At 41.5% G+C, this 144,179-nt stretch overlaps 4 protein-coding genes across 16 annotated transcripts in view; all 4 read right to left on the bottom strand.

The window, feature by feature from the left end:
* zbtb46 (zinc finger and BTB domain containing 46) overlaps nt 1–19,813 on the bottom strand; it is a 68,519-nt gene extending 48,706 nt beyond the window's left edge. Inside the window, exons 1-2 of one of the 6 annotated variants that reach the window (XM_056384486.1) lie at nt 19,431–19,813; nt 14,765–14,825 (exon numbers count right to left, since the gene is read on the bottom strand). The gene's annotated coding sequence lies outside the window, so the exon portion shown is untranslated. Of the gene's footprint in view, nt 1–14,764; nt 14,826–17,871; nt 18,500–19,430 lie in introns of those variants that run through there. The other 5 variants (XM_056384484.1, XM_056384483.1, XM_056384489.1 and 2 more) reach the window with 5 other exon arrangements.
* An 18,362-nt stretch (nt 19,814–38,175) lies between these two features.
* On the bottom strand, nt 38,176–54,189 carry uckl1b (uridine-cytidine kinase 1-like 1b). 5 transcript variants are annotated; one of them, XM_056384959.1, is made up of 15 exons: nt 54,078–54,189; nt 48,318–48,511; nt 47,503–47,609; nt 46,132–46,302; nt 45,677–45,748; nt 45,257–45,446; nt 44,893–44,954; nt 43,739–43,755; nt 41,707–41,805; nt 41,485–41,578; nt 40,907–40,969; nt 40,679–40,801; nt 40,205–40,312; nt 39,963–40,119; nt 38,176–39,786 (listed from the first exon to the last, which is right to left on the bottom strand). In XM_056384959.1, exons 1-15 carry the CDS (start codon nt 54,149–54,151, stop codon nt 39,707–39,709), a joined length of 1,611 nt encoding a protein of 536 aa, XP_056240934.1. In that variant the 5' UTR covers nt 54,152–54,189; the 3' UTR covers nt 38,176–39,706. The 5 variants fall into 5 exon arrangements, with proteins under 5 accessions (XP_056240934.1, XP_056240933.1, XP_056240935.1 ...); XM_056384958.1 differs by lacking the exon at nt 43,739–43,755 and adding an exon at nt 42,557–42,576; XM_056384960.1 differs by lacking the exons at nt 43,739–43,755; nt 54,078–54,189 and adding exons at nt 42,557–42,576; nt 51,122–52,047.
* A 1,131-nt stretch (nt 54,190–55,320) lies between these two features.
* On the bottom strand, nt 55,321–80,545 carry znf512b (zinc finger protein 512B). 4 transcript variants are annotated; one of them, XM_056384683.1, is made up of 18 exons: nt 80,156–80,545; nt 79,442–79,662; nt 77,759–77,893; nt 69,340–69,419; nt 69,057–69,185; nt 68,534–68,709; nt 68,140–68,423; nt 67,967–68,038; nt 66,882–67,016; nt 66,050–66,177; nt 64,752–64,844; nt 62,366–62,464; nt 61,450–61,704; nt 60,988–61,329; nt 60,556–60,657; nt 60,300–60,362; nt 59,718–59,816; nt 55,321–59,285 (listed from the first exon to the last, which is right to left on the bottom strand). In XM_056384683.1, exons 3-18 carry the CDS (start codon nt 77,889–77,891, stop codon nt 58,941–58,943), a joined length of 2,535 nt encoding a protein of 844 aa, XP_056240658.1. In that variant the 5' UTR covers nt 77,892–77,893; nt 79,442–79,662; nt 80,156–80,545; the 3' UTR covers nt 55,321–58,940. The 4 variants fall into 4 exon arrangements, with proteins under 4 accessions (XP_056240658.1, XP_056240659.1, XP_056240661.1 ...); XM_056384684.1 differs by having other exon boundaries at nt 61,450–61,602; nt 79,442–80,543; XM_056384686.1 differs by lacking the exon at nt 69,057–69,185 and having other exon boundaries at nt 79,442–80,544.
* Nucleotides 80,546–84,308: 3,763 nt separating this feature from the next.
* samd10b (sterile alpha motif domain containing 10b) lies at nt 84,309–135,913 on the bottom strand. The gene is made up of 5 exons (XM_056386084.1): nt 135,519–135,913; nt 114,587–114,771; nt 104,169–104,337; nt 97,099–97,239; nt 84,309–86,348 (listed from the first exon to the last, which is right to left on the bottom strand). The coding sequence occupies exons 1-5, from the start codon at nt 135,529–135,531 to the stop codon at nt 86,326–86,328; spliced, it is 531 nt and encodes a 176-aa protein (XP_056242059.1). The 5' UTR covers nt 135,532–135,913; the 3' UTR covers nt 84,309–86,325.
* Between the last annotated feature and the right edge of the window lie 8,266 nt (nt 135,914–144,179).

Raw genomic sequence — 144,179 nt, 5'->3', positions numbered from 1 at the left:
TGACAGCTCGGGTTGGCCAAGGTGACAGCAGCGTTTGCTCGGGGGCCGGCACACTTCAGGTCATGTTTAGCAAAGCTCTGCTCAACCTGATGGCTTGTAAGATCAGATAAATCCACAGCGTCTCCCACGTCCACTTGGACAAACACACCTCCTATGAACGGCAGTGGACGAGTGGATGGAGTGATGGCGACAATTGCTGAAGCCTCCCTTGCTGAGGGAAAAAAAAAAGTAAAACTGTCCTGAGTTCGATCAATACATGGCTGGCTCACAAACTTTCATTTTGATTGGTGTTTCTCTAAGTCGTAGAAAGAATTGTGAGGAGGAAGAAACTTAGGTGTGAATGCAGTGTCCCTCAGAGTCTCAAAAAGCAAGTTTTGACGCAAGTGTTTTTATCCTCCGGCTCACACATTTCTCTGAAAAAAAAAAAAAATCTATTGGCGGTCTAACCTTGAGATATTCTTTCCTTTCTGCGTTGCCCTGATTGAGGCATTGAGAGTCCTCACCTCTCACCTTTGGAGACAAGCGGCTTTAAAGACACAGCAGCTCCCCTCCTCCTCTCTCTGCTCCTCTTCTCTCAGGGCCACTGGCACATTCAATTGTATAGCCCGGTCTATAAGATAGGCTCCTTCTCAGAGCCACATAAAACACAGAAGAAGTCATTTATTCACTGAAAAATACCTCAATACCCCGCTTCCTCATTTTTTTCTTGCCAACATGAATGGTGAAATACAGGGTCACTGTGCAGCACACGCCAATCAGCAGCTCCCAATGGAGACGCACATCTACTGATAGCACAAGGGAAGCAGTGAAAGAAAAGCCAGCTACACCAAATCAACTGCTGAAATAAGACTGTGGCATTCAGGTTCCTCCCGGCTCGCTCCGTTTCCATGTCGGTTACCATTTTTAACATCCCCGTATCAATGAGGAACAACAATGACACGCAGTCACACAAACAAGCTACATGTTAATGACAGCGACTGTAATGTAGCAAGAGAACTGAAGTGTAAGAGTTGGTTCACAAAAATGACAAAGGAAAAGAAAAGAAACTTTTTTTCACTGACCTTTATCAGGTCATGCCGATTGTTTTGAGATATCCGTTTTTTGAGATTTCTGCTTCCACACCAATTCATTGGAGGACTTTAATTAAAAGTGTATTTTAAAAAAAATAAAGAGTGGAATTTCTTTTCAGAAGTTCATTTGGATATTCAACCGAAAAAAACTGTCAACAATTTTCAAGGACTACTTTTTGTTATAGAGTGAAATTGCAATGATAAGTTTATTAATCGATCTACAGAATCGTCGACTCATTTGTTATTTTTTTAAGCAAGAATGGGAAATATTCCCCTGTTTCAGCTTCTCCAATGTGAGAGCTTGATTCTTTTCTTTGTCAAATGATAAAAAAAAAAATAAAAAAATAAATAAAAACTCTCTTCGGGTTTTGGACCAAAACAAGACATCACCTTGGACGATGGGAAATTGTAGTGGGCATTTTTCACTATTTTTCAACATTTTATAGACAAAAAAATAGATTGAGAAAATAATGAGCAGATATATTTTTGCTGAAGATAATCCTTAGTTGCAGCTCTAGTAGAAAATTCCATTCACCTCAATTTTAAGGCAGAAATGTCAGAAGGGCATCTGAAAACTTGGACAAAGAATAACACAGATAAAAAAATTATCTGCATGACTACATAATAAAAGAGGTAGGTGGGAAAAATATGTATGTAATTTGGGTGAACCTACTTTAATGCAGTTTTTGTACAATCCTTGACAATTTTAATATGATTTATATTCAAATAACCCACCGAGCGGGAATAAAGTCTAACTGGGACCAAAGTTCATTAGAGCAACTTTTCATTCGGTGTGCCAATGCGTGTCCAAAGAGTTAACGATAATGTCAGGGTGCTACGGCACTGTGACACAGGAGGCCGTGTTTCTAAGGAAGCATTAAAGTTTTTTTGGCAAGTGTGCAAGTCTGAGTTTGTGCGTACGTGGTGTGAACGTGTGGCTAGGATTGAACCCAAAGACATGTTAAATGGTGCCTCAAATTTAACAAAAACAATGATCAGTGGAGGGTAAAACAACAGCACGGGGCTGAGAGGAACAGAGAGGGAGTGGTCTAATCAGATTTATTGCTTCAACAGACTCAGAGACGTACTGAGTTAGCAGTTAGGCAGAGAAGAGGAACTTAAATGGAGTGCGCTTTGACCTCTAAACTCTTTGCTTGCCTAATTGGCTTGTTTAATTTCAGCATGTCCAATTCCCTCCAGTCGGAGAACCCTCTTCCAGAGAAACCAGTCCCAATGCTGCCCCTTCTGTAGTACACAAAACCTCTCCAGTTTTCATCCTGACTTTTCATTTCCTCAAAGAGCTACTCCATCTTACTGCATGAGCCTGGACCATCTGCAGGACCGAAACTCCCCCCACCCACCCTCCCTCCTTCCCTTTACCATGTGAGTACAGCCTTGACTTATAACCCACTTTTTTTTCCAAATATACACTTGACACAAGGTGGGAAAGTAAGGTAAAATGAAGTTGTCAGACAATCAACTAAAGAGAGAAAGGTAGAGACTTTTGTGTCTCATCCAAAGCATTAGCAGTCTCACCAAGGCTACAGAAACTAAAGCCTGCTCTCAGGATGTCACAGCATAGAAAAAAGCTTTTCAACCCTCTATGAAATTTCACCACAAAAAAAAAAAAAAAAAAAAAAGAAAAAGCAAGGAAAAAGTCATCAGAAAACAGGCTGACAGTCTGGGAGCGCTTATTTGTGGTCAGAGACGATTGTTTCAGTAAAGCATGCCACTACAACTCCAAGTCCCTGTCACCCTTCTGAGGCCAAATCAAAAGTGACTGTCCTCCTTAAACCCCGCCACCCCCCCTTCCCTGGCTCACACACACACAAACACACACACACACAACATCAAGATCCCCGTTCCCCTGAAAACACACACACACAAACAGATTCCCTGCCCCTAAATACACAAACACATGTAAGAACTAAAAACACACACGTTCACACACATAGCAGAGCCGTCATGGCATCACACCCGGTTTGTCCTGGTCACATCACAGCAAAGTCACTTTAGGCCCCAGCCAGACGACTAAAGAGATGAGACATGTGATGGAGTGAGAGAATGGGGCTTCCTCCTTCTTGCGTTTCTCTTAATGCAGCCTGTCCCTCCAAGCCACTTCTCTGCCTCCTTGACCGCACAGGACCGAGGGGAGATGGAGCGCAAGGTCCTTCTGGATCAAAGGCAGCGCGATACTTTGTTTGTACGGGATTTAACACAGACTGCTTTCACAGGGGGCTCACGCTGTGATTTGAAGAGGTATTCAGACATCACACTGCGTGAAGATGTTACAACGTGAAACATCTTTAGACAGGGTGATAATACAAGATTACACAACATATTTTAGCAAATAAAACCTCCATCGCACTCTCTCTTTGCTAATACGTGTCTGTCCATGCACTCCTCATTAACATTCTTGCAGGTACAAGGTTTAACTGACTGCAGGTTCGCCATCCGAGCTGTTTCACACACTTATTTTGTATTGAGGGATTTCTAGTTAGTCGGGGCAAATTATCATTTAGTAGCCAGTGTGCTGCTTGCAAAATTGGCACCCTCAGCTAATCACTCAACATTCAAATTGTGGCCCTCTGCCCAACAAATGTAACAATTCTGCTCATTATTTGATAAAATGACTTTGGTTGGACGAGCGTGTCAAACTGAGAGAAGTGAGTTCACAGAGCCCATCATTTAAGTGGTAAAATAAATTAAATAAATAAATAAAACCCATTAATAAATAAAGAGGAAAAAAACAGACTAATAGCATTTTTTTAAACTGCAGACTGAAATAGTTTCTGTTAATGTACGCTTGCTGCAAAAAATACCAAAAGCATATTTGCAGTTTTTTGCACCCTTTTTTTGTTTTTTTTGTCTTCGCATATCTGCACTAATCCATTACTTTATTAATAATGCGTCAAATAACTATGTGTAGTGTGACAAGGGTTGCTCGCACTACCACAGGAAATCACCACCTTTAGTTTGTCTCAGCTCTACGGATGTTTTAGCTTTTCTTAGCTCATCATTTGGGTTTAACGGCCTCCAACTTTACTGTTTTGACTCGCTTTCAACACTCACATCACCCAGCCAAATAACATCGTGGAGCATTTAGCAGCAGATATTTTATTTTTTTATCAGGAGTTGCTGGAGACATCACAAGTCCAAATGAATGCCAGCGTTGCGCCTTATCTGCTGGATGTGTAAATAAGCAACTGCGTGCTAACTTGTTTGTTGTCTTTATGAGACGATTACAAGTCAGTGTTTGTTATACTGCCCTCAAGTGGTCAAAAAATCATTTAATGCAAGGTTAAATAAGTTTCAAGAGGAATAATACAGATGCTTTAACTAGAGCATCTGTACCAACACATACCAATCTTTATCTACCAATACATGATCATGATACATGAAAGGATTCTCTGTTAGCAGTGAATTCCCTCCATTTCACATCCCTACTTTTATCTTGGCGCTGTGTCTTAAAATCAGCAGGACGCAGTAAAAACTGGCCAGAGACTGTAGAAGTGAATGAATGTGTGGAGGAAGCAGGAGGGGACATCAAGTTGGGATTCAGTAGCCAAGAGCTGGCATTTATGTTGTTCACATTCCCTTTTGCATATTTTCTAGTAGTGACTTGCACCAGCACAGTATCATATCATAGCAGGCAGTTTCTGTTGAAAAGGCAAACAGGTTGGCAGGTCTGCACAAAATGAATTATGTATTATGTAAAGCTTTCAAAACAAAGTGAAATAAACGATGTTAGCCTCAAGAAAAAGATATTAAGAGAATCGTTGACATGATATGCTAATATCTATGAAAAATTAAACAGTACAGGAAGAAAGAATTGCTTTGCTTGGAAGCGGACTTCTTCTTCTCAATATAATGAGAGAAAATACTGGAAAAAATTACAGCATGCACAAGTGGAATTAAAATGATATTCCCCTAGACAATGTAGACAGTGTTCTTCAAACACGTGACAGTATGATAGGAGACAGCTATTAGTTCACAGAGTAAAATCTATTAGTCTCTCTACTTAAACAAAAAAGTGAAAGCTAAACTAGACTGAAAGGTTTACTTCTATTACTTTCTTAATCCAAAATAGAATCTTGAATGTGTGGTAAATATTACTGATGTTAACTGGACACGTTCCGAACATAGGATGAGATTACACAGAAATTAAGGTTAAATGGAAAATTAAAAGAGAAAGAAAATGTAGAGCCAGAGAACGAGAGAGATAAAGAACAGCTAAAAACAGAGAGAAAATAGAATAGAGCAGAAATGCAGAGACGGCAAGGCTAGAAAGATAGAGACAGAAGATAGAAAGAGGGGGAGACAGGAAGAGAGGGGAGAGTGACTCAGGCAGCCAATATTTTTTAAACAGCTTTGCTTCCACTCAACTGGGCATCAAGGCCATTATCCCGGGGTTAATCCCCAATCCGACGGAGCTGGCAGCCTTCCGGGACAAGCCAGGGTGGCAGCCCATCAACGAGGCAGGCATGGACAAAAATAACACACACATACACATACACATGACACACATGCACACGCAGCCAGACATAAGCAGGCATGCAAGCTGCAATTAGAAAAAAAGAAAAAAAAAAAAAAAAAAACACAACAATGCTATTAGCTGTGAATGGCTTGTTCTCAGATTCTTTGTCCTTTATTTTTCTGTGGAAAATAAACGACTGTTCATGTTTCCTCAGACTTCCTTCTATCTCGCTGGAACGGGTTTGTGTTGTCAGTTTCCCCTGTTTCTTTTATCATACACCCTCCATCTGTCCACCATTATTTTCTCCACCTTCATCACCAGCTCTAATCATGCCACATTTTGCACCTCTACCTTGCTCTCCCATTCTCTGTCCGCTCGCTGTTTCTCTGGCCGGCATCCAAGGAGCCAAGGTGGAGGAAGAGATTGACTCAAAGAAGGATAGCCATGTCATGTGGAGAGGGACCAAAGAGGATCCAGGAGGCTTAGAGGGACTTAGCACTACTCCCTTCATCCCTCGCTCTTCCAACCCCCCACTTCAGTCCCACCCTGCATGCCCTGCCCGAAAACAATACCTGGACCCTCCTCTACAGCTGACAACCTCCGTGCTCCCGATCATGCTTGTTGACATTCAGCGCACCTGCCCAAAGATCTGCACCTATAAGAGCCTCGCGTCCGGCTTATGACGGGAGCATGTACAGTTGAGCAGCTCCGGCCCTCTCCTGCCACCTGTTCCTCTCACCTTCAGCCACACAGGTGTTAAGCCTAGACAGATCTTACGCAAATCCAGCCATAGTAAGGATGGACTGGGATCATCCCAGAGTGACCGGAAAAAAGGTGTGACTCTAAGACGTTAATGTCGACGTCCCTTCGCCTGAATGCTAATGACCGAGTGTCAACTTCACCTCGAGTTCCTCCAATGACCCACAAAGTGTCAGTGATACTATTTGACATATCAAGAGGTTAAAAAAACAAAACAAAACAAAAAAAAAGGGTGATGAATGCCATATCACACCATCTACCTATCTCTCTGTTTGTCCTCCCCCTAGACACTAATGCATGTGCGTGTGTGTGTGTGTGTGTGTAGTTTCTGGGCTATCGTTCTCTCTAGGCCCCTAAGCCTGCTATGTCTCCTATGGTAACTCCCTGACTGACGACCCGGGGCTTAGCCTAAATTCTCTCTCTATTAAAAGCTGTGAAATGCAAATAATGAAACATCTCATTACCACTGTCGGAGAACCCAAAATGAAAGGAGGGGGAGAGCGGGAGCGAGGAGCGGAGAGGGGCGGATGAGTAGGACTGTAAGACAACGAAAGAGGGCTATACGGGAGGGAGGGAAGGTGAGAGGACAAGGAGAAACGAGAGCGAGAGCTGGAAATAAAAAGGAGCGGAGCAAGGGGAGGAAAGGATGGGAGAAGAAAAGGGAAGGGAGGATGTGAAAGGCTGAGAGGTGGGAGGAGAGGAGAGGTGAAGGCACGGGAACAGATAGTCAGACAGCGAGTCTTTTGTCTGATACGTGTTGCTGTTAACATAGAGAGTAGCCAGAACTGGCCACCTATGCAAACAGGGGTGGAGTCCTGAAGAGCTGAGCTGTGAGTCAGGAGGTGTCATTCAAATCTCAAATGACCAGCACTGGAATCTTGCATTTATCTACTTCATTCACTCAGGTTTAGTGTAAAAACAGAGCATCTGTCAACAGCTGCAGAGCGGTCACAGGTCATGTATCAGCAAGTAATGTATAGGCTTCTCAAAAAGAGCTCAAAATGATAGGGAGTGTATAATAATAATATTATATTATTCCACAAGAGGATTATTAGTTACTGAGTTTTACTCTTTATCTCCACTGGTCTATTATTAATCACCTCAGACCTACACTGGCTAAACCAAAGTATAAAATGTTTGACTGTACTTTCTCATAATTACTCAGGTTTAAGTTTAATTTCATGATAGGAAAGGGGCTACTTGTTTGAAAACTTTATCTGCGCGGTACAGGGAAGTGAAATCACCTACAGGAAGTGTCTGTATTTGGTTTTGCAGGTGGGAGGATATTGATGTGGAGGTGGGGGTTCTCATGTAGCAATGGCCACACCAACTTGTATGGTCTCATGATGAAAAACCCAGTTTCATCACTGCCGCAGTCTGGAGACTCCTCTGCTAATGTAAAATAACCCCTGATATCACAAAGGGGGGAGTTTTGAGGTGGGACATTGTCTAATAGCAGGATTATTTCCTGACTACTCCTGTGTGTTGTGTAAGGGTTTTGTCTGGTCACAAATTGCATCATATTTATTTTCCCCTTTTTTTTCCTCACCAGGGTTCATAGCGTTCAATCTGGTCTTACCATATAAATATCTCATTTAAAGTAAATTCAGCATTTTTTTTTTTTTTTTTTAAACAACCTGACCAATCTTTGTATTTTAACTATTGATTAAGATAACACTTTACTAAGCGGCTGCAGCATTGCTAGGATAGTGTCCTACAGGGAAAGGAAATGGACAAATCCTATTTTTTTATTTTCCAAACTAACAACTGTTTGTGTCTAATAGATTTTTCTCTCATTAAATTTTGACTACACACACACACACACACACAATGACAACACAAAATTATGTGGTCACCTGAACATTACACCTACATTAATATGCTGCTGTAACAGCCTCCACTCTACACTGAAAAGGTTTTCCACAAGATTTTGGAACCTGGCTGGAGGGATTTTCTCCCATTCAGCCAAAAGAGAATTAGTGAGGTCGGGAAGGATGTTGGCCGATAAAGCCTGACTTGCAGACGGCCTTCCAGTTCATCCAAAAGGTGTTTGATGGGGTTGAGTTCAAGGTTCTGTGCAGGCCATTCAAGCTCTTTCACACCGAACTTGAAACACCATTTCTTTTGAAACAGGAAAACTGTTGCTACAAAGTTGTAGGCAAACTATTCTCTGAAATATCACTGCAGGCTGCACATTTCCCATAAGTGGAACTGAGTGACCTAACCTACAGTACACCGTGACATCCCTAGGCCTAAAGTACACAAATGCATGTATACATGACTGTCGACATACTTTTGGCCATTTAATGTACTCGAGTTATTCAAAATTTGGAAATGCAATGAAAGATTATAACTCATATTTCAGGTGATTGTTCCTTTGCCTAATGGACAAAAACTATTATACATATACATTATATTCTACAAAATTAAGACCCAGGTTGTATAAAAAACAAACAAAAAAAAAACAAAGAACAGAAAAACAGAATTTTCCTTTAATTCATCCTCCAGCTTCACTCAATATTTTTGTGTTTCAAAAAGCAGCAAATGGCCTTTGTGGCTAAAGAGATGACGACAGTATAAAACAATGGATGGGCTCAAAATTCACCTTTAACACCCACCCTGTCTGTCTCTGTCAGCTGACCACTCACTGTGTGTGTGTGTATGTGTGTGTGTTCGCATGTGGCTGTCCAGACCCTTTCATATGTCTTAACACACAACCTGTCACAGCAAAAAAGCAACCTGTCACGACTCAGCTAGACACGACTGTACATGACTGTACCCCACAGAACACAAGCAGCCTGTTCCCGAGCTGTTAAAACAGCCACTGCAGCCACCAGCTCTCCAAAGGTCTGAGACAAGCGCGCGCACACACACACACGCACACACACACACACACACACACACACACACACACACACACACACACACACCTTCACACGCAGTGAACAGTATAGAGGAAATGAAACAAAGGGTTACTAGGAGGTAGAAAATGTTTAAAAAAAAAAAAAATGAACATATGGTAGAACAATACCAGTCCTAAAGGAATATATATGTGAAGTGTCTGAGGACTATAAGCTAATTGTTGTTTGTTAAAATGTGTGGTTTTTAAATGTGCAGGCAGAATGACTGAATGATGGTGACTCACTGCTGGTGGCCAGTCGCTATCTGGTGCCGAGGCGGGTGTCCAGAGAGTGTGTCTGTGTGTGTAAGGGTAACTTGGTGTGACTGTCGCTCTGTCAGACAGCAAACAGAGGCATCTTTCTCAAATCCACACTGGGCCGCAGTTTACAATGAGCTCATGCAAAGAGGGGAGCAAAAAAAGCCGCAGCTTAAGTGTGTACTCACAAGTTCAACAGGCACACCCTCCACCCCCCCACCCCCCCCTCCACTCCCCAACCCCCCCACTCCCCCTGTGCAAATATTAAGAGAGACTTCACTCCCGGCTAATCTAATTCACAAACACTCCAGAGCACACACAAACAAGGGAAAAACACATAATTTTACTACATTAACTTAGCCCTCAACATGCAACATTCACTTACAACTAACGTTCCCACAGCCTACTGTACAACAGCAACTGAGCAGCACAGTGATTTACATATAGATAGAGGAGTGTTTATAAAAACACATTTGTATATAATAGCCCGAGGCTGTGTTGTCACTCATCAAGCTGATCAAAAAGCAGCTACTATACAACACTGATGAATCTCGGAGAGCTTTTGCAAATCTGTCCTTCAACGGCGGAAAAAATAAAAAGGAGGTGAGATAAAGGAAGAGAAATCAAGGGGAGAAGAGAGGAGCATCTAAATATAGAGAGACTCACATTTTGGAGTCAGAAAAGAGACAGTGAAGGGTAAGGAAGAGGGAGGCAGTCAGGAGATGCAAGAGGAACAAAAAGAGGGAGAGGAAGAGAGCTGGGGAACAAATAAGAAAACAATAGAGACTGAAGAAAAGTAGTGTTGAAGCTGCACAAGAAGAATAGAAGACAGAAGGAACGAGATCGATGGCTGCAGAGCCTCAGTGGGTTTCTCATCTACTGTAGCGCTGCTTAGTGGACTACCTGTGAAATGGACATGGAGGACACTCAATTTTGGCTGCGAGACTCGAGAATTCAATATACGGCGCGCTGCATCACCACAGACATTCATCAATATGTAGTGTTGATAGTGAGGCTCTGCCCCCCTCAGTTGATCTTCTCAGCAGTTTCAACACACTTCCACTGTGGTCCCTCTGCAGACTCCAAGTTCTAATAGTGATCGAGGAAGACGCACAACCATTGAATTAATGGAAGGAGGAAGTACTGCAATTTAATGCAAAGAATATGAAAAAAAAAAAAAAAAAGAGATTTCAAAATTTCCAGTTTTAGCTGAAATGTTATTGTTTAACACAAGCAACTTTTTTTTGAAGGGTTTTGCATGTATGGCTTGAGGCTTCCACGTCCGCTGTGATTAACGAAGAGCGAGGTTCAGCCAGACAAATGCTTCACTTGGATCCTCACTTCTGTCCTGAGCTCTCCTCCTCTGTCATCCTCACCCCCACCCTCCCCACCCCTCCTTATCTGTCAGTCTTTTCACTCAGAGCGTGTTTACTCCAATGCGGTTTGGCGTTTGACTGTCACCTGTTGGCTAACATGAACGGCTGCCATGGCTTGCAGGCTTTTTGGAACTATTGCTACTTTTTTTCCCCGGCAGCGATGGAAAGAACTGCAGATTCACGTACATTAGTGCCACAGCCAGACATAAAAGACACAAAGAGAGAGGGAGAGACAAAAGGACCACTGTGCAAACTCTCATGATCGTGCTCACCATTGCTAGGGACAACACCCACCTTGGAAACCTAATTTTGAAGAAGTCACACATTCCCACATTGTGAGGCAGTGCCAGTATCAGGTGTCCGTCCAAACCACCAACCACCAATCAACCGCCACCCCCTTCGTGACACACCAGCGCACACACCAAAACAACCCGGAGAGTGAGGGGGGTGGCGGTGATGGTGGTGGTGGAGGTGAGATAGAAGACAGGAGGGAGTGGTGCGGGGGTGAGAAAGGGAGAGTAAAAAGAAGAGGGCAAGGGAGAGAGCCAGCCAGAGACAAAGGCAAAGAGAATGACAATGAATGAAAAGAGGAAGAGTGGGAAAAAAAAAAAGAAAATACAGGGGACGAGATGAGGTGAAAACCGCATTGCCAGCTCACCGTGTGCTTTCACAGAGCGAGAGGAGAACAAAAAGATGGCAACAATGAGACTTCCATGTATATGCATGTTTCGGTGTGTGTTTGTGTGTGAGTGTGTGTGTGTGTGTGTGTGTGTGTGTGTGTGTGTGTGTGTGTGTGTGTGTGTGTGTGTGTGTATGTGTATGTGGTGCGAACACATCATTGAAAAGAGCAGTGAGAAGGCCATTGGGGGAATTTGCCCCTCGCCACTGAAAAGGGGATGTGAACTTACTCACTTCTGTTCACATTTGGTTTGGCTTCACATCTCTTCTTCATAAAAAGGAACTATACAAACCCAGCTCATAAAATGTCCAGCAACAATGACAGAGCTCCGCTTTCATCACTGATTTATAAAGTTCACATGATCATACACACTAAGGATTAGTTTTTCATTGCTGAAAAGTCACCTTCTAACCTGAGGAGATAAGTTATTCTAACTTATACAGCTTGACCTGGCGACTAAGAGCGCATCAGGCCAAAATATGTTTGTGTTTTAGCAGAAAACTGGACTCTGTGTCCAACGTTGCTAGCTGTTGCGTTAACAGGATGTATAAATATGAGCTAGGGTCAGGGGGAAGGATAAAAATGAGAAAGGGAACAGGGAGAGGGTAAAAATGAGAAAGGGAGTAGAGGAAGGGTAAAAATGAGAAATGGAGTAGGGGAGGCCACAGGAGGCACCTGGCCCACTTACAGCAGAGGAGGGGGTGGAGGAGGAGGAGGAGGAGGAGAGGTGGAAGATTAAGGAGTGGGAGGGAAAAAGAAAAGGATAAGGTGGAAGAGGAGGAGGAGGAGGGAGAGGAGCACTGGAGAAAAAAAAGCAAGGGGGGGGATGCAGCTGGGATGGAGCAGAGGGCATGGGGAGGACGGGGGCTGGGGTGAAGTGAAGGAACAGGAAAAGGTGAGGAGAGAAAAGGACGTGAGATGAGGAGGCAAAAAAAGAAAAAAAAAATGAAGAAGAAGAAAAGAACAGATGAAATAATGGGCAAGGGGGAGAAGGGCAGAGGGGGAGTTGAGAGCAGGAGAGAAAGAGAGAGAAGCAGAAGAGGTGGGGGCTGGAGAAGAAGAGGTGGCCTCGTGTGATGCCGAGAATGGAGGTGGGGTGTGTGTGTGCGCCGGCTGAATGTGTGGCTTTGTGTGTGTGTGTGTGTGTGTGTGTGTGTGTGTGTGTGTGTGTGTGTGGTGTGTGTGTGTGTGTGTGTGTGTGTGTGTGTGTGGGGGTGTCTAAAATTATGACGAAAAACTAACACCTCACCCAAAGTATGAATAACCGACCACAACAGGCCAATGCAGGTTCAATCTCTTCTCCCGGCACATTGGAGCAGCCTGCCTATACCACTAATATCCCACTAATACCACCCACAGTCCTCGCTCCACCTCACATCAATGAATATTTCATGTCCTGATGGCACTTTTAAAGCAAAAACTAATTAGCAAATCCAAGTTGATCTGGCATTAGTCATATCAGGCCAATTAAAAGCCCAGTCCTACTGTACATGTTAATGGCAGCGAAGTGGAATAATTGTATGTGGAGCAGGGGAGAGAATGTTAAACAGGCCTTGTTAGCAGCACTTTAGCACTCTAGCCTGAGTCCATGGCTGGATTACAAAACTCTACAAAGCAGGATAATGTTCATCAGAAACACACACATACAGAGGCACACATACATCTTTGAAAGCGCCAAACGAAAACTCTATCCATTAATTAGAGTGTCGCCATCAATTCCATGGGGTCAGGTCTGATACTTTTAGCAAAAGAAGAGAAATATTTCCAGGGAAAATGATGGTTTTATGCTTCAGTAATAATATTAAACAGGGATCCAAATATTGGCAGAAGCTCACAGGTCAGATGTTATACAGTATTAGTGGGAGAAAACCATTTTCTGCTCCACACAGTGTTTCTGCGGTCAGCGCCAGTCAACATAAGGTTGTAGAGACTGTATTTGTGTGGTACCGAGGAGAGAAAGGTGTTGGTGTATTCGAGTCTTTCCAATCTTCCCCGTGTGTGTGTTTTTTTTAAATGCAGGAGTTTAGATTGAGACAGACAGCACTGACACACACAGACTAAACTCTGCTGCACAAAAAAGCGACAGAATAACAAGGGCTAGAACTCTTTTGGAGTGGATGTCTGTTTCATCACCCCCCCCAGCCCCCTCCTTCTCCCCATTCTCTCTCTCTCCTTCACGTTCTCTCTTCTCCTTCCTCTCTCTGCCTCCCGTCTCTCTCCCTCTCCCTCTCTCCCTCACCTGAGCTTTGATATGGAAATCTCTCACCAGCCAGAGCCCGAGGCCAGTTGACTGTTTCTAAAGATGTATTTGCTCAAAGCCGCTCAATTTCTCATCAAATGCTCACACTGTGTGTATAAAAGACAAACCCTTTCACTAGGAAAATAACAACTAACAACTACGTACTTATACAAAGCTTTCAGCAGTCTGCAAACCCAGACTTCAACTAAAACGTTTTTCCCAGCCCAAAACCTTAAAGCTCTTAATAGCTTATATAAATTTGACTAAAAAGATGGTGACCTTTCTGCAAAGTGGAGAGCTGAGGACGCTAACTATCTTGTCGATAGAGTCCTTCAAGTGAGTGTGTGTGTGTTTGTGCAGACTTCTTTCCCACTGGTTTACCAGTCCTGCACTGTCAGGTAATTATAGTGCATTAAGGGTGCCCAACCTGCACATCTACAACACTCGGCCAAATAAAGTATCAACCAGAACCATTCAAGGACAAACAAAACAATTAGTAGGAGATTTAGAAATAAGTGAATAATTTAGGAATAAGTCAGAAACTCTAATTGGGAAGACAAAATATTTAGTCAGTCATGCCAACAATAATTATCAGTCCCATGTCAGCTCATTATCAGAGTACCAAAGCCAGTGGCTGATGTTCCAAAAAGTGCGATTGTGTGAATCTGTGAAATCAAGGTGATCTTATAAAGACTTTTTTGGAACAGGAGGAGAAAAAAAAAAGATTCTTAACTTTAAAAATACTGACATTTCTTTCATGATTCCTGCAGAAATATAAAAAGGTTTCAGTCAGAATATCCCAAAACCTAAAAGTGATTCACAGCTGAAAAAAAAAAAAAATATATGGGAGCACGTACACTGTTGCTAACTAACTGATCTATACCGAGAAACATGGAGATAATAAAATAGATACAATTTCTATCTCTTCCTTTGTTCTTTCATTAACAAGTTACAGGGGCCTAATTGAAAGGATAATGTGTGCATGTTATCTAGCTGGCTTGCATTACCTGACGTGTGAAACAGCTGCCGTCATCACTTCGCTTGTTGCAGCATTTGTTTTGACAGCATCTGAACAAGTGAAAATGTACAGGATATAAAACCAACAATTAGGAGTGCATTAAGCAGGAACAGAAAAACGGAGAAGGACTGATTAGATTTCTAGGCTGCCCCCGACTTTGGACATGGATGCAATTGATAACTGATGTTAGCAAAGGTCATAGATTCCAGAAAAATAACTCATGACGCTGATAAGCATTGTGTGATCATGAGGCTCTGGTTGGAAAGAGCCGATCTGCTCCGCATTCCTAAATAAAAGAAAAACACACCCTGATGAAAGCACACAAACTGAAATCCCTCATCTGTTTCCTCAGGAATGTGTGATCCAAAAGGTGTTTTGCAATATCAACAACTTCTAAGAAAAATCCTGACACCTTGCCATTTTCCCTTCCCAAAGAACCCCCCTTTTGCATTTATTTTTAGCGACATTCAAAATATGATTTTGCTTCTGGACTTCAAATTCTTAGAGGTAGATTAGAAAAATTAGAGCGAAAGCTGCAAATTAGCTTCCAATTTCAAATTCAGGCACAATAGAACAAAAGAACAAGAGAGCTCATTGCTTTCATTGACATCCTATCAAGCGTGCAGGTGCGTGCTGACCGACACACAGCTATGAAATATTAACACCTATGTGAAAAGACACGTGGGGTGGTGGAGTGTATTTCTGCATATGTGTGTGTGTGTGTGTGTGTGTGTGTGTGTGTGTGTGTGTATGGTTTGAGGTGGGGATGGCTTAAACTCACCTGTTGTTTCCTGTTGGCTGGGGATGTCAGATAGGTGGATAAAGAAGTCAGCTGTTACACACACACACACACACACACACACACACACACACACACACACACACACACACACACACACACACACACACACACACACACACACACACACACACACACACACACACACACACACATCCCCCACAGCATCCATGTAACCCCATGGGGTTTAGGAACACCTGTATTCAGCACTGCACAATAAGCTATAGAAGCAGTTAAGCTAAAAAGCCTTGGGAGTCATTAGGGGATGGGGGATGGAGGTGGTTTGGATCGGGGGTGGGGGGGTGGGGGAGGTTGATGTGTGTATTATTGTCTTGACACAAAATCAGACGCGAGAATGATAGTGTTCACGGCATGACGGATAAAAAAAACAGAGTTGTCAGAAAACTCTGGAGAGACGTGGCGTGTCGTGTAAGATGTGTACGCACGAGTGTAAACGGTTCATTTTGCAGTGTGTTAGCCTAACAGGTGTTCCCATTAACAAGTGAGCTCCGAGGGGGGATCGGGACGAGGAAACTGGCAGAGAGGGATAGAGACAGAGAGATGAATGGAGTACAAGGTTGCTCACAGGGAACAAATGTGTCTTTATGGAGCATTTGTCCTCTTTTCTCTATTTCTGGAGAATGTACATGAGGCAAATCTACTGTACAGTTTAATGTCATGTTGTCTAGATACAAACACACCCACGCACATACTCTTGTGGGGGGGTAATACACTGCATCCCTAGGGGTTGCGTAGCTGAAGCCGACTAACCTGCTACCACACAGATCAGCCCACAACCTGCATGGGAGCACTGAGCACCACCTACACACTAGCACTCTGACACACACACACACACACACACACACACACACACACACACACACACACGTAAACACAGCTTAGAGGCAAGTGTCACGAGCTCAAATCCTGACTACCACCCAAACCAAGCCCCCTCGTCTCACTTTCACACCCTGTTTTCACACTCTGCCCCACCTTCACTGTTATATTCTGAGTAACCACCTCCGCCACCTTCAACAAACACCACACTTAACTTTGGCTTTAACCAAGAAAAAGTGAACAGTAAATGTAACTCTCTTATCTTGTTTAATCAACTTTAAAGGCCCATTCATGAGAGATAACACGAGTGGAAAGTGCTTCAAATTCTTCTTTGCAATCCCACGAGCACACACACAGCTAATATTTTTTCCATCTTTCGGCCGATCTCGCCTACACTCCTCCTCCACTCATCCTTGTGGCTGTTGTCTTGGTCTGTATTACATTTTCCCCATGGAACACACAGATGGAGAAGGTGCACACACACACACACACACACACACTGATGTCCACTGCTCTTGCAATGGTAATACTACACAGCCCCACCTAGGGAAAGCAACCTCAGAGAGGGCAGCAGGGGGGGGAAACACAAAGACACAAAGCATTCTGGGAGATAGTCCATTGCAAGGTGACAGTGTGGCTGGCAAGTTTATGGTTGTCAGCGTTAAAAAGCAGATCGCTGAACTTCCTCTCGCTCATGAGGACTCAGAGAGAATGTTCATGGATGAACACACATATATGCAAGCACACACACACACACACACACACACACACACACACACACACACACACACACACACACACACACACACACACACACACACACACACACACACACACTCTAATTGAATTACGGAATAAAAGACTTTGGAGGGTTTATCATATTAAGTGCCAACCCTTAACTCTGTACTAGGAAGGACAAAATAACACACACAAATCCAGCGAGGCCTAAGACAATTTGGAAAAATCAGTAGATGGTCTCTTAATCCCAAAGATCCAGTTAGCCGATGTCAAACTGAGCAAAATGCTTAGATCTAACCCGCTGTACACGTAGCTACAGCCGTAAGCTGATAGTGTGCACTTCAAACCAAAGTTAAAAATGGCTTAGCTGTGCTGTAAAGTTCCCCAAACAAACAACCACAAACAGACTAGTTTGATACAGCAGCCACCACACTGAGGGACTCGGAGGATCCCCTGCTAAATTGTATAGTGGTTTCATTCACTTTAAGTCAGAACAGCATGGCTCTATATCCCTTTGCAATCAACTAATCAGCAACAGCTTGTAACAAGGTGGAACAAGTAGAAAAATCTCCAGAGAAAAGAAACCCCTTGTGTCAATCTAAGTTTGACTCACGTTCAGAAAAAATTTGGAAAGCCCAGTGCAAAGATAATGATCAGATGAGGAGTGACACAGGAAGTCTCAGTCACTTTTCCTTTTTTTTTTTTTTCACAAATGCACTCACCTGGCTGCAGGCTGCTACTGTACTAGAGGAGCACGACAGCCAGGCGCACTTTGCTGTCTACATGCAGAGCGTGAATGAAGTGGGGTTGGTCCCCTCTCACATGGTAAGCATGGCAGAAAATGGAGGAAGACGGAACTGACCAGTTTGAGAGAGAGGGCAGACACAGACAGCAGACATGTATATAGCCTACACACAGCACGGGAGACAGACAGACAAGCGGCGAAAGGGGGAGGTGGAGAGATAGAGAGAGAGATAGATAGAGAGGGGGGGGGGCGCTTTCGGCTTCAGTCGCCAATAAACAGAAAACACTTGACGCCACACTTTTCAACTCTCAATACGGATCAGATGATGATCAGCGGTACCTCGTCAATTACAAATTTACCCGAGAGCACCATCTGCAAACAAAATCCCCCCTGTCTTGTCTGGTTACTCGAGGGCTGGGTGTTGACGCAGCAGAAATTTCCAGCTGGAGAAATCCCCCTTTTGGAGGTTAATCGAGGGGAGAAGGAGGAGGGTTTAAGCCCTTGTCTTCCAAGCTCTGAGCGCTTTCATTTTGAATCCCCTCCAGACGGCTGCACGGAGCATCACCCGTGTGTTTGTGTGGCACGACATGTGTGCAAGACAGCCCCCCCCCCAAACCACTACTTCTACCAAACACGATGTGGCAATAGGTTGTCATGCTGTTCAAAACTTTGCAAATTTCACCAGGATCCCGCTCCATCAGCTGGGATTAAAACCCCGACACAGAATGATTTATGTGCCTGCAAGAGTCACATAATATACCCGTGCATATGTTGAGTAGGCTATTTCTAAAAGTATAGCTTGCAGTAGATACAGTTGTGCAGGTATATGGCATTCATTCAAAAATAATATTACGCAAACTACATTTATTTTTTTCCCTCTGCGTTGTTATAGCCTATAATTTAAAGGTTTACTTCACCAAATGAACTGTTTCCATTTTAGAGCAGTTTGTCTGTCCTAAAGTAGATATGAACTGCAGTTGTTCCCACTGTAAGACAGCTGCCTGTGTTCCATAATCATCCACATAATGTGTGAAATGTACAGTGTGTGGATCCCGTCAAAGAATGACAGCTTCTCCAAATATCAACAAGCGCAATAGACAGCTGGCTGTCACGTATGGAACAGGTAGGCGTACTTTCAGACTGTCGCCTGCTCACTCGGTCGGGTATTTAGCTGTCAAAATACACTCATGCTGTGGCTAACATGATGCCAATGGACTGGAATTAAGAAAAAAATACATTAAAAAAAAAAGCAGCGAAAAAAAACAGGCCTTCATATAGTGGCCAACTGTAATAGTGCCACGATTGCGAAGAGTTGCATTGTGTGTCATGTCTCCAACCTGCGCGCACCCACCAACTATCAGCTGTAGACGCGATGGCTCCGTGAGGTAGAAAACTAATTGTTGACATGATACTATAAAGGCATGGAAATCCTACGACACCCCGCCGCGTCTCAATGAAACCTCTAACCTGTTAGCAGCGGAGCGGGGCTGAATGCTGATAGAAGGGCTACTACTAATACAAGGAAGTCAGACATACCTGTTACCCCATGGGGTCTGGGGTGGACGCGGTGTCGGTCCTTCGGAGTCCAATCTGATGTGACAGCCTGAGAGAAGAAAGGAGGGGATGTCCAAAGCACTAGGTACTGTCCTTCCTCTCCTCTGTATGCTTTCTTCAAGTGTTATTCCCCCTGTTTGCTCCCACTCCCCGCTCTTCTTCCTCCACCAGCCCCTTTTTTCTTTCTCTCTTTCCCTCCCCTGCTTTTCCGTGTCTTGGTATCAGGAGCCTCCCCCTCCTCCTCCTCCTCTGTGCATGTCTATGTCTCTCTCTCTCCCTCTCTCCCCGTCTCTCTCTATCTCACTCTCCCCCTGCAATCTCTCTCTCTCTTTCTCTCTTCGTGTCCCCGTATCTCCTCTCTCTCTCTCTCCCTCTCTCTCTCTCTCTCTCTCTCTCTCTCTCTCTCTTTCTGGGCAGAGTCAGGAAATGAGACAACGAACACACTGCGCGTATATCCATCAGATCTAAGTCTTATCAGAAACACTGAGGCATATTCTGTCATTTTTTAAAATAATAATGATAATATTAACAACAACAGTAATAATAATAATAATGATAATAATAATAATTTTGCGCTGTGATGTCAGCAGTGGGATTGAGTTCTGCGTGGTTCATGGGGCTTCTGGCTTGTGCGTCTGTTGCCATAGGGCTCAGTAATGACCAAGGGCTTACTGTAACTTACCCCCTCTTGTGGCAACAACAAGAAAACACCAGTCAGTCACAAAAAAAAAACCTGTAGGCTGACATTTACAGTTTGACACTGTTTGGCTGGAAAACACCTTTGAGAGCCATGTGATGTGCAACATGCACGACAATTTTTGGCAAAAAGTCTGGGGTAATTCCACCAAAGCCCGGCCTCTCCTTCTCGCACATGATGGATTTTTATCACTATACGTTGTTTGAAGTTATGGGAAGAATTATGAGATGACTTTTTTTTTTTAAAACACTTGTGACACACAGCAGGGAGAGAAAGTGGTTTCCATAACAGCTAGAAAATAGTGTATTACTATATATAGTCCTTGCTGATATTATAGTAGTACGTAGAGTACATGACTTAATTGGTCACATACTCAGTGTTACAGGTAAAAGTCCTGCATTCAAAATGTACAAGTACAGAAAAAATTACCAGCAAAATGTATATAAGTAAAACTAAAAGTGCACATTCTGCAAAGAAATTGGTCCCTGTGATTGATATATTTTTATGTATTAGATTGTTAATACTGATGCATCAATATGTAAGCATCATTTTACTGTTGTAGCTGGTCAAGGAGCTAATTTATCCATTTATTCTCAGGTACTGGCAGTCCGGTGCAGCAGTGGTTCCCAACATAGTGGCCGGGCCCCTCCAAAGTGTATGGAGGTCAATCTGAGGAGTCATGAGGTTATTAATGGGGATCACTAATAATGTAAGAAAAAGGGGGGAAAAAAAGGTGTGTTACACAAATTTCTTGTCATCGTTTCAACTTCTCCCTAATCTTTGTGTTTTTTGTAAAATACTGGATAATTTAACTCCATTGGCCCTTCGACAGTTTAAATGAAACCATCTGAGAAGTTTGGAGAGGAAGTGTCTGGTGAAACTTCTAACAACTCATAGATATCTGCAACATGACCCAGGGGCATCAAAGAGACACTATTTTTTCTGTAAGGGGTCAGAAGCCACTGCTACTGCTCTAATCTTTAACAATGTACTGTATTTTAGAAGCTGAATATATTTATTATTTTTATATACAATCTCAAACTGAAGAGTAACTAATAACTATAGCTACCAGATAAATGTAGATGGGTAGTAGTAGAAGAGTAGAAGTATACAGTAGCATAAAATTGCTAGTCAAGTAAAGTTCAAGTACTTCAAAATTGTATTTCAGTACAATACACGAGTAAGTGTCTGTGTGAGTGTCTGTAGTAATGAGGAACTGAGGAGGGGCTTGTTTCTTAGGAAATAGTCGTATATGTGCTGTGACCAGGAATCGTTGTAGGTTTGAGGAAGTGGGAAAAGTTTATGGGGAAGAGAGTGGGTGGCACAGCAAAACATGTAGTATGTGTATGTGTGTGTGTGTGTGTGTGTGTGTGTGTGTGTGTGTGTGTGTGTGTGTGTGTGTGTGTGTGTGTGTGTGTGGTTGGGTGGGTGTGGGTGTTTTGAGAGAGTGATGTGTAGCATGACACAGCAGGGGGTAGAGCCATGCCTCCATCAGTCTGGGTAGTTGGCTGCTGAGGGCCGGATAACGGAGAATGTCAGGCCATGTGGATTAAGGCTGTCGGTCTGTAATGCCCAGGCACAGATCCCTCTCGCTCGCTCGCTCTCTCTCTCTTTCTCACACACAAACACACGACTCACACACACACACACTCACACACACACACACACACACACACACACACACACACACACTCTGTCTCTCCCTCTCTGAGTAGGGTCTGCAAACACAATCCCTGCCTGAAACAAGCTGCTTTACTCAAAGCTGTGTTCCCTCACGCCAATGTGGCCTTCCAATCCTCCTGACATGACAAGCATGACCCCGGATCCCTCCTACACCCCCCCCACCACCACCCCAACCCCTCCCCTTTCTCTTCTCTTCCCCTGTGTCTGCCCATAGATGGGTTTAGGCATCATTAGGCCACTTACACATGTATTCAGTCCCAGGAACACTCATCACAGCACTCAGAGGGGGAGAGCAGTGGTGTGAGGGGAAAGCAGGATTTCTGTATTTCTGTGTGGTTTTGTGTGTGTGTGTGGTACTTATGTTCAGAAAGAGTCCTTGAAACACAAGGTGATGGGTGCGTTATGGACCTGTGTGTGTGCGTTTGCATTGAGAAAAAGGAGCGGGGGGAGAGGGTGGGGTGGGGTGGGTCAGTGTATCAGGCTGAATTGCTGAAAGGGACAGTCACTCTTCTTGTGCTGTGTTCTTCTTTCCCTCCCCCTGAGTTTGACTTTTAAAAAATGAAAGTGAGCATGCTGTTTTTAAAAGTTTGTCACTGAGGCCAGGGAGGAGACATTAAAAGACAGACACAGAAAAAGAGAAACGCACACGTCTTCGCTCTGCTCAGGAAGTGGGACCAGGTCCTTTCTTGACGACTTGTGTTTGAAACGCGACAGAGAGATGAGGAACGTAAACACACTTTAGGAAAACTTTTTTGAAGTCAAGCATTAATTTGCTCTGCCAGCATGCCCCCCTGCTGGGGAACGCAGCGGCATAATTGGTCACATCGAATTAAACAGCGAAAAAATCTACAACTGTCATAAAAATAGCACAAGGCGCTTTCAAAGCCCCATCCACTACCCTTCACTATCAATTTACCGAGGGGAACAGCTGTGTGGTGCTTGTGCCATCCTAGCCCTGCTTGTATAGAAAGCAGAGCCTGCGGCTGAAAGAACACTATCTCTACCAGGTGCAGGCAGGGGATGGGGGAAGGCTTTACAAAGGAATATTTGGCACAAGGTGTGAGACAACAATATGTGTGAAGGTGCAGCTTAGTGATACTCAAATCAGTATTGGGAAACGACAAGGCTTTTATAAAGAGTCCTCCCTCAGAGAGAAAGAGCAAATTAAGAGTATGGGAACCACGTCCATTGATGGTAGGAGGGAAGAGAGGACGGAAGGGATTGAGGGGCAAGAGGACAGGAAGGAAAGGTGGCGTTAATAAAGGAGGAAAAGAAGCCAAAGAATGAGCAGATTTCTCAAAGAAAGTGTCAATGAATGAATTACAATGAAGAATGACACCAGAAGAAGCAGAATGAATCGAGGTTATTGGATTTAAAGGATGTATAATCATCTGGAGGATACAGAGAATGTGTTTGTGCTCGCTGCCCACACATTTTGTTCCTGTGTGAAGGCGACATACAGGGAGGGGAGGGGGGAAGAGGAGAGTTGGGGATGCTGGGGCTGTTCACACCACTGCCTGTCCTCATGTCACCCATAGGACTTCCTGTCCTCCCTACAGTTGCAGGCCTTTGTGTCCGTTGTATGTATGTGATGGAGAGATGCCTCTGGACGGGGGATGCAGATATTGCGCTCGTCACCCCTCAAGTCATGGTGTTTTTTGATAAGGATGTCTCCTGGCTGACCTCACTGTGTCCATCTGCACGTGTGGAGAAAACACATGTACCCCCCCCCAATTCAGAGCAGGAATAATCTTCCTCCCAAATGAAAAATAGGCAGACTCATATTCAGGCTTTTCATGCCCTGGATTTCTGAGGTTTCAGCCCCTGTCTGCCTCGCTTTAACCCTTCTCGCCACCTTACTTTAGGGGAATTCAGATCTTTCCCTGTTTATCATATCTTAGTTCTCTGTGTTATGAATCCTACATTAAACTGCCCTCTCTCCCTCTGCATCTCACTATCTCCGTCTCTCTTTCTGCATGTCTACCCTCTTGATCCCTTCCTCCACTATCCTACCCCCTCTAAATCTCATTTACTCCATTGGAAGTAGTAGGAGAAAAAAAGAGAGAGAGAGAGTGAGAGAGGAGTACAAAATGACCTTCTCTTCCCCGAAGCAAGAACATCTTCTTATTGTGGAGGTCACCGTCTCAGTGCAGCCCCACGCTCAGAACACTACTCTGCTTGTTTTAATGATGCACAGAGCGGAGGGAGAGGGAGGGAAAGAGAGAGAGAGAAAGAGAGAGAGAGAGAAGAGAGAGAGAGAAGGAGACTAACAGAGAAGGGGGGGAGTAGATGGAGATGGGAGGATTGGGCTATTTTTTCTACTGACTCTGTTCACCCCCACCCCCTCTCCTACCTTCCCTCCCCCTCTTCTGTGCAGAAAGTGCACCTCTCTTTCCACATCCATCTTGAAAGGTTCTTCCAAGCAGTCTAACCTCTCAGCAATATTATATATTATTGCTTGCCTCAACCCACACTGAAACCTGGGTTGCTATGCTACAATAATATGACCTCTCATCTCTTCTCCTCCACTACATTTCCTTTCTCATTGCTTCCTCTCATTCCTGCAGGGAGGCAGGGGAAGGGGTTAACAGCATCCCCGTTCAGCTCCCCCCCCCCATCAGGTCTCTCTGTCTCTTTAATGACCTTCTTGGGCTCAGTGCTGCTGTTTGATTTGACCCTGTTGACCGTGTGAGGTCACGACCCCAGTCCACACCACAAAAAATTATCATTGACCCTTGGAAGGCTTTTATTTGTGCTAGTCACCATCTATCTGTGTAATCATGTACAGTATCTATCTATCTATCTATCTATCTATCTATCTATCTATCTATCTATCTATCTATCTATCTATCTATCTATCTATCTATCTATCTATCTATCTATCTATCTATCTATCTATCTATCTATCTATCTATCCTTTAAGTGTACTTAAAGTATTCAAAGTATTCACTAAAGTATTAAAAGTACACACTGGGGCATGTCGTAACTACTTCATATATTGTTGGGTTTAGTTTAATCTATAACAGTGCATCATATGTTATAAGATGATGATGTTTATTTTAGTGTCAAATCTTAATCGGAAAAATAAAACTTATAGTGAGCATAAAGAAACTCAACTAAAGTACAGAAGAAGTACCTTAAAATTGTACTTTAGTAGAATATTTGAATAAACATATTTGCACTGCTACCTACCTACTGTCACTGGCTTCTTTCTTTCAGAAAAGAATGATGGATGGTGTCGATAGAGATAGATATGGGCTGATATGAACTGCTGGTTCTGAAACTCTCAACCCAAATCATAATGCACAGCCAAAATTCCCTGTTACATCATCCATTTCCAATCCCTTCCTCCTCCTCCTCGTTCTCTCCCTCTGCCATCCTCTTCTTTCTCTCTTATCTCTGCTGGCCCCGTCTCTTGGGGGTCGTTCGTTTTTGTCATAATCACCTTGGAGATTGGGGACCGGTGCCCATGGCAGAGCTGAGCTGCGCGGAGGAGAGGAGGAAAGAGGATGAGAGAGAGAGAGAGAGAGAGAGAGAGAGAGAGAGAGAGAGAGAGAGAGAGAGAGAGAGAGAGAGAGAGAGAGAGAGAGAGAGAGAGAGAGAGAGAGAGAGAGAGAGAGAGAGAGAGAGAGAGAGAGGAGAGAGAGAGAGAGAGAGGAGAGAGAGAGAGAGAGAGAGAGAGAGAGAGAGAGAGAGGGGGGGAGGGGGTGTTGAGATGAGCAGTGGAGGACAGTCTTGCGGGGGGGATGACGGCTTGTCTGGCTCAGTCCCGGCTAATGTGAGGGGACAGCCTTGGCTTTGCCTTAACCACACTTGCGCCGTCGATGCCAGGCAGAGCAGGGAGGAGAGAATAGACGGATGAAACGCTCTCCTTTTCAGCGCTGCCTTCTCCCGCCCGCACTGACTGCTTTCGGAGGCGCGTGGGGCCCCAATGTCACACCCTGTAGGTGTTTAAGCTGCTTACTTACACCAACAAGAGAAAGAGATGAGGCAATAGAAGACAGGGAGACAGAAAGGGAGAAGGAGCTGCAGAAAGGATGAGAGAGGGAGAATGGGAGAGAGTTAGAAGAGGATGGGGGCGGAGGTCACAGCTGTAGGAGGTTGTAATGTGTAAGTATCCCAGTTTGACTGTCTTCACACCGAGGAAGGGTTGTGTTACATGGGGGATATTCATCACTCATTATGCCGGCGCAGTTTGAGTGTTTGTCATGTATCTGAGTGTGACGATTAGAAACTGCACTGACAAAGACAATCGGGAAGAGGCAGAGTCATCAGGATGATAATATGATAAGTGTTTTCTTCCAGCCCCACCCTGCTGACTTCTCTTCTCGCAGAGTTAAAACATTTCCCAGATTTTTACACTCCTCGAGAAGGAGAGGCTGACTGGGAAGGCGTGGGATGCACCAGTCGGGAGAGATGGTTTAGCTGGGAGGGGCAGAAAGTGTGTGTGGGGGGGGGGGGTTCAAAGCGAGCTCCCTGAGTTTCAAAAAACCCCTTCTTGCTGTCAGGCGTACGTGTGTTCAGGCCTGTGTTTGTCTCACTGAGGTGTGAGGGGGTTATGATGACATGTGTTAGGGGGGTTTGGCATGGGGGCAGGGAGTGATGAGGGTGGACATAAGAAAGGCTTTTGTTAGGATCATTTAGGACTTCTATGTAAGATTAGACACACACGCACATTCAAGGGAAGGGTCAGAGGGTGACGCCTGGACAAAGACGAGTCTCACCGACACACGCGTTCCACATTGTGCATTTGCTCTTTTTCTCTGTGAGCTGCTCTCCCTGTTTTAACTCGTATTTCTCTCCTCTCAGCAGCCCTCTTGTTGATGCATGCTGGGTAGGTTCTCAGACACTCCCTCCTCAGGTCACTGGCTCTGTTTGTCCTAGCCCTCCTTTCCCTCAACCCTCCCCTCCCCTTCTCCCCCTCCAACTCCACTCTGCCTCTCCTCCTCGCCTGACCAGTTCCTCTAATTTGGTTTCTAATTTTTTTTCTGTACCTCATCTCCTCTCCCTTTAGCTATGTAGGGGTAAAGTACAGCCCCTCCTCCCGTTGGCAGTGTTTGTGTTTGCTCTGCAAGTATGTGTGTATTTGTGTGCGTGTGTGTGTGTGTGCGTGTGTGCGTGTGTGTGTGTACACACCCGCTTGTATGTAAATCCCCTTAAGTACCCAAGGTTTTTAGCTGTGCGGTCCTTCTTCAGAATGATGATTTAACACCGATGGCCTTTGGGAACACAAGCCCCACATACGACTTACAGTTAACATGCAGAGAAACATGTGGGTTTATGTCATGTGTACAAAACACACACACACACACACACACACACACACACAGAAAAAAGACTAGGATACCAGACAAATGTGTTAAATGTGAGCTGCAAGTCAGACTACAGTCCCATTTTGTTATACATCTGAGGCACACCAGAATTTTTTTCAAACATCAACCTGACAATGTGTTTGTGTGTGTGTTTGTGTGTGTGTGTGTGTGTGTGTGTGTTGGACAGGGAGATGGAGAGAAACTGAGCGCAGTGTGGCAATAGAGCTTACAGTAAATGGAGACATTTAGGAAAGTGGTAGATAGACAGACACAAACACACAGATCAAAGAGGTTTGAGCATTACAGTACACTGGGGAACAAAAGGAATAGAGAGAGAGAGGCTCGGAGAGAGAGACAGAGAGGATGTGAGTGAAGGTGAATAGAAACCCCAATCAATACACCATCCAAGAACAGCTTGAGCCAGCGAAGGAGCAGAGAAACTGAAAGAGGGAGAGAGACGGAGAGAGGAAAAGTGGGTCAAATAATGAGACGAAAAGGATGAGTGTTTTGCGCTTAGGACACAGGGATGGAGGGAGGTGGATAGATGGAGACGGAGCTGCGATAGAACAAGAGCGGGGGTCAGGAGAGAGAGGAAAGAGAGGAAAGAGCGTGAACGATGGAGTCACGAGCTCCTGACCCCTGGTGACCCCTCAGCCAGTAGGTCCCGAGGAGCTCAGGGCAGGGGAGAGTGTGGGAGGGGGGGGATAACGGGAGGTCTTTGGGGAGGTTCGGAAAGGAAAGAGGTGATATTGATGTGGCAAAGAGACGGGGGGTGGGATGGGATGTGTTGAGGAGGGTGAGGATAAGGGGTCAGCAAACCATCCAAGGGCAGCGCAGGCAGGTCTTCTCTCTTCTCTTCACAACCAAACCTGAGAACATGTGGTCGATCACCCTAAACCATCAAATTTAATTCACCTTGATACTCGCATCTGTCTCGTGCACCTGTTTATCTCTTTACACAAACCATTCTGATGACTGAACGTCATTTAGCATCTTGTGCACATCACACATTTGGCTGGATAACATTGCACTTCATGCTGTTTTCCACTGAGAGCACTTTACACCAAACACAATTTAAAGAGAAATCATTTACTGTTCAGTGAGAGAGTGTCTGCCATTTTATAGTCTAGCCTGAACGTCTAGTGAGACTTAAAATTATCCCACAATGCAACATAATATGTAGTGAGTAATTAGGAGATTAGTAGTCATTAATCAAGTGCCAACAATCATCATTCACAGTTAAGGCAGGATTACCAACTGGGCAAAGCAGACAACTGCCCCAGGGCACCATGAGCAACCCCAAGGCCCCGAAAGCTTCAGGCCGTGCCAGTGCCAGGTTAACCAAAATTTTGTTTGGAAATGCTAAAGCACTGAAGAAACAATATTATCTACGAGATTAATCCAATGGCTGTGTCTTGAAGAGGGTCCCTGTGCCAGAGTCTAGTTCTGTTCCGTGGTACAGGGACTATACAGCACAGAGAGTAGGAGGAATAGGGGTTGATAGTGGTCCCCTAGCAGGTTAAACTCACCATGTCCATTGGCCTTTTTCATTGAAAACATATTGAAATGTCACGCTAGGAAAAGCTGAATGATGGCTGAATTCCATTTAGCTGCTTTAGCTTCAGGGTCCTGGTGTTGCACATGCAGCCTCACGGTCACAGCTTACTGGGACATTGTTAGCTATTGTTAATTTTACCAAGAACTCCTGTTTCTGCTTTTGACAAGTCAGAAGGTCTGCTGTGAAACATGTCTAGTATGCCTATTATTGACACAAAAGTGGCCCAGTTTTATTTGTGGTACCGGACGGGCATAGCTGACCTAAAGCAGCGTATTTTGCCAAATTACACACTGCAGGAGCAAATCTAGAGGGGTTCAGTTCTGGAAATAACAACACAAGAGCTGAATCAGACGGTTTTAGAATAGATGTTACATCATCGTTACATTGTGTTAACTAGCATTAAAAACTTTTTTTAAAAATTAAAAAGCGGGCACCGGGCACCTTAGTTTTTCCAACACGAGCTGTATCCTTGTAACTTACCCTGTTTGTTACACTTCCAACAACAACAACAATAGGCAGGCAGGCTGACAGACAGACAACAAACATTAAAACTGTTGATATAAAATAAAGCATGATACTGCACCCACAGGGCCCATTCAATTCAGTTCAATTCAATTTTATTTATATAGCACTGAATCATAACAGAAGTTATCTCAGGGCACTTTTCATACAGAGCAGGCCTAGAACATACTCTTTATGATATTATAATGTAATATTATAATAATATTTCTTTGGTCAAATTTAGAAACTAATAGTGTTTGAAAGTTTGGAGTAAATTTGACTAAGTCTGTATGAAACCAAAGCACACCTGTGCCAAGGCTGAACAAGAAAACCAGTAAATATATTTTTTGTTTTTGTAGTTTTTTAATCTGCATGCATCTGGATCAACGTACACATAGTGGTATATGATCACTGCTTTGAGGTAAATGATGGTGCGCCACTAGTCAATTAGTTTGTTTATTTACTTGAATATCACTATATATATATATATATATATATATATATATATATATATATATATATATATACATATATACATACACACACTGTCCTATCTATGCCTATAAATAATGAATTAAGATCGTTTCAGTTTTGGTGAAATTTTACAGATATAGTGCTACTACAATAAGCACAGTTAAAGTTGTGGGATGGCTTTGGCAGGATAATATTATGTGTATAGAATATTTTTTTGGCATAATTTTTCATAAAGAGGTGTGGGGGCTTTGAAACATGTCTCTATCAAGTAAAATCAATACATATTGCAGGATGTCGAGTATTACTGTAGAAAAATGTAGCGTAATGACCGCAAGCAACATTCCTCCCTCTGTTGCTCTTCACGTACCTCCATCCTCTCCCCCACACCCTCAATTTCCAGCTCTCCCTCCCTCTTTCCTTTCCTTCTCTCTTCTCATCCCTACTCCCTCCTTCATGCTGTCTCTCTCTGTCTCTTTCTCTCTCACTCACACACACACACACACACATACACACACACACACACACACACACACGCACACACACACACACACACACACACCACACTCTCCCTTTCTTCAGCCTTCTCGCAGTCCAGATGGCCTAGCTGCCCCCACACTCACTCCCCCACATACACTCACTCCATGCACTCCACCCCACTCCTCCTCTCCCCCTACAGGAACAGCACTCCCTTTAGAGGAATAGCACCCCCCCCCCTTCCCAAAAAACACTACCACTACCAATGTGCTCATGCTCACGTTCACAATGTATACACATACCTCCCCGCACATGCTCTTCAACACATCTCTACTGTCCCTCCACAGACCACAGGCTTATATACGCCCACTCAGATACACACTGACACAGAAGATCTCGTTCACAATTCTCCTCTTCTGCAGCACGTCTGATGGGAGTGAAGTAGGAAGGCTGGTATTGTAGGTGCGATATATGGCGCTGTGAGACGTGGTCAGTGATTTTGTTGTTGCCCCCCCACTACCTCCACCTCCACCTCGCAGCTGATTACATGATGAGGGACTTGCATTAAGAGGAATGCCGTGAAACCTATCACGAGTGTAAACCTACCTGTGTGTAGACACAATGGCTCAAGCACAAACATGCCTACATACGCTTGTGTTGACTTATCTTTATAATTAGCTCGGGGGGGGGGGGGCATAGAGCAGCAGAGAACAACAGAGAGATGGTGTCAGGGCAGAGAGAGGATCAGAGAAAGGGAGAGGTGTGACTACTACAGTGTGAGGGAAGAGGACTATTGTTGGAGCGTGTGCGTGTGTTCATTGGCCAGGGAATAAAGGAGAAAGAGGGGAGAGTTGGTGTAAGAGCGGAGTGTTTTCGAGTGTGTGGTGGTGGTGGTGGTGGTTGGTGGTGGTGGTGACGTGAGGGGGTGTAGGCCAGGGGAGGAGGGTGTGGTTAACGGTTATAGCGCTCACAGGAAGCCATGAGGCAGGGAAAGGGGAAGTGAACCACCCCCACACTGTTCCAAGGCCGTGGCGGCACTCTCCTCGGGGCTGGAACTAAATGACCTCAGCTCACACCACACCTTTTAACCCTGTAACACACACACACACACACACACACACACACACACACACACACACACACACACACACACACACACATGATGGTGTATGGTCACTTGTTCACATAAACAGTAGTTGACCATCATGTACCTACTTGTCATTCATCAATGCTGCACCGGCTGCTGCGACAACACCTCATTTAATCATTATACTGTCGTAGCAAAACACTCAGCTGTTTCCCTCAGTATTCTTCCATCCTGTGTTTTTATGTTCATCTTACAGACAAATATTATTATAACAAGGGTGCTGATGATGTGCCATGTTTTAGCCCTGTTGCTATGAATCCCACGATCTTTACATTAATGCCAGTTGTTTTCTAAATCACATCACGAGTTTATAGATCGACTGTCCTCCTACACTATGCACACATTTACACAGTATGAAACTAACAGTTTGAGACTCATCTGTCAGAGCCTTGAGAATTGCTTGAAACAGGTAATGTGTCTTAATCAACTATCTGTTGCTGTTATTTGTTGTTAAAGTAAAAGTTTTTAAAGTCTCCTCGCAGTTAATTGCTTTTTATTGCATATCGCTTCTGCATTGTAGAGTTGTTAGCCGGCTGCTAAAAAAGTCTAAATGAGAAAACTAAATATGGAAACATGGAATGAGTAATGTGAAATTTCTTGCTGCTTAGACTCATATCTTATAGTCCATCACAATACATCAGTAACATAACAGTAACATAAAATTAAAGATGATTAAATATTGACTGTGATTAATGAACTATCTCGAGCAATTTTAATATTTCTAGATATTGATTTTCATACTGTTGGAGCCACAGTGCCTGGAAATCAAAAAGTCAGTTGAAAAAAAAAAAACATGTAAAATTTTAATATGAGAGGAGTAAAATTTGCAAAATCACTGGCACGTTTCTTCAAATTAGGAAATTCTCCGAAACATGACAATTTTATAAGGAGGGATCTTAAAGCAAGAAATTATTTGATAGTTTGTTTTACTTTTAAAGCAGCAACAATTTGACAGGAACATGATGAAATTTAATTCTTCACATGAACTCAAAAACCTTTCCTTTTCTTGCGTGACATGAGCTGACCTGAACTTCCTCGCTTTAGCCTCAGACTGTATGCTGTAAGCCAGCCACCTCGGCTCACATTTGGCCGCCATGATCTGGCTTTTCAGTCCACACACATGTTCATTCAACTCATTCATACTCGGCCAACTGACCCCAGGCGACGTGGCTCAAACCCTTCAACCCTGGTCGGCTGACTCGCAAATGAAAGAAACAACCAAAAAGCTGTGAGGGCAACAAAGGTTAAAGCTAGGAGAGCTATGAACACACACACACACACACACACACCCACACCCACACCCACACCCACACACACACACAATCAGCGCACAAACACACAACTTATTACAATAACAAAAAGATGATTATGATTCTGATTATATTTTTTAAAAACATTTATTATTAATTGAAATAAACAAGGTAGAACATGGCAACATATCGCAAAAAACAAACGTGTTCCCTTCTCAAGCCATAAGATAAAAGTCAGCGTGTAATAAATATCAGAGTGAGAGTTCACCGATATGACCCTGGTCATCCCAGTTGCACATAATGTTACCTTGGTGACCTGGTTTAATCTCTCCACAGAGAGCTGGATCCCAATCTGACCCTTAACCCCAATGAAAGAAAGGTCAAAGAGGTCACACACTCCTCTGGTCCATTTTCTACATGACCATTTTCATCTGAAAGGGCATTAGTAAAATCAGTTTTCATGGCAACATCCTTTTCATGTTAACTGTAACAAAGTCATCCTGATACAATCACTGCAAATCAGACTAAAGATATTGTGAGTTTTCGGTGGCATGCAGGGAAACAACAATAACAGTGAATGCAACATTCCATTGTCCTTTATATATTGGCAGGGGTGTGACAGGGTGCACCTGCTGTCTCTTCACTAGAGTAAAACACAGACTTTGTGAAGGGAAGTTGCTAACGTAAAGACCTATAAGCTAAAGGGGAAAAAAACCTATTATAGGCCAATATAACCACCAAAGGAACATTTATAGTGCACAATGAAACCAGAAGCACACGTCGTACAACTCTGCAACAGCTTACATCCATTGACTTTTTAAGACCACATCAATGTTTATACCCTCTCTAAAAATCATGAGATGCCTCATTTCTAATCCAATCTTTGCAGGAAAAAATGTCCAGTGCTCTGTTCGACAGAAAACAGCAAAAATGTCAGAGAAGCCAGAGTGTATTGAGAAGTTCCATTTATTTTACATGCTGATAGATAGTTAGTGGAAAATAGAACTCTAAACTATCATACTAAATATAAAATGCATTTGAAAAGACCTGCTGTATCTATCAAGGTTCTCCTATTTCATTTTTGCACTTCATATTATACCTGTGATTTTTAGATTGAATTACATATTAATCTCAGTGAGAGGTCAGAATGTAAAAAGATATTGCATTTTCTCCTTTCAACGGGGTACGCACACACACCGACGTTCAGAATTCACCAGAAATTACTTTTTAAAAGCAAATTTTCAAAAATGTCCTTCCCTCAGCTGAATGCCTGCAGCTCCATTTCTTTATAAAAATAATTTTCATGGAATTTATGATTTATTAAACAGTTCAGAGAACAAGGAACAAAAAAGATGTGATGTAACAGCTGGTGAATCAATGAAAAGCTTCTAGAAAAGCCTTTCGGAGAATAAAAAGAAACTGCAAGTGCTTCATGTGTACAAGATTAGAGCTGCGGAGAATGCTACGATGCATCTGTGAGGAATTTCTCTTAAGAAAGAGAATATATATAAGGTATACTTTAAACAATTATTTCCCTGTGAGTGCGCCAAACACACTAGTAATCATTTTATTTTATATTATTATATTATATTTTATAGTTATATTTTCATGTATCACTGGTTTTATTCCCTTAAGATCGGTTTTATTCAAGATGATTCAATAAAGGCTGATTGATATGTTACATGTTTCAAACTGGCAAAAATAATTGATCAAATTCAAAACTCTGATTTCTTATTTCTTATCGTTTTTGGATTTTGGGCACTTACTGTAAAATCTAGAACAGAAATCCTGTTGCACACATAAAAATCTAGAAGCCAGTGAACAGTACAACGTGCTTCCTGAAACCAAATCAAATCTGCAGTAAATGTGCAGTAAAGGCGCGCATTCAAAACCCTCATTTTTAATTTATTTAAAAAGTTGACTATTGTTGTAATGGTTGCTAATAAAGCAACAAAAAATTATAATAATTGTGTAGCTTATTATATTTGCTTACGTGCTCATATATTTTACACTAATATTTAATATATATGATATATAATATATGAAAACAACTTCTTAACCTGCCCAGTTTAGATTATTAGGCATGTGCGACCTTCTCTATAATCTAAAACAACGTGATTATTAACAGAAATCAGCAACTATTCATGTATTCATGAGTCCTGCAAACGTCAAATAAGAACATCAGAACTGATGAACAGCTTCAAACCAAACATCAGTCTTACATCACTGACAACAGTAATACTTTGTCTCAGTGTTTTAAAATACACATCACATTTTAACTCTGGCAGGTGTGTGCTAAACAGCGTGGAAGCATCATGTGAGGCAACCTTCAATAAGTCTATTTTATATAATTTCCAATAAGGAAGTAGCCATTGTTGAGGACATGAAAACAGAATTACTGAGAGGCGATTCAGGCGATTTAGCTGAGATTAAAATCAAAATTATCAAAGTAATTTCCACAAGCAGCAGTGGTGTCTGGTTAGTGTTCACATTGCTCCCTCTACTGGTAACCAGGCAGAGCTCTGTTAGAGGACACTGATGCGCTCTGTATCTGAACATTAAAAACAACAGTTGCGTGTGAGGAGAAGAGACCCGCTCAAAGGTGCTTTATTTTGAAAATTGCTATTTAGAAAGACTTAATTCAGTATTGAAGAGAGGAACCAGAAATGTGTATTTTCACAATAAAATCAGGACAATTTCAGCCATCAATTACACAACTGATGAAATACAGAAAAACTAAACTGTATGTACTTGCTGTCTGTGTGATCAGCAGCTAATTTAAACCTTGCTGTCTGAATATCAGACATATTATTACCACAGACTACCACAGTCCGGGCAGTTTTTGGGGGCTTTTTGGTGTTCCGCCTCACAGGCTGCTGAGGTGAGTTAGCGTTTCATGGGCTGACGAACCTGAGATTGAGCCTGAAATCACCATTCTCAGGTTGGACAGTCCTAGAAAGAACTACTCAAGAGTTAAAGTGGGACTGGGTCTCCTCCTCAGGCCGTTCCATGAGCCTCAGTGTGCATTGACCAGACAGAGCGCCACTGTTTGACAAAAATGAAATGAAAAACAGTTTAAAATGAATGTAAAATATATCGATCTTAGCTTAATTTTAGTGCAGATGTGTTTACACATCTGCAAATGTGCAAATTCATGGTAATACGCTGGTAGGGTGTTTTTCTTTTCTGCATAATAATAATCAAATAAATACTTTGTGATTAAATGGTCAGACTGTATTGGTCACCAACAGTGCTGATCACCATAATCCGAAGGCTGATTAATTTAAATGTAAGGGACTATTGCTTTGTTGTTAAGTTATTTAATAAATAAAAGTATAAATTAAAACAATGCAGCATCCCTGAAATAATTTAGATTGGGTTCCGCAAGCATCATCGTGAGGATTTTGGCGCGAGGAGCAACAGCCATGAATCCAGTGAGGATGAAATTGAGAAACTACACTTTATAAAATAACTCCCACTGATTTAAGTAACACCAGTGATTTGATCTATTCTGATAATATAATCTCAATAGATTTTAATGTTTATAGGAGGATACGCATACTGTGTTCACTGTGAAATATCATTATATATATATATATATATATATATATATATATATATATATAAAAGAAATAATTGCAAACTCCAGCAGCCACAGTTAAATGCATTTAAACAACATATCTGGATTAGTTTTCTTCAGAGAACTAAGAGCACAGTACAAAAAGTTTAACACCACATCTGGCTCGGTGTTGTGAGCTAACCTGCAGTGAAACCACTCGAGGAACAATTATTCAGCCAATGAAGCTTCGTGCACAAACTGCATCGCACATTAAAAACATCTAAATCACCCTGGCCTGACTTTATGAAGACTCTTAGTCTCTTAGGATTCTTACTCTCATGATAAACTATGCAAATGGTGAGCGCAGGAGAACACATACACACGCACACGCACACAGAAAGAGAGAGTGAAAGGAGAAGGAGGGAGAGAAAAGACGACTATACTTTACCCAGTTTAACAACCCTCTTCACATGATTCAGAAATACTTCACCGTCTGAATAATTCATCCTTAACTATCTGCATTAAGCCACTGTGCTGCGCCGGTCTCCTTCACATTTACAATCCAGACACACTCACTTCCAGATAGCACATTAACCAAACAAATAACAACCATAACAACATAGTGACTTTGCATGTCTCCTCAACAATCATTACAATAAAGGAAGATTGTTACAAGTTTTCTGAAGTCTCCTCTTTAAGAGCTTTCAAAGTCTCCTCAGCATACTCCTTACCCACATGGCAGGCAGACCCTCTGAATCCTCAGACCCCGCCAAGGCAGACGGGGACGGGGGGGGGACGGGGGGGGTAAAAAAAAAGAAAAAGAAAATAAAAAATCTTAAGACATCTTCATCATGTAAAATCAAGAGCAACAGAAGGCTAACAGAAAGAGAGAAGAGCAACCTGGAGGCAAGCTGGTGACATGAGTATGAAAAAGAAACACAGGTCGCTGAGTTATAACGGCCGCTCCTGCAGTCTTTACCAAGCTGTGACCTCATCATGCTCTGTACTACCAATGGGGATGCAACTAACTCACACACACACACACACTTGCTGACACACACAGACACACCACCTTCCTGTTTGTCAGTGCTGGTGGTAAACTTTCCACTGACATCTCCATACAAGAGACTATGCTATGAAGTTATCATGCATTTTATCATGAGAAATAAAATAGATCTGAACTGACTATAGAAAAGTGTATTTTGGCAAATGTCACCATGAAGTGGAAGACAATAAGCTTATATTTGTGTGTGTGTGTGTGTGTGTGTGTGTGTGTGTGTTTGTGGAGGGAGTACTACAATTGCTGTGATAAAAATAAAGACATGGCAAACTTTTCAACTTATTGCAAATTAAAACCGATCTGACACATTAAATGAACTCATTACGACATTTTAATCAAATCTCCGCCATTTTAACTTTTGCAGTAAAAATTAGACCGTTTCAAATCAAAGACAGCTGCACATTTTACACTGATAAACTAGAGCAGTACAAGAATAAAAATGCTGCTGCTGAGCTTCCTGATATTCTTAGCTCTTGCATGTCTTTTGACTGTCCTTCTCACGGCTTCTCTTTCAGAAAAAAAAAAAAAAAAGATGCCTCTTGTGGGTCAATATCTGCCTAATCGGCTGCTGGTTTGTAATTGTCCATCAGCCTCATCAAATGTGTGTCAATCATACTTTACTGTGGCTGATGTCTTGACAGCTGTCAGAGCGATAATTATGGAAAGTGATGGAAGATGTCAAGGTTACTTTCCATGAGAAGAGGACAACCACAATATCCTTCCTGTTCATTTTCAAAGTGTAGGTAATGTGTCATTCTGTCATGAAGTGTTTGATAAAGGCAAAAATATGCAACTCATGTACATCTCACCATGTTATTCACACATGGCGAGAATTGTGCTTTATATTCTTTGAGGTGCATTTTAATAACCCAGACTGAAGTATATTCTTAAATGGGTTGTTACTGTGACTGAAATACGACCTTTGTTCAACTTGGGTGAGCTGGCTGAACACAGATGACATGGTATGCATCCTAAAGTGTGTATTTGACATAAATGAAATATTGCACTAGAAGAAATTTAAAAGCTCTATTGCACTTTTATTAAATATATTTTTTTTAAAAACAAAAAACATGCAGCAGAAGAGTTAAACAGCACACAGTCAAACACTGAGGCTACAAACTCGGTCAATGGATTTTCAGTGACTTGCTAACGGTTGTATTTAGCACATACTTTACAGTAGCAGTTGATTCAAAGGGAGGATTATGGTGAACTAACAGTAGTAGCGGTAACCATTGATAATGTATTAAGTTGCACATTTTCATTTTTTCTCTAGAAAGCAAAAGAGCAATTACAACTCTTAAGAAATGTAAATCCGAATAAATATGGTACACTGATAATTGCTTGTAAATGTGTAGAAGAGAACATCATATTCATGTACTCAAAAGGGGAGTCACTACATGATGATAGCAAAATGCAAAGCGCACTTTCTATGCAGCGCTCTCCTTCTGACGTCTCATTGCATCATTTGTGATGAGCACGTGGATGACTATTGTAGAATGCGACCATACTGTTGAAATTATCCTTCAGACCAAGGCAATAATAAACAGGCACTCACTTTAACAAACAGATCTCATTTGTTTCCAATACTGACAGTGTAAAAAGATTAGGCACTAACAGGACACTTTTTCACTTGTTCTGAGTTCATATGTATCCACCATTCAGCAGGCTCTTTTTTTCCTAAAACAAAAAAGAAACAAACCCATCTACGGCATGATAAAAGAGGCATAAATCAGGACGTGTGGGACTGAAATAAACATTTAGTCTGTGTTTGTTAAATGCAGATGACCCAGTTTCATAGCAGTAAAAAGATGTACTACTTGCCTCTTCACTGGTCAAGTCTATCCATAGTATAAAATATGTAAATGAAGGACATACTGCATAAATACACACCACAAGTGCATACTTTTAGCTGTATAATGAAAAACAATTTTCAACATCCTTTTCTACTGGTTAGGTCAGCATCCAGAGAGAAGGAAAAGGCTGAACCAGAGAGCTAAAAAAAAAAAAAGAAAAAGAAAAAAAAGACAGATACACCTACACATTTTCCGATTGAATGGTCCTTCAGAAAGTGCTCATGGCAATGGAAGTTGAGCAACCATGAGTTCATGTTCTGATTTTTGAAAGTTGTGAAGAAGGTATGTGATAAAAATAACCTTACAAGCTTGATTTTTCTTTTTTTTTTGTACAGCACGTGCAAATTTACATTCAGTTGTGTCGTACGCAGCACACGGCTTAAGGCTAGATATATCTTTTCAAAACCAACATGTCTGCAAATTTCGATACAGAGATTCTCACAATTTAAAAGCCAAAATAAAACATTAGGCCTTCATAACTTACTGATCATAGAAAAATATTTCAACATCACTTTCCACAAGAGTATTTACACAAGATTAAATAATTTAATTAAAAATTTCACAAAGGTGGCTGTATATTAACAACGTTTGTCCTGTTCAGTTTATTTTTCAGGGCACCATTGTTTGGCTCTTGAAGGATAAATTTTATAGCCTGACAGAAGCATAGTTAGTGCACTGCCAATAATTTCATCAGTAACTGGGCTCATCCAGCTCTTCATCGCTCCAGTCAGGGGGTGCATCTGTTCCAAAGTACCGATCCCCAAAGTTTCCTACAAGGACGACAAACGTAATAACATCAGTTAAATCTGTACAAATCAGAAATGACATTGTGTAAACGTCAAGCACATCGCATGAAAAAAAATATTGTGAATATATTGCAACAAGAAGCATTTCTTACATTCCATTAGTCTTATATACTCTCTTCTTTTTCCCCGGCATTACTCACCTATGCCAGGTATGATGTGGAAGAGATCATTGACCTTCTTGTCAACAGCTGTGGTGATGATTTTGACCTGTGGAAATGCGTAGGCCACTGAATGGATTCCCATTTCAGCCATTAGCAAAGACACCAGTAGGATCTTGTCCTCCTGAACGTCATGGTCCTGAATATGAAACATGACCGTAAAAAATTGTATAATGCAGTTCACTGCAGGCAACATGGATTTGTGAACAGCCAGGCGCACCCACCAGCAGGACTCGTACAGCCATCATGGCAGCAGCTCCCGTGGACACAGTACAGTCCATCAGAATCACATGATCTTCGCTGATGTCTTTCGGTAGACGCAGGTAATGGAGCTGTTTAGAGACAGGATGTGGGTTAATACTAAAATGTGAAATACAGGACCATTATATCCTATATCCTGTAGCTATATTGTAGGTGGCATGATACAGAAACCCCCTAACCTGACAAATTCCTGTAAAGGACATGAAGACAAACAAAAATAAACTACAGGACCAGGCCACACAACAAGAAACTCAATGTGAGACATTATTAAAGAATGTGTAATATGTGAATAAGCACATATTTTTTTTGAAAGTTGCCATATTTGGCATATTTCAAGTATATGTCACATAATGGCAAAATGTTCTAAACAGTTCAACATCAGAATGTGCTACAGTTTTTAAATTCTCTCATTCATAAGAGACATGTCAATTTTGTACCTCCGGTTCTCCTGTGTCCTGGTTGGTCTGGATGAGGATCTTGCCAATGCGGACGTCTTTGCAGACGGCCCTAAGAGCCGGCTCCATGGTCTCCCCGGCTCGCAGGATGGACACGCCTGTGATCTAAAGAAAAACAAAGAAAAGAAAAAAAAAATTAATGGAGGTTAATTGCATCAGTTTAGGTGGAGACAAACTCTTTAAAAAAAAAAATAAATGGAGTTCACTCACCCTCTTCCCATGGAAAGTCCTGCCTTCATAATCCTCTCCTTGGGGGGTCTGGACTACGTGGACCTGAGATAATATTAAACATCATAACAGTGTGAACACAGTGCTGGTCACAGCACTGCACTGTACTCTAGAAGTCAGGGAAATACTTTGTGACCATCTACAGTGAATTGCACTCTGTTGGTCACGTGGGTGCAGACTTTCAGTCACCTGTGTCTTATGGTGAAGGTATGAAAACTTTCCGTTGTGGTAACTTGACAAGTTTCCTGGCCACAGGCCAGTATGTACATGTCTATCTGATTCTCTCTTCAGAAAATACAAGCACTGACTCTTTTTCCATCGATCTTTATCTTTCAATATTTTCTTCATCCCAAGGCTATATATTGTTCTGTATCTCACTCTTTGATGTATCTTGTCAGTATCTGTCTATCCATCAGTTGTCTCACACTTTCTTTCTTTTACATGTCTCCATCTACACCGAGGTATCTTATCATTCAGAGTCAATGTCCTGAATACAAAGGATTACAGAACCTTCATGTAGTGCTATGAATTAATTAACAGTGTATCTTAGTGTTTGGCACCTGTGAGGGGAGGAAGGAGAGCGCTCGCTCAATCAACAGACGCATCAACCTCTTTGAGTAGAAGATGAACTCATCGCGGCTGGTTTCCTTATTTCTAAATATGGTGATTAGAAAAAGAAACACAGAAGATTTACACTGGTGTCAGCAGCTGTACTCTACACATTTTTTAAATGAAAACAGATATTCTTGTTAATGTAACAAAACAGATTTCTTAGCTTTTACCTGATGATGGTGTGCATACCCTTGACCTGGGGTGTGCTGTCCAAAACGCTGAGGGTCTGGGGTAGGGGTTGGGCCTGGTGTGCAGATGCAAGAGCTGCCCTGTAACCACGGCAACAAATAGTAGAGTGGGGGTGGCATAGGGTGAGAGGAGCAGGAAGAGGGAAGATGGACAGAAACATAAACAATAAACATGAATACAAGTGCAATTAACACTCTGCATGCGCGTGTACCGAATGTGCAAATTTACAAACAAGCACAAACAAGCAGAAAACACACACACACACACACACACACACACACACACACACACACACACACACACACACACACACACACACACACACAATCAGCGCGTGAGTAAATACATGCACAAATCATTTTTCAGGAAGTAGTTAGAGCAAAGTTGATAATAGTAGTGTGTAACCACTGGAAAAGACAGACACACAAAACTGCAAAGCACACAGTGCCAGTGTTGAGTATTTCAGTGGAAAATTACAACAACACAGAGACCATGATAATGGAAAAGAACATTAAGTATTAAAAATGAGCTATTTTTAAAATTAACATAATATATACAGATTTGAAATAAAGGAAAATTTCACTGCATGGCGTAAATAAATATGCATGACTGTTATTTTCCATGACAGGTCTCTACTACATGTAATAACACCCCAGTCTTCCACACATATTTGAATATCTAGTTAGCCTAGGTCTACCCTGGGTTCTAGATGAACACACTGTTACAAATACTCAGTGATACAGTCTTTTTGACACTACGATCTCCACAATGTCACTGCGATACATGTTAGCCAGATGCAAAGAAAAGAGAAGTCATAGCAAATCTGCTCACATATCCCAGCGAAGTTTCCTCTATGGGGAGAATTTTTTTTGACGAAACACAACAACAGTCACAAAAGAGGAGACACAGAGAGATGAGAAACAACAGATAAGAGGAGGAAAAATGAGAGGAGACACAACATCAGGTGGATGAAGGGATGAAGGATTATCTCTCACAGTGAAAAGTGTGACAGCTGAGACTTTTAAAAATGTCTCTGAAATACGCTTACCACTGAGGTAAACATCCATTTTAAATAAAATAGTATTTACTGGTTATCACTATATTTGTCATGATACTGAGAAGAGAGGATGTAACAGGCTTCGTGCTTTAAAAGTGCTTTACGAATACTATGGTTAAAGAGAGCAAAATCAAGTTTTAGATCAGATTTGTATATCTATACATGTGCATCCATTGTGTGTACGTGTGGGAGGTGCACCAGCTACTGTGCCGCTGTCACTCTTTCACCATGTAGAACAGAAAAGGTTGGTATTTCAGCTCACAGGCCCCAGCACATCCTGTGTCTAAAGACAGACACCAAGCTCACTTCCGCTCTCTCTCTGTCTCAGATACTGTGGCCGACATTCAATGGAAAAACTCAGCGCTTTGTAGTAGGGTATTGGAAACTTTCTCTGTGGCTGAGGTATGTGATAGTCAACAATAGCTGTAGCAAGAGTTTCCTCTCTCTCTCACTTTCTGGTATTGTCACTCTCTCTCTTATTCTTGTTGCTGCTGAAAGGAGGGGTCAGTGACTTGACTCAGTGGTATATTTTTAGACACAGAAGGCAGGAAGAGTGTGAGGTGTCATTTCTCTAAAAAGGTAGAGAGAGGGAAAACCAACGTCTTTACATTAAATGCTGGCTGCACCACATCACTTCCAAACTTTTGATCTAAGTTCCAAAATGTTGACTGCAGGTTTCATGCAGTTTCTATATGTATTCCATGCTGATGTGGACTAAATCTTTACAATATTTTGGCACAGTCTCATCACTGATCCTTAATGAGCCATGTTTGGTTTACAGATACAGAACAAGAGTGCCGCCTGCCGATGTGCCATGGCAGCCAGCAGGTCAGTGAAAGGTAGAAGTTGGTTTTGCTGGCCTCTTTTTCTCTCCCTCCATGTAAAAAGCTGGAGTTGTTGGGGAACTGGGCAGATGGCGAGGAAGAGAATGATAGACAGGATAAAGGCCACTCTACCTGACGCTGAGCTCGCGCTGTGAGCCATTGAAGGATTTGGGGTGGGGGGATATGGGGTGGGGTGGGGGTGGGGGTGAGAGAGTAGTCCATCAGCAGCATGTGTGTTACTGTGTGTGTATAGTGGGGAGGAAACAAAGCAAAGTGCACTGTGGCACAAAGTGCTCCCCATGGGCAAAAATGTGCCTTTGGTGACAATTAGTAGGCTACATGTTGCACATCAAATCAAAAGGCCATGCAATAAATTGATTTATTTATACTATATTTCATTCATAATTTATCAGACTGGAGCTGCAAATGTGTGAAAACTGTAAATGACTCTCATTCATCAGGTATAAGATTCACCTAACTCTATCCCGAATGCATAGTTAAAAAGGATATATTCAAATTCACATGTGCAGTATATTATTGAACAGTTGGACTTCAGTTGTATTTGAAAGTTACAATGGAGAAGGACAAAATCCTTAGAGTAACCAGTTGTCTGAAAATGTAATCAATTACCAAAGTGTAAAAAAACAATAGATCTGCCAAACATTAGGAACCTGTAAAGGCTATGTCCTGAAAGTCCTATAAGTGAAAATATAAAGCTTTGGCTCAAGTATAGACTCTGTGTCAGATTACCTTTAGGACTGTAGCTGTACTAAGGAGCAACTAAATAGTCCTCATTTGTAAATTAGGACCCCATTAAGACATGTAAGCAAGAGTGAAGACTTTATACTTGCTGTTACTTTGTTAAACTGCACCATATAAGCAAAAAACATGTGTCTGGCTGATATTTCACTGATTTTATTCCCCGAAACCAATATAAATAATTACAGTTAACAATTGTTATCAAAATATTTTACAGAATAGGCCCGGGGCAATCATGCACAATCATTCTCCACTAAAATCTGTGCAATGCATTTTCTATCCACTAGAGGGAGTGATGGAGCTTGTAAATACTGACTAAAAAAATACAGGGCTGGTTGCAACTACATGACTCTGAGTGCAGATCATCCCTACACCTGCTCCTGACAGTAAGACAACATGAGTCAAACACCAAACAAAAAACATAATAACACCAGGAAGTAAGAATGAGGGGCCATAATGCTCTACTAATCTGTGTTTGTCACATTAAACTGGAGTGTATGTAGGTCTGTGAGTGTGTCCTCACTTACCTCCTCCAGCTGACTGTGGACATGCTGCACGATCAAGTCAATGGCCACCATGTTGCCACCACCTGACAGAAACAAAACAAAACAAAACAAAACAAAACAAAACAAAACAGAAAACAACAGTTGCATTATGTTAAGTTGCAATCATGGAAGTTTGAAAACATACAATGACTGAATTAATTTTGTTAAACAGCAGTAAACTAGAAAAAAATTGTAACTAAATTCCAAACACAACACACTTGAATGAAGTAGCTGTACTACTGCACTGTATAGTGAAATTAAAGACCTAGTAGTATGATAAACGTACTACTTGTAAAATCTAACCACTATGTACAGTACATAAATATGTGTGTGAGTGTTTACGCACCACGTGGCACCACAATATCAGCCAGGCGCATGGTGGGCTCAATGTACTGCTCGAACGCTGGCTTGACAAACTTGTTGTATTGTTTGATGACTCCCTCAATTTCTCGTCCCCTCTCAGAAATGTCCCTCCTCAACCGGCGCACCAGCCGGATGTCCGAGTCTGTGTCCACAAAAAGCTTCATGTCCAGCAACTGACAGGAGTACATGCAACAGAGACATAAAGCTTTTTAACATTTCACACAAAGAAATTTTTTATTTACATTTAAATCAGGGATTGTACATTTAAAAGACATTCAAAGCTTGTTTTTGCATAGACAATACTAGCTGCACGCTTGACCACGTGCACAGATAACAATAAATCTGACACCAGCAACTTCCAGTGACCAGCTGACCATGTTAGGAGACAATAACTTCGCCTCACCTGCAAGAGCTCTTTATCTGCAAAGGCCATGATTCCCTCAAAGATGATAACACTGGCTCCATATACAGTTTTCTGTGGTGGGCACACGTGTATTTAGTATTACAGTACAACGTACATAGAAACAACAGACAACAGTACGTGAACCTAAAGACATTAAACACCTTAGTATATTGCAACAATCATTATGATCAACCATAACTGACAGGTTCCACTGATGAAAGAATATTAAAATGTAGTCAATGGACATTAAAATATAAAAACAAGTAGAGAGAAATCACAATTGAAGGAGATTTGCCAGTGACCATCTGTAGCAGCAGATTTGTGATGTGACTCTAAACCTCTAGTGAGGGACAGTAAAACCCTCTTAGGTAATCGAGAAACTGAGATTATATGCAGTAACTTATTAATTTACAAAGTGCATTACCATATGTTTGAATGTGTGCTTTCAACCTTACCCACTCCTTATGTCTCCCATGAGTTGTAAAATCATACACCGGGATTTTCACACTCTTTCCCTTTTTGAGTTTGCGCAGGATATGTTTCAGCAAATCAAAGTCGAAAGCATCAGGGTGGTCAAAGTTATAGTCATTACTGGCAGCCAGAATCTGTTCCTCTGGGGTCAGGACCTAAGGACAACAACCGCAACAATTTTGGAATAACTTTACAGCAACCATGGCCTTTGCTTAGACACACATATTAACATTAGCATATCAAGAACCACAAAAGACTGATGAAACATTTCATAAATGTGTTATAATAAAACAATCATACATACTCAAATAATGGTTTGCTACATAAATCACATAAGCTTATGTAAAAACACTTAAAGACACAGATCACGGTTCAAGAGCAGTTGAAGTTAGGAGACCTAAATTTAGGAGAACATCATGCGCCACTGTGACGTCTGTACCAGGTGGTGTGTGTGTGTGTGTGTGTGTGTGTGTGTGTGTGTGCACGTGCGTGCGTGTGTGCCCTTAGGGTAGTCGAGCATTAAAACCCCAGACCTGGTATGTGGCAGTTTCAGAACAGCAACACTCCCTTCTCAAGTTAACTGATTACACACTTAATATGATAAACCAGTGTAACAAGCTCTCAGGGGGCTGCGAGCAAACATGAGGCAACCCTTCTTCTTTCCAACACAAGAACAGAAACTATGGATTTAAAAAGAGACAAATTCCATATGAAATGTTTTGGATGCCGACCTATGGTAATGCAGTGTGCAAACTGGCACTTGCTGAGGGCTTAAGTACCACTGGTCACTGGTAGATCCCTCCTACTCTGAACAGTCTGAATCGCCGCCGTCAGATTGTGACAGGATTACATAACAAGAGAGTGGGTGGAGGCATAGAGGGGCATGAATGACGGCTCTTGCTTGATTGCTCTCCCCCACTCTTTTTTTTTCTCCCCAATTCACTCAACACTGTGGCTTTCTTTCGACTCATCTGCTTCTAATATTTTATCCTTTCTGTCTCCTTTCTCGTCGCTGACTCATCTTATCCTCATTTTCCCTCTGGAATTCAAAGTGAATCCTATTTTCTTTCTTTACTCTGTCTTTTGCACTCAGTCTCACTCTTTCCTACCCTTCCTTCAGGCCACTGGGGGAGTTAGTAGTCATACAAGACACAGATGAAGCAATCATGAAAGATTTTGAAAGTTATTTCTTACACTCATCTGATGTCAAGACTAGACTTTAACCTCTAGAGTCTAAAAGCATTTGGAATGATGTAAAGACATGCACAGACATGTCAAAATTCAGACAGGTGTAGGGCTGCGTGCAAATTGCACAGACCATCAAGACATACCACACATACTACACACATGCACACCTTGTAGAAAGAGTCCATGGAGAGTAGTACAACCCATGGAACATCTAGAGCTTCAATGATTTTCCTGGCTACGGTTGTCTTTCCTGAAGCGCTGCCCCCACACAGACCTGTGACAGAGTATTGACATAAAAACATTACGTAATGTGTGCATTCATGTTTAATTGCAAAAGCGTAATTTTTATTTTTCTGGTGGGAACGTACTAGCGCTAGCTTGGCAGGACACCCTGTTATGTGCATGTTGAAGTTGCTTCAGGCAACTATTTGCATGCATAGAGGCAGGTAGAAACAGAGACTGTGGCTTTCTTTGAGACAAACATTCCCATTAACAGGTGAAGGTATTTTCAGAAACTCCTATTCTCTTGCACAAAACACACTCCAATTTCCAACACCTCTCAGTAGCAAAGCAGAGTCACATTTAACTCATTCAAAATATCAATAATGACACTGAATGAGCTTGTCAATATCCATTAGCAGGATATAAAGTGCCTATTTCTGTAAAAGACACCTCTTTATCTGCTTATACACAAGTCAGTTAACTTTGTTTCCAACAGATAAATATTCCTGTAACAAACTGATACTCAATTCCTTAGATTTAGACTTGGTACTTGATCTAGTCCAGGGATACTTTTTCCTTCAGGTTTGAAAGCTCACTCTTAAAAAGATGTATTGGCACTGTAAGTTTATTTGTATTCTGGTGTATGACACTGAAAAATATATAGAACATACATAATAATAATAATTCAACAACATAGAAGGAAAAAAGTGTTGTCAGTGTTGTGACATTGTGTTGGTCATATCTTTTCCAGGTCTCCTACCAATGACGAAGGCCTCTTTGGACTGTGTTCCATGTTCGTTGTACCAGGGTGGGCGTCCAGCGGTGTAGATGGTTCGCTTGGAGGTGCGTAGGAGAGGAGGCTCAGACTTACACTGGCTAGTGGTTCTTTTCCTGGGTGACAGGCCTGTGCTTACTGAGGGGAGAAGCCGATCCAGTGATCCCTCACCATCTCCACTGTAAAGCAACAAACGCACACATAGAGCACACATCACTGACTGGAGAAAAGAAATAAACATTTATTTGTTTATTTTTTTGCCTTTTGTTGGTTTACATTTTAAAGACTGGACTTGCATATAACTCTGTATACCTTTAAAAGAAAGCAATTTCTTGTCAGTTTCTTTTTGTCAAGGCTTAAGCTAAAGCACCATCATTATGAGCAACTATATCTTCATTAGTGACACTAATGACACTAATTTAGTGTCATTGTGTAAAAAGTCGCATTTGAACAGTGGTGTTAAACAGGTAACAACGCACAAATGTATTTAATAGGATCATCAAGATCAACATGATCATCTTTAGTAAAAGAAAAGCTCCTCCGTGTTAAAGCTCCCAGCTAGACTGTTTGATTGTCCTTTCAGTAAGTGATGCATGTTTGCCAAACACGCACAGACAGACGTCAGTTTGGATGTATAACTGTGGGATCGAAATCAAATGGACTTTAAAGAAAGGTTAACCAGTTAACTGACATTGAACAAGACTAGACTAGACAAGACAAGACCAGACAAGACTGCAAGTGTTGCGTTACCCCGTCATAGGTTAATGTTATTTTCTACACTTCCAACTGTTGATTTCAGTATTGTAGAGTATAACTGCCTCAGGTACCAAAATACACTATATGTTGATGAATATGATCTTTTCTGCAGTTGTGCATCCACTATGCTGAGGGTGTTGTCAGTGAAGACAATCGTAATGATGTGTTATCACAGGTCCACATTAACAAATGACAACAAGCTCATTCAAAACAGGTATGAGGCTGAGTGAATTTGCATAGACTATTCTAATCAAACATGATTTTCATTCTGCATGATGCAATAACAATACTGATGACCAAATTTCTACTGTATGAGGTTTGTGCAATACTTAATGCAATTGTCTTGTATATCAACACCGAAAGAATTGCAAGTGCAGACTTTTGTAATGGCTTTTCAACTTTTTAACAGTATAGTTACTAATTGGTCCACCCAGAGACCATGAGTTCAGTTTAGTGACATTACAAGAGGGATGTGAAGAAGAATGCACATTAACATTCAGTCAATGGTTGTGGCTAATCATGATTCAGAGCAGAGAACAACATTATAAAGAACTGGTCAACCACATTGCTGAATAAACCATCTGGAACTCAACTTCCTCAGGAAAACACTCACTTAAAAAAAGGCTCTCTCTGAAAATTTGTGAAAAAAGTGTTCTCTTAAAAACACTCTCTTAAAAAGGCTGGTCTAACCAAGTCTGAGGCATCTGTGGTGCATTATCTATACAAAATGTTATCGTCCATAGAAAAAAATTCTTGCATCTCATCGATGAAGCAATCACTTTTAATTCACTGATGTTGCAAATATTAAGTTGCACAAGGAATATCACCAAGAAGCATCACCAAAACAAATGCTGCCTTAGTTGTATTACAAACACACGTTTCTCTGAGTGATAAGGCTCACCAGGTAACGGTAGCTAGCAACACTTACTTTAGTATCCGAGATATCCACACTTCACCCAATGAGGACTGTAAAAATCCAGATGCCATAACTATAGGAGGCTGTGTATGAGAGCAGTCAAAGATGTTCCTCTGTATATTTCTTTGTTTTGCAGTCAACCCTTGGCTCACACATCTTTTTATAGGCCATACACCTCCCCAGGTGTCAGGAGGTTGGAAGTGAAGCAAACAAGAGAGGGCAAAGATTTATCTTATCACACCAGGGTTACCTGAACTTGTATGGAGCAAGGGAGTGAACTGAAACTGAGAGAGGACATCGACCACAGATGAGGCATAGCACACTCCAGCATAGCACACCCCAACTGGGTTATCAGTTAAAACCAAACCAGGGTGCCATAAAAGATAAGCCTAGTTTATTATGCTGAATCATGCCCTTGTTCACTGGTTACAGTAACAGTGCACGGTGCTCCTAAACATTACATTACATACGCTGATCTATAAATGCACCATTGTGAAAAGCAAAGGTTGACATGAGGTCATAGTGCAGGGTACCTGAGGCCAGACTATAAGATTCTTATAGAGCAGACATGGGGACCATCTAAGCCCTACACTCAGCAGTGATCAAGGACAGTAATAGTTGTAAATAACACACAGGGTCAAACACTATCTTACACTATGTGCTGCTTCTTTTTCCCCTCCTTAGAAAAACCCTGTTAAAGACTGTTTGGCTATGCGGAGCGTGACATAAATGCAGTTGCTAGGTTTTAATTACAATTTGGATTGTATTGTTAATTTGTGCAACAGAATTGTTAAAATGATAATATGATATGATCAGATCATCGCATAATGATTCCACTTAAACTTTGGGAGTCAGCACAAAAGCACTATTGCAGTCGCTCACATCAAACTGGTGCTAATAACTGACAGATGCAAACTTTCCCAAAGCATGTCAACAATAACCTTATGACTATACTCAAGAGAGCTAAAAGACTGGAGTTGTCACTCCTGTTTATCCAGATTTTGAAGAGAGAAGCTCAGACACTTAAATTCACTCGGCAGAACACTCAATCGTTTAGTACACCTAATGATACTAGAATTGAAGGAAAAAGACATAATATATAGATAAATACACTTACCTGCCATCAGATGTGAGAGTCCAACAGCCAGATATTCTAGCTCCTGAGTAAGTCGGTAGATAGCTCATGCCTTGAGACAATATAATTACGGCTTCCACTTTGTGTACTCTGCGAGTTTTATCTTGATCTTATATTTTTGCCTTAGTGTATATACACACTCAAGCACAATAAAGCAGTAAACAGCATTGCACTCTGGTACAACACATCCAGAGAGATAGAGGGAGGGCAATATAAAGGGGAGTCAACTTTGATAAGAAACAAAACTTTAAACATCTGTTTAGCTTTCTGTTTCTTCCATTCAGTGGAGCAGTAGAGAGACAGAGGGAGAAGGCACTTCAGCTTGGTAGACAGAGCGCATTCGAAGTGAAACTACAGCACAGCTTTTCCCTCCTCTTTCACTTGCTCTTCCCTCCTCCCCTCATTCGTCCAGCCAACAAATGTAAGAGGATAACCTACCCTCCAGATTATGTTCATTAGGTGGTATTAATAGCATCAGGTTAGAGCTAGACCTTCCCACTCCTGGCACACACACACGTACGCATACACATAAACACACACATACACATGCCAAGCTTGGGTCATCTGTCTTTGACAGTTAGTGTCGCAACATGTGGCTGGAGGTGAAAGAGGAACCAGAAGGGAGCGACAGAGACACGAAAAAATAAACTGGGGAAAAAAGAAAAAGTGTGAAAAAAACAGTAGGAATAGACAAACATACTGCATTTATATTCCTCTGTTATTGATGCAGTTGACCGAATTCACAACAGAGATGCTTCAGGCTGTGTTGGGGAGGTGAAGAGAAGGAGAAATGGAGAGGGGAGAGAGGGAGAAGGCGACAGAGGGAAAGGGGAGGCGATGTGCTTTTTTCCCTGCAGGGACTCGCCATGTCTCTGTGTACCTTACACCAGAGTCTGGAGACGTCAGCACAACAGCACAACAGCACACACACACACACACACACACACACACACACACACACACACACACACACACACACACACACACACACACAAAAACTTCACCCACAGGGAATAAACAGCATGATGAAACCCAACACTACCTCTACTGCTCTATCAGCTGACAGTCTGCGGAATAGCCCTGGGCACATACAGTACAACGAACAAACACACATGCGCAGATACATGCATGCACGCACGCACACGCGCGCGCGCGCACACACACACACACACACACACACACACACACACACACACACACACTCCTCCTGGGCCACAACTTGTAGAGACAAACAAATCATTGTACTCAGAGATCAGGGGAGACGGACTAATTCTTTTCCAGTGCAACAAAAACAAATCCTAGGACTGCACAGGCCACAGTTTAAGAACCTTACTGCTTAGAGAAGACACGATTTAAACCAACATTTAGAGAGTTTCCAAATATTTAGATTTTGGACTTGACAAGACACCATTTCTGCTGCTTCCTTGTTATGGATAAACATGAGGGAATTCAATATTTTTCTCTAAACGTCACGGTAGTTTTGGGACTTTGGGACTGCAGTCAGAAGGCAGCTGCTAAACAAGAAAGCCACATGGAAACAAGAAGCCTGAACTAGTTGCTATGCCAAACATTCAGCTATCCCCCTATAGCTACAGAGACTCACAGCAGAGTTATGGGCCCCCAGCGGTAGTAAAACTTCATTAAAAATAATACTGAGTGTACTACAATACTAAAAACTATTGTGAGAGAAATATTAAAACTATTTATTAAGCACATCATATACTGTGGAACAAACTCTTATGACTCATTTAAATTTCAATAATTTAATAATTAAAGAAAATCAATGTCTAAAGTGAAAAATGGAAGTCACATTTCACAGAAGCCATGAAGGTGTAACATCTTTCAACATGACCCAAATTCCAAATGTATATTCTAATCTGTTTCAGAAACTAGGACAGACTTATGTAAGTAGGCATATATATTCTGTACATAAGGTGGACTATATAACTGAAATCCTTGTCCAATACAGTGCAATTCAATATCATAAACCTGCAGCTGAATCTTATACTGTTTAATTTAAATGTAATTCACCTGTTAATTTTTGAGGTCAGGGTTATTTCCCACTTTTTGCAGTAATCAATCCGACATATTTATGTCAACAATGCCTTACCAGGTTAAATGTGACCATATGAGTATAACTTACATGCTTGTGATACGGTTTAATAAACAGGAATAAACCCTCAGTGGATTGGCTAATGCAGTAACACCCTCTTGTGGCTCAGTAAGGTACCAGGTTGTAGGCTGGTTTTATTGTAGGTGGATACAGAAAGCTGACTAATTGGACGAATGACAGCATGACATGTGTATGCAAATTCACCTACAGTGTTAGTCACCTAATTCAAATATGATTATTACCTGTAGCCCTTATATTGCCTTTGAGATGATTGGTCTGTCGGACATAGCACGTACTCATGCTGCAGTGCCAGCGCAAAAACACATGCCATGTTTCTCTCATATGCTAAATGAAAGCTGCCTCTTGCTTCACCTACTTTGTGTTATTCAGCTTTAACCGTCACGTTGCAGTTACCGCACACGTTAAGGCACATTAGCATATTTTCCATATAATGCTAGCTGCGTGTTTTTGAATATTCTTGTGCTTTCCTACTTTGAGAGGATGACAGAGAAGTTATGTTAGGTGGGTTCCTCGTGTAAAATATGACAACTGTTATAACCAAGTGAGAGAGTGGACAAAACGACGGGCTGAGAGTATTTCATGACAGTTAACATGACATCTACAAACTAACAATTACACTGTGCGTCACGTTACTTGTATGTAAGTTACAGTGACTGTACCCATTCAGGCACACAATGTGACAGCTCGATTTTCCTTAAAATATTTAATTCAACTGCCAGTGGACGTTTTTTAAAAAGTCGCCCTATAATCGTTATGTCGTTTCAAACTTTTCTGAATAAAACCCACAAGTCCTGACTGTATTACCTGTTCGATACAGAGGGAGTTTTCTCTTCGTTCTCCATCTTAGAGGGCCTGTCTTCCCTGCTAACGTCAGACATGCTTCTCTCTGTTGTTGAAGATTGGTGTTGAGAGTACAGTTAGCTCTCAGGCATCATGGGATTTGTAGGCGTATCGCATTACGACATCTCATGCTTTCGTCAACATCAGGAACTGAGATGGACTTCATACCCCAGAATGTAGCTGTTCCTTTTTTTCCCCCGATCAACAGCCAGTAGCATTGTACGATATCGCAATCATTCAGGGGCTTTCCAAAAGCTGGAAGTATTCAACTGGCCACGATTTTGAATCTGAAAATGCTTTTTTATTTATCACTTTAGTGTCATTTCATTGCATACTAACGTTTTATTTTGATTGTGATTCAGGTGTACATCATAACATAACATATATCATGAAAATATTTCAATGACTTTAAGATACAATCCTCTCAAAGGTCAGTTACAACTAAACGAGGGCATTTAAACATAAACATATTTACCTGGCTATGTTTCAAATTGTAATTTTGTGTCTGAATTGTAATGAATCCTACATTACAATGATAAAAACCTTTAATAAAATGTGAAATATCTCATGCATTCTTAACACTGGGAAGGACCCATTTTAGAAATGAACATTTTCCCACACACTCATTTTGAAATCTTAGCATGAAAATCACAGGTGTAGCCATATACTGTGGGTGTAGCTAATCAATGTGACCCATTTCCATTTACAGTACTGAGCAAAAGATTCTTAACTATTATGTTATACTATATAGGAGGCACATGATAGTAAGCAAGTAAGTAAAGTTTATTCATATAGGTAGGTTCTGCAACAGAAGGCATGGGCCCCAGAGGCTTTACACAAAGAGACAGAAGACACTGAGACAGCCTAAATCCACAGAACTGTGGCAAGTTCTCCTAGATGCTGGGAACAACCTACCTGTCCCAGTACCTTGTGTGTATGTGTGGACAGTACACAAATGTACCTAGGAGGTGCTGTTTTAAAAGCAAAAGATGGTCACACCAAACTAGTTAATTTTAAACAAAAACTATTCATGGCATTATTTTTGAAAGCACCCTTACTGTGTCAGTGAACCTGCATGCACAAAAAAGGATCACGGCCATTATTAATGTTAGTCTGTTAAATTCTAGCAATGACATCCAATGTAAGCTACATATACAGTATGAACTATAGAAAGAACTTTCTTACAAATTGAGACACCTGACACAAGTTTAGTCAACAAACTTTTATTAATTAGTTGAGGGATACTAATGCACAGGTAATACAACAAGTTTGGGAGAAAAATTGTAACAGTTCAGACTCAAAGGAGGTGTTGATGCCTCCTACATTAGGTACTATACAGCTTTATTTCAGATATGGAAATCTTTAATACATCATTAGTCTCATTTGACCTGTTACTTATAAATCTTAACCAGTTATGAGCTACAACACCATCTCTTAAAACTCTTGACAGTTTCATCACAATGGCCCCGACAACAGAGGTGGAAACCATTTCCTGCTTTTGAAGTAGATAGCATACAAAATGAACCATTGTTGTCCAAATAAAAGGGTAAAATTCTCAGGCTGTCTAAGGGGATTTCTAAGGATTAATCTTGGTTTTGGAAATAACATTGTTGACAAAGGGAAGACGCTTGAGCCTGCTGTTTCCCCAGGTACAAAAGTCACACCACACACAGTCCAGGTAACTAGAAAGCTCCAACAACACTCCTATTTCAAGCCTATGTCATGGTATAGTAAGTGCACTAAATACAGAAACAAACACACATACATATGCCTTGTTGTCCCATACTGAATAGATAATAATAAAGGACTCTCTCAATGTGTTTGTCATTGTGTACTGAAAAAGCTCAATTTATGTGCATCATCAAAATGAATAAAATAACAGTGTATGCCGACACATAGGCCTACAATGTTCTTTGTGGTCTACAAATTTTTTCAACCTTTTTTTTTTGTTTTTTTTTTGAATTTCATAATATGTAAAAAGCATTTTCAAAGCAAACAAATAAAAGTAGGGGAGTGAAAAAAGCCATACATTTTTGAAAAGACACATCAATATCAAAATATCAGCAAGCCAACAAAACCAGCTAAATATGGTGTATTGCTGTACTCTCTAAACATGTTGCAGTTAGCTCACACTGCGGGATAGATATGTGTTTTCCACATCGTAGGAAGACAGATAGTAAAGGGTGTGATAAAATATAAAATACCCACTGTTAAAAGCAGTGCTAAACTATCATATTGCAACACCAAAGCTTGTCAGGTAAACACAGTCAATGTGACGTTATTAATGAAACGAGTAACAAGCAGCTGATGAACTGATTCTGTGCCACAGCATAACACTCAACAAAAAGTGTTACCATTTCTGACATCCAGTCATTACAAAGGTGCTAACTGTTTAATACACTCTCTCTCTCACACACACAAACACACACACTCTCTCTCTCTCTCACAAACACACAAACACCACACACACAAGGTCTGGACAACTCATATTGGAAAGGTCCGAGGACCAATCAGTGCTCGTCTTACTTATCCTCTCTGTCAGTCCAACCTGGATAGAAGATAAAGGTCCATCCCACTAACAGAGACAGACACATGCATATTCATCCCCACCTGAATAAGCTCCATCAGTTGATTAATTATGGAGGAATTCAGCTCAAATCTTTGCTTAACAATATAAAAGGTCATGGCATAGGGATGACACCACCTGGGACACAGATAAATTTCAAATCCAATGTTTCTTGAAAATGTTCAGCTGACATCAGTGCTTGATTTAAATGATGACATTGACATTTGTTGGTGCAAAATTTAGAGGACTTGCCAGTAAGGAGAAAATGTCAGGATGGATTGATGGACTTAACTGAGTTGTATCAGGTCCTTAAGGTAGAGTGGCAAGTAAAGCACCCTTATTATCTCACCAGAATATCCTCACATCACAACTTTACCCAAAGCTATCAGATTGCTACCTACATAATACACACAAGAGAATATAAAATAGATTTAGGATCTGTCTTTTTTTTCTTAAGTAAGCAAGTCATTATTTTTATGGACATAGACTGTAAATATAAATCAAATATTTGGAGTTTTCATTTGCTCAAATTGTTAATATAACTGTGGATTCAAGTATCTACTTTAAACATGTTTAAATGAAAATATTCTCTGATTGCACACATTTTAGATTTGAAAAGTTATTTAATAATATTGAATTTCTTTGTTTAAATCTGAAGCTAAACTAGCGTTAAGTGGTAGAGCAGCCTTTATTCAACAAGACCAGTTATGGCTTTGCATGGTGAGTCATAATTACATGGTCATGTTGGGTTTCAGATACTATATAGAAAGAGTTAACCACGCTGCTCATTATACCCATGTATACACAAATTTAGTTTTTCTCTAGTTTAATTTTTCATCAGAGTAAAATATTCCCGCTCCTGTGCCTGACAGCCGCTAGGCTAAGTTGAATACTCCTGGAGTGCAAAAATACAAGAGGGGAGCGAGAAGGGTTAAGGGTTAAAGTGCAAGGCAATAACTTTGAGCGTCCAGGAATTAATTCATATACATTATTATATGTGAATCTTCATTTGCAATTTTTCTGTTTAATAAAAGATTTTTTTTTTTTTGTTTCCTCAACCTCTCTATAAAACATAGTATTTTTTTTCTCTCGTCAGTTCTTCAGTTCAAGCTAAAGCAGTAGCCAAATATATGGCCTTCTTTAACACGGTGTCACATCATTTGATTGTGCTGCAATGGTGCAACAAGCTTCACACAAAATTATCCTTCTGTCCAACATTTAGCTTTGCCAGTCTTATTTTAGACAGAATACTTCAAGTTTCTTTTTGTTTAAAATCAATTAAACAATGCCATATTAGATATTATTGTAACTAACTCATACCTTTCGGATGAAAATCTCAAACAATCACTTGTGGCGGTATTCTGCTTATTAACTTCAGTGTAAAAGAACTGTTGAAATAACCTTTTGACACGTAATTCTGGTTGTCAAAGCAGATACCGTTCATCGTCATGTGATACAGATAAAATAAAAATAAATGTCACTGATGTGACACCCACATAGCTGTAGGAAAAACAGGGTGGAACATGATTAACAACTGACCAACATTTTAGCTTATATGACATTTGCTTACGTAAAACATGAAAAGTAAAAAAAAAAAAAAAACAAACAATAAAAATAAAACCAGAAAGAAAGTTTTAAAAAATCAAGTTCAAAACGACATTGCACTACAGCACACTGCAAAAATTCTGATTGCTCATGATCCAATTGGACGTGTCAGGCTTGAAAATGAGAGATGGCATCATTGCTTTGAGTATATAGATATATAGATATAGATATTGTACAGTACAGTATATCTGTGAAAAAATGTGAAAACACTAGCTATCATTAAATGACTTCACCATGCTAATAGAATATCCTTTTTAAAATCTCTCAAACACAACATGAATCTCGTAGAGAGAATTACTCTACATTTGTTTGGAATACTACCTCTGTTTAGAAAATGCTATCCATGTAGAAGTCAGGATTTTATCTTCGATTACACCGACACCCCTGCTGTGAGTACAGAAACTGAAATGTGTGCCTTAAAAAGGAGACAAAAGTGGAATGGAGAAATAAAACACTACTGTTACATGAGTACTGTTTATAACAATAGCCACATTAACTCTGGGGTTTCAAAATTAAGATTGTGTTTTACTTCTTAATGGCTGATTTAACTTTCTTCTCAGTGCCAAGTCCTTGTGGAGTTAGAAAGGTCTTTTAGATTCCTGGCATAACATTTACAGTAAGCATCCTCTCAGGCTCCTGGGTCAACAAAAGCAGAGCTACTCTGACAATGACAGCCTCTTGGGTTTGTTTCGTCTGGCGACAGAGGGGATGGGCTGTCTGTTTTGGCCTGAATGAGCACTGTCCGTTGGGTCGGGGATCAGGGTCGGAGATTGTGTTGGGCCCAAGGAAGGAGTCACGGCAGGGGTTGAATTTTGAGTAGTGGCAGGTGCTTCAGTTTTTGTATGAAAAGGCGCGACCACAGGGGGGCGCTCTTTGGGCTTGCGGCCCCTCTTCTTACCAGTGGTGGCACCGTTTCTCACCTCAGCTTTGATCCCATTGTTCTCCGGTGCTTTACTCTTGCTACTGGAGACCACTTGAGTGGCTGCTGCACGAAACCAGTTCTAAGGCAACAAAAAAAAAGACTTTTAGTGATTATGGCAAGCTGTGAAGAAGGATCAGGACCATGTATACAACCCTCCAACTATAATTAGAAGGGCAAACCAACACGTCAGAATACAGTACTATGCCCTGAAGTCCCAAAAGACTTGAAAACATACTACTATATAGAGGGAAAGAGTTATTTTATGGGAGCAAAATCAGTATATTGAACAACCAAGTTATTTGTTAGACATTCTGTATCTGAGCAGGAAAAAGGATTAGTATTCCAACAAGACCTGCGGACATTTGCTTCAAGAAAATTAATGACTTTTTGAACAACATAGGCATCTTGTTTCCCGAAGATAAATACAACATCTTATTAACAGGAATGGTAATGCTGAAATGCGTGATACTAAATATCTCAAAAGTTGGTTTTAAGGTTGAGACCGACCGACCTGTGAATGTGTCTTGCTGATGTGGTACTTGACACCACTCTCTGAACTAAACTCCTTCTGACAGATCAGACAGGTGTACTTCCCCAGTTCTCCACCACCCTGCAACAAACACATGCGCGCGCACACACACACACACATACACACGTTATTCCGGTTGGTGATTCTGCAGTCATTATCATTAACAGCACAGCATGTTACCTGTTAGGCATCAATATGAGGTATCAATCAACACCAGAAGTTGAAAATTAATATAAGCATCTGTGTAGACAACCATTTTCTCACACCTTGTGTATTGAATTGCTATCCTGTGTTGATGCTTCACATCTATTATGTTTTCAAATCAGGTTAGCGAAGTCCATTAAGTCCTCTCTGATTCTTCTAAATAACTATTTTAGAAGGATTCGCATTTTCTATTTCTCATACCTCATGATCTTTTTTTTTTTTTTATAGTATTTTATTTTCATTCTACCTCCAAAGTTAATCATACCGAATTCAGTGTGTGTGTTTTCTCATTTTTATTTTAGTGTCCCCAGAGACAAATGCAATCAGGCTGCTGTCTTTTGCACAGGTGGGTGTTTGTACCTGGCTGCAGTTGGCGAGGTGGGCTTTTAGTCCTGACACACTGGAATAAACAGCTTCACAGTTCTAAGACAAAACAGAAATAATTTGGGAGTGAACAAACTCATTCGATCCATATTCCTGTGAAATCAGTAGCTTTAGTGTTATAAAGCAAGTGCACAATATCAAGACAAATCTCTGATTGAATGTTTTGTTTAATTCTAATATGGAAGGTATTTTTCTGTACATGGCGACACATTAAATCAGTTAAAGTTCTTACTTCATTGGTGCAGCAGATGAAGCCCTTCTCCTTGACTTGGTTCTTCCAGGTCTCTAGTAGCTCTGGGCTGAAATTGGGGAGGCCGGGACGGGTGTAGTTTAACTATACAAAAAAGAACATCTTTATTATTATTCCTGGTAGTTTCACCATTTTACATGACATGTAAAACAACGGGACATGTGGGACATCTGCTGGTTTCACCTATTACCACTTGCACCTGGTGTTTTTGTGGAGCCTGGCTTTGATGCATCTCTTTGTGTGTAATCCTTTTTGTTCTTCTGTATGAGTGTATGTTGATATTTTTTTTGATGGAGCTGTCTGTTCCAGTGCCTGTGTGTGTGTTCATCTGTTTCTGTCTATTCTATCCAGGTCTTCATTTCTGCTAGAAAATGCAGATTATGAGTGCATAATGCATCCATTTTCTGTCCTCACCCTCTTGCTGTCAGGCACCAGGTCATCCTTGATGCGACGCTTGGTGCCCCAGTCCTTGGCCAGCTCATCCTCTGCTATCTCCTGCAGGTGGAACACTGCTACCTGAGCTGACCGGCGCCTCACCCTGCCGCTGGGGGTCCGTTCAAAGTCCTCCCCCTGGCTCTCATTCTGCACTGCTTTTCCATTGTCTCGCTCCCTCTCCTTTCCTTTTTCCCTGTCTCTCTCCCTGGCTTCCCTTTCCTTCTCCTTAGGCTGGCCGGATGGTGCTTTCTCCTGCCAGTCCGTCTTCTCAGGCTGACTTTGCTCCTTCTTCCCTCCTGATGAAAACTCCTCAGAGACCACCTGGAGGAGCAGTAGGACACCTCTTTGAGTGGAAAATGTGGAAAAACTTACTTACTCAAATATAAATATAGTAAAATACGCTTATCAACTACTATTTCCTTAAACTTAATGTTTTCTTACCCTCTCTTTGCCAGTGTTGTTGTTGGTGTCAGTTATATTGTCCTTGTTGTTGTTGTTAGTAGTGGCTGACACAGTGGTGGTGATGGTCGGGGAGTGTTCGGTACGCACATGGTAGTCTCTGCCAGCCTTGGAGCGGTAGGTTTTTCCACAGTGCTGGCACAGAAACACAGGCTTCTCATCGTCAGAAAACTCTCCTCCACAACGCTTCTGGTGATACTGGTAGCCCATCAGACTGGAAAAGTGGGCTGAGCAGCCCTGTACAAGTGTGTGTGTGTGTGTGTGTGTGTGTGTGTGTGTGTGTGTGTGTGTGTGTGTGTGTGTGTGTGTGTATGTGTATGTGTATGTGTATATGTATGTATATGTGTGTGTTTGCACACATAATGTTTATGTGATTGTGTGGGGCCAGTGACAGAAATGGGACAGAATTAAAACAAACATTAAGTAGGAAACTGGGCAAATGAAGCAAAGTGTAGGTTAGATGGTACTACATTTGTGCACTTGGTTAATATCTTCTGGTTCTTCTTAAAAAGACAGAGAAAACAGGAGGAAACTGCTCATTTTCCTGTGTGAAGACATGTCACTGAAGAGAGTCTATTTTTCACAGCTCCTTCTCTTCCTCTCTGCCTTTTGCACTCTAGTGTGAGTAATGGGAAGCAGAGTGTTGATGTGGTTTTGGGCAACATGTCAAGAACAAGGCATAAAGGAAAAAAGAGGGAGAGAGGTAAAAGGAGGCAGACAGAAAAAGAGGAGCCTGAGGAAAAGGGAGAAACAAAATCGAAACTGGCATTTGAGGAGAGAGGAAAATGTGATATGAAAGAAAAGTTGGACATATGGAATTGAGGGACACAGGAGAGCGAGAGCGGTAAAGACTGAGAGAAAGAAGAAGAGAAAGGGACAGTAATAAAGGAATGCATACCTCACTAGGACACTTGATTCGTCCCATCTGTTTGAGAACTCGGCGCAGCCTTTCTCTCTCCTCATGCTCGTCACCCGTCTGGCCTTCGCTCCCCGAGGGCTGAGGGGGGAACAAACACAACATTGCATAAGTGTGTCCCACCACAATACCTCCCCCCTTCTTCCTAACTTAAAAAAATTGTGATGAAAATGTGTTTTCCATCTTGGGTGTTCACACTGTGCCAGGATCATTAAATCGTTTCATGGTGAGGCTGTTACTCAAGGCATGTTTATGACAACTGTCAAACTCATGTTTTCACTCGAGTGTTGGCTGGTGCCAAACCCCAGCCAAGACCAGAACAACAGATGGTGGGGCTGCCAGGGAGAAGAAATAAGAGAAGTGCAGGGGACTGGAGAGAGTCTGGACTTGGGAATCCCAGTGGAGTGAACTTCATGTGTTTTCTCATGTGTTAACATACAGAGGAAGAAGTGGGATGACTTAACTTGCAACCCCTGCTTTCTATAAAGGTAAGGAGGAGCTGAGATACTGCCAGAGTACTTCACTAATTCAAGTAAATCGTGCTCAAGCCTGCAGGCAAGAGAACAGACACAAGCTCAGCCTTTGATTTACACAGACAGGAGAAGAAACCAAGGAACAACATCAGCATGTATTCTTAATGCCTTCATCATAGACAGAGTGAGTAAGAGAGCAAGCACGAGAGTGAGACAATAGGCGGCAGTATCACAGTTGCAACAGCTACATCAAGGTCAAACTCAGTGGGTGACCCCCGTCCTTCTGTCAGCATGCTGTGTTTTCCCACACTGCACTGGGGCTAGCCCATGTGACTCTGCAGACAACACACTGGACCCAGGGTCAGTGCAAACGCCAAATCAAATCATATAAAAATCAAGTCAAACTTCACAGCACCGCAGACTGAATCAGTAAAAGCCTTTTTTGCAGTTCCCATATAAAGAAAGACTTCTATGCCTATGTAAAAATATATTACTAAGTGTTTTGAACACTGGAAAATACAATACCTCAGTGTATTTACAGAAACAACACCTCTGTAAATATATCTTCAGAAAAGCAAACATAGCACATATCTAAACATGAGCCTATACTCAGAAAAAAAAAATTTCGTCCACTCAAAGACACAAAACAACTGTCTTCTTAGCAAACATGAATAAAACTGTGTTGACAATATATTCAGAATTCGATTCAGTGATTCTCTCTCTAGTCTTTTGAGTTTGAATTTACTGCTTAATAAAGTTTTCTTGGGAAGAAAAGAAATGAGAGTACGACACTAGTCAAACATACAAATAATAAAAGCCTTGAGTCTAGAGCACAGTCACAGACGCCATCATATGAACACAGAATTGGTGTGAACATGTTGCAAAGGTTTAGTAGTTTCCTGATGAAGACTGTGCATTTTAGTTTGAACACACACGTAGTGCTGTCTGTTCCTCCGCTGCACTGGCACGCTGCTCATGAGGTCAGAGCACCGCAGGTCCAGACAAATGGAGAAGACAAATGGCGGAATCAAACAGTTTAGCTTGGCTGACACAGATGGCACAGTCATCTATCATCACTATAAAACTGGCAAACATTACACACACAAAAGCGCTCACACTCACACAGTGTATACATGCGCATGGACATATATCATATACTACTGGAAAGCATGCTCACAACACACAAAAACACGTGCAGTATGCCACAAGGTTTGCTGCACGTACATTCATTAATCTTTCATGATACTTTTTCAAACAGGCAGTGTTGAATTATTCAGCAAACTTCATAGAAGTACCATTGCTCTAATGCAGGAGTGTCATGATAATATCTTAATGAAGCTCTCTGCTGTCGGAGTTAAGACAGCTGCAGAAAGAAATGTGAGCACTTCAAGCACAAGAATACCAGTCACCAGTTCAAATGTATCACAGTTTACAAGTGAGGGGCATGGCAGCTGACAATGAATATGCAACAGATACAATATAGTATAGTTCATGGGAATTAGATGGGGTTTTTTGACTCTGGAGGCCTATCTATATGGGACAGTATAGGACATGGGAACATCTACACGCATGACACCCCTAAATGGGCCCAGTGAAAACTGACAATAGCATTAGTATATGGTGGATTTCCATACATAGAGTCACCACTGCGAGTCTGACCACCCCCTGAATAGCTGTAATGCTTTGGTGTGGTGTCTAATAACTAACCACTCTTTTCAGTAGGTCAGTGTGCCAGTGGTGAAACATTTATATCCCCATCTGGATACTGACTACTGAGTGATGGATTAAGGGGCAAAAATCCTTTCAAAAAGAAGTTACAAAGTCAGCCTGCTTTTAAAGTTTATTATTTGACATTTTGAAGCAGGCTTTAGGAATGACAGAATCTGTGGGTGTACCTTGGTGCTGTGTTCCGCCATGGTGTGGTAGTTGAGGCCGGCCTTGGACCTGAACTGTTTGTGGCACTGCTGGCACTTCAGGGCATCCTGGAGCTGCAAGGGTTGAAGACCAAACAGAGGATCAAATAACATTAGTAAGAAAGGAAACTAACAAGTAGCCCACCCTTGCTGGCTTTGGTCTTTATTGGATCTATCAATATAGCAAGATTTCATCTACAGCCTAATAGAGTTTGTTATTAGTGCACAATTCTGGTCAAAATAAAGGACAATGGACATATCAAGAAACTTTGGGAGCCAGAAAAAGGCAATTTAACACACAGTGTTCCTTTTCGTAGACTTCTCTCCTCGCCTCAGTATCGATTTGGAGACGGAGGTGTTTTGATGGTGAGTGACCCAGTGGTAATGTGGTGATTCTGTCGTTGCTTAACAGCAAGCTGTCACTTTAATGGCACATGGGCCACTGGGTCACAGAGCCATTAAAATGACTGTAGGAACAGTTCTCTCTGAGGGCCTAGAGGCTACTGCGCCACTCAAGCTGGTTTGTCCTTAGGAAAAGCTTAATATAATGTAGTTGTATTAACTTTTTCTGTGCTTTACCCCTACTTCGTTTATTACTATTATTGACCCTAATTGATTGCAATGCAAACAGAAGTATAACGTGCCCGTACCTTGATCCATTTCAACTGATATTAGCTTTCATATCAGAGCAGATGAGTAAGGGATATTACATGGTTGAGATTACTGTACTGAGCCCTATGTTATTTCTACAGCCTTCCAATCAATCGCTGCAGTAAAGGCTCCCCAGACTCTGCACAATGGGGTCCTCAGGGAGAGGTATCTAATAACGTTGCAGTCAAAGTTATAATCCAATGTGGAGATTACAGCTCTGGGTTGGGAGAGCTTTACTCCATACTCACAGAAAAGTTTCAAAATTTAGTATGAAAAAGTTTTGTGAATATGTATGTATGTATTTTTTGTTTTGTTTTGTTTTTGCTATCGATTAGGCTCCTGTAGATCACAGTAGCCTTCCTATGTATTGCATAGCGTCACGTTACGCAAAATCCAGACTTAAACAGGAACAGGAAAGATTTAAGACTTCTTTCCACCGGATTTACATGATGGTATAATAATTTGCAGCAGGCCAAATGCAGTGAAATAAAAACATTTGTCTTGGAATGATATTAACTAGCCTGATAGGAATTTTTTTTTTTTAATTATTTCACAGAAAACTATACCAGATGTTGTGACAGCGCTCCCACCCCATTCTAGTCTAATGGACGGCTGTATCGGCCACTGACCTTCTGGCAAATCTCCATGTGTTTCTTGAGTCCGTGGATTGTTTTCCTGGTGACAATGGAGCAGGTGGGACACACCACTTCACCTCGCTCTGAGATTGCTCGTTGCCATTGGATGTCAGGAACAGCACCTTAGAAACACAAAGACATTATTCTGTCAGTTAGCCAATCAAGCGTGGTATTATGTCCTTATTAGCATAACATTTCTCTTTGTGTACTTAAGACAAGCCGATCAGGTCTCTGTGTAGCAGTTAGGTTGTCAGCACTTGAAGCGTAAAAATTTAATCAGTACATCAAACAGGTACAACAGGTTTTATGTGTCAGTTTGAACTGATAATTCAAAAAGCAAACCTCAGCACAGACATCAGATTTTGTTCCTTGGCAACAAACGCAATACTTTTTGGTTAGTGACCAAATTATTCCCATAGCGCCAAGTACTGGAACAGTCAGTTGGTACTAAATGCTTCATCAGATTCACTTGTTAAATTATTCTTTTGACAGATGTCACTATCAGCAGTGTTGTATTTTGTGACATTTTATTTACAAAACAATTGGTTTATTGATTGAGTAAAATTAAGGGATAATGATTAATTAATTGGGGCATTAATCGATAAAAAATAATCATTAGTTGTTGCCCTATATTGCTATATGTTTATTATGTATGTTATTGAGGACTAATGAAAGTTCTTGGAAGGTGGCATGACATCAATGATGGATTTGAAAAGCTGGTCTTCTAATGACTGTACAGATATGATAATTGAATGATAACAGGCCCTAAAACTTTAAATTTCTATGCACAAATTGATTCACTTATAAAGCTGACGTAGGTGTTCACCAGAGCTTGTTGTGGCTGGGTCTTTCCTGGAGGACTGACTCGAAGCATTTCTTCTCTGAGGCTCCTCACTGAACCCACTCCCCTCTGGTCTCTTCACCCGGCCTGCTTTCAGCTTCTCCTCCACCTTAGTCATACCTGCAAAACACACACACACACACACACACACACACACACACACACACACACACACACACACACACACACACACACACACACACACACACACACACACACACACACAGGCGCGCACACGCAGGCACACAGTTATGGTAGTAATTAATAATGGAGAGTATTCAAGGTAAAGTGAGATATACAAGCAGAGAGGGGCAGATGGAGGACAATGCTGAACAAGAGAATATTAAAAAAGGGAAAGATGATACTGAATATAAAAAAGAAAAAAAAAACTCAGTGTGAGTGGGTTCAAAAGAGAGAAAGAGGTAGAAAAATGAGAAAAGAAGGTTGTTTATGAGTTGCACCAGAATTGTCACAAGCAGACTGAAGGAGAACAAGAGAGAACAGTGAGCCCTGCAAACTGGGGATGGTTTGTTTGATAAGAGCTGATAAGTAGTTTACAACACTGTGCACAGAATGAGTCAGTGAACATTTTCAACATATGAATGAGACAGACAGAGTGAGAGAGAGAAGGCTGTGTGTATGTGATGTCTGCTTGCTGTGTGAGTCGCTGATTCATTTATCCACATGTGAAATACCTCTACAACAGCACTGATATCAATACCATTGATCAGTAGAAGTTGAGAACGTTCACGTAGCAAATCACATGATGAGTAAAGTTATTTAGAACAAGCCCCTAACCCATAGTCCCCATCCCTATCTTCCAGCAGTGGTACATTTGTTTTCAACTATTCAGTAAATAATCACAGGGTTCCTGAGGCCTGCCGTATTGTCATGATCAAAGATGCATCAGACAGCAAAGCACAATCTCTTCTTCACAATGTCTTTTATTCATTTATTAATATTACACCCACATGAGATTACAGCACAAAGCTGTTTGATTATTATGGGCAATAAGAAAACATGGTTAACTGTCAACAAAAGGGTGAAGTGAGAGAAATTTTGCTATGTACCTTTCAGTCCAAATGTTCCAGATATAGACGGCTGCTCTCCAGTGAATTTCTTAGGCGTTTTCTGCTTCCGTCCTGGCTCAAGAGAAAAACAGAGCGAGGAACGATCAAACACATACAGTGCAAAGTATAATGAGAATATGAAGTCCATTACAAAAGATATGCTGTAATCTTACTGTGCTTCATTCGCTCTGGGTCTTCGTCAGGGAAAGAAGGGGGAAGACTTCCCCCCTCACTTTCACTGCCCCCCGCGTCAGACGACGTGCTCTGGGACTGCGACTGCTGGGACTGAGGAAGGACCAGCTGGGACTGGTGAATCTGCTGTGAAGGCTGGCTGTGGCTGTGCTGTTTCCTTTCACTCTTCTGGTGGGCCAGCTCCCCGTTCTGAGAGGGCGTGGACACCTCGTGGGTCTTTTTCACTTTGAAGAACACAGGAGAGGGGGGACTGTTCTCCATGGGCCTGAATTCGCAGACCGAGGGAGGACAGTTTTGGGCAGTCAGCATTATGACGTTACTAACACCATTATGTGGGTCAGTGTGGGTGGGAATTTGAGCTCTAAATCCAGTCACCTTTTCTTGGTGTTGGACTTGACAGGGGTCTTTTGAAGTTTATGCTGCTCATCCTTGGGCTCCATAGTAACCCTGTCTGGGTGGTTCCACAGCTTGTGCTTCTGCAGGCGCACCTTTGTGGCAAACACTGCCTCACAGTAGGGACAGCCATGACTCAGCTTCTCGGCTACGGTGGCCTGATACAAACAGAGACATGAGGAGAGGGGATTTAGACTGAGCTTCCTCCCTATGCGAAATCAGATGGCAGTTGGTAGCTGTTACTGGAAACCCTCAGTTGACTCATCAGAGGTTCGTTCAACAGCCTAACTAATCGCTCACGTACGGTCAATAATTACTAAATATTTGGAGAGTGAGCAAAATACATTATCTAGAAGGTTAAACTAATCTCCCCACTCAGTTATCACTGACTATTATGCTCCTTTACTTGAGGGTTTTCTTCAGTACTTTACTCTGTTAAAATCTACTCTGAAGCATAAGGTAGAAATAGCCGCATAGCAGGAAAGAGCAGAGGTTAGTGACTCACCCCCTGGCAGCGTTGATAGTGGTACTTGACGCCATAGATGCTGGGAAACTCTAACCAGCAGCCTGAACACGGACACTTAACCCTGGAGCGGCGCTTAAACTCTTCCTTCCATTGTACTATCATATGGCCCTGCTCGGGGGTGAGGAAGAGAGAGTTGAATACATGCAAGGGTTATCGCTATACTGTGCTGTATATTGTGCATATTCATGGGGAGCCGCCTACTCTATGCAAGAAAAATGAAGGCCACTTCAAACACCCGCTCCATTCAAAGAGAGGTACTCACAGGGATGCTTCTCAGTTCCTGCACCTCTGCTTTAGGACGACCTTTCCTCTTGCCCTCTGCTGGTTCATCACAAACCGGACCTGGCCAAAGGAGAGAGAAAACCATTTCTGAGTTCAAAATGCTAACTCAGAATACTGCCAGTGCTTCATGTTCATAGAATAGAAATATTAATTACATACGGTAGCATGAGATCATCAAAGATTAGCTGCATTTGAACCTGCTTTGTTCTAGATCTATCTTGATCTTAGCACTTTTCGATATTCCTTGATATTTCATGGAGCTACGCAAATACCCAACTTCAGTACAATACCTTGTCAAACCTCCAAAATGTCTGATTATGGTAATATATTCAAACTACATGAACACATATGATAAAAACAAATAGATCTATGGTGGTGGGTTTGAATGGGCAAACAGAGGAAGAGAGAGCATGTGTGTTAAGGAGTATGTGAGAGAGAGAGAGAGAGAGAGAGAGAGGGCAGAGTGGGTAAAGGCCTTCTGTTGAGCCAAATAGATCAGCTATAAATCGATAGTGCCTGTGTGAACCTCTGACACAGCACACAGCAGACCGACTGCCTCAGCTCTCGCTCTGCTCTCTGTTACTCCCTACCTCCATCTCTCACACTGCTGCTTTCCTCTCTTCTCATCCCATGTCTAGCTTTCTCACTTTCCTTCCCTGTCTCCCACCCCACACCCTTCTCCCCCCTCCCTGATCTTTCTCCATGTGAACTTCAGAGGACAGGCAGTGCACTGGCTCATTACCGCGCTCTTCTCTGCTACAATTAAACCTCTGCACTATCAGCCCCGAACTGTATTTCCTCTATACACTGCTACTTGAGAGAGGGAGGGAAGATGGAGAGAGCTGGGGATGAGTGTGTGCATGTGGGAAAGAGGAGGGGGGGTGACAAAGGGAGGAGAGGATGCTGAGGGAGAGAGGAGAGAATTGCAGAGGCGTATGACTTCTTCCTCTGACCAAGCAGAATACTGAATGACAGTGCTGCAGGTAGGAGCTGAGGCTGTACTCTGTTCTTCAGAGTGATATATCTTTACATGCGCTCTCAACTCGGCTGCATTGATCTGGAAAGGCCGGATAGCGGCAGCAGAAACAAGGCAAGCAAGAGACACAGATGCTATTCAGTCATATCAGATCTAGGAAATGTCAAAGGGAAACTACCTGAAGTAGAGATGATAGACCTTTGTTGTGAAGTGGAATACAGCAGTGGTCTCGCACAGACTCTCTTTTGAATCTCTCTCACTTCCCCATGCTGAGGAACACGACACTGTGTCTGCCAACCGCTTTCTTCTCCTACAAACTCACTGACGAGCAGCGACAGGATGCACACATGCCTACTGCAGCCCATTTGTGGCGGGTCCCAAAGTGGATCAGAGCACTCTGTGTGCCTACCAGGATTATAAAAATGGTTGGAGGATTTCTCATCAAATAAATGAACTCACTTCCTGCCATTGCTGCTCACACAAAAACAGCTCATGCTGGCAAAAGAATTGCCCACGACCCAAAAAACATCTCTCTATGTCAGTGACGTTAATGTGTATAAGAAACACTCCAGGACGAACCTACCTCGACCTCCCGTTCTCATTTCCCTCTGTGTTTTATTACACACTATCAACTTTCCCTTTTTCCCTCATTTGTCTTCTTTTTGTTCCTCACTCACAAGCACAGACACAAACACAGCCTGACAGATTATATGTAATCTTTTACTTCGGACTCACAGTAATAAGGTAGAAAGAAAATAAGGCAAGGCTGAATAAGATTGAATGAGAAGTAACAGAGTGTTGCTGGCTGTGTTTGGGAATAGTTCATGACACAAGGTGTAAAAACACGCATCAAAGCACACACTGATACACACAAATAAGTACACAAAACCATTACCAGTGTGTGTGAGTGTGATTTGTGTGCATGGATATGAGTGTATTAATATTCTCCTGGCGACACAGAATTTCTCTATTAGCTGTCTGGGTAGCAGCTGGAGAGGTGATGCAGTCGGCGCTGCAGCCCTTGTGCTGAGGAGGAAATTGAGCATGCATTCTAATTCCTGTCTTAGAAAATAAAGGTCTTGTAAAAGAAAGGCATAATTAATGAATTCTGCTCTTGGGAAAGATATGTTCTTGTTGCTATGGGAATAAGATCCACTTGTCTTAGTTACCACTATCAGAGGCCTCTTTCCAGCAAGCAGAACAATTAGGTCCTCATACAGTAGGCTACAATGCAAATAGGCATGTACACACACAAGCCAGATGCAGGTGCAAACTCACTGTAAGATGAAGTACACAACCGCACACTTGTATTTCCTGGGGTGATATGCAAACACAATAAAGGGTGTTCAGTATCTTTTACTTTGTTTTGCTTGCTTGAATATGGGTAGCACGCTCCGGCTCTCAGACGTTCCAGCAATCACAACCATTGTCTTGGTATGAAACAAAGCAGGCCCATTGTGTCAAATCTATAGCCGGGTTCTCAGGCGCAGGCCATGGGGATAAAACAGCTGTTCAACTAATGTCAGAGTATGACTCGCTCCCAGCTGTCTGCAACTGTTGCTCCACACTGGTTAACCCTGACAGAACGGAGGAGAGGAGAGGAGAGGAGAGAAGAGGAGAGGAGAGGAGAGTAGAGGAAAGGAGAGGAGAGAAGAGAAGAGAAGAGAAGAGAAGAGTCCGGGCCCAGGAGTGCTGGCAGCTGCCTAATGATCTCAAATAACCTCTGAGTTCTCCTAGCTACGCCTGCAACTGCTCCCCCTGAGTGCAAGGGTGCACACTTTACCCACAAACACACACACACGTATACACACACACAGGCGCACACAGAACAGTCATTTGTTTTCTTTGACAAACACTCACACAGGAGCCTTTGTCTGTGTCTGCACAGTAGGGTTTTAGACATACTGTAGTTTGGAAAGACAGCACACACAAATACAAACAACACTCACCACTGACACAACTCCATGGAAAGAAGACAGAGTATCATTACTTCCTCAATCTCAACAGACAATAGATGGAGAAATTGATATACCTGGACACAGTGCAGAGTAAACACACTGACAGTGTAACTATCTGCTGTATGTGTAAGCTATCCTGGTTTACAGTGTAAGCAGCCACTGGACTGTCTCTGTTTGTACTTTTTTTTTTCTTTTTGGCTTTAAGGTTTATACTTTAACTTCCTCACAACTTTCCCCTATGTCACACATTCTCTGTTTAGTAGCACGTAGGCACACAAAGACATCGTGTTTTTCATTGTAAACTCTCTTTCCTCCCTTCTCTTACTCACACACACAGGCACACAGACAGACACACACAAACGCATGCATGCACGCGCGCGCACACACACACACACACACACACACACACACACACACACACACACACAGAAAGTGTGAACCCTCCCATCATATACGCACCTCTCTTTGAAGACGTCCCCATAATTCCCTCCCAGTCAGGCCTGATTCCAGACAGTGAGTAAGAAGAAGAAGAGAGGTGGAGCAGCACCAGAGCAGTGCTACTCAGACACTGACTAACTGAATGAAAACCAGACTCTCAGTGAGTTTGGCTCTCACTCTCTGTCTTTGTTTTTTCCCTTCTCTCTCTCACTCTCCTTCTGCCCTCCCTCTCTCTCTCTTTCTGTTCCACTCTGTAACTCTGTATCTGAGCTAAGCTCATACATACATACATACACTTGTTGACACACACATACAAACATGTTTCACCTGATTTGTTATCAGATTTATTTCTATTTTTGTGAAAAATCTGCAAAATATCTCTCCTGATAATTAGTAATATTAAAAGAGGACAACATTTCTTCATTAGAAATGTTTATCACTCGACAGGTGCAACAGGGGGTTGCAAGTAGAAGTGGCTTTATTTTATGGGGTCATGAGCAAAAACCAAAAACAGCCAATGAACACCATATTCCACTGGGATCATTGCGAAGAATAGGATGTGAGCTACTGCTTGAATCACCTTTTCATTTATTACTTTCTATGATATTTAATGGTTCTGTGAGATAGATAATGACACAGTGCATTAAACTTTAGGGCTAGATATAACAGACAACAGATTTCAAAGGTGTGACGATTCTACCAGTTTTATTTATTTATTTCCTTATTCTTGGATACTACCATTGAGGGCACCAATGATGTGAAATTGAACATTTTCTACATAGAGGTTTTAATAATTCTATTAGTTGAGAACATAATTCATTCATACTTTAATTCATTTCTAGGTTTGTATGATTCTATGATTTACTGATAAACAGACTTGAATTGGGAGATTCTCTTACTAAATAACAGATCCTTAGTGCCTAGTCTAAGACGAGTGAATCTCCAAAGAAAAAACTATTTTCACTGTCCTCAGTGGTCTTAACTTCTGCATCGGGAATCACTTTGTCTAATAGACCAGGACTTACCACACAGACCTGTGTTAGGCTATCAGTTTATTGGCACCACTAAATCACACTTAAAGTAGCCAAATCAAAGGAAAGAGTTTGGGCTTAAGATTCCTGCTACATAATCTGGTGACTCATAGTACCTCGACAGCCTCTTCAGACCGGCATTGATTTTGCAGCCTTCCACATCAGCTGCATGCTTTATATTATTGGAAACCTAATCTGTTGCCTGATGCCCATTTGGCCCATGGCCAATAGTGTGTTTAGTGACATCCAATCACAACAGCTTCGGATGACTGGCCACATATGTGGCCAGTGAATTCCTGGGGGATGATGCCGACAGGTGAACTGACAGCAAAGCAGATAAAACACTTTTAAATGTAAGACTGACAGGACAGAAAATGAAAAAAATGAAAAAATGTACACCGATGATGGTGGAGTTTACAATTGTTGCACTGAAACAGGCACATATGAAAAAAAAAGGCATGTGTCTATGGAACATGGCATACAGTACTGTATATGCGAGCCAGACAGACAATGCCTGCTCCAGACTGTTTGCAGTGCCCTCCTTATGGACAGTGACTCACCAACTCAATCTCTCTCCTCTCCCATTTCCCTGTGCTTCTTCTCATCTGCCATCCTCAAGCCTGCCAAATAAAGGTGTGACAAAGATGACAAAGGGCTCTCCTCAAAACGAGACACCGCATCAGGCTGCGAAAAGCACCAGAATTCAATTTCACCCCAAAACAAACATTCTCCGATCTATAGCTCTGTATCGATTTTATCTTTTGGTATTTCACTAATTTGGAACACTCAAAGCATCAGCAGGCGACAACAACAAAATATGGGAAATATTAGACATGAGAACAGTGAGGATGGGTAGGAGTAGGGCAAAGAGGGTTGCAGGGATGGAATTGACTGTGGCAGGAATAGTGAGGTTGAGGCCCAGTGATTCACTGCTGCTGATAATGCTGCCTAATAAGTGAGACAAGAGAGAGATGAAGAGTTTGAGGGAGGATAAAATGGAAAAGGAATGACAGTTATGTGTGGAGAACTGGACAACAAACAAGTGACAGAAAGTGTGACAAAGCAATAGATAGAGAGGAAAAGCGAGAGATTGCTGCTGAAGCAAATATGCAGGGTCAGCAGATGGTGTCTGTGGGCCTGGAATGAAGGTCCTGCAGTCAGAGTAGTGGACTGTCATTTGAGAACACACATGCCAAACACACACACACACACAGCCATGTAAACACAAACAAACCGCACAAACTAACACGTTCAACATTCACACATGGTCTTGAGCATTCAAACCTTTATATATACCAAACCTCATTTGCAGTAACAGGCCTTATTTCAGGGCTTTGCCTACAGCATTTGGCAGAATAGCATTAGCTCTGTCCAAATACTTAAAAAATGACAGAAGTAGGGTTGTAATAAGATGTCAATATGAAAAAAAACAGAGAGCAAGAAAGAGAAACAAAGAGAGAAAATGTCACCCTCAAGGACCACATCCTTTCCTGTGAGTTGTCTGGTGTGGCAAGGTGACAGCTCAACCACAACGCTCTAGGAAAGCACACAAACCCAACTCACATTCTTTGTTTCCTTGTATAGAAGCATAGAGGGATTTCAGACAGGATTTCTTCATAGTTACTACCATCATGCAAAGCTTCCGACAGGGACTTTTATCAAGCCGCGTGAGAACTGATAATACAGCAGGGCATAACAGACCGAACTTTCCACGCACACGGAATGAAAAATGAAAAGTGACCGGTAGGCAGAGGGCAGATAATGTGGTACCTGGTTATCTGAAGAGCACACTGTGCACAATGGGTATAGACTGAGCATTGAAAAACCTCCACAGGGAGCCTTAGATATTAATGCCTTTGTTTCCTCAAACCGTAGCTCACAGCTCCCCTGGGATAGACCAGCTAGCGCCAGGCTCATTATGATTAGCACTGTAGCATTTCTCCTCATCATTAGCTATTGAAAGCTCAAACCAGTCACTGATGAGTAATAAGCTACAAGAGGCCAAATTTGAAAAGATGGCTTGTTGTATGGAAAAAGTATTTTGATGTAGAACGAGCTGGTGTTTCACTAGAGGAGCTACAGAATGACCAATCGCAGTCAACTAACACCCTCCTGCTTCAGCCTTGACTACATCTGAGTAAATCTTAAGTCAGTTTTGGTGTGGTGGTTGGGGAATACAAATTCCACTGTAATCAAGTGCCTTTTTGAAAATGTACAATTTCTCGTGCATTTCTTATACTCCGCTTTGTGTCTAAATGAATTCCTACTGTTACCATTAGGTTCTGCTATGTTGTTCCAGTAGCTTTGTGTTTCCCCTTAAGGTTCCCTGGATGTTCTTAGAGAATCTTCAAACCATAATCACATAAAACTCAGTCCACTGGCAATGTTACCAACTAAGCCTCTCTAAAGGCAAGGGAAACCCCTGGTAATGTTCCAGATAAGAGCAACTTTCCAGCCAAACAAGACAATTCTTCAGCTACAACATAGTGGAATGTAGATTCTTATCTTGTGCAATCAAATAGTGCTGGAAGCTGTCTTTAAATCAGACTTAACAAAAACAGACTCCTTAGCACAGACTTGTAATATCAAAAACACTGATATAATTGCTGTACTCATAATTCTGAGAAGCTTTACTTTAATGAGAGTCATTGCAGATCAACTGTAGAAAGAGAAAACGAAACAGATGTGCAGAAACAGTAGAGTCAAATTACCAGAAAAAGTCCCCTAAAAACCAGGACCAAGCCATCACCTGTGATAGCATTACTTAACACACACACACAGTCACACAATCATCAGCCTTATTCATTAACAAACCTAAGCCAAGTGCATTTCTCTCAATTCTAGCCTTCAGTCACAAACCAATCAGGGCAGAGCCCACCACGCCGATTGATTTATAAACAATCCTTGTTTATTGAGTGATAAAGTGTAAAAAGTCTATAAAACATAAGACTCTGAGAGGCTACAGAGAAAACCTGTCATTCAAATACACTGCCTTCTGCTACAATAAATTCTTTAAGAGCAAAAACAACACTTCAGCCAGCAGCCGCTATACAATGAGGAGTTAGAGAACATACAGTGAGTCTGTGCTATACTGCTAACCGTGATAAGATTAGGCAGAAAATCATGAACATAAAAAAATAAGCTTTGGATTGCTGTCCACAGCAAGCAAACACACACACACATGCACGCACCCACACAAGCGTGCAAATCCAGCCTACAGGGCTGAATATTAAGAAAACAAATTGAAGCACCTAGTCTAGTGTTGTTGCTCTGTGTGTGTGGGAATGAGAGGCTATTTTGTAGTAACCAAAACAACTGGGTCATATTAGAGGAGCCCCAGTTTTCCAAGTCTGCCTGACTCCATTAACAAAGTCATGATGATCTGCTGGTTATTGGATTGAAACATAATTCCCCAGTCCGGCTCTCTCTTTCCAAAATCTTCCATCTCCATCCAGATGGCTTGGGTTTTCACTCATGTCAGTGCTTGGCAATACTTGTTTGTTTGGTTTTCTCACTGTAATGCAGTCTGAGGAAAAATGTTGTAGTTTCCAGGCCCTTCTGTGGTGAGAGGGGTAGAATTACATTGAGGCTGGGGAACCATTGATTCTTAGTAAAATATAACCCATTCAAAAAAGCAGCAGGGACAGTTTTATGTATGGTATGTTGATCAAATCCTTGAGAAACAACTCTGAAGTTCTGAACAGGCCTGGAATTACAAAACTCGAGCCGATGGAATATTGTCAAATGTGCAAAAAAACGCAATCGCAAATGTCACATATGTGTTAGTATGTCACGTTGAATGGGGACAATAGATATTCTTCACGCTGCAATTAGCACATGGAATCCAGCCTGGAATCAGTCCAGGAGCAAACCTGGGTCACACAAACAAAAGCTCTCCCAGTTCCCACATTTAAAACAATCTGTGAAGAAACACTGCATAGATCTAAAGTCACTCACTGTTTTGGTTCAACAAAAGTGTAGCAGCTCATTACTCACTATGTTTGTTGTTGTTTTCAGACACTGGCGTAGTTCTGACAGGCTCCTGGGGATGTCCATGCTTGGGGGTCCGGCCCCTTGGCAGCCCTGATGAGGACAGCTTCCCAAACCTAGGGCCACTTGGGCTCTCCATGCCTGTAATGGTAGTTGAGGGGGTACAAACACACGGGAGAGATAGATAGCTTGAGGCAACATTGGGATGCTTTCTGCCCTCATTAATCCTGTTCCATTGCTTGTCAAAACACTATTAGCAATGTCCACTACATCAATAACCTGTGATGATGCTGTCTCCTTGTTCTATAATGCACTTTCTTCACGTCGGCCATCGGTGCTATTGGACTGAAGGTTATTTGAGTGGAGGCGCACACATCATCTGCAGTAGTAATGAGGGTGTGACCTTCCATGTTTCATTTCAAAATCAATACTCTCACTTACACACTAACTCCATGCTCTGCCCATTAAACAAAAGGTGAGTCAAAGATAGGTTGGGGATACAAAGCTCCTTTCCCTTTTGTCTTTAATATGAAAGCCAGTGATGCACTCTTGATCAGGTCAAATGGTCAGCAACAAAGTTTTTTTTTTTTTTTTAAATCAGGGCTAATCCTCATGCTAGATAGATTACACAGCAAAGCCCAACAATCCATTATAAATCTCATCACCATCATCATCCAGCAACTTATATGTCAGTTTTGGGCTCTCAGTGCTGAACTCTCATTCCTCATCAACATGGGACAGTCTAATGGATGAAGGCTGACAATCGCTATTTATGCTAAGTGGGACTGATTACGATCCAACATGCTTTCTCTTAGCACACATTCATGTCACTCTCCTAATGAATTACAACAGCAAATAAAGGGTCACTCAGCGTCCGTTTACACACCATGCTATTCACTTTACATTGAGTGATGACGGCTCATCCGTCACACTCATAATATGCACACAGTTTGATATAGGATATTAATAAATTTGACTTTAAAAGGCATGGTGAGCTCGCTGCACAATGCAAGTTGCAGAAAGACTGCACACAACAACCCTTGACATGTTCCTTCCTTTTCCTGTATGATGTGTCAGAGTGAGAAGAGAGGGCACATTTAGCTACTTCAAATAAACAGATGTTGTGAGAGAGATGAAGACAAGTTGGGCCTGTGTGCTGAATTATCACTGGTGAAAAAGCATTCATTTTCTTTAAAGAAACACAATGCTTGTAATATTTACTAATGAGTTTCAATAGTGACACAATAATGTGCACAATGCATTTTTATTTCCTAGGTTATAAATTGTGCATTCCAATAATATTCCTGTAGGATAACACTTTTTAGGTTTGCTCTGATGTTTTAACACCATAACCCAAAAAAACAAAAAAAACTAAACAAAAAAAAAACAAACAAAAAAAACATTCCTGTTGGTGTTTTCATACAAGATTAGCTCCACAAGTAAACCACAGCCCCCTACAGTAACTACATACATTTTGCTAGACACAACAAAACCTGGTGACACCCACTCACATCTCCACACACAATCTGCTGACAAACCAACCTGGAAATAAGTATTTTTGCTCCGCACGTGGCACACTGCCATGCTGTGTGTGTCAACTACAACAAGGTTACAGAGTTTCCTATTTGTGTGGTTAAGAAAAAGACAGTTTCCACTTCACTTCTCTCCTCTCTGCTCGGCCACACCTACCTGAACTGTCGGGCAGTCACCCAGCACCAGGGGCCGGGTGGCCCCGGGTCACCCACGTGAGGGAGGAGGGGGTCAGGAGACAGGCACCTAAAGTGGGCGTTTTTCCACCAATGTTATGTTACATGGCAATCACACCTGCTGTGCGTCAAGGACCGGTCAGACTGGGGTTGGGGGGCCAGAAAGGAAGAGGACAGCCGTCACCGTCGTCCTGTCCCCCCACTCTGCAGATGACGACGAGGTGGAGGAAAAAAAGAGCAGGGCAGGAGAAGAGAAATTACAATTTCGTCTGTACATGAAAAGAAATCCAGGATACTTTCACCTTATCCCCAGTTTCCAATTGCCTTGCCCCCCTCCTTTCCTGCATTAATATGTATACCACGAGGCACTTCTTCAACCTCCGTCTTCTCGTTAAACACTCCAGAAATGTTAGAAATAGCCAGGAAAGATAGGTAGGTCCCCGACTCCTTGAGGAAAAATATTAGAATACGGGATGGTTTATATAGGCAGTGAAGCAAAATGGCGACTTTATTACGAAGGAGGAGTAAAAAAAAATCCTTGCGCTGGCTGGAGCTAAAGGGAGGCACAAAAATATGTTTAGTGCAGTAATTTCGACGGCTGCGAGACAGTTGGTTAGAGTAAAAGAAAACGAAGCGAAGGAAAATCAGCAGAAACACCAAATCTCAGTCGGTTTTGGTACACTCCTCGGTTCCTTACCTCGGGATTATTTCGGTTTTTTATACGGATATTATCTCGGCGGCCGTGTACAGTATTACAGTAATGTGTGTTGGGTCATGCGCGTATCCACTCCACCTTTGACAGTTGCAACTACAGTCTTGAGGCAACTTGCAAACTCTCGCGTTATTATTATCTATATCGAGCAGATTAATATTGGGGTTTCTGTCTAATAAACTCGCTGCAATACCGGCTCGTGCTGCTCTTCCGACGTAACGGCGCTCGTTCCTGACGAAAAAGGGTCAGGGCTTAAATTCCTTAAATCAACCTTCGCCAAGTGTTTTGATCTAGTTGCTGCTAAATGTTCTCCGTGCGTCCTCAGCCTATCGCAGCTTTACCAGATCAGACAGGGAAAATGATTATTGTCCGGTCTGGGGTAGGCTTTTCTGGTTGTCATTGCCTTACTGTAGGCCGGTGCTGTAGGCAGTCACTGCAAGTAGCTCTCTCCAAAAACCACTGGAATAACAAATATTCCTAAAATTTGCTAAATGCTCCTCACAACAGCTGTATGTAATGAGTTATACAGTACAAATAAAACCAGGCTTTTTTTTTTTGCAATCATGCTACCTCATAATTCAAGGTCAATATTAAGACACAAGCTATTAATCCTATTGATGTCAGCCAAACGACATATAGGCCTACAGCCAATTTACACTATTGGATTTTTAATTGCTGTAGCTGAACGCTGGCTACAGGCTATGTGCACAGGACTGCCATTTCCCCATTTAACTCAGCTAATAATAAATGTTTCACACATGGTGTGAAGCCACATCTTTCTTGTATCACAGCTCGCTATATGAATAATTCATGGCATCATTGCCACCTCACTCGTTTCAGTAAAACAACAGAGGGTCTCTCTTAGTATTTGATTGGTGCCAGTCATCATGACCTAATATTTCCTATTAGTGGAAATGATCTGAAACCATGATGTAATGTGTGTGTAAAAACTGTTGTCAGCATTGCCAGTGGAGGGCAGTAGAGCCTCATTTTTGTACCAAGTTTACTGTGATGCATCAGCCCAGTGTCACTGGTATTTAAATACATTGAAATCTACTATGTTTTATAAATATTACTTAAAAAAAAAAAAAAAAAAGAGGAACCTGAAGAAAACCTGTGTCCTCAGAAGACCTGAAAGCGAAATTAGAGAGACTACTTTCAAAAGCAACACGCCTCCCAATGCACGGCACAACTGTGAGTGAATAATGGAGAAATAAAAAGATCCCGAGGGGTCTGCAGACCCAAAAAGCTCCAACTATTGGGAAATTAGACGAAAACTTGCAAGGTTTTCCTTAATTAAAACATAACGCCAAGAGCTACGCAAAATATTAGAATAAAAAAGTTTATTTTTATTTTTATTAATCTGCACAAAATTAACAAAGAAGTAATAGAGAAAAAAAAAAAACATTGAAGGTAATGTTAACTAGCCTACTTATATATAATTCCCAGCAGTCAAAGTCATAAATTATTGTAGACTCCTGTGATATGTCTTCATTTACTATTTAATAGAAATATGTCATAACACAAATAGTTATTTAAAAACAATATTATATTATATATCAACTTGCCTGACTTTATGGTTGCACCAAGTTTCAAACATATTTTTAATGTCCAGGCAAGGTTTCACTTCATTGCGCTTCCACTAGGGGACAGTGCTGTTCTATGATTTGTCAGGAGCAGCTCTTAAACCATATGGACACATAGGGCCCTGTAGCATCTTTGTCACTTTTAAATGCGTGGTTGTATTTCATGGCAGTGTCATGTGTGTCGCTACAAACACAGCACTAGATTAGGGGTGGGGGGTGGGGGGGCACAGCTGGTTCATCATGACACTCTGAGCCTGAGGGGTGTGTTTCTCCCTCAGCTGACTGACAGACAGCTGCCATTCTCCTGCACAGTATGTCCAACTGATAAAGTGAAATCTGCTTTCTGCTGTCCTTAATGGCTGCTGATGAATGGTTCATGCTGGGCCTCGTCTGACCCGTGATTAATCCTTTTACCGTGGCAGTGATTTATTTTCCCACTCCTCCTGTGCTGAGTGCGCAAAAGGCGACTTAATGGTTTTTAAATCTGGCCAGGTGGAGTGGTCTGCGTCCTAAAAGGCTACTGAAGAGTCCATCCAGCAACGGATTGTGTTATTTATCCTTTGACCTTTCCACTGAAAGTTGAGTGAGCACATATGCCCTTTTTTTTTCATACTGATGTTCCTTGTAGTTGTATGCTGAATATTAACACTTGGGTTCTGGCCAGAAAAATTAGTCTTCAACGGTTTGTGCCGCAACTGAGTAACTCCAGTGAAGCAGCTGCCAGAGAGCTTTCTCAACAGTAGCTGATGAGAGAGGAGAGTGTTTCTCATTCAGTTTCAGTGCTGTCAGAGGACTGAGATCCAGATGATCAAAGCCACAAGCAGATAATGATAAACAAGCTGGATGGAGATGCTCAGCGTTTGGGTGTTTAAGAGAGTAATGACGAAAGACAAGCTTTCAGAAATGAACTGCACATTTCCAAACGAGAGAAAGAAAAGACACTTAACTGTAAACAGTGCCCAATTAACTGCACCATCCAACCATCTGCTCCACAGATTTATTCTCAGGCAGGGTTGAGAAGGCCACTGTTCACTGAATCTGTTTATCATACATGTGCCTGGTTATTAACAGGTGAGATGCTTCATGTCTCTCAGTAATTGGATCCCAGTGTATGTGCGCGAGCATGAGACAAAGAGTGTGTGTGTCTCTAGGCAGGCAGCACTGTTTTGCATTCACAAAGTTGTACAGTCGTGACTCATCGACCCTGACTGACAGGTCAGAGGGCAAGTGCAAGTCTGAGACAAACATGTATATAAGCAAGCACTATTTAAAGCCATAATTGATGAATAAATGAATGAATTAATGGATGCATGAAAAGAGGGAGGGCAAACACAGCAAGGATAAAACAGCAGAAGAAAAAAAGAAAGAGAGAGTGAGAAAGAGAAACAAGCATCCACAAGAGCCGTGCAGCAGTTGTTGGTTATGGCCAGAGGAGGATATCTGGGAGCACTTTAGGGATTTTAGGAGAAGACCACTGACATAAATCACTTTTTGTGCCACTTAAATCAAAGCAGCTTGTTTTGTGTGTGTGTGTGTGTGCGTGCGTGTGTGCGTGTGTGTGAATGTATAAACACAGACATAAAAACACACAGGGAAAAAGTGATCTTGTAGCATTTACGTATGCTAGGTAATTACATTATAGCAGAACAATTATTTCTAAAATTGTGAATTTTTTTTTTTTAATGTTTCAACTTCCACAAGAGTTGCGTCACAAAAAGCACAGAAAAAGTAAATGAATCTTGTTGTGCCCAATTGGGTATAGACGTCTGCATTAGACCAAGTTCACCCAAACCCAAAAACGGGGGCGGCTGTGGCTCAGGTGCTTAAGCTTCACATCAGAGAGGCGGTGGTTCGATTCCCGGCTCCTCCAGTTAAAACTCAATGGATGAAAGTGGCTTCCATTTTAAAGCTCTTGAGTGGTCAATAAGACTAGAAAAGTGCTTCGTAAGTTCAGTCCCCTTACCATTTACACCAGCACAGGTTAATACAGTTTCAAGTTATATATCGGTTCCATTATTCAAAAGTCTTATTTACACAGATTGTATCCTAAAGCTTTTCAATTTCATCAACTGCAAAGACTAATGAAAGAACCTTGTTATACTGACTTCGGGATTGCTCAATGTTAGATTTATTCTGGTCACATATTATCCAATTTCCAATGTGTATAAACAAACTATGCTTCCCCTCAGCGTCTTGGCTATTTTTGTGTGCATGCATGCTCTGAGGACAGGAACACTGCTAGCCAAAAAAAACTGATTCTTAAACAAACATTTCCATCTTGTTTCCAAACATGGTAACAAGAACATGATTTAAGTCTTACATTTGGAAAAACTTTGTTTTAACAACTTTAAGATCCTAAGACAAGATAAATGAGGGTTGACTTTAAGTTTTTTGATAACTTTCTTTTCCTAAGTATTTCCTATTTCTTGTTAGGCTATTGTTGCTTTGATGCAACACTTGTATCAGATGTGTGCCTGTGTTTCAGTGTGATGACCTGACACTATATTAAAAACTCCAAATAATAAAAACAGACACATTACAGAAGTCAGGACCGATGTTTCATCTCAATTAGTTTATTCTAAAAAGACAGCTTTCATCATGTTCCACACCATGTTTCTTCATATCTGTAAAGCAAATAAATATTTTTCATTTTCCGTCTGTTTGCATTTCAAACACCTCATCAATCATCAAGTAAACCAAAAGTGTCTATATTTACAGTACATCGGGTAATCCAAAAAAATAATACATGTTGTGTTTTAGCCACTTTAACAGTCAGTTACTTACGTTACCCAAAGATTCCTTTGCCAAGGACAGATGACAGGATGTTGGAAGGGGAAGTTTTGTTTGTTGGAAGTTTATTTGTGTATGTACGTATTTATTTATTCATGTGACTTAAACACCATCATCATACATAGCTGTCACGAGTGACATCAAAGGTGCTGGATTCAGTCACGGTGGGGAATCTTGCCTCTGGGTATAGCTGTCAGAGTGTCTTGATTTCCGAGCATTTGAAATCACAGTGTCACATCAGGGGACGGAAACTGGGTAGAATACAACAACAGAGGCCTGTCCCTTCTCCTTATATCTGTGTGTGAGAGATGACATACAGTATACAGTATAGCACACACAAAGGACAGAAGCTATGAGGTTGGCCAATGCTACCACTGTAACACGAAGAAAAGGTAAATTTCCCTCAGCAGACACTGACACTGTGCATCTCAACTCTGTAAAAAAACAAAAAAAGAAAAAAGTTTGCTTAATATTTATCCCACACTGTGCCATTCCTTTTCAGCTATTAGGCTTTAAGTTATTGCTTTATCAAGCAGAGACAGTCAGTGATTATCACATTAACTCTGTCCTCTTCATTAATAACAGACTATGGTACTGTTACAATATATACAGATTAAATTGTATGTTATTCTACAATGCTCATACTGTATATATGTATATATACACAGTTGCTCATAAAGTTGGAATAAAATATTTTTTACCTCTTTCCAGGAAATGATTGTGACAATGTGATTTATTTCATTTCACCTGGGTAATTGGGACACATAATGTAATCATTGCACCAGTGATTACTGATGCATTTAAATAGGATAAACAGAGGATTGTGTCTGAAAACAAAAATCATTCCAACTTTATGGGCAACAGAGTATATATATATATATATTTCTAAATTTCTCACTGACATACTGCAGATCAGTCGCAATACAAAAAAATTTCTTGTGGGAATGACATTCAGCTTTAAGTGTTACTGTTGATCCTCCAAACGTACAACTCCAAAACTCAAAAGTCCTGAGAAGAAAATGCACTGTGACCTGCCGCTGAGGAATTGATTATATTGGCATCACTCGAATGCATTTAAGAGCGGCTCTCATTCCCTCTGAACAGGCTCAGCGTTGTAGCTTCAAAGGGAGGCGGAGATCGACTTCAGATCCAGCGGCTGAATGGTGGCGCTGCGTGTAAATCTGTGTTTTTACGCCATAATTCAAGCACTCATCTACATGTTTCAGCAACACTGGCTTCAGACATTGAGGTGATTTCAAAACCGTACCGAGGAATTATTCATGATGAGAGAGGAAAAAGCTGTGAATCCTGTTTGTGCACATGTGAAGCTTGAGTCAAAAAATAAACCTGTGTGTTTGTATGTGTGTGTGTTTGTGTGTGTGTGTGTGTTCACCAATCTTGTGATGAAACTGCCCGATCAGTCCAAGTCCGAATGAGGCAGGAAACCAAAAAGGAGATTTGCCGTGATCAAGCATATACCAGTGACAGGCCTACATCATCACTAGGGCTGTGAATCTTACATCTTATCACTATGTTACAGTGGGTATCCCTGCCTTGAGTGGGGCTTTTGTCTCTGTGTCAGTGTCTGTAAACCACATTGGCCGTGTTGAATGAGAATCCTCCAGACTGGTTGGCATGTCGTCTATATGCTTGTCCTCTCCCCTTTCACTCATTGATTCTCCGCTCACATATCTGAAGACAGCAGCTCTTCCATGGCTCCTAGAGACGTATTGTGACGGGGGATGAGGGAAAGGGCTGCCAAACGGATCCAGGGATGAGCTAAGAGAAGTTTCCAAAGGAGGCTGCGGAGAGAGGGGACAGAAGAGGAAGGGAGGAGGGTGGTGGTGGACATAATTAGGATTCACAGGAGAGTTTAAAGTGCAGCAATAGTTTGTTCTCACATCATGCTCCTTTGTAACCCCGCCGCATGGTTAAAAATACATTCCTCTCTCTAATGAAGTTGTTTGTCCTCTGTGCTGATGAGTCTCTGTTGCCTTGAAAACACACCGGTCGCATAAGAGCATTTACAAAGCTCAAGTATTGGGCTCAGGACCCTGCTGACTCTGTATGAGACACCTTGCTCCCACCCTGACTCTACTGACTTATCAAGTAACCAGTGTGGCTGACCTGTAACATGCTGCACTCAATCACAGAGAAAACAACCTATGACAACCAATGAAACTCTGGCAGACTGAAAAAGTTACAGAATAATGGCACTGCATGAAAATTACTGCAGTGTCACTAATACAGGCAGTGAAAAGGACACTAAAATAATGATATACAAGCTCTGATTAATAAGGTGAGTTTTCCCAGTGTCATTATCGCTTTCTCTCTCTCTTGAAACAACAGATGTGACCAGGTGGTTTCCCTGACACCTCGCCAGCTCACTCCGCCCTGAGAGGCAGACTTTCCTCTCTCAGGCAGTTGGCATTTCAGCTCTAAAGCCCTCTCGCTCTGATAGTCAAGGAAGACGTGCCACCTGTCTCTAGACACAGACAGATGTAACGTGGCGCTGGAGTGAACCTGAAACCAGGAAACGATAGAGAGAGACAGAAGGATGGAGAGGCGTCGATATGACTAGAGGCTTGTACAGACACAGAGCGAACCACCACCCTGATAGAAATCATTTTAAATGAGCTCCCTATGGAGTCTTAGGTGCGGCAGAGGAGGAGGAGGAGAGGCGGATGCGAAAGAAGGGGATGAACAGCAACCAGGCAAAATTTGGAGAAATGACATGTTTCTCATTTTGCTCTGCCCTGTCACACGCAGTTTCATTCATATTTTAATTCAGAGCCGCAGTTCAGCTGGCAGGCAGCGAACGGAGCCCTGAGTAAAGCTTTTCAAGGATGGGCAGCATCACAGGAGAGTGTCAGAGCTGCAGGGTTACCAAGACTCCCTTCCACAGCAGCCAAAGTGCTGCTGAGAAAAAAATCTTGCTGCAGTGGGTCAGGGGTCAAGGGTTGTTTTGAGGTTATTCACAACATCATTTGCGTTGAGCCGATCACCTCTGAGAGTTTGAAACATGGCAGATGGCTACACAACAGCATAGACTGACTTTGATGAAAATTTGATGTGTTAAGAAGGAAGGAGGTACTGACTGTTTATCATAAAGATATACCAACAGCCAGAGGCTGAGAGGAAGGAGGGCAGATTACCCACTGGGCTCTGATCTAAATCCTCCCTCCCAAAGCTTTCCAGATGTTACAACAACCCCTGCATGGTTCACACTACCCTGAGAGAGCTGTGGCTATGGGCTGTGGAAGACTTCATTCTAAGCTTTCACTGGCTGACTGGTGTAACACAGCCGCGTCTGCTGAAAATACATGAAATACTGTAAGTGAAGTGTTGAAATATAAATAATATATATACAAATATATAAATATAAGATTCATGTAATGCAATAGTTTTCCCAACCATGAAAAGGTTATGTACAAGAGACTATGAAATGCAAAGTATAGCAGTGAAGGCTGAAGTAGGAGATGGGCTCATATATACTGTGCATTTGCATTTAACTGATTTAAATTTCCGCAATGCATGAATTTAAACTTTTTAAATCCATGACCTGAAACTTTGCCCCAAGTTTAAACAGATGCTACAACAACAAAGTTTTGAGCTTCCAAGATTTGAAAGGTGGCTGTAAGAAGTTTGCAGAAGCCAAAAGTTTGTAGATTACAATTCCTGCAGTATTCTGTACGTAGGAAGTTAAAACTACTGCGGGTATTGAGCCATGCTTTGACAAAAACATGATAATTTGGAACACACGGAGCACACATAAAGAAGACAGCAAAGTGGATTATGCTGCAGGGGCATAATTTTGATCCTCTTTTTTTCCACCATGAAACTAATTATAACTGTTGGAACCCATTTTATCTGAAATGATCTGAACCTGTCCACGGGTCGCTGTGCGCAGCGAAGGATGAAAAAGAGGACAAAAATTTGATATTGAAAAGATTTGGGGTGGAGTATCAATTTAACTTTCTTCTTAATCAATTTTGCTTTTTTATTTTCTGAAATTTTACTCTTGCTTAACTCTTGCTCACCATTTCACATAAAAACATGAAAATGTAATGTCCTATCTGTGACAGTTTCAGTATATTACTCCACAGTTGTGTCAATATCGAATAATCTGTGATTCAGAGCTTGTGCTCATTTCATAAAATGTTTGCTTGTACTCTATTATTCCCCCGCTGTCTGCTGTCTCCATCTGAAATCTGATTCAAAACCCAAAAGCGTCAGATGCTGTGTTGTGTATTGTGCAAAAACATCAAATTCAGGATTCCATTCACGTATTCCGCCGTTGTAGTAAAGAACTAAATAAGTCAGAGAAAAAAAATCAGCAGACTGCATTCTCAGAAGTGATCTGATGCTTTTGTTCAGTCAGGAGGGAAAGGAAACTGTCATCAGTCTCTGAAGAGTTCTTGTGCTCTTTGCAGCCTCAGAGCATTTAGCTACTGTTAAAGAGAGCAAAGTCAACACAAGCTATCTTTGATATACATTTAATTATATCGTTAAATCCTCATCCGGAAATTATTCTATCTACTTAAGTAGTCAATACCTGAAATAAAATGATTTTTTTGACTGCTTTGGCCAGGAAACACTACATTGATATATTATCACCTCTTAATTTGATAAATACCTTGAAGCTTTCTGACCAGAGTTCACTCTGTCTTTTATGGCGGCCCAGACGGATCAACACAATGCATAAAGCCGCAACACGAATGTAACAGCAACAATACGAATGCAAATTAAACCACAACAGAAGTTGTGTTGTTTTTTAATGTAAATTATATTTTCATATTCATGTAATTTTGTCATACTTTTTTCATTTTCATGTATATATTGTCGTATTCATGGTGTGACAGACTGCTGCTCACTTCCATTGTGGCTTAATTTGCATTCGTGTTGTTGTTTTTATATCGGTGTTGTGACTTCTGCATTGTGTTGACCCATCTGGGCCACCCTACTTTTTTAGTCCTGCTCCGGGCTCCACCAACTCCTGAGGGAAATACCTGGCTCTTAAGCTATTAAATGCTCCTCTATGTTTAACTGCTTGTTCTCTGAAATAAGCTGACTGCTGCGTCTGAAAACGACACTGAAGGGAGCAACAAGAATGAAACAGAACACTAAAGTTGCAGCCTGAAAACCAAAACAATGAGCAGAGAAAGTAAAAAAAGCTGTAAAGCTTCACAGAGTTGAGCATAACTATAAAATAGGGTGATAATTCTGTCTGTGTTTGTCTCTGCAAGTGACCCCTTTTCCCATATACAAGTATTCATGTGCCAGTAAAACATTTGATTTTAACTGCTTTAAAATGTTGGTAAACATTGAGACCATCTTCAAATAACCACTATTTCTATGGACTCCATAAAACAAACAAAAGAAAAATATCAATCTCTTTGAGTCATAGACTGCTTTTTTTCCTTCGTTATTGTGTGGAGAACATCATTTTCAACAATAATTTGCAACAGAAGTAATGTGATTCCATGTTGAGTGTGAAATGTTATTATGGTGCTTTGAGCAAGTGAGCCTGCCACAGACAGATTAGCATGGTGCGGAAAGTAGGGCCCCACAGCCAGGGAATAAAAGTGCTATCAGACCGAGCTTTCCTTCACTATCCATATCCCTCCATTAACCTCTTTGTCCGTCTCATTTCTTTATCTCTGTAATCTGTTGATTTCATCCCCTGTATTTTTCTGTATCTGTTAAACATCTCACCTCCACTCGCAGTTCTCTGTCCTCCTCTTTATTGCACGCTGGTCATCCTTTTCTCCCCTCTCCATATTTAAATCTCACCCCTCCGGTGTGTCTGTGTTGTTTGTTTGCTAAATTCTGTATCACAGCTCTGTATTTTATGTTATTTTTCAAAAGGAGTCGGAGACCGAGAGAGCTTGTTTGTAAAGGTTTAAGAAATCACTGAAGAGACACTTTTACAATGCTGATGTGAAAAATGTGAGAGCTTTGTAAGGGTTGTGTTAAATTGTGCTATCATGGCTCAGATCAGAGACAGTCTCACATCAGATTCAAGCTTATTTGTATTTTCATCCTCTTTTCAAACGTTATTGTGAGATCAATATTTAATTTTTGGTAAATCCATTGGAGATGAATCAGACCTGACAGGCGGTGTGACATAAGGCTCCACTAAATCACACCAGAATTGTAAATGTATCGGGAGAATCGTTCAGTGGGAGAAGATGGAGGTGTGTGTGTGGAGTTCTGTGAGCAAAGACGAGCATGACAGCAAATTCTCAAAGTGCATTAGCTACTGTGCGACAAGTCTGCTCTTTCTTTCTCACCTCCAGCCCTCATCTTTCCATTTCACCATCACGATGCTTCTCCACACACATCATCTACTATTTGCCAGTCAAAACATCAGCATCTTTCTTTCTTTTTTTTTTTCTCTATGTAGCTGGGTTAAAAAAAAAAACTCCATATTGCAGTAGAAATAATGTTTAGACAAAGGCAACGTTATAAGTAAAGTCAAAGATATCTCATATAATATTAGTTCATGAAAGAGAAAAAAGAGGAGAGGATGCAGTTGCATAATTATAAATATTCTATTTTATTGTGAAGAGTTCATTGTTGTAAAGGGAAGGAGTATTGGAGAATAAGAGCTTTACTGGTCATTCATTGGTCGAGGCAGGTGGATCACAAGGATGCGCAGGTGGAGAGAAATAGAAGTGGGAGTATGGCCCAATCCCAATGTCCACCCTCACAGACTCACACACTTGGAGGCGCGTTCCCGGTAAATTCGCGAGTGCGCGCACTCAGACACTCACCAGGTGATGTCAATTAAGTCTGAAGGTTCGGGGCTTAAGGTGGACATTAGGATTGGGCCAATGTTTTTAGGTTTTTTTTTGTGCCTTGACTGACTAAGTTGCGTTATCTGTGCGAAGTTTGTTCAAACAAGTATGTAGTCTGTGTCGTAGATAATCTATTCGACAGTCTTCACCAGGACACTGGATCTACATGTTTACTTCCGTGAGCAGCTTGAGATATGTCTACTCAAAGTTCGGCAGAGAGTTGTTTACGTGTGTAATAGCTTCACGTGTTCATGTGAGCTGTTCGCCTACTGACTGTATTCAGACTGGACCCAGAACTCCTAATTAAGGTACCGCACTTTTATTTTATTGCTCTGTTGAGTGTAAAAATAGTTTTGGCCCTCTCAGGCCTGCAACAGGGACTTTAATACTCTATTTTAAGAGATGCTGGCGTGTGTGTGTGTGCGTGCGCGCGTGTCGTGTGCGCGCGCGCGTGTGCTTGGTGAATGTGGGCCCACTGTGTAAAACTGAATTAGCCAAGTTACTAAAGGGGAAAAGTGAAACTCAGAGAGGTATTGGCCTATATTTAATTCCCTGTTGTTTATTGTTAGATATTCAAAAGTAAAATGTCATCCATTCTTTACTGGTAAACTGATTCCAGTCTGATGTGTGATTTTCCTTTGGTTAGAAGTATCTAAGCATAAGAGAATATCAATATTACAGTATGGTCATTGGTTAACAGTTTATTTCATTGTGAAGACTTGGTATAAGGGTTAAGTAAACAAACTTAATAATTAGTGTTTTACAGATCATTAGAGGTGATTAAAGGGACTTGGGACACTTTAAAGTGTATATACAGAAGAAAAAAAATCTTACCTCAAGTATTCTATATTGTAAATTTGTTTAACTGGATTAAAGAACTCAGAGCCCTTACCTGATTAAAATAGCTACAGGTGGGCTAGATCTACCAAGGCCCACCGTTTGTAAGAGTCTGTATTCATGCTTGAAACTCTTTGAGGAGCAAAGCAGTGCTTTGAGTGAAATGTCAATGACAGCATTAACATGCTGATGTTTTGCATGTCTAATGTTTACTGTGTTTGCCATCTTAGATTAGTTTGTCAGCATATTGACATTTTCTAACTAGCCCTAAACACAAATAACAGCTATCAGATGACAATCTCTCCAATAGCTGTTGAGATATTTCACTTAAAGCACTGCTTTGCTCCTCAAAGAGTTTCAAGCATGAAGATTGTTGCTACAGGAAATGTAAGCAGACCATAAAAGTAGCATTCATCCTGACTGCACTGTGGATATTTGTACAAAATTTCATGGCAATCCATTTAATAGTTGTTGAGATAGTTCACTGAAAAGATAAAATGTCAGGGGAACACCAGAGTCAGTCGGCTATTGGGACTTTGAATGTATGTACAACATTTCATGGCAATCCATCAAATTCTTGCTGACATATTTCAGTCTGGATGAAAGTGGTGGACCGACAGACTGATTGACATTGCCATCTCTAGAGCCACAAGCCAACACGACTGAAATTATGTACATACTGCATGACTCATTCAGAGAAATTTGATGCTGATTGCCTTTGCAGTTTTTCTTGTTTTTTTTTCAATAGACCTTATTCAGTTCAGGAGTTTGAAAGACGGCAGAGATGCAGAGACGTGGCTTAGCTTATCCTTACTGAAGTGTCAGTTGTCATTTTGTAGATAATGACAGGCAATGCCGTCTCCTGGAAATGACATTTGTATGAAACTAAACTGCAACAGCGAATACGTCTTGTAGGAAACATAATTGCTGGCTGGATTATATTCAGAGGCATTGTTTCTTAATGAATGAATGAATGAATGAACCGCTAAATTTATGAACTCAGCGGAGTCACCAGGAGGTGATTGGGGCTGGTGACGGCTGAACAAAGAGCACAAATTAACACATTGAATCTCAAGTCACTGTGGACACTGGTCTTTCCCTAACGATAGCCAAGTGCAGGAAGTGCCAAAACATTACCATAAATCACAGTTACAAGTCCTACAAAATGTATTTGCTGTTGCAGTTCAGCTGTATATAAACTGAATTTCTACGAGACATGGTTGTGACAGGATTGTCATTATATGGTAATTTTTAATTTTTTATTTATTTATTTTTTAAATGTTCCCGTCCACATGTAAACCTTCATCACCTCCGCCCTCATCTTCCACCTTATCACCACCTCATCACACTGCTCATTTCATTTTCAGCACTGAAACACCCCATTATCACTCCTTCAGACGCCAGGATGTCCTACCTTTGTCACATCTGAGTAACCCTCCACCCCTGCGAACCTCAGGTGTTTTATTATGAGGCCACTAAATTAGCTTGTCCTTATAGCTTAGAGTCATAGCCTGCTGAACTGGCAAATTGCATTTGCATTGCTCTATCAATAGAAGTGTCCAACAGCAATTTCATTCTTTCTCTTTACCAGTCAATTGCTTTCCTTCTCTCAATTTAAATCAGTTTCATTCAATTCAAAAATGCTTGACTGGCTTGAATTTCACCAAAAACACTTTTCCCACCATGTGTCTAAGAGGAATGAGCAAAAATGATAAGAGAGGAAACAATAAATTAGCAGACAAAATAAAGAGTTTGAGTGTTCTGGTGATCTCGCTGGTTTAAAGTCAGGCCCGGTTCTAGACTGCTTTGATTGGGGAGCCATTAAGAGATGTTGACTGGTTACTAACTGTCGTGACTTCGAGACTTGTTACTGGGCTACTCTGAGCATTATTTAGAGCTGTAAGCTATAACATGCACTGGTTTATGTTACCTAAAACTAAATTCATAGAATCTAATAATACATAAGCCCACAATGTATTTAATTTGGAATTTATTGGTTGATTTCGGTGCTGTCCTCATATGGAAACTGATGCACCTGGCAGCCTAAAGATGCTATTTAATTTAATATTTTTATCATATATTATTATTATTATCACCATAACATGTTTTACCGCTCCCCTCCCTATTTTAAAAATATAACGCATTTACTCAGATACATTTTAACTGACTTACTTTGTAATTTTATCTGATAACATTTTTGCACAGTGATTTTACTTCTACTGTAGTAAAATGTCTTTTCAGTTACAGTAGTTAGTGACAGCTGACGTCAGGATAGTGTCTCATCTCCAGTCTCTGGAGTATCTGTTACTGGTAGTTTACTGCTGCTCTGTCTGAAAACAGTTAACATTTTCTTCATCACAGTGACTAACTACCTTCTGTACATTTAAACTTACACTAGTTCTGTGCCAGCACGCAGAGCTCTCTGCTCCTTTTTAGTGACTTTCACTAACTCAGCAGTTGTTCACATGCTGTTCAGATCAGCTAGTTACTTTAGTTTAGCAGTCAGCGCTAGTCTCTCTCTCTCTCTCTCTCGCTCGGTGTGTCTTGGATCAACAGATGAACTTGTTCATCAGAGTATGGTGTTGTAACTTCAGTGTGGAGGATTGTGGTGTTTATTACATCTTCAGTGATGGTTGCTGTCTTACCTTCGACACATTGCTCAGCTCCCTTTTTCTAATCTGTGACTGTCTGTGTACACAGCAGCCTTCAGCATAATAGGCTATTACTCATGATGTGTAACCAATCAGATGTGCTGTGGGCGGGACATTGCTGCAGACCTCAGTGACTAGAGACAGGCGGCTGCATCAAAGCCAAAGTAGTGCATTTTTAAGTCGGTTGTCAGTTTAAAAAAAAAAACAAAAAAAAAAAAAACGATACCAGTAATCGGAAAATGCTGAATATCCCTACTTTTCAGTTATTTTTTAAATTTTGGGGATGAAGTGGAACAATTTGGTGGGGCAGTTGGAGCATTTGATGCATTGTGTCACTCTCTTGTGACACTTATTCACTAAGGCAAAAAGAAAATCCATCAATAAAAAAAATAAATAAATTAAAAAAAAAAAAAAAGTAAATCGAAATGATTTTCAAAAGATTTTCAGTTTACACCTCAAAGAAAGAGCCCTGTGGTTCCTGTTACCTCAGTGCATCGAAAATGGGACTGAATGAGAATTAAATGATTTCTTTTTTTTTTTTATGTTTATTATAATTGGATCACAGCCCAATTCAGCCTTGTATTCTTATTGGTCTTTTTACTGCAGTTGGATAATCACATGGTTCAAGGTTCTTATGGAAAATGCTTTGCTTAACTTAGGCCTATTTTATGTGCTTTTATGCTATTCTATGACTCCAGCTGAATCGGTACCATTTTTATTTATGTATTCAGTCTGTACAGATTGACCTCTTTCTGTCTCCTTCTCTCTCACACACCCGTTTCATTTTGTTGAGCTCTCACAAAATCTGTGACTCCATCCATACATGCAGTAGTTGATATTGTGTCTAAAAAGCACTTTGCGATCCCAAAGGTGGGTCATTGAAATATTAAAATGGAGATCAAACCAGAATTATTTTTCTATAATTTTGGTCAAAAACTTACTGCAAAGCAGACTGCAGGAAAAGAACACCACTCTCAGCATGAGTGATCAGAAGGTGAGAGTGTGAGCTTGTCATTTTGTTCATTCACTTGTTTGAATGTAACTGGTGGTTGTAAGAGCCCCAGCACCATCACTTCATAATGATCAGTTAATGGCAAAAACAACTTCACAGCTTTGACCGAACTAACACATTATTCTATTTCGGTCCAAAGCACTTATGTCAAGGAAGATTGGACTATTTAGAGCAAATGCTTTTATTGCTAGTTATTTCTTCAAATTTTGAAGTAAAGGCTCTGCTCTTGAGGATTTCCCTGTGAATAAGAGGAGCACAGTAAAACATCCACACACTTAATTTGCCTCTAGTTTCAGTCCTGAATTACTCTTGAGAACAATGGAAACAACTACAGCAACAAGCAAGCTGCAATCCCCTTTAAACGCTGCCGATCTCCTTTTATTCGGGGAATGAGCTCAGCCAGGACACTGCTGCTGAATATATATCATGTTGTTGAAGATTATGGTGCCCAAAGGAAAACCTGAGTGAAATAACCAGAGGGTTCTCAGTGTGTTTGGATCACCACACTATCTATCAAAAAACAATAAATGTGCCTTTATTAATACCACTGAAGAGTTTTTTATTTGTAGTGTGTGTGTGTGTGTGTGTGTGTGTGTGTGTGTGGTTGCTTGAATTGTTGATAACTTTCCCTCCAATCGATACATATGTAGTATTTATCCAGGTAGCTACAGGGAACGTTTTGTTGCAAAACTAGAGGGATTTTATAAAGTCTTCAGGGAGCATTTGAAATCCAGTTCTATATAGAGAAACAAAATTGTGTCGACATTGTACTTTGATGATTGGAAGCTGTCAATGAACCCACAAAACATCTACCCACAACAATGGCCAAAACAGCCAACACAAGCTTGCAAGAAGCCAGCCGCCTGAGCTGCTGAATCCAGGTCAGCAGAGATTTACTGAGCCAGTTTATTGATGGCTAGATAATAAAAGTGTTTACCGAAGCCATCGTTCAGAGGCAGGGCAGCAAATCAAGAGCTCCCATCAATAAAACCCACACACAGCCACAAACAATTGCACTTGGATGCCCAACTCCACGTATGTCACAGCAGGCATGCATGGCCTCAGTCTGCCTCCTTCCAATTTAGCCAAAACCCAACTGCTCTCCCCCTGCTTGTCAGTTTCTGTCTTTCCCTCTCTCCCATGAACACACAGAAAAAATACTAAAAAAAAAAAATGCACAGAAACATGGTCACACACACACACACACACACACACACACACACACACACACACACACTGTCTTGTTACTTACTTCTGCTAAGGAGCTGCAGATTGCGGACCTCTTCTCTGACCTGCAGCTGGAGGACTTGTTGGAGGACCTCCTGCCTCAGCGTCTCCTGGACGATTCCCATCCTCTCTAGCTTCTCCCCATTCAAACGCAGCAAAGCCCGTCCTGCCAGGAGGAGTAGGCATGAATGGGTTAAGTTTCTCCACTAATTCAGAGAAATCGCCCTCTTTGCACAGTATTAATGTTTCCATAAAAGCGGAATTAATTAGTAATTTGATTTAGTCTGTGAAAATGAGTGAAAAGTTCTCATATTTAACCCCCCATTTATAACCACTCTAACATCTAATAGATGATTCATAACATAATGTAGCTGTAAGAAGATATAAAGATTTTGAAGTGTTTATTCATGCACAGTATTCATCAACAATAACTGCTTCTATACAGGCATATTTCATATAATTACAACTGCACATTATATTACATTACTAAATACATATCTCTCCTTCCAACTGCATTATAGTGTGTTAGAAAGCATTAACTAAATGTTCACAAAGTGTCCTATAAATGCAAAACTGGGGGGCTCAAAGTGACTTAAGTGAAGTGTTGCCAAATAACACTTTCTCATTTACATCCAGGGGTAAGGTGTGTATTTTGTGGTGAGCACTGCAGCCTTGCAGTAAAGAGGCTGGCATGGGGAGGATTACTGAGGCTGGCTCTATTCTGTGGCTGAGTTTTACTACAGAGTTTGGCAGTTAACCCTGGGGACACACACATTTAACATACCATTAGCCACAGTAAAGAGCTTTTACAACTAAGCTGCACTCACACAAACACAAAGGAAATATGAAAAAAACTTTAAGACATGCATGTGTGGTACAGATGCACACACACACACACTCAGGTTACTATGGGTAGGGGAGCTATGTCCTTCACCGATACAGACAGAAGAGGAATCCATCATACCTACAGCAGCTCCGTAAGGTGCCCAAATCATAATTAGACTCATTACTCATACAGCTCACTCTCTGTATCATTCCATTCATTCCCATTTCCTTCCCTTGCTCATCAGTACGTCCTCTGTATCTCGGTCTTTCTCTTTATTTTTCTGTCTGTGCATTATGTGTGTACTGCAGAGGAAAAGCACCCCGAGTTACGTACAGTATGTGCTTCATACATATAGTAAACAGGCTCTTTCTCTCTCTCTCTCTCTCTCTCTCTCTCTCTCTCTCTCTCTCTCTCTCTCTCTCTCTCACCTACACACACACAAACACATACGCACACATTTATCGCATATTTATCCATGGCAGCTAATAAGCATATCTGTTAGAAAAGTGCAAAGAGCTCAGGAGATGAAAGAAGGGAACAGAACAAAAGAGAAGAAGAGCAGAGAAAGGTACATGAAAGGAGAACTGCAGTCCTTTGTCCGCTGTCTCTTTTCTCAGCCCATGAAACATAAATATCCTTAATAGGGAGTCGGCAGTCATATTTTATAAGACAGGCTTCAGGCTGGAGAACAGACAGTGTGCGTGTAATCATGTGATAGACTGAAGTGAGTCTGGTTGTGACCCTCAGTGGACCCGGGGCTGGGCTAAGTGCTTCTGAAAGCATGTGTCAAGAAAAATGTAACACAAATTGATACAGTTATAATACTACAATACCCCAAGAAGAACACTTGGGGTTTTGTAAAGCCATATGAGTGTATACTGGAACTGTTTTTTCTTGTTTGTTTTTTTTCTCCATCATTAGTTTCTGTGGCAGGACTTCTTGACAGTCTTCCCTTGTTTTCAAATGTGCGACTCAGTTGACTCATCTGCTGACCGATGCACTCTCACAAATCAAACTGCAGCTCTGTCTGCTTCAATCTTCATTTTCTTCTTTTATGTAACTACTCCACTGTGCATAGAGCTTTACGTACCCTCTGGAGGTAAAATACATTTGATTAAAGTATTGAACGTTTAGAAAATTCTGTATTAAATCTCTCGAAGAGGTACTGAAGTAAGAGTTAAATTTTGTACTTTGATCAGTTTCTTCTATCTACTGGAATGACATTTTTCTTTAACAAAGCTTCCTTACAATTGAGTGATTGATACTTTGTAGGCAGCAGACAGGCTACTGAACCTTATTCAAGGAAGAAGCAATCATTATAATTTTTTTTTTTTTTTTTACATGACATCTCTTTGAGATGTGATATATATCTCTCACTGGAACCAAACAAGCAAAAATGAGGACAGAACTGTCAGCCAGTCTTTGCCTTACAACCAGATGGGCTGGAACAATACACACAATAGTCACCTCTACTGTGGGCAAGGCTCCACTCCCTGGGAGACAAAGCCATGACAAACCAGTTAGCTTTCATAATGCTTTAATGGATATTTGTGTCTATGTATGTGTGTGTGTTTGTGTGTGTGTATATGTGTGTGTGTGTGTGTGTGTGCGCGCGCGCACACGCGTGCGTGTGTGTGCACATATGGCACTGTTGACAGATTATTTACTTCTCTTCAGAGTCCAGGTGCTCTCTGATTCTAGTACATAAACTGGAACAATCCATTGAGTGTGAGGACAACTACCTACGGGATACAAGAACAATAATTTTCCATTTATTTTGTACACAGTTACAGTAATTTTTTTTACACACACACACACACACACACTCTCTGTATTTGTCGACACACTCATCATCAACCTATTCACCCCATCTCCCCTACAGCAATGCCGGTGCGTCCTAGAAAAACCACTGCCCTTGGTCTCTGTGTTTGTGTTTGTGTGCGTGTTTGTGTGTGTGTGTGTGTGTGTGTGTGGGTGGGTGTGTGTGTGTGTGTGTGTATACAAATGAGACAAAGCAGATGAATGGAGCTCAAATCAATTCCCCTCAGACAGACTTAATACAGCTCCTAATAATTGCCTGCAGATAGGGAAAGTAGTGCTGTCAAAGGGAGAAAAGAGACACAAAAACAAAAGCTGTTTCAATGGAGATCGCTTCTCTCAATTTGGCTTCAAAATAAACTGCTTATTAACAATGTCCGTGGGCAAATGGGAAGCAGCTCTGCCTTGGCTAAGGGAATAATGACTCTTAAAATACTGAAAAACAATCCAACAGAGAGGAAGGTAAAGCTTTCCTTATAAAAGAACAAGCTTTAGATTAAACCTTTAGTAGTAGACCAATTCAGCCCATGCTTTCCCTGAAGGCCTCCATACTGTATTACATTTCTGTCAGTTTGTATATACAGTAGCATAAAGGTTGAGTGTGTAGCCCTCTGACTGCATTTACTATTTGACTCAGTTTATTTCACTTCCAGTATATGTTCTATGTACTGTATGTTCTCCCTATATCTTCACCCTATCTGGCTTATTTGCCATATAAACCCGGTATAAAATTGTGACTGGATCAGGATATATTACCTTGATAAGGAAAACATAATATTAATGCGAGGTGTAAATTCATGCAGCAGCAGCTGGACTACATCTGGCAGTGGTCTACCTTGCTTTATGATCAGATCTCAGTCTGTAAATGCAATCAGTCCAGCTTGCAGTCCTGAGAGAGTATCTGCACATGAGCTGAGGACAGCAGATGACAGATTAATGACTGTCTGACAGCTGAAGTCTTCCAACCTGCTGACCTACTATATGTTTGCAATTCCTCATCGCGGTGTGGACAGAATGTAGATAGCAATAAATAAATAAAAACACCAGGTGTGACTGCAATTGTGCCATTATTCAGAGAACTCATCTAGATACAGGTCACGCTATTAATACCTGGGGGTATTAATAAACAGGGCCTCTGTCACTAAATCACATTCGCACCACCGCACCCCTTTCACTGCCAGGCTTTCAACTTTCACAGTCTGCCAACAATGAGTGTAATCTGAACCATAACTTATACTGTGTTGCAGTTACTACTAATAAAGTCTGCTACAGTTGTGCAAGAAGTATTTAGATATTTGACTTAAAATGACACTATATAGCTGCTGAAAGAAGAAGATGGAAATTTATTCTTTAACAACTCTTAAGCAATGAAACACAACCCTCTTCAGTTCAGTACACTCTGGGGTTTTCCTGCTACAGCCTTCACTTGTGATATGACTGGTACCTTATAGCGGCTAATGTTAGCAAACTTTTGATATAAGCTAGTTGCAGTGTAATTATTGCTGAGTGGTGTGTAACTTGATTGAGTAAGTTTGCTGACTCACTTGTGTTACTGGTTCACTACATTTTAGCATTTAGCATTATCCTGTAATTGCCATTTTTGGCCACAGTGATCACTGTTTAAACAGTAAACAGTAGAAGCAGTAATACCACACTGTGAAAATACACCTTTAAAAATAATGTTTAGTAAAAGCACTTATGCTAAATAGCCCTTTTCATGTACAAACTACACCTATGATATATGTTTAGGTAGCATATTGAATAACAATCAGTTATATGTTTAACAAAACTTATAATTAGTGACTACAGCTGTCAAACTAATTTAGTGAAGTACAACATTTCTGTCTGTAGTATAAAGCTGCACAACCTAGAATATTCAAAATAAAGGACATTTCTCATAATTGTCAAAAAAACCCAAAGGTTTCAGGTCTGGGCCAACCTCAAATTTTCTTTGGCTCAAACATGTTCAGCAAGTGGGTGAGAGAGTGACGTGTTTTGAATTTGCTTCATCCAGCTCACTTATCAATAAGGACAAACAAATCACAAGGTGTGATTAAAAGGAGACCCAGTTCATGTGATTGAAAGCTCCACTTACATTACTGTGCAGTCAAAGTGAATTATAATCGTATTTCACACATCCACTGACAAGTCTATTTCCTGCTTTCGACCAGCTCCTGGTCTACTACAACATATTTGGAATAAAAGCAGACAGAACAATAAAAACAGTCATGACAAAATGAATAAAAGTATGATGAAAGAGGAAAGCATGAATCTTAACGAACCAATTAAATGCAAGAGCAAGAGACACTGAGGAAGCTACACTGACCTCAGGCAGTTTCACTATAATGGTGCCCTCACTGAGAGACTGAGAGAAAAACTATTACTTTTGGGTCACTGAACTAAGATACAGAAACAGAATCCATCTCTCAACTGCTGACGAGAACTTCCTTGTGTGTGTGAAAAAAGGCAGAGTTTTTATATATAGATCATGCGATTCTTTGATACTGATCATTCGCATCAACAGCAGAAACACATATTCATCCCACATTTGCACAAGAAAACACTCGGAGCTAATAACCCACGCAAAAATAAAATCCAGCTGGACAACAGCAAGTGAATACATAGGGATAATTGGATCTCAGCCTCTCTCTCTGTCTCTCTGTTTGAGAATACATAAATAAAAATGATCAGATCAGAGTTGCTGCAACTGTGACGGTGGCAGCAGCGTTATCCCTGAACCCACCGTGTACATATATATATGTGTCTGTATGCGCCTGTGTGTTTGTGTGTATGTGTGTACTTGCGGATGTTAAGTGAGTGGTGGCTAACCCTACGGCACAGAGGAGCAATCTGTTCTCTGCGAGACACTAAAAAAGAAGCCGCTCTGCCGTCTGGTCTGTCAAGGCTGGGGATGTGTACGAATAAATGTGCGTTTGCGTTCATGTGTATACACGTTTGTGTGCGCCTGCTCATGTGTGTCCATCGGTGCTGTGGTCTGTGTGTATCTGCACATGCATGGGTTCACTAACAAATAAATGCGCGCGTGCGTGTATGAGAGAGAGAGAGAGAGTGTTGTTTGAACTCGAAATACGATAACCTACCATATTTTCCACAGCTTTCGCTTTCTTCTCCAAAAATAGGCTGCACTCCTTTCGTCACCTCACATGAATGACTTTTAAATCTCCTTTGGAGAGATTTGGGTGTAAACCTGTTTCCAGTTGAAAAAGCTAAGCTGTGGATCCACAAACCTAAAAATAATACTTGTGTGAGATTTGGTAAGCCTTTTATGGCATTGGTTTGCAATGTCTTAGCCCGAAGGCGCATCACTGGGGTCAACGCACCAGGTCTTAGGATATTAAAGGATAGTTTCAGAATTTTTCAAGTGTATCTTAATATTGATAACAGTCTTGGACACTATAACTACTCATCCTCTCTATGCGACTACGCTGTAAGAAATGGGGGACAAAATACATAGCCCTTGCACCAAAGTTTGGCTGAGTTGGCTGAGTTTGCACTCCGAAGTTTGGCCGAGGGTCATGTGAAACTTCAGCAGTCCCACTGAGCTGAATCGAGTCAATATGTTTCAAAGTTACGGTCAATTTAACACAAGCTTCCCCCTGTTTGTTTCCCCTGGATAGTATAGTTCCCATCTGAGCTGTGGCGGAGGGATACCTTTTAATGGTCGCATGTGGTGTATCAGAAATGCAGTACAAAAGTAGTTATGCTGAAGTGGAGGAGCAATTTGCATTGTACGGCAAATGGAAGATATCAATCTATATCTTTGCACACACATTTATTCCCACAAAGCTGAGGCAAATAATGTCAGTGTACTGACATAGTACTGTAGGCGAGCTGCTCTGGATATGTCACTGTCCTACTTACCAACATGAATGTGTCTAAACTGTTTAGATGGTGGTGGCACAGCCAGGCTCCTCAGACTTTCTCTCACAACAACCCTCCTCCTGTGCTCATCATCCTCTGAGAAATGAGCTGAACATGAAACAGAACTCTCTCTACTTCGAAAACAGTGTACATCTGTCCATTTTGGACCACTATTTGCAACACCTTTTTTAATCTCTCAGCGGAAATCTATGGAGTGCTTCTTGTTTCTTTCATAAAAGCAGACGCAACCTGTGTCCATCGCCAATTTCTTACAGTATAGTTGTGTTCAAAGTGAAAAACTTTAAGGCTGATGTTTTTATGGCCATATCAATATTAGACTTGAACCTATCCTTAAACATCAGGCAACACCTCTGTAAGACCACTGGGTCAGTTTGATATGTTTTACACTATTAAGTTGTAGATGTAGACATCATGAGCTAATACAACAAAAGAATCAATGTAAGTATATGGTTTCAGTAGGAAATGATGCTGGACAGCACCGTGTGTGTGTGTGTGTGTGTGTGTGTGTGTGTGTGAGATCATTCGGCTTCATGTGTTGTGGACTGTACCTGTGATGGCGTGATGAGAGAAGGCCTCTACATAGGTTAGGTAGTTGTGAGGACAGTGTTTCTTAAGCCACTTGCAGACGTCCTGCTGAGTCCACAGCACCACAGGTTTGGACAGACTGGACAGCGTAGGACTGGTGTGATACACAGTGAAGGCTTCTCCTGGACGCAACTAAAAACAAAACAAGAGGCAGAAAGTTATATATTTACCAGTGTACTGTAGCAGTTCAAACTTACGTCATATACTAGGTTCTTTATTTTACTTTAAGATGTACTCACTGTTTTCACATAATCACTTTGTAATTGCTCTTGTTTGGATGATTCATTCTAATGTCACAGTTTGCAACAAAATCCCCTCTGGTAGTTTAGTAAATCACAAATAGAAAATGTACGGAGTGCAAATAAAGTCATGTAATAGAAAGCAGCTTATTAGAGGTCTGCACAGTATTGTGTAGCCTGTGTTATAGCTCACATTTATCAGAGATACAAGCCAAACGTGTGCTGTAGTGTTACCTTTACCGTGTAATAATTTGAAAAGGTTACTCTTTTCTCTTGTTTGAGACAACTGAAATTCCCATAATGAGCTTAAATGAAGCCCAAATGTAAGCCACCGTATGAGTGAACATAAGGTTTAAAAGCTTGTAGACACTAAAGGGCAAACAGATGCTGTTCTTCTGATTCAATGGAGCGCCCGGTTTTTCACCTCTCAACCCTAATTTGGAGGGAATGATGCAAATTTCCACTGCATCACCATATTTTCTCACACATTACATTATTTTAATTCTGTGCTTCACCCCTCTGTCAACAACATATCTTGATGCAGTAATTACATTCCATCTATTATTTCTACCAGCACGGGCGCTGATGTTGGGTCGTATTGTGGCTGGTATGGGCTTATACTGGAGGTGATTTTCCCTGACAGCACCGCCTTCATTATGCAGTCTGCATAGTATTAGTGTGATTCTGTCATCTTTATCTTTCAACATCACACCTTTATTCCTCTCATTCTGTTTTTCTCTCTCTTCTTCTTCTTCTTCCTCTTCTTCTTCTTCTCTACACACTTTTCTCTGACCCCTGAAAGTTGCCAGATAGCAACCCGTTCTTTGTGTGCCATGGCCATGTGCAGGGAATTAATATGGACATTATTAAAGTCACAACCAGTTCATATGGGGAGAAAACAAAACCATCTCCTTGTCCCCCTCAGCTCTCTCCCTCTTGTGTGACTTACTCTCATATCTAATCATTCATTCATGCTCTGACTGAGCCAACTTGACAACAAAGGACTTGGCTGATTTTCAGCAGAAAAACACAGAACTGCTGCCAAACGTTCCACTCCATAACTGACTGCTTTTAATGGGATTATGTATGCCGAAATGTCATACACACAAATGCAAGATGCACGCACCCTTGTAGCTTCATATGTAATGTTCTCCCCGCTGCTTTCTCGTTAATGATGCAAAAACTAACTCCCAGAACACCTTGTCACGTGTCAGTATGTGATAGACACAGGTTCATAACTATTGACATGTTTGCAAGCCTGGGGAATGAGATCTCCTCCTGTCAATTTAAGCACAAATCAGCCCTTTCATGTTCTGGCTGGTCCACTCGCTGTGTTCTGCTTTGTAGGCCGTAATTGAAAACAACTCCATTTCTCTGCCCCAGTGTGTTTGCTCATTTCCTAATTACACACATACTTCTACCCTGACTCAATGGAGCGCTGAAGCCATTTTAATAACCCAAATTTACTGCTCACCCCCATCATTAATTGAGATTGAGTTGGAAGAGGTGTGGAAATGCTCTCGCTCTTATGGATGATTGAGTGCGGACAAGAGAGGGTAAAAATGTTCCCTCATCTTTGGATGGCCATCACATCTGAAGGCAGTGAAGCTGCAAGCCTGCTGATTTCGTCCCTATCATCTTTACAATCCTCATGTTGACACATCGTGTTGGGTAAATATTGGAGCGAGTGGTGCTGTGAATGCCAGGACAATCATTAAGTATGGTAAACAAGACAAATAGATCTTTGTCTAGACAGGACCTGCTGTTTGCCCACTCAGTACCAAATTCAAAGGTCATAACCTTTGACCCCGAGGGCTGAGAGTCTTCACGGGAAATGAGAGGGATTTGATTTTTGAGGGGATGGTGAGTTTATTTTGAGCTGACTGTAAACTGTAAATTGAACAGATTGGGAAGTTAAAAGAATAGTTCAAGATTTTGAGAAATACTATGTGCTTATTTTCTTTTTTGCCAAGATTTAGATGAGAAGCTCAGTGGAGACTCCAGGCGTTACTGCACCTGACTAAGAAATAGCTTTGCACATAACAAACCATAAAACAGCAACTTCTTGTTTTTGACAGAGTTGTTCCTCCCATGTTTCCAGTCTTATGCTAACTGGCTGCTGACGTCCCATCACATCTCCCAAAATGTCACACTATTCCTTTAAAATATGACATCATCGTTCATAAAAGTGCTTTGAATGGAAAATCTTTCACAACATATGTTAATATTGTAAATGCAAAACATAATAGGAAGTATGTGACGCGGGGACTGTGGATGTGTTTGACACTGAGTTGAAGATGATTTTGTGTCATAAAAAAGGAAGACAGTGAAAAGGATGTTAAATGGCACTTCTACTGTGACTACTTCTTTTATTTGCATGATGCGTTTGGTGTATGCTAAGGGCTTCAGTTGACACGTGTGCTGCCTTTGTATAAGGCAACTGATGTGTGTTGCACTTATGAGTGGAAAGAGGAGCAAGAGCAGATTTCCCTGCTGGCTCTACAGCCCATAACATAAAAGCATAAATCAACACTATCAACTTAAGTACAGTCAAAGATTCAGTGGGAAGATTCATAATAATCCAGGGACCTATTTTGTTTGAGAGAGAAAGGAAAAAAAAATGTAATAAATACAGTACAGTATGGTCCTAAAAAGATGACCTGATCTGTAATAACTTATCTTTAATAGCTTGTCTTTAATATCTACATGGGAATTCACATCATTACAGTAGAAATAAAATGTACTTTAGATCCACTGAGGGGGATAATTTATTATTCATAACAAATCTGGGAAACAGATAAAGATCTTTGCGTATAAAGTTGTAATGATCAATTATTGAATATTTCAAGACTCACATTGAGTTGACATTGACATTTATTTGTATGTACAGCATATTTCATAAAGTGAATGAATGACAGAGAAGACAAAGAAAGATGAAAGATAGAGGGTGAACAAAGACAGACAAAGGACGGCAAAAAGAAAGAGAAGGCAGCGTGCAGGGGAGTGGGGTACTCTGCGTGAGTAATGGCCTTCATCATCAAGAAGCCAGACAGAAGGGAAGTGGAATGATAGGTCCCCATCATCCCGCCTTCTCTCTTCTTCCTCCCTTGCTTTTCTTCAGTCATCCATCTCTGCGTATTTCCTCTATCCGATTCTCTGTCATCCCTGTTCACCCTCTCCTACCTGCCCCGCTCCTCCCGAGACCTACTTCTGTCCACCGGGAGGAGCTCCCTCATTCATTACATACAGGAGAGGACAGGGAGTGATGGAGCTGAAGGGGGGGGGGGGGGCTTAGCCAAAGTGGAAGCTGTATATAGAGCGGAAGTCTAATGAGAGAATGAGGAAAAGAAAGAGAGGGAAGGCAGGAAATATACAAACTAATACTGTAGTCAGTGAGCCAAAGTGTATGGAACTGATGATTTCTTTTAACTTTGATCAAAAAAACAAAAAGAAAAAGATGAATAGAAGCAAAACATTTGATTAATATTTGAGTGGGCCTCTGATACTATACCTCCAATATTTAATTATGTTGTAAAACAAAGCCTGATACCACTCTCATGTCAGCCCGGAGACAGTTAGCTTCTAGTATAAAGTGAGCCGACTAAAGGGTCAGTCTGAAGGTCATAAATTCCACCTACCAGTATCTCCTAAGTTCACTAATTAACATGTTACTGTACATCTTGTTTAATCCACACAAAAAACCAACATCACGGTGAGGCAACCTGCAGAACGCTGCAGGAAGTCATTGCAGCAGGGCCAAGAAATAGTTCTGCACTAACGCCCCGGTTAAACCCACAGCTTGTCATTTCTACACTTCTACACAGATTATGACGAGTTATCGTGACTACAACCATGCTAGCTGTTAACTGCTTTTTATACCACGCTACAAGCTAACTGGTAACTGGCTGTTGCGGCATATAACTAGCGTACAGATATGAGAGTGGAAATTAATGCAAACATGAATTAAATGATAAATTATAATGAACTGATACGTTATGTTTAGGTGTCCTGGTATTTTCAACAAGACAAATTCTGTCTCAGCTGTTCCCCGTCCTCTTGCTTCCTCACATCCATATACTATGACTTTCGTCTCTGCACTTCCCTATTGATCATTCTGTTTGTATCCTCAAACAACTTATTTGTCCTTCCCTGCTTACTTTGTTCTATCATGTCTCTCATCCCCCCCCTCTGCTTGCTCCTCATAAATTTTACCCCTCTGCCTGCCTGACACCCTCCCTCCTTCCTCCCTGTCATCCCTTTCGCTTGTTTCCTTCCTTCGATCTTTCTTCCTGACTTCTGTGCACTGAGCTACTTTTTGCCCATTTAAGAGCTTGTGTTTGTGTGTGTGTGTGTGTGTGTGTGTGTGTGTGTGTGTGTGTGTGTGCTTGTGTGAGTGTGCATGCCCTGCATCTCTGTGTAGCTGAATCTGGGATTAGCTGAAAGTCAAGGGAGCGTGGGGAATCCTTAAAATTCACTCTTTGTGACCGCTAACACCGCTCTTCCAATGCCTGCCTCTGTCTCTGCACATTCAGACTCTGCCTGAAATTGATCAATGATGCTATGCCAAAAAGTAGCAAAAATCGGATGCTATGTTTTATAGCATGCACGTCATATACTGTAGCCCGCACCTGCCTTTCTCTGCTCTTCATCTTTTTCTTGCTGTCACTTCATCTCTCCACAGGATACAAAACTCTCCTCCTCTGTCTTCCTTGATGCTCTGCTGTACCACCTAACAACACTCCCTACTGTACCTATCCATCTCTCTTTCTGCTGAGACTCAGATCTTCAATCTGTCTCTCCAATCCCAAAGACCCTGACATATCCTGACACATGATCCTTCATATCTCCTTCACACCTCTCTCCCCCACTTCTCATTTCACCTTACCCTTCATTCCTCTCCTCTCAGTAACATTGAAACCTCCCCCTTTCTGCCTGGCAGTTTCTGATGCATCATTTAGCACCCTTGCGTCTCCCGCTGCTCACTAGAGCCTTGTGCATATGTGTGTTTGAGTGTGTCACTGTGATTCTGAAAACATTGAAGTGTGAGCTTTTGTGAGTGAGTGCTTGACTGTTCCTGTACAAGAGAGTGTGTGAACTGTCAGCCTCCTTTAGACTCGTACAACTCTGCCTCTGGTTGTCCTCAGGACTCTTGAGTGTGTAAATGTCTTAACACTCATGCGAATGTGAGCAGGCTCTCAGTGGGTGGACAAAGGGCCAGATGGGATTTTCATAAAGCTGTCTATTTAGCATGACTCAAACATGTGTCTCAGACAAAGCAGGACATCATTGAGTGGCTGTACAAGGACAACAGAGACTAAAGCATTTCTGCCTCACTGCCCAGAAGCTCTCTGTGTCTCTCTGCTATGTCTTTAAAACCACAAGAGTCCACTGCATCATCACTACACCAGCGCAACCGCTGGCTGCCAAGGTGATGCTTCAAAACAAGTCTTTACTTGAATGACAAAATGTCCTTTGTCACTGCCTTCCAAAAAAATAAATCCCACAAAAGCCTCTATGAGTTTTCTGATCTGGCGCCCCTATCAGCAGGATGGCAACAAGATGGGATGTTTGTCTGTGCCTTTCAAAAATCATGTGAGGGTTGTCCAATGTTTATGAGTAAACATTATGTAAGTTTTGCCAAATTAAAATACTTGGTTAAGATTACAGATGGTATGGGTTACAGGAAACAAGCAAAAAAAACCCAAACTAATGCTGTCTGTTGCAGGGAGATGTAATGAAAAGTGCTGTTTCTGGTGTGAAAGACAGACACTTTGTATGCACAACCACTCACACACCTCCTCATTCAGAGGTTTTGTGGCAGGATAAAAAACATCACACTACTTTCGCCTTTCCTTCTGAGAGAGGACAATCGTTATTTGCATGACAAGAGGTTACTTGTCAGAGTTGTTTTGAGGTTTTGAAGAAACCACAAATACTGGTTGTTTTTCTCTTGAAATCAGTGACAACTGCTCCACCACCCACATTGAGAGGAAGTGGTTAAGTCTGAAATTGGCTAATAAACAACAAAAAAATCCCTCATGATTTGACTTAAAAAGATAATATCAAAGTTAATCTATGTGGGTGAAGGTGTTTGATTAAAAGCTAAAACATGTTGTTACAAAATGTGCAGCCGTGCCCCCAGCTCTGTGAGACTGAACTAATGCACAACAGTGCTTTGTGCAAAATGCTAAGGTCAGCATGCTAACATGCTCACACTGACAATACTAACACACTGACGTTAAGCAGCTGAAATGTTCATCATCTTACTTTAGCATGTTGGCATGCTGACATCGTCTAATTAGCACTGAACACAAAGTACAGCTGAGGCTGATGGGAAAGTGAGTGTAGCTCAACATGTTTCAGCTCTACATTTGTGTACACAGTGATAAAATAAGCTGTACTCATAGATTGCATATTGGCAAATATGATACTATTCAATCTGTGGTCCAGGACAGCACAGAGCAACATGCTGACACTATGTTGATGTCAGTGCAGAACTGCACATTTAGACTAGCATTACCAAAGCAGACAAGAAGGACAGTCACACCAACTAATGGTGGATTCCATATATGAATCCAATTGGTGTATAAAATAATGAGCTCGACAGGAGACAGCCACTTTAACAATGTAGGATGTATCTTGTTAATTTCTTTGCGCGGAGTGGTCAGAGTTGGAAAGTTTTGTGTAGTGTATTTGTATGTTATTTCACTGCTTTGTGTTGGTGTCAGCTGAGAAGGTCAGCGACCGTGTTCTGTAATGAGGAGGGAAAAATAATCACACACTGGTCCTTCTCGTTCGCCCACCCAGCGAAGCAAATTAAGAGACTTACTTCCTGTAACAGGCTTGGTTCTGATTCAGAAAATGAAGGCACAGTGGCTCCTAAATTGCGTCTCTGTTATTCCACCTATTCCCCAGTCTCATCTAAAGGTTCACCCACAAGCTGTGTGTCAGACAGCAAAATGAGAGCCACCCACAAACCCCCTCCCATCACCCCGTCTGGCTACCCAAACAACAGCCAATTCAAGGGATGGCACAGAAGGTGCGCCAACTACACAATGACTCATTATTTGGAAAAATCCTATTAGCAAATAGGTCTGCATACAGGTCCACCTGCAGCAATGTAACAACACAAATGAGTATATAACCTCTAAAATCATTTAAGCTGTCACTGAGTCAGCGAGTGGTGCTGGGTGACGTTTTTTCACCTGTTTCCAGTACAGATGAACTGAGCAAGAGTCAGTCTTAGTCTGTCTTGTTTCAAGACACACACTTCTGTTTCCTGAAAATCACAAAAAAATGGCCCATCATGTAGGAAAAATGGAATTATGCCACATTTTTGCAACGTTTTTGTTTATATTACATTGTAAAATAGACAAAAATATATAATTTTGCAGTGTACTTTGGTAATGGGTACATCTGCAACTAATCTATGTGAGACTACCTTTGGTCAGTACTGCACACACTTTAATGTTGGGATCATCTTTGATAATACATGTTTGTGCATGCATGGACAAGTATACACTGTATGGCTAAAATTTCTTCACTCCCTTCTCTCTCTATTTGTTGTCTCCCCCTCTGAATCAGCATTTGTGTGTGTGTGTGTGTGTGTGCATGTGTGTGTGCGTTCAGGATGGGAGTTTGCATAGCAGGACATAATGTGTTATATCAGCTTTATTAAACAGATAAGGAAGATTCCCCAAGTGTCACCTTATATATAGAATCTGGGCTGTGTTTCACTAAACTGGCTCCCTCATCACAGCTGATGTGTGCACAACCAGTGTAATGAAGAGTAATCTAATCATCACTCCTGAGAGATCTGAGCGCACAAACAGCAATCCACACAACACACACACACACACACGTGCACACCCATAAACACAAATGCTTAAAATTACAGATACAGGAATGGACCCTGAAAAATGTTATGAATGCGCACACACACACACACACACACACACACACACACACACACACACACACACACCAGAGAGAACTGGACCACTCTCCCATTTGTTGAATAATGCATAAAGAGGCTTGTTGCTACAATGAAATGATAAGCCTTACTTCTCATGGTATAGAGGAGGTTTAATTATCCAGTCTCTGTGTAATCACATGGAAACAGCTTCCCACTCGCCTTTTATTAAGCCTTTTGTAGCTGTTATAGCTGAGGGGGCACTCTTTTATGAATTATTGAACAATCTTGCACTGCATATGTACGTCTTACAGCATTCACAGTAGCAAACTTTCTTAAAGGCAGTGGGGGAGACTAAAAAACTGACCTCCACTGGTATATCTGCTCTCTTTCATGTGAGGAGTTTGGGAGCCAGGAAGGAGGCTGTTGTGTCATGTGCTGTTTTAGGTCAAACACAGGCAGAATACCTTAAAATAGATCTTTTTTTTTTCTCCCCTCTTTGTTTTGCCTCTCTCTGGTGCTGCACAGATGGGGTTCCATTTTGCACGAGAGCGATGTGTGGAAGTAAATGATGCTCTGGCTGCTTACATTATACTGCTGAGACACTGAGCCACCAAGCAGACATTCCTCACCACCCAGTCAGTACTGAAGTGACTTTCATATCTGGTGTTTGTATCTGTCAGTTCTGTTAAAGCTGCTGCAAAGCTTTGGGGGGGGGGGCATGAATCTGTGGAATAAATGAGACTTTTAGACACAGGAGAGACAGTATAAACTGCTAATTTCTCAGTCTATTTTCTGTGCGCCGTGCGCTCCCTCGGACTGTATGAGCACGGTTACATCACAAGCCATGAGGTAACCACTCCTCTGTTATGTAACCAGTTTCTCTCTGGTGGTATCTACCACGGGCTCAGGTGAGACCAGCCAACATCATGTACAAGATAAAACTATTAGACTTTCTGTTTCCACTGAGATTTGGCAGCCAGGGATGCGGCACTGATGTTCTCTCTTGTCTCTCTGATGCTTACAGATTATCTGCCAGAGTGCATATGTGGCTTTTTTTCTCACCCAGGTTAGGACAGCTTCATTGCACCCATCTTTCTCTCCCGTACTGTAGTTACAGACGCTACTTTGAAAACACAAAGCTTTTATGAACTACTGATTTTTTTAATTCACACCGGACTATATTAAATTACAGCAATACAGCTCCCCACAAGGGAAATAATGTTTTCTTAAAACAGTTCACACTTCTTCATTAAAATATTTAATCCAACACTGCAATGTTATTTAATACAAAGCTGTACTGTAATATTAATCATAACATATTACCACATAAAAAAAAGTTTTGAAATATTAGAGCTGGTCACTCTATCTATATACATCTTAATGTCCAGAATTAAAATAAATGAATAATATCGTTCATATAATTTTCAAATCATACCTCTCAATAGTGAACCTTTAATAGTTCAGCTTGTACCTTATAGCATTTAGTAACTGTCGCCTTGCATCTGTTTGCCTCTTTTGTGTTAGAGAAGGTGTTATATATCTTCATATATATTGTCGTGTATCTTCATCGTGTGCTGTTTCATCCCGAGGGACAGAAAAATGTTTTGATTTCCTTGAACGTCTCTAAAATGTTGATGACAAATAAAATAAACAAAAATGCTAAAAGCTATGAATATGAAAAAACACGACATCCGCTCTTTTGTACATATCACTTCCACTGACAAATTGTGCCTTAAAATGACAAAAATAAACCACTAAAAATACTAAATGAATGTGGAATTGGCTGAACCGACTCTAAGCTATTCTGCAAAATGTGATTAGAATGGAAAAATCTTAAAATATTTCTTTTTTTTTTGATTTTGGTAAAATAAATAAATAAATAAACAAATAAACCATGCATTCTTTTCCCTAAAGTGCTGTGATTGCCCGATGGCTGGAATTCATTCCTTTTGAAAAATCCAAATCAGCTACAGATTATGCACAAACCATTTCACCGCAGATTGCTTCACCAGTGAAACCAAGTATGAGTTTGAGCCTCAGAAGCTTTCTTTCTCTTTCATGTTTGTCATGGTCCAACCTTCCCAATTCTGAGCTATTGCCTGAAACGACTTATTTTAGCTGTCTGTAATCTTCTCTCGTAAGAGAAAACACATATGAAAGTCATTCCCATGGAGTGAACACACTCCTCCACACTGCTTCTGATCCTGTTGTACGGACGTCTTTATACCTGGATGCCCTCTGTGCCGGGCTGCTGCAGGAGCTTGACGGTGCGTGTGTGTGCTGTCTTCTGGCCGCGGCCGTCGTGCCAGGTCAGGTTGCTGCCTCCGGCGCGTCGTGGCAGCTGGTAGCTTAGCTCCTCAGCAGACACTGTGTGCTCCAAGGAGGCACGGCAAAAACTGAAGCTGGACGCCGCTGAGAGGAGAGAAAAGCAAAGAGGCAAGCAGAGGGAGAAGAATGAACACTGATAAGCACTCACTTTGTATTGTCATTGTTTAAGGGGTTTGCAAACACATTATCTATGAACTGAGGAACAGGAACACCAAAAAACAACAAAATAAATGATTGATAATCCTCAAAGAGCTTAACAGGCTGCATTCACTCCAGATTACACGCTCTGTGTACTGACTGAGCTACAAACAGATGGCTGTTTTGGTGATGGTGGTGGGCAGCAGTGCTACTCCACTGTGATCTCCAATTATGCTGAGTGCATATTCACAGAGGCCGCGCACGGTTTTTGGAATTGTGTCTCTCTTGCTAGATTAGTCCTTGATTATTTAAATCCTGCATCATGAATATTTGATTTTTTTTTTCTTCTTTCCTCTCTGCGTCTATCGTTCCCTCCTTTCCTCCCTGGACTGAGTGTGAGATGTGAACAAGCAAAGCAAGGAAAGTAGTCAATGCAGGGTCAGAGTACAGTTCCGTAACAGCCGCGCAGCATCTTCTGCAGTTCACATCGCGACGAACAGGCTACTGTACTTTGTCCTCTGTGGCAATGGATTTATTTAAAGGGGGACAAATACAGTTGTCCCCCTCACCTGCTAATTAGTCATGTGAAGGATATGACTGCACGTCAGCCAGAGGAGACAGAGAAGAGACAGTGGAGGGGAGCAGAAAAAGGTCAAGAGAATGAATAATAGAAGTGAAAATGAGAAAGAGACACTTAAGAAACCTGGCAATTATCTGCTTTCTGCAGTGACCTGATTTTTCATGTAAGTAATGTAAACAAGAAACCTATTCCTTGTGGATTAAGTGAAACCTGGTTAACACACTTGAGATATTTGGAATACAATGGTTAATGCTAGCTTTTTAACTTGTGTAATGTGAGTTCAGACATCTTTACTGCCAAAATATTTAAATCTCAAGTCCAACCAAAACTGACACTAAAATAAATAAGTTACAGTTACACTCAAAAGCTCTTTCTAAAAAAGGCTTTCCATGTTAAAACACTGCAAAGTTGCAGCATGATGCACTGCAAACACACTTTCAATTACAGTATTCTATGGTATTATCACTGGTTCAAAACAACACTAGAGAAGAAATCAGATTACCAACAAGCTGCCAGTAAACGCAGGGCTGCAGGGCATATGAAGTCATGAGTATATAACCTCTTTATTTTCCTGTGTATGTAAACGCAGTCATTGAGACGGAGACAGAATTGCTGATGATAGAGCTAAAAGTGGAACAAGGCATAATAAATGTCATATTCATTTCTTTTTAATATGAAAAAAGCCTCTTTCAAAGGGAACAATGTCAGAACATTCTTTGAGTAAAGCCTCATTTCATCTCCCACGAATGACGAATGAATTTCTTTTCCTCCTACCTCATTGGGGACCAGATTTTACAAATGAGAGATTAGATTTATTTGAATGTAATGTAATTTGTGTGTAAAGTTATATAAGGTCTTTCCAGTGTGTTCATCCGTTTGTCCATGGTATGTTTCTTCTTTCTTCAGGTGATTTTTCACCCTGTGACTATGACCTATATTCTAATACCACTTACTACAAAAGAGGTGAATAGGCGTGAAGATATGAAAAAGACGTATTCTGTCAAAAAAACAAGACTAGGTCAAAACTTCAGTTTCCCTGTAGCTCCGAGGCAGACGGGGAACCAGGGCGGCAAGGTAACTGCCCGTAACAGGAGCTTTTGCCTAAACGCACAGTTGTCACAGATACACAGTCCAGCCATATATTAGGTTTAGACCTAGCCTTGTTTAAAAAAAGGTCTGTCAATCACGCATGGACATTTGCGATTACAGTGATGGCCCTGCTGTTGTGGTCCAACCAAAGATGGAAGTCAAAACAAAACAAAACTAGAATTACTGCCTAAGGGTTGTAAAAAATTGCATTTCTCCATCAGTTTCTCCAATTAGACATTTGTGTTAAATTGTGCCATAATTAACATATGAATTTTTGATATGGCTAAAAACGTGTTTTGTGACGTCACAGTGACCTTGACCTTAGACCTTTGACCATCAAATTGTTATCAGTTCATCGTTGAGTTCAAGTGGACATTTGTACCAAATTTGAAGAAATTCCCTAAAGGTGTTTCTGAGATATCGTGTTCACAAGAATAAGATGGACATACATCCAACAGACAACCCAAAAACATTATGCCTCCAGCTCTTGGCTGTCGCTGCCGTGGAGGCATAACAAGTACGACCTGTCATTCCTTCCACATACAAGAGAGAACAAGCCTTCCCATTTTAGAAATGCCCAGCAGACCACTGGGACCTGCTGTATGACAGCAAAGGCTTGTGGGAAACATCTGGTTGCAGATGAGAGGAGAGGTAAAAATAAAAACACTTCTTTCAACCCAACCCGGTGGTCTGATCAAGTGAGCACCGGTGAAAACAGAATTCGCACTGACCCTGATGGAGGAATGAAAAAGAGGGTGGAGATGAAAGAGAAGAAAGGCCTGTCAGGAATCACTGATGTGTGACCTGTTCTGCCTCTCTACCCTCGTATACATCTTTCTCTCTAACCTCTCACGGCTGGTGCTTCAATACTGCTTTCCTCATGTCTATATGTTGCTGCTTTTGTATCTTATACAGCACCATCCTTCTTGTTTCTCTCTCTCTCTCTCTGTCTCTTCCTGGTTGTCAGGTCATCGGGATAAACTAGGCCCAACCCTGATGTAATTACTGCCAGTCAGACTGAGGGGGAGGAGACAGGAGGAAGAAACGTGGGAAGCTAAGCGCCTTGCAGCCCTAAAGACCTGCCAATCTCGCAGAAAGAGACAAGAGAAAGCCCAAAAGCAAGAGCAAGACAGACAAGACAGAGATGGGGAGGGGGAGCGGTGCTGTAAATTAGCTCTTGATCCATGCAAACTGACAGTAAACTGATCAAACTGTATCGAGGTAAAAGAGTTCAGGGATGAGGCGGGGAGGCGCATTAATAGACCATGATAGACTACGTTTCACAAGCTGTTAAAGACGGAGCTTTCCAATAATTAGACAGGGACCACCCAACACTTTATAGACATCACTTTTAAAATGAAGAAGTGTAGTGTCATGATTTCAAAGTTCCACTGAAATCTCAATCTCTGCCATGTCGCCGGACCTTGCCACCTCCAGCAGTCATAAAACGAAGACAAAGCGCTCATTCCGCGCGCTTTAATGGACTCGGCCAGCTTAACCTCCTGGCACAGGATATGGCTCAGAATTTAGAATAAGCCAAAAGCGATTAACTATCCATAGATTCCTACTGAAGTCTTTTTTGAAATGACATTGCAACGCATACTTCTGCTGGTGGCTTTAAGAAGCACAAAGCTTCAAGAAAATGTAAATGCAGTATATTGTAATCACACTGAATGAAAGGATTTAGATGTGCTAAAGCTCACTGTCCTTAAATGGATCTTTGAATCTTACCATTCAGCAGAGGGGGTTATCTGTCACCTTTCCTTGTCTGTCTGAACATGCATTTGATCAGCCTGGACAACCGCCAAATCTCCTCTGTCCTATTTATCACTAACTGCTGTTGTATTATCTCTCGCTGCCCTTGCCGGTGACTTTTATCACTTCCATTCGAGGGAGGGGAGAGAAGACAAGGGATGATGGAGGGTGGATGGAAAGTGTAAAAGCATGATATGTATCATCTGAGTTACAGTCAGTGGATGAAAAAGAATTCCAGCGATGGAGTGCATTTTTAAACTCTCAGGAAACTAACTTCAGGTTCACATCAAAAGAAAAAAAGGTGGGAGGAAAGCGAGAGAATTGTTGCTGGTAGAGGTGTCACCATCAAGGGCAAAGTATCAGACAGGTGTTTGTGTCAGTGTGTGTGTGTGTGTGTGTGTGTGTGTGTGTGTGTGTGTTTGTGTGTGTGTGCAAAGGGTAGATAGGTCAATATGACTCAGCCCAATGAAGTGTAACCTCATATCACTTCCTCTTGACTGACTAGCATATCTGCGGTGCAGAGTGGCTGCTAAACCTCAGAGGTATCTCGTTCTGAAAAGGTAATTAAGCCGTTAGGTACGGCACCCTGGAAGGTCGTTCCAAGCCAAATCCCACAGTACATTAACATGGCATCACTGGACATTACTCATTTAACTCCAAAAGTGAGCATCTAAATTAGTCAGTGTGCACTATTTTGCTGTGTAGGCTTTTTGTAGAAGTTTGATCTTTGCGTAACCTTTGCATCAACTTCAGAGCTGCATGTGTGTGTTCTCCTCGTCCCCTCATGAGGAAAGTGCTCTGGTCTAATCCGCCTTCAGGCAACACATAGAGGGTGTCGTGGTGTATTTCAGCGGCATGATATTAGCATCGACTCCCTCCCTATACCGACCACCTCTTATTCGACTCACAGATAAAATTTCTATTTGCAGTGCGAGTTTTATATGAAAGAGGAAAGAAAAATACCTCTGTAATCTGCAAGAGGGTGAAACTTCATCATGCAGATTTCATGCCTCAGTAATGTACCTTAAACCTGGAGTCCAAATATAGCATCAAACAGGCCAATGCTGCCAGCTCCACCAACACATCTACCAGTGATCCAGATTTGTCGGTGCTGTAGTATGTTGGGGTAAAGCAAAGGGCTATTTACAACTCTTCCACTCCACCAGACCTGGTCTCAACCTCAGGAATGAGCCATGAAATTACTCCATTTTGAAAGAGCAAGGGGGGGGGGGGGGACGACAAATTTGGTTGCAGCTTTAAAAATAAATATAAAACCCAGGACCCCAGGGGTTTTACCCATGATGCATTGCAGTCTATTATCCACTCTGACATGAGACATTGTCGCAGAGGCTGGGGCTGAGGTTTACCTTTCACAAACTATCAGTGTCATGGGAATGTGCAGATAGGGAAATGGGAGTAAACAATGGACATCCACAATGCAGGCTGATTGAAGATAACAACACACCAACTCTCATCAGGACACAGATGAGGGAAACGCCAACTGAAATCTGTGTGTATGTGATTGTGTGCGTTGGCGAATACCGGCATGCTCATGCATACGTGAATGTGACTGGCGATGCCAGTATGAGGACTCGCATATATCCACACATCTGTGTAATCCCTGTCTGCTTTTGTTTAGGATAGTGGATCCGTGGATAAAGCTGCAAAGAGGCTGTATGTTTGCGAGCCATGTGGACGGAAGCTGAATTCTGGATTCAGACTGCAGGGCAATTATGGCTCCCAACGCACCGTGTAGCCCAGAACACAGGTGGAGTTGGCATTTCTTTTATGATTCTGATAGTCACAGGGGAAGTCCGACTGCACCCCGAGAGCACAAAGCAGAGAACAACAAAGGCTGGTATGAAAAATGCCAGGCCGACCTTGGCTTCCTCTCTTTGGGCAGTGCTATGACAAAAAAAAAAAAAAAAAAAAAATCTGAAGGTGCAGCATTGAGGACAGGATGACTTTTATTCTCTTACTCTCCACCCTGGTCCCTACAGCACTTCCACAGAGACAGACAGAACTATTGATTATCCATCACCGTGTCAGGGAACATACAATTACAGATCACTTTAGATAAAACACACACACAAACACACACACACATACACACACACACACACACACACACACACACAGAGACAGCAACGCACACAGACACAGAGACAGCAACACACACAGACACAGTCCACCTAACTCTTCCACCCGAGGCCACTGGTTGTCATATCCACTCCTGCTCAAAGGAACTCACACAAAAGGAGTAAAAGGAAGAATGACGGAGAAGAAGAGATGGGATACAGAGGTCTGACATGGTCATGCCCTCTTAAGAGGATGAAGGAATGAAGCCCAGGATAAATGTAGGAACAAAGAGATGGAGAAATAAGTAAAATGATGAGTCACAAAAGAGAGAATAGCTGTAAAATGATGCTTCAGAGTAGAACATTAATATTAATTGCATCAGGTAATGGAGAATGAGTGCGATGCTGAGGACAAGAGTTTATGGAGATCATGTGATTCTGTTATTTTCTCCCCTTCACAGCCAAGTCCCTCATGATGATTCAGGACAGATTACATCTCAGTGACAATCGGTAATTCAGAGCGAATGTCAGAGGAGGACGGAGGAGGAAGAGGAGGAGGAGGAGGAGGAAGAGGAGAGGGACGAGGTCGCGTAATAGGATGTGAGGTTTTGATCAGGCTTGATCTAACTAGGGAACAGACAAGATCAATGAGTGTCTGTGCATGTGGACTAGTGACTCAGTTATCTAGTGTTCTGGTTCACGGAGTATTCCAGTTATGTGTTGTGCGTATCCTTGTTTTGAGAGACCTGTATATACTAGCTGAAAATGAAAAATATAATGATAACCGCTGTACTGCTGACCTGAAATTGAAAATCCTTCTTTGTTGTCCCTTTCACTTTCCATTACAGATGGAAAAGCTAAATCCAACAGAAGATCAAGCACCCAAACACCGAACTGTGTTCATCTTCAATGACTCAGTAGGTATGAGCTGCCGAAGAATCAAAGACAGGGGTCGCTTGTGGAGATGAACCAGAGACTTATCACATGAAGGTGCAGCTCCCTTCAGGTTTTGTGGAGCTTTTTATTTAGCTGTTTGGCCCAAAACTTCACTGTGTTGGTTCAATCTCATCACTCTCTCGTTGAATTGTTTTTGGCTGCAGCAGGAAGTTGCTTTCAGTGAAAAATCTCTAAAACCAAACTGTATAATATCTGACACGCAGGCACAATCAGCTTCCAGCTGGTGAACATAGTGGACCAAACTGTAGCTAAAAGACACAAATTCCAAATGAATGACAATGATGTTCCATTGCTGGATTTATAAATAAGCAACTAACTGTAATTGTTAACTGTTTACTAACAAGTTTGCATATTAACTTAAGAGACGATGAAGTGTCAGTGTTGTGTTCTTGTTTCCATTGCTCCCAAGCGGCCAAAAAATATATCATATATCATAAAAATATCATTATATATTCATCACTAAATAAATAAAACTATCAAAGTTCATGTTAAGGAGAAAAGCGCTGTCATACACATTTTATCACATTTAAAAGTTTCAGCTAATCTGCTTTATCTAGACTGCGTGGGTGTGGTTTGACCAGAGCTGATGACAACATGAGCAAACAACTGTCTTCACATTTTGAAACAGCGCTAAACAGTGCACTGAGGTACACATGGCATCAGCTGTTTCAAACCAATATGAAGAGCAGGGACAAAACATACAACACATTCATAAGACATCAAACACGTACAGAAATTTAAAAACTGGTTTTGGTTAAAGGTGAGCAAATTCTCTACTGTTTTGTATTTTTGGGAGGATTTAGAATTTATATACGGAGGACTGAAACGGCCAAAATCAAAAATAAGTAAATAAATGACTAAATAAATAAATTCATATGCCATTAAATGCCCCAAAAAATGTTATAAAAGAAATACAGGTATTAATTAAGTAATAAAATGTGACATAAACTGATATTTCTTATTTAATTTGTTTCTGGATTTATTTAGCCTTTGTATGAATTTCTGAGTTTCTTTCATTTATAAATTTCAGATGATACTGAAATGAGGGGGCTTCTGTTCAAAGTGTGTCATGGGGTCAGATTTTCTCCTATTGGACATGCCTTTCTCCCCAGACCTGAGGCTAGGCTAACAACATCGTCATCTAACATGTTAGACAACTGAGCAACTGAGCTCATCTAGCTGAATACAAGACTCAGTATGAACCCAGTACACGGCTGGACTGTGTATGGGTGTGAACCGTGGGCTTATGCCTCTTGTTACATATTTAGAAACTACTACATGATTTTGTTCCAGTAATCCAGCTACTTTGACCCTGAAAACTGTGCTCCTGTCCACATACAGAAGAACAACACAAGCTCCAGTTAGCTGCATTTGCATAATTAATTTATAGTATAATCATCACAGAGGATCTAGTAAAAACAAAGGCATGAGTGTTTTTCTTATGAAGCTTTAAGTGCCAGAGCGCTTCAAGGGCACACACTATCTGTGTTTATTTGCATGATCTTGTTTGTGAGATATTGAATTATTATTGGACAAGCCGGCCTAACTGGCCAGGTAATCAGATGATCAATCAGTCCACACACACACACACACCCACTACACTGTTATCACTATTGTGGAAACCTTTGACGGATACATCCAAATTAGCGCGGTTAGGACTTCTAAATGGATCGAGGCATCAGTTGGGAGAGAGCACGAAATGAGGAAAATTACATTAAAAGGTCAAACAGGCAGAGTATAACTTTATGCATGTTTAAATAGTTTGAAATTCACATGGCGGTGGCATCCACAGGCAGACAGCATAAAGGTTAGGCTAAATTGTAATGGGTCTGATGGGTTGAATAATTTAATACTGTGAAAGGTCAAATGCAAGAAGTGAACTCAAACTAGTTTCTTGCTTTATTGTCTGTGTTATTGATTGAATACATTTCAGATGTAAAAAAAAAAAAACAACTTAAGATCCCATCTAAAATGTTCAGATATTATATTTGCCGTTCAGACACACACTTTAAGATTTGTGACGTTTCAGTGTAATAAAAGTGAGAGAATGCTGCCACCATGATCTTCTGTGTTTGCTGAATGACAGTCATTTTCACTGTCACATAAAAATAACACATTATTCTTCAGCTTTCAAATCTCAGTGCATGCTGTGATCTAAAACGTCTTCACAGTTTGTCTGTCATGCAGACCGTCCTCCTCTGTATTATGCTGGAAAGAATCCAAAATGATGTGGGGAATGAAATGAACAGAAGTTCTCAGCTTAGGCAAGATTGGCTTTTTAAATATTTAGTGTTTGTTTACAGCTGTTCCCCTGACTGGTAAAATGTTCTGCCGGAGTGGATTAACGGATGTTTGGGTACAAAATATTAAAGCTCTGAAATACTCCATTTCCATCTTAGCACAATTGCCTTAATAAAGGCCCACAGTGAATTAACAGCAGGAAGTTTAGTCATTTAGAAGGTTACCACAGAAACAACGTCTGCATGCATTTCAATATCAAAATATAATCTTTTCAAGTGCAATTCAAGCCGATCATTTGGAACCACAAACTATAAGCCAGATGGTCCGCCAATGAATCCTAAAGTGACTGAAGCAATCATACAAATAGGTTTTACCATTACCTTTTTTTTTTTCTTTTTCTTTCTCTAAACCAAAATCAAAGTAGCAATTTACACAAACAAAATGTGACATTCTAGCGCCTTGAATTCACAACACAAATACCTTCAGTGATAGCCTGCAAGGCCGTCCGGCAGGGATCCACCACACTTTGTCTGCTGAGCATAGAGGAACCAGCTCCTTGGATTCTGACATTATAACTCTTCACATTTGCCCACAAGCAGATGGCCGCTGTCTGCAGAGGTTAAACTTCCCAGAGTGAACCGTGTGGAGTCTGTGTTCAAGTTGGCTCTCACTCAGGCATGCACACACAGGCCCACGGTGATGAGAGTGGACTACAGTTCATTGGGATTGTCACATGTGGTCTGTAAATCGATGTGGTGCACTCACGCTGTGGCCTGGTGAGGGAATGGGATGTGGAATGGTTCAGCACTCAATACTTTATTGTGTGTCCTCAGGCCATGACTCTCACACAAGTACCCTACTTTGTTTGTGCACGTATGTCGGTGCTCGTAAACCTCTGTGACATATTAGAGAAGAAATGTCTGAGCAATGTAGCGTGTCAAAAATAACAACCAGTCAATGGCACCAAATGTACATGTACGCACACACACACACACACACCCTGCTTGCACAAACAAACACAAAGGTTATTGAGCACCAAGGGGTTTGCAACAATGAAGTGAATAAATGACCGTTGTGAGAGTGAGTTGATAATCTGCACTACACCATCCCTGCATCCACACAAAGAGACCAGGATGAGGGGATAAAAGAAGATAAAGAGGAATGAAAAGAGGAGGAAATAGGCTTATAGAATGGGCGGAGAGCTGGTGAAAAAAGAAAAAAAAAGAAAAGATAAAAGTTAATGCTCTACAGAGGCTGAGAGGTAAACAGATAGTGAGAAACGAGGGAAATGTGCCAATGGTTTTGAAGCTGTGATAGACAGGGAGAGAATGAAAATTGCCGACAGTTTGTAGATTCATAAGCAGCATGAATGATGAGAAACAGCAAGTCAGTGGCGGCGGCCGTGGTGGTACTACTTGTGTCAGCCTGAAATATGACTCAAAGAAAGAAAGAAAGAGTAGAAGATGTAACGGTTGTGGCAGGGGGCCACGCGGAGAGGCTTAGGCAATACAACTGGGACAGGTGAGTGGAGAATTGCAGCAGACAGAGTCATAAACTAACTCTGCTCTACTTCCTCCACACATTCCAAAGATAATTTCAATAGGCAACAAAAGATGTGAACCAGAAACTTTGCCAGCACTCTGCTTCTTTTTAAAGTGTGAAGATTTCTTCAGCAGCAGCTGCAGCAGCAGCAGGTGTTTTCTGTTGGAGAGTGAATGCTTTATGTGCACAATACAGTCAGCCATGTTTGGGACAAGTCCTTCAGGAGCTTTCCTTGTTTTCAGTCTAACAGTGAGACAAATTAGCTCACATCTGGGGGGGGCACTCGCCCATTCTCCCTGTGTCTGTGTTCACTCCCCGCAGTCCTACCTGTCACCGAGGGTCTCAGCAGCGTGCTGTGCTGATTGGGGGTCTGTCTCTATCAGCTTAATTGCCATGTTATCAGCTCCACTCCTGCACTGCCCAGAACTTTCAGTCAGATGGACATGCCAATTACCTCTCGCCCCACATACACATACACACACACACACACACACACACACACACACACACACACACACACACAACACACACACACACATACATACACACACTTGTTCTTGCTCACTCACATGGTTTCCTGAGGCTGCACTGTCAGGTAACACAGCAGACAGCAGTTGGTACAAAAGGAGCAGTTTGGGATCAAACGAAGGAGAGAATCAAAGCTCTTTGTAGCCCTTATGCACACATGCAGACAAACACACACACATCAATACACACAAAATCCCAGCAGGAGCTTCTTGTCCAGGCCAGAAGATCTCAAGGGAACCTTGCTACTTCCCTTCCCGCCTTAATCTTTAACTCTGAGCACACATGCACACACTGTCTTTCATTCATCTCTCCTCTTTTTCCAACCGCACTCTTCACCTATTTCCTCATGGTTTTCTTACCTTTGCTTTGACACAGTTCAACACATTCGGAAATATGCTTACTCTTCTTTTTTTTCCTTTTCCCAGAGTTTTGAGGAAATTTATTAAATTTGTATTAAATGTAAATACAGATGCAGCAGGTGTTCCACTCACTCACGGGGAAACACTTAGCCTGGCACCTCTAAATTAACACAATATATCTTGTTTGTTTAAAGATTTCTTGTCATTTTTACATTTCATGTTTTGTATGGATTAAACAAACAAGATATAACATGCTAATTGGGAAGCTTTAGCTGTCACATCACAAGCACACAGCAAGATTTAGGTCTTATCTTATATAGAACTGGCATCTAATGAATGTTTCTGTGCCTGTTTCTCTGCAAATTTGATTGCGTAACAATATGCCTTCATTGAACAGGCTGCCATCCACAGCTACAATAGTAAATCTCTTAACAAACAATCACAACAGTAATAGTGAATGTAATTATGTGATTTAAACCAACTTCCTTTGCCTATTTTCTGGCGAATACATCACAGCGCACTGTCACTGTCAGGTTTTCAAACAGTATTAACTCTGTATTGATCTCCTCCCCTTATGTTGACTTCTAATGACGCCAGATGTTTCATAGACAGCACAATGTAGCGGTGACTGTTCAGGGCTCCTCATAGAGACCCAACAATTAATCAACCCTGGTGGGTGCGTTTTTGTGTGTGTGTGTCATTGTGTGTGTGTGTGTGTGTGTGTGTGTGTGTGTGTGTGTGTGTGTGTCTGTGTGTGTGTGTGTGTTGTGTGTGTGTGTGTGTGAGTGAGTGTGTGTGTGCTGGCTTGTTAACACTGACACTGCCACTTCTCATGGTGTGTGTCACAGCGATTTCAGTAATTCTGTTCCAACATTGCAGTGCCAAACCAGCTCTCATTCCCACTCTCTCTTCCACTCCACTGAACCATTTCCTTATTATCACCCAGCTACTCAGACGTCACAGACAATCACACACATACAGACACACACACACACAAAGTTATACACACTCCAATTATCCCACAGACACATCATGTTAACAATGGAGCATTAATAGCACATGCATGAGCAACCCCGCTTACTCGATTTTTCTCTTTCTATGTCACACAGACACACACAGACACACACAGACACACACACACACACACACACACACACACACACACACACACACACATCCATTACATCTACTCATATTAATGTACTGGCTGATTGTGGGCCATTTTCACTTTAGATGAGAGAGGACAGGAGAGAGGAGCTTTATTATCTAATGCTTAATTATTTCACTTTAAACCAAATTAGGTGCACCTCAAGCCCATCCGACCCGAAATCCCTGATAGTGCTTTTCTCTGCTGTCACCCATTATGGAGGCCTCTAAACCAGTGTTAAAATTTTCCTAAAATCTGCCTCATCGCCAGTGATCCATTTTGAAAAGCTTTCATTCCTTCTATTGAAGACACAGAGTCTCTCTGCGAACTTAATATGTGACTTGTGACATTTTTTTTTGTTTGTTTTTCCCAGCTGAAAATCTTGTACTGTGACTCAGCTCGCCTGTGTACACGTGTGCACACAAGGGCATAAACTGTATGTATGTAGCTTGGGCTATGATGTGTGTCTGCGTGTGTGTGTGTTTGCTCCTGCCAAGACCCAAAGCCTGCAGAGCACCAGTGACCTGATATGTAGGGCGAGACCGAAATGCTGGGATGACAGCTTAGAGCCCGCCCCCACTAACTCTGACTGACAACCCCGTAACCTTGGCTGCCTCCCGCGACAATAGTTTGGTCTTGCTTCCACTTTAACGTCTGTCATTCCTAGCTCAATATAACAACTATTTCTGGGCCAAAAATTCCATAAAAGCATCACAGGAGGACTGGAGGACAAGACAAAACCAGATGAAGTGGAATGAGAAGGAATAACAGCTTTTAGGGCGATACGCTGGGACTCTAACAAACTGCTGTTTATTTCTTAAAGCAACTGTCAAGATGTGCAGAAGTCGTACAATGCCCTAGGTGCTTGTACAGAGTCAAAAACTACATGTATCACTGCAAGATTTTTCTGTCTTTTTGTCCTACAGCTTTTGTGACCAATGCAGCACTGAGGCAACCACATCCCGATGCCTCTGTGTACGATTCCTATGGGACAAATCCCTCCTAATCTACGGATAAGGTACAACAGCCGCACGTCTCAGTGGATTTCAGCAAAATCAGGTCAAAAGGGTGCAGACACTCAAAAGAGCATTATTGCACACACACAGTGCACAAAGTCACAGCCAATTTTCCCACCATTTGACATGAAGGAAGTAAAAACCAAAGTAAAAAATTAATACGACCACAAATCCAAAGAAAACGATTATATCAAGACATCCATGAAGATTTAAGCTACACTTAATCCTCATAGAACAGGCTGAAGATTCCAAATCAAGAAAACAATCACAGTATTTATATCTATTTATATGATGGTTTTCTTACATATATATATATATATATATATATATATATATATATATATATATATAGCATAACAGACTATGGCATCATAGTCGCAATCTGTTTGTGAGAATGAATCATTTAGTAGGAAGTCAGGTCACATGAGGTAGTGGGTTACATTTAGGCTAAAAGGGATCTCTTCTGTTCAGCCTCCAGGACATTTTCTGGGCTGTGACATTAAGACAATCAGAGTCACAGACTTATGGCTGAAAGGCAGAAAATCAGATTATATGTACGTGCAAACACAAACATGTATATCACATTAAACTACTCAGAAATATCCACGTAGTCAGAGCATGTTATAGATCACTGCAATATGTATTTTCTGTGCCAAGAGGCATTTCTTGATAGTGCCATATGGCTTTTATATATCTAAGCACGAGCTTCCCCTGGGTTCAGTGAGTGAGAGAAAAAAGGGAACGTTTGTGAAAATCTCACATGTTCAATGAGCATGCAAAGGACTGTGGGATTGATGTGATTTGGGAGGGGCTTTTTTTTTTAATGTAACTCCAGAGAGATACCATAGGGAGATTACAAGAGAGAGCAGAGAGAGAATGTTTCAAATATATGAGATGATGAGATGGACGAGGGAATAAAGTGCAGTTTAGAGGAAACATGGAAAACGGATAACACATGCAGCGACTATGTGAGAAAATACGGGAAAGTTGGGCGAATATTAGTTCCAGGGGTTAGAGAGAGTCACAGAGAGTTGAGCTGCATTGAAACAACTCTTTACTCCCCACCTCAGCTGTGGAGCTGACACGCTGACACTTGGCTGCCTATTGACATGGTAAATTGAGGGCCCATTCAGGCAGCACTGTGACAGCCAGAGGAAGAGGCCATAGACTCTGTATATTCAAAGGACACTATTACAAGACACATCAGGGGACAGAGCGAGAGGAGAGAGAGAGAGATAGAGAGAGAGAGAGACAGTGGAATATGAATGTAGAAGTAGGAGTGCAACAGAAGGTGAGCCGTATGGCGGTAGGACGATGTTAAAAAAGTGTGAAATATAAGCTGGAGCAGCAAGAGGAGGAGCAGAGAGAATGGGAACAGCTAAAAGGCTGATAAGAGGGGAGGACAGAAAGCAAAATTGATTTCTATTTTTGGAAGAGGTATGACCGATGGGTGGAATGAGCCTAAAACATGTTCGGTTTCAAAGTCACACACACACACACACACACACACACACACACATATACGTGGATAGTTTTGTATTATGCATATAAACTATCTCACATGCAGATCAAACCTGCCGCAGACCATGCTACTAGATTGCGAGTGGCGTTGTAATTGCTTTTCGAGTGGGCGAACGTGACTTGTGCTCCTGAGTGTGCAAGGATGAATGCCTTGTTAGGGTGTAGCTGCAGCCATTAGCCATTTGGTTTAATGGGTAATCTGCACCACGGGCTCCGCTGACCCCTGGCACTCGGAAGGAGGAGCAGACCAACTTATTAACAAAGAGTGAAAAGCTCCAAGCTTACCCTATCGCACAAGGCCACACTTAATTAGACTGTTTGTTTAGCAGACTCTAATGGGAAGGATAGAGAGTCTGTGTGTGTGTGTGTGGGGGGGGGGGGGGGGGGGGGGGGGGGGACACTGCTCTCCTTGAAACTGCCGCCTGAAAGACATCTGGCCACGGATGAGACGGAGGACACAGGACATTAGTGGAACATGGCCTCATCACATTCGCCGCTATCTCATTTTCTCAGGACAGATGGTAATGATGGGGAGCAACAATGGACGATATTCATAAATGGTGAATTGAGTCATTACAATTCTACTAACATAATTATAGTCTGAAATAAAAGTACACAAATGCTTCATGTGAAAGGCCAAAACACATTGATTACATTGATTAAGTATGTGTGGGAAGAAAACTACAGCGAGGAAGAGAGGGCGAGAGAGAGAGACAGTGATTGAGTTTGTGAGTATTAAGTCAGTAAGTAACAACAGTGTGGTACATGAGGGATACAACCTCTGTATGAAATTATAGCTAATTAGTGCAATCCTTCAGAAAAATTACATCTCTCTCTTTTTCATCCGTCCATACACCCTTTCAGCCCCTCTCCCTTGATCCCTCTCCCTGTGCAGAGGGCTAATTAAAGAAGAGAAATTGGATATGGGCCTATGCGCACTCAAATTCAGGGAGAGGGAAGAGGAAAGGAAAGAAGCAGGAGGGGGAGAAGTCGGACCCGGGACAAGGGCACTGGATCAGAACTGGATCAGGCCTTGTCATTTCTGGAAGTATTAACAGCACGGCAAGGTTAGCAGTGAGGGCAAGACTGGATGAGACAGTTGAAGTGTGACGCCGCAGAACAGAATCCAAAGTCCACCGCACGCTGCTCCTTTTAATCCACTGCTGATTTACACCCGAAGTCGGCTTCACCTCTTTTTTACCATTTCATCAGTCTCTGAAAGTTGCTGTAGGACCAGAGTGTAAATGTTTATCTACTGAATCATCCTCTGTCCATGTCAGTGCAACACAACGGGTCAGAGGTCAAAGCAGTTGGCGGTTGGTCTGAGAGGACCACTTGACAAATCCATTAGATCGATAACTCATTGAAAATATTCTCCCCCATCAACAGCAGCTCCCTAATGGATGTCTGAGTTTGAGTAAAATTGATTATTGCATTACTGTTATAGAGAGCAATAGTCTAAGTGCCCTCACCCAGAGATATAGTATTACACTGTGACTCAGGGTCCTTTAAGGATCATTTCTGTTTAATGCAACTTGGATCTGGTTTCCAAACTTTTGTCCATCTCTCCATAACCTTGTTCCTTGTTCCAACTTTCAAATTCAATAAAGTTTTCCAGTCGAATGAGGGATTGTTACCAACATTTCAGGTGCGCTCGCTTGTGGTCTTTCCTCCAAGTAAAGTGTTTTAGATAACCTTGTATTTCCTATAGTACTAGATTATCACAACCTTATCACAACCAGTAGAAATAATAGCCAACACTCTGAAAATAAGACCCAAGTTGTAAGACTTTCAGACACTGTGCTGGATTACACAAACACATCCCTCTCTGTCTCCCCTCTCCCTCTGTCCACTTTGTTTTTATTTCTCTCTCCGCGAGTCTACAATCCTCAGGCTCAGGCCAGGTGCAGCTGCAGAGCTGCGGTGGATCAGAGAGTTGATAATGGATGACAGGAGTGCGTGTGTGTGTGTGTGTGTGTGTGTGTGTGTGTGTGTGTGTGTGTGTGTGTGTGTGTGTGTGTGCGTGCGTATGAGTGTGTGTGTGTGTGTGTGTGTGTGCGTGTGTGTATTCAAGAGGATTCTCCATGCATTATATTGAGTGACAGACTCCCTGCTGTGAGGAAGCAGGGGATGATGATGGACAGGGGAAAGAGGTTAACAGCTTGCATGCTCTCTAGCACACACATACACATACACACACATTGCTGTACAACCCCCACCATGCCACTGTAACTGAGAGGGTTAACACACTATTACCATATTACTTTACTGCAGAGGCCAGAAACACATTTGGCTCCAACACCAAATGCACCAAATGGACGGTGTCTCCAGCAGGCGACGCCAGAAAAACAACAAAGGGTGTATCTGTCTGTGTAAAGCTAACACTCCCCCATCATCCCACCCACTGAGGTGCTGGCTCCCCTTCTGCTTCATCTGCATGTTCACACACACAAACATAAACACACTCATGGAGCAAAACACGTGCACACACCTCACACACACACACACACACACACACACACACACACACACACACACACACACACAAACACATACACGGCTTGGAAATTCATGCTAGAGCAGGAAAGGGGCAATTATTTCACAGTTGAATGAGCACACGACTGTGTGACCTGATCAGAAGAGAGGGTGGGTGCGTTTGTGTGCTGTGGAGGTTTTGAGGAAAGGGTTAACAGTTCCTTGCTTCAACACAAGATAGATCGCTCAGCGAGACAAGATGGACAGCTGTAAAATAAAATGATGGTTGCTTATTTGATTAGAAGCAAGAAATCCATCATGCATTCTCTTCTTATGCCAGTAATACTTTCCTCAGTAGAGGCATCCGTGTTTTCACGCCTACATCATTTCAGTGTCCTTTAAGGAAGCAATTCCTATTAAATCTTCTGCTGTATACACATTTCCCCACATCTGTTAGCCTCCTTCCTACTCATATGTCCATCATGAAGGCAGCAACTAGACACCATCACCCCTCCCTCCCTCCCTCCCTCCCTCCCTGTCTATCCACATGCTCAGAGAGACATGGGGTTGAGATAAATAAATGGGTTGTTTTTGGATGGAGATCCAGCTGCGTGCTCGTCTCCATGTGGGCCTGTCAAGATGATGGTGAGCACAGCAGCTCCCTTTCTGCTTTTTGTGTGCATATGTCTTGCAGTATATGGATGGCTGGAGGCCAACATGGCATCCTCTTGGAGTGGACACACATGCAAGCACACACTCACAGACTGGTAGCCACCACCCCCCCCCCTCCCTCCCATGATTGTTCCTGATGTAAATAGTGGGTAAACCATTCTAGCGTTCCTCCTCTGAAAAAAAAATCCCTGCTCCTGGATGTTGTGTGCTGGACAACACAATGGCCCATGTAGCATCATTCATATGGCTGCTTATCTCAGATATGACAATACAGCCAGATGTCCTGGGTGATTTAAGCAAAGATCTGATGAATTCCACCCACTTTGAATAGCCAAACATGGAGGACAACATAATTATGTGGCGTGAGTTGCTGTGCAGCACGCAGCAAGGAGGAAAATGTAATTCTCTCAGCAATTTACATGAAGATGAGATGAGAAAAAATGTCTATTATACCATTTAAAATGCAGATCACCCTTTGGAATTGATAGTGTCATGGCCTGTAGCTGACAGCCCACCTAACAATGAAACTGCAACCTCCTGACAAATGGAAATCAATGCAAACATTACCAATCAGCTCCGCTATTATCCTGTACATGCCCCACCTAGAACAGTTACGGTTAACAACCTGGGATCCAGGATGTGCCACAGTTAATGACGGAGTAGTTTGATTGTGTCTATTTTTCATCACAGATTTGATCTTTTTTTAATTATTACCAACCATTAACAGTCATCCGGTTTTGTATCAAATAGCATGAAACCTTTTAAAATCCTCTCAAAAAATCTTGACGACATAAGCCAGATGTTAGCAGATGTTCGTTTTTTTGTGCTGTATAAAAGAGGTTAGGGATCCCTGGTCATCGCCACGGGCTGTAAATCACGCCTTGTGTGTGTCTTCAAACAGTGCTATAGTCTTTTTGGACCAACAGTCATTACAGTTTAAGTGGCACAGCACGCTGTCAGGGTGGTGTCAACGCCCTAGGGCTCTGTGTAAATTAATGATGCTTAAGTAAACTATGGATTAATTATAGATAGACCAATGTGTCACTGGGCATATATGCATATCTGACTGAGTGTCCTAGCTGCAGCCATGCTAATGAAGAGCTAACCTGCTTCGGCAGACAGAGGACAGATGGGAGACACACTTGGCCCTACACCGATGCTCTCACACACATTATTGCCCTTGAGCAGAGAGAGGCTCTGATTAGGCTTCACTTAAGTTAGTTAGCCTGGAGCAAACACCAGCCAGCCGGGCACAGGAAAGAGAAAGAGAAGGGGCAGGACACCAACAGTATAAACAATCCAAAACCGCTGAAGAGCTTTTCATGCACGGTATATTAATGCCTAATCGGTTTTATCCCCCGAAGCTGGGGAAGCGGGGAAGGCATTTAAGAAGCCTAAAAAAAAGACATTAAGTTTAAAGCCAAGGATTCATACAATGTTTCCTCGTCTAGCAAAGATGTTTGATCAGGGTTGATGTTTGATTCACAGAGTTTTCTGTGAAATCCAAACTAGCGCTGACACTAGTTTGGATTTCAGCATTATTCAATTAATCATCAATCAATAGAAGATTAATCAGCAATGACTGTTGATAATCAAACTCTCAAATGTGATCATTTCCTGCTGTTTCATCTGATAATGAACTGAACATCTTTTGCTTTTGGACTGCTGACTCAGACCAAATAAGCAATTTGATGGTATCTTGGGCTTTTTGACGTAATTTGACAGAATGTTTCACCATTTTCTGACAGATTCTGATTTTTTCTGACATTGAAAATTATTGTCAGTTGCAGCCCTAACCCAAAAACACAAAAGAGAAAAATATATTTTCCTAGTCTACACTACAAAAATGATACTCCTTTTTTCATGGCAAACTTGTATTTATGTAGGCTTGTTTCACTTTTTCTTGGTTATGGTTTAACTTAATTTACTATTAAATCACTGTAAGAAAGAAACAATCAAATAAAACCCTCCCTGGTCTAGTCCTGGGGTCCACTCCTTTGTTCATAAATATCAGAAGAACATGATATTTATTTTTGTACAAAAAAAGCACATTTGTTTACACCATTTTAAGAATGAAGAACAAATAATGCTGCCTCACTGTTGTGTTCCTGAGCTGAATACTGCCTCTTATCTATCCAGGTGAGCCATGTGCTGGCCCACAAATATAGACCATAAAGTACAAACAGAGCATGGGGAACAGTTCTAAAGAATTGCAAGAAATACGTGACTGCAATGAATATTCAAATATCCCAAAACACTGCAATGAAAGACTTCAGCTCTACTTGACAGCATGTAATGCATAGGCTGTGAGAATAAGTTTCAGAGTGGATTATGTCAAACTCAAGTTAACCTCACAGAAAAGAGGAGCATTCACACTCCATTTTGACAGCATTTGAAACCCTGTCAGAAACTACTTTGATGATTTATTTTGGAGAAGATAATGTGTAGGTTGTTCCAAAATCAAGGAAATGATAAATATAGTAGATGTACAGCTGCAGCCTACAGCATGAACGCTTGTGATGAACACATAACTCCCTATTGCAATCACAAGGTTTCAAAACAGACACATGCCCATATAGAAATACTGTATGAAAATGTTTCTAATGAGATTTTAAAAATCACAAAGTAGTGTACTGTCACTGTGAAGTGAATGAATTAAACATGAAGTGTCTGAGTGAACACTGTGGGGCTTGTTAGGAAGCCTCAGTTTAAAGGAATAGTGAGCGCTCTTACCGTCCACAGCCATAGTCGGTCTCAGCGTGTATCTCTCCGTGGTGTCAACAGGACTCTCCCATTCTCCTGCCAGACGGATGAAATGTACTGAGTGTGGGGATAAAGAGCGCTTCTTGCCCTCTCTAACCTACTATGTGAGCATGGAGGCAGCTCTTAACACTGCGCTCGCACTGAGAGAAAAGGAAACCTGGATCACACTCTCCCTCTCTGTCGGTTCACGGCCATTTGTTGTCCGGGACGCCGGGACCAGTCCGATATGAAGCGGCTCCTTTTGAATCCCCGCCCCACTCTCCGTACCTGACCGCCGGGAGACAAAAGGTCATTACGCCCCTACACCAGCTGTTACTGGATACAGACTAGATGCTGCTGTCTCACTCTCACTCACTCTCTCTCTCTCACTCTCTCTCTCTCGCTCTCTCTCTTATGCACAAACACACACACTCACACGCCCCATTTTATTATTATGGCAACCACAGGCTACAATAGAGGCTCTCATCACTTGGGATCTTTTTTTTTTTTTCTTTTTGATTAAAAAAATATCTCAAAAAAGTATGAAATTTTGATCTTACCTCCCAATATGATTCCTTTGATGAATTGACACCTAAATTAACAAAATTCCACAACCATAACATCACTTACCATATACTGTACTCTACATAACACGGACTTATTTTAGTGTATTGGTGAGTATGATACAGTCACTGAGTTAAAACTATGGCCGGTGATGCAACAGAACCACACAAAGAATACAAAGAAACTTCCATATGAGTGTCAGTATATCAGTAAATGTGTCTGCTCCCTCCGTCCACATTTACATTTCACATGTAACTGTTCTATTTTTGTCTTGACTATTTTTGACTTTTGTCCTTGTCTAAAATCTTACCACCTCCATTATACCACCGTAAGATCAATGTTGATAACGAGCACAGGCCTCCCAGATTTCCAAAAACAAAACAAACTTCAGTCTGACAGAAATCTTCCTAAACACCATTTGTCTTTGAGTGAAAGTAAACAGAGGAAGTAGTTTCCTGGGACTCTGTAAGGGTTTCCTTTATTATGTAGTGGCAGCAATGAAAACAGCACTATGTGTACATTGTCCTTCTTTTTTTTTGCAATTTGCAGACTTGCAGCCACAAACCACTGTCTTGTATTCAATACTTCCTCTCTAGGCAAACAAGCTAAATCAGAAGTGAGCGTCCGCTCCATCTCAGGGTAACATAAACAAACCTGCATGCATTCATGAATAGAGCAGGACAATTAGCCAGCAAGTTGACAATATGGTTCAGCTGTGCTACGCAGCTTTCTCTGTTTGCTCAGACGCAAATGTTTAAAATGATTTCTCTTATTTATTTATTTGAAAGCTGTAGGCGGCTTGTGCTTGACTCAAAAGTTTCCCAATTCTCTACAGTGGAGGTGGTGAGTAGGCTAAAATGTTGTTATGTCTTGTCATAAAAGGCAAAAATATGAGAGTGGGCTAAGATCCAGGCTGTAACATACTGGAATGTAGTATTGCACTTCCTTAAATATGGGGAACAAATACAAATACAATTTGTAAAGCACAAGGGTCAAAACTGAAGCAGCAGAAGCTGAGACTTTTATCAAGCTTCAAATCATTGGATCCTAAATAGATGGTGTTTAATTATACTTAGCCTTATTGCCTCGTTTGTCAAACTTGACGCCCTCAGTTTGTACACACGCTTTATGTTGGTAGTTTGAACTCTCAAGCCCAACCTGAGACAACCCTGACGACATCATGACGGTTAGTCAGTCCAGAGCTACAGAAGACATCATATTAACTGTTTTTACATATTGAATAGTGCTCCTCAAGATAAATATACTGACTTTTTTGTGTAAAAGCTGTGGATTGCCCCTTTAAGATTAGGAGCTTCATTGAAACACTAGAAAAAGCTGAGAGCATGTGTGGGCTACCATCTATGCAAACACACAGAAAAAGACACGAACCCAGGAACAGACACGAGGAGGAGATCCACTGGATGCTTGCAGAAAAGCCTAAAAACAGCTGTTCCCCAGTAGACACCCACGTCAGCCACTATTTGCCCGTCAAAAAGTCGAGCTTTCGCTTCAAAGCAGAGAATTTGGGAGCAGGTTGTGAACGCATCTTTGTCAATGTATTCTCACAACATAACCGGCTAATTGATTCTGCTGGCATTCAGATGCATGCAGCCTGCTCAGCGCCAGTGCTTTTTTTCATTTTTTTCTCCTTTTTTTTGTAGAACAGGGTTAGGGTTAGAGATATGTCCCTGAAAGACTTCAAGACAGCGCATCAGTCTGTGTTGGAAGAGGAGGGCCCTCCCCGAAGCCCAGGCACTGGATCATCAAAGTGTGAACAGCACGGAACAAAGGACTAGCTGGTCCATCAGGGCTTCACCAGAACACATGCTGACTGGAACTAAAAGCACTACTCACTCCCCCACATACACACTCATACAGATTTATACATGACGTTACACTCATTGTCTTTCCCATGCGCATAGGCACACACACACATGCAGAGACACTCATTTGCACGCACCCACTCGTAATCTCAGAGACAGAGCTTAATTTAGAAGTGTGCTAATGTGTGTCCCCGTGAAAAAACTAAGCAGTCAAAGCATGTACTATCTTTAATTCAGAGGGTGGTCAGTGTGTAGTGAATAATGAATAGACTGGAACCTGCAGAGATCAAGGGGTAAGACGTGCTGAATGCTGGCCCATAGGGTGTCAGGTGGCAGAAACACAGCAGCTAAAACATGAGAAAACTGTTGTGGAAAGAAATGTTTGTTCAGTGTTTTGTGGCACAGTGGAGATGAACGTGAGGGAATCGGCGCTCAGGGGAATAGAAAAATCTTTGCTCTGTATATATATTCATTCCTTACTCTGTGGTTAGGAGTCTCCACTGAGAGTTGGGTTAAAGCATCCTTTCTGGGTGATAAGCAAATGTGCCGGCGGGGGAGATGGGGAATCAGAGAATGTTTGTCTCTCCATACAGCCTATGCATTACATCATATCAGTAACAGATGATGCTATTAAACTTTAATCTTCTGTGTTGCAGCATCACATATGGCCTGTCCTGCTCATGCCAAGAGACCCTTGTCATTTTGCTGTGACAGTGCAACACACACGCACAGTATAGATACAAACAGACATTTTTGAAAACATCTGTAATGAAAAAAAAAAAAAAGGATATCTTTGTTACTGCACACAGCCAGATTGTGACCGATACCATAAGGCACATCTTGAGCTTGTGGTGGAGCTCTTTTCAAAGAGAGAGAGAGAGAGCAGTTTCTCAAGAGACATAGAGGAGCTATTGATTCCGGAGTGTGGCATCAAGCTTCGCCAAAGCCGGTGTCATGTTGAATGGCTGTCCCTGGGTTGGCAAAGAAAAATAATGGTGCCAAATAGAACAGAAAAGAGAAGACCGGACCAACCTTTGGTGCATCTAAATTCTCAGAAACAGAAAAGATTCAAAGAGGATGGTTTTCAATAGAACATAAGAGTTCTCCTCTGCCTGTACTTAATCTGATCTGAAAAGGAGGGCTCTTTCAGGTGAAAGTGAAAGCAATCTAATGAATTCCCACAGGAAGCTATTTACTCCACTGAGATGAGTGCAGATGATAGAGAGGAATCCACTTTATAGTGTTAAGTTCTGGCCCTGAGCTGTTTTCCTAATCAGAGACCTGGGGGAGTTTTTTTGTAATTCTAAGTGCATATTGTAGAAAGCCTTCCTTTGAAAGCTGTGTCCCCTCTCTGGATGTATTCAGCATGTGGAGCAAAAGATGACAGAACCTATTTGAGAGATATATTCTCTTTGCCACTCCCTGATCATCACCTCTTGCCTCTTGCGTGTGTGTGTGTGTGTGTGTGTGTGTGTGTGTGTGTGTATGTGTGTGATGTATTTGTACTCCTGTATGTGTGGTGTGTATGTGTATATATGTATGTGAAGGGGAGGGACGGGGAGTGATTCTCATTCCACTCACTCTCTGACAGTGACCTCACTCTTATGCAAATGACCACAGAGTAAGAGACAGTGTCTGAGGCTGACCTGTGCAAACACAAAACCTGTCTTTCTCTTTCTCTCTATCTACCTCTCACACAAGCATACACATACGCAAATGCACACACACACACACCTTATATTTGTCACTTTTGTTACATAGACTTGCATTCATTTCCTGAAGACCTAACAGTAAACCTTAACCTGAACCTTAACCACTCTAAAGGATGATAATTAATAGTTCTGGGCTGCTTGAGTTTACTCCGGAGCCTCAAAGGTGGACAGATAATTGAGGTCCAGTATACCATCCATGGTAAACTGGACCAAGAAACACACTGATACGCAATGTAATGGGAATATAAAGGGTTTAAACAATCAAGGCTGTGTGCCCATGCCTACTATTTGGCCGAGAGGTCATAATATAAAAATTAATTTTCAATACTTAACCATTGACCCAAAAATCATCTTTTCCCAATTAAGTGGTATTTAGTCTGACATTTGTCCCCAAAAGTAGCTTATGACAGGAAGCAAATCTATTTATCTATCTGGTTTGCAATCCATCTGTATGCTCCATGTGTATGTTGGCATGTGTGTCACGGAGTAAGAGAGTGAGAGAGTCCTTAATATGTTTCACAGCCTCCTTGTCAGAAGAGTTTCCCGGCACGATCAACTTGCCTCTTCAGAGAAAAGAGTCACTGCAAATCAATACAAATGTATTGTGAATGATCACCTTTATCTTATGATGAAACATTTCTGCCTTGATGAGTGTGATCTCTTTGAGGATGGTTTGATTAATATGAAAATGATCAGTGAATCACAGGCTATATCCTTTGAAGTCATCTGTTGAACAGCTGTGGGAGTTTTGGGACTATCACTCTCCATCACCATCACCAAATTAGGGAATACATCCTCCAGTAGTGTACACGAGACTTTTAGAATCTATGACAAGGAGCACTGATGATTGTCCTCTCACTATGATCATTTATGTTGGTTATTCCTTTACCTCACTTTAATTTTAACCCATCTCTATCTTTAACAGTTTGGATGTCCTGTAGTTGTAAACTGGGCTGGATGAACATTTCAGACTTTGAAGCCAAACAGTGAAAACTTCTGACTCAGAAAAAACATGGTCACAGTTGCAAAGTAGGTAAAGAAATACTGATACTACTTTTTGTATTCATCAGTGTCTTACTGCGTTGCTTAGAGTAGACACAGGCCCAACCTAAAAATAAATACTAAAAACCACATCCAATGAAAACAGCAACCCCTGAAGGGCTCTGGGTTGGAACCTCAGTTGACACCCATAGGTGAGAAAGTGAGCGTCAATGACTGTTGTTGACTATGTCAGCCCTGTGATACGGCAACCTGCCCAGGGTGTATCCTGCCTCTCACATAATGTCACCTGGGATTGGCTAATTAATCATTTCATTACATCATATCATTTCAATAAATTTCAACATATCTTGTAGGTACAACTTTATAAACAAAATACACAACATAAGTACTTTCCATTTATGTAGCACAACTAGTTTCTCTGCCTCTACCAACATGAAATATACGTACACTTAGAAAGTTAGTAAATTTGTAGAAAATATAGTTTAATATACTGGAACATTATTTTGTTTGATTCGTCTTCCTCACAATCTGTTTATTATCTTCATAATTCAGAGAACTGAACATTTGATCAATTATCAAAAAATACATTGTGCCCTGAATGAGTTAAGACAGATTTTGTGACATAAAATGGCAGATAAAGAGGACAGTGATATTCATGTCATCTTTATATATACAAAGACCTCTTTGTGTTGGGTCCTCTGGGATGATTCTGATTGGAAAGAGTCCAAGCTTCATACGTCTGAGTGAAGCAGGATGCTCAGCCTCTCTCTCTCTCGCTCTCTCTCTCTCTCTCTCTCTCTCTCTCTCGTCACTCCCTCCCTACTTCTATTTGAAACCCACTCATCGCTTCTCTCTTGTCCTGTCTCTTCCACTCCATGTATCTGTGTGTTGCCATCCATACCTGTCAAAACTTAGGGAGTTTAGCACTCTCCTCCCCCCTCCTCTCCTCTCCTCTCCTCTCCTCTCCTCTCCTCTCCTCTCCTCTCCTCTCCTCTCACTAAAGACAGGGTCAGAGAAAACTGAGTGCAGTCACGGTGTCATCCATTGTGTCAAAGTAAGGCAGCCAAATACCAGACTCATTCAAACAACAGGTCAGGATAACAGCTTCAGTCAATAATCTCATTTGTCTGCTCAGCTGTCTCGGAAACAAATCAACTCCACACTGGATCATGTTAGCTGTCAGACTTTTAATGTGAAAAATATCATTCACTGGCTCTCCTTTCTTCTCCCACACTGAGAATACATCAACCGTTCCTCATCGCTCTGAGTGTGGTGTTATTGCATGTGCTTCTGAAAGTCTCTACCATACAAGTCCTCACCCACAGACTCAAGGTGACCTTAGTGCTGCTTAAGGAGTGGAAGGGTTCTTTTCTTTACCTGGCAATTAGGCTAATGAAGCATTTCCAATGTGATTGACCCACAATGCACATATGTCACATTTGTTAGTGCATTAGTATTCACAACACAAAATCCACCATCTTTTTCTCCTTTGTACAATTTCTCAGATCCTGCCCTAGACTAATTACCAGACTGTCCTTATTCAAAGCTTTGTTGTCACACTAAGCTCAGTGGATCAATGAAATTCCATTTGAGCATCTGTTGCCCAAAACGACTCTGGTTAGCCACTCCTAAAGGAAGGCCCTAATAGCAATTTACTTTTGTCCTTTCACAAGGACACTTTGCTTTGTTTCAGAATGATACACAATTAGTAATTATTGCTAAATAAATCATTAGTCCTTGCAGGACTCTCTTATACGTATGAAGTCAGGCTTTGTGCACATAGACTGCTTTCAGCTAAGAGACAGTAATTGAGTTTAGCATGTGTGTGTAATAGTGAAAAATGATGATGTCCGTGTCCTATTTTTCTTTTTTTTTCTTTCTTCTTCTTCGCCCACATTGTATTGTTGAAAGTAATGAGCTAAAATTAACTCACAATGCAGCTCAGGCAGTGTGAATGATGTGTCTGCGTTTCTTTGTGTGTGTAGGTGTGTGTTTTTAGGTGATGCATGAAAGTATATCAATAAACCTGTTATCTTGACATATCACCCCCCTGTGCATCTTTCTTGCAAACTACAGCTTACTCTAAATCAGAGGACCATTAATGGGACATGATGTTATTTGCTGGGATATTTGACCTTTTAGTTCTTGGTATCATCCTACAGACTTCTTCTGCTGCATCCATGCAGCTCCAGCTACATTCTGTACATTTATTATCACATTGTGGACATCTGTTAGGACAGTTGTGCTCCCCTCCATCCTATGTAATATGCACTGAATAAACAGATTAAATGGACCCATGCACCCATGCAAACTAGCACACACATGAATAGATAAGCATGCAGAAACATGCAGATTACTGTACGCTTGCACAGAAATAGACACAGTATAATTTGGCTTGTTTATAACACAGTTCAATTCACCAATCATACATTTTCTCATATCACTTTATCACCATATTTCAAATTAAAATATTATTCACAAAATGAGGGATATTATTTTGTGAACCTCCCTCATCCAAAATGCAATTCTATCCAAATGAAGTGATTAGTCTTTGTTGAAAAATAGAATGAGCTACTTAATTATTGTCTTTCAGCTTTGCTCACATAAACAAATCACACTAATTATTTCAGTGCAAAATCAAATGTAAAACATTCTATAAATAACTCAGTATCAATGTCAACAATGACAGCAGTCCCTTTTAGTCTTCTCTATCATGATGCCAAATTGTCTATAACAAATGCAGATAAACTAGTTTCTCCATTTTAGACACTGTTTCAAGCTCACAGCTGCATTTACAGGAAGCATTGCCAAATGTTTTATGGCAGCACATCAAAGGGAATGATTATAGTACAAGCTTAGGCGAGACCACAGTTACTAAGTCTGCCTTCACAACCCCCAAGCAGATATCAGCTATCTTCTGCTGCCACTGCCACCACAATTTCAGATTTTAATGCGCTCCTGCCTGTATGTGTGTGGTGGAGGTTGGTGGATTCCTTCTGACTATGTTTATGATTATGAAATCACACTTTTGTTATACAAATTCAGGTTGTCACCTTATGTGGAATTTCCAATTTTAGCCATTTGGATGTAACATTGTTGTTATAGTCACAGCAGAGGTAAATGCATTCTTGTGCAAATCAGACTGACTATGTGCGTGCTTGGACCAGGCTTTGAAGGACTTTCTCATTGTTAATATTGGCCAGTATAATTAATGATTTATCTATCACTAAAGAGACTGACCTGAATCACTCATCTGGTAGTCAGTACTGTGATGATCATGCAGACATGTAATCTGTTCTGACTGCCTTTCCCTTATTGCAAAAAAACGTAGTGTGAATTCAAGCTGCATATTATATGTGATCATAAAAATCACTGAACTAAAATGAAATGATCATTGACATAATCATAGGAAAGTAAAAGAAGCAATGCAATGCAATAACTGAATGAAATCAAGGTTTGAGTTGCACTTCATGTTTAAATTGGTCCTCGGCTATGTGAGCTATATATCCTCTAATGTGCCTGACAGTCCATTTTCATCATAACATCTTCTC

Source organism: Seriola aureovittata, chromosome 9 (genome assembly GCF_021018895.1).
Source record: "Seriola aureovittata isolate HTS-2021-v1 ecotype China chromosome 9, ASM2101889v1, whole genome shotgun sequence".
Lineage (NCBI taxonomy): Eukaryota > Metazoa > Chordata > Actinopteri > Carangiformes > Carangidae > Seriola > Seriola aureovittata.
This window is presented reverse-complemented; position numbering and strand designations above follow the sequence as displayed.

Bases quoted from the DNA above. Each gene is read 5' to 3' on its own strand.
- uckl1b (XM_056384958.1), bottom strand. From the start codon at position 54,151: ATGTCTGACGTTAGCAGGGAAGACAGGCCCTCTAAGATGGAGAACGAA. The intron at 47,610-48,317 runs GTAGGAGACCTG...ACTCTGTCACAG, and splicing joins CAAAGAGGCCTTCGTCATTG to GTCTGTGTGGGGGCAGCGCT. The intron at 39,787-39,962 runs GTGAGTAATGCC...TCGTCCTTGTAG, and splicing joins CCACATCATACCTGGCATAG to GAAACTTTGGGGATCGGTAC.
- samd10b (XM_056386084.1), bottom strand. The intron at 104,338-114,586 runs GTATAAAGACGT...TTTTGTTTTTAG, and splicing joins CCGGCACAGAGGGCATCCAG to TTGCGTCCAGGAGAAGCCTT. The intron at 86,349-97,098 runs GTAAGTAACAAG...CTCTCTCCGCAG, and splicing joins TCTGCAGCTCCTTAGCAGAA to CCTCCTTTGGAAACTTCTCT.
- znf512b (XM_056384683.1), bottom strand. From the start codon at position 77,891: ATGGAGAGCCCAAGTGGCCCTAGGTTTGGGAAGCTGTCCTCATCAGGG. The intron at 69,420-77,758 runs GTGAGTAATGAG...TCCTTTGGCCAG, and splicing joins TGAAAACAACAACAAACATA to GTCCGGTTTGTGATGAACCA. The intron at 67,017-67,966 runs GTACATAGCAAA...TGTGTTTTGCAG, and splicing joins TGGAACATTTGGACTGAAAG to GTATGACTAAGGTGGAGGAG.